This window comes from Crinia signifera, chromosome 4 (genome assembly GCF_055691185.1).
Source record: "Crinia signifera chromosome 4, ASM5569118v1, whole genome shotgun sequence".
NCBI lineage: Eukaryota > Metazoa > Chordata > Amphibia > Anura > Myobatrachidae > Crinia > Crinia signifera.
The window spans coordinates 103,353,085-103,497,263 of record NC_139220.1 but is presented as its reverse complement, the minus strand read 5'-3'; the positions used below and the strand labels follow the sequence as shown (position 1 = coordinate 103,497,263).

The window sequence follows — 144,179 nt, the reverse complement described above, 5'->3', positions numbered from 1 at the left end:
AAGTGGGAGCGGGGGCTTCGGCGGTGATGCGGGAGACTTGCCCACCTTCCTGGGGGGGGGGGACAACCGATTTGTGGGACCCTCCCGCCCATTCCTGGAGGGCAGGCAAGTATGATACTTCTCGCCCTACATATGTCAGTGCAGGACAAAGCAGGGCACATTCTTAAATTTTAATGGTTGGGTGACAGAGCAAAGGCTACATCTTAATAATGCTTAGGAGGAAAAAGCCAGAGGATTTATTTGTATGTGTATATGCATAAGAAAGAAGTATCAAGTAACCTGAGTGAGCTGAGCATTCATGTTGTAGTCAGTTAACATGACATTAAATTGTCTTTACTCCTTTTATTACACTCGTTGGGATATTAAAGCAGACAATAAAGGGATTTTAATCCTGTATTAGCGCATAATTACTTGGCAGTCTGTGTCTGTTTACATCGCACATACTTTCCAAACTAGTGTGTTCCCAACACTGACATCCATGAGAATGCCAGACTCACAGATTTACTTACAGTCTTACACCCAGATATGTGTTCTTCCCAGGTAGGTCTGGAAAACAGCACATTTCCATTAAATGTGCCATATAAATCTGTAGTGCAAATTAGGAACTGCCCTATTTCATATATTTCATACCCTCCAACATCTCAAGAGCAAAAACTGGTACAAAAATACAGAAAGGTGGAGTGGTCACAGGTAAAGGGGGACGTGGTCAAGTCCCCTTTCCTATACTTACAATGGGCAGTTGGAGACCCCCAAAAAGGTACAGGCCATATAAGAACAGCACTGTACCTGGCAAAAAGGAACAGTTGGAGGGTATCAGGGCCACCATCAGGGAAGGGCCCAGGCAACTCCTTTTGCCCACCGCACCCCTGTGACTGCATCCGCTAGTGCTTCCTGTGCTCCATGCGCTGAATGAAGCACTGCTCCCGGAGCACAGGCTTCTTCGCCTCTGGACACTGGCAGCCAATTAGAGCTCGTGTACTGACAGCTGCTCGGATTGGCTAACTGTATGAGAGCTCTGATTGGGGTGGTAGGGGGTATTATATCCACCGCTCAGCATGTAGGGCCTGGATCAGTAATTTCCACTAATTACTCCTTTACTGCTACGCTCGGCACGCTCATTTATTCTTCCTCCAGGGGTGTCGTGGACACCCACGGCGGGAGAAAGTGTCGGGATTTCGGCGGTCGGGATTCCAGCGTCGGGATTCTAAACGCCGGGATCCCGACCGCCGGGATTTAAACTGCATCCTGTGGCATGTGAGGGTATGTAGTGCAGTTGTGTAGTGTGGCATGTAGGGGTATGTAGCATAGTGCAGAATGTAGGGGCATATGTACTAAGCTTGAAAAGTGATAAAATGGAGAGTGATAATCAACCAACCAATCAGCTACTAACTGCCATGTCACAGGCTGAGTTTGAGTAATTACAGGTAGGAGCTGATTGGTTGTTGGTTTATCACTCTCCATATTATCACTTTTCGAGACTTCATACATCTCAGCCCAGAGAGGAGTGAAAGGGGGGTTGGATGAGGCTACGTGTCGGGGGCGGAATGAGGCTTACGTCACCAAGCCTGACCCCATGATAGTCAGCCACATTAATTCGCAGGTTCGCGGATTGGGGGAGGGGCTAAAATGACATGATATTATGCTATTCGCTTAATTTTAGCCCCACCCCCTCCCACGTGGACCCGCAAAATTTGGGATTTTATACAGTGGGGAAGTGGGAGCGGGGGCTTCGGCGGTGATGCGGGAGACTTGCCCACCTTCCTGGGGGGGGGGGACACCCGATTTGTGGGACCCTCCCGCCCATTCCTGGAGGGCAGGCAAGTATGATACTTCTCGCCCTACATATGTCAGTGCAGGACAAAGCAGGGCACATTCTTAAATTTTAATGGTTGGGTGACAGAGCAAAGGCTACATCTTAATAATGCTTAGGAGGAAAAAGCCAGAGGATTTATTTGTATGTGTATATGCATAAGAAAGAAGTATCAAGTAACCTGAGTGAGCTGAGCATTCATGTTGTAGTCAGTTAACATGACATTAAATTGTCTTTACTCCTTTTATTACACTCGTTGGGATATTAAAGCAGACAATAAAGGGATTTTAATCCTGTATTAGCGCATAATTACTTGGCAGTCTGTGTCTGTTTACATCGCACATACTTTCCAAACTAGTGTGTTCCCAACACTGACATCCATGAGAATGCCAGACTCACAGATTTACTTACAGTCTTACACCCAGATATGTGTTCTTCCCAGGTAGGTCTGGAAAACAGCACATTTCCATTAAATGTGCCATATAAATCTGTAGTGCAAATTAGGAACTGCCCTATTTCATATATTTCATACCCTCCAACATCTCAAGAGCAAAAACTGGTACAAAAATACAGAAAGGTGGAGTGGTCACAGGTAAAGGGGGACGTGGTCAAGTCCCCTTTCCTATACTTACAATGGGCAGTTGGAGACCCCCAAAAAGGTACAGGCCATATAAGAACAGCACTGTACCTGGCAAAAAGGAACAGTTGGAGGGTATCAGGGCCACCATCAGGGAAGGGCCCAGGCAACTCCTTTTGCCCACCGCACCCCTGTGACTGCATCCGCTAGTGCTTCCTGTGCTCCATGCGCTGAATGAAGCACTGCTCCCGGAGCACAGGCTTCTTCGCCTCTGGACACTGGCAGCCAATTAGAGCTCGTGTACTGACAGCTGCTCGGATTGGCTAACTGTATGAGAGCTCTGATTGGGGTGGTAGGGGGTATTATATCCACCGCTCAGCATGTAGGGCCTGGATCAGTAATTTCCACTAATTACTCCTTTACTGCACAGATGGTGGGAGATGGGGTGGGAGAAGGGGGCATTGGGCTGAATGAAGGGGCCCTACCTGGGGGTCTAGCAAACAGGCTGTAAGCGACCAGAGATTTCTTGTGGAGAACCCCCCCACGTCAGGATTGGTACTTAGGTGTAAGATACGGTTCTGTCATTTTTCCCGTTTATTTTATTTCTGAAATTGCATTTAATCGTGTGTGTACTTTTAAAATCATTGTAATATCTTGTAACTATTTTCTAAAGCTCTGTAGTATTTCTAGGAATAAATAATACATATTCTCAGTCCTGGTTCTGTGTTCTTAAGACTCATTAGCCTCAGAAGAGAACGCTCCAGCGTGTTACCATTTATATATTGTATTGTGCGGTCAGGTGCGAGCCAAGCCGCCCCTTGCGCAGTTTCAAGCGCTAAAATCAGGTTTTGGCTGGTGGCAGTGTACCTCAAGTAAAGGACCCGAGAGTCCAAAGTGAACCCCAGTCACGGCCGGAGCTGCTCAGATTGATGTATCGGAGCAGGCGATCGGGGGGTCCGTGACATTTTTGAACACACATTGCTTTTAATCGTGAAAACTACATTAAAAACATTTCTAATGCCTGATTTCCCATTTGGCCGGTACCTATCAACGGCTTTTAACCACAACAAACAAGGGGTTGGGTGGGTGTCTCCGTCCTAGCTGGGGAATGAGTGAGCTCGTCCCCCTGCTCCCTGCTTTTAACCCCGCTGCTGCTCACATCCCCCTGCAATTAACCCTGTCCCTTCTAACTGGCTCCTTTCCCTCCTAGGTGACAAGAAGGGGACCGGCCACCATGGCTGCTGCCTCCCCCCCCATCCCCCCCCCTGGGTTTCCCGCCGTTGACCTGCAGGGTGCCTAGCGCTCCTCCCCCTTATCTTGCTCTGGGGGGCATTTTGGCTCCCTGCGCTCCCTTAAGGCGGGAGAGGGCGACTTACCGGCGCCTCGCTCTGGTTAACGAAATAACTGAAACATGACGACAAAGCTTAGTGGCAATTAAGATGCATAACTTCCAGGGTGGAAGAGGATGTTTAATACGCAGAGGAGGGGTGTATAGTGGAGTGGGCTTATTATTCATAATTTTATGGTGGGAGGACAGCTTGCTTGACTGCAGATATCTCCAGTTCCTGGAACTAGATTTCTTAGCTTTTAATTGAATTAAAAACTAGAGGATCCCCCTACCAAATGGTACAGGGGACTAGGGAATCAGAGTTCAGCAGGCAGAGCAATCCGCCAACGAGTATATAAAACTACATACCAGGTGTGTGGAGCTGGAGCAGTAACCAGCTGCTGGAAGGCTGATATCTCTGGTTTTGGGAAAAGTAGAGACAAGCTACTAGTGTTCCTCAAAGGGGGAGAGTCACAGCTTTTGGAATATACCCTCAGAAAAAGTCAGACAGAACCTGAAATATCTGACTGGGAAGAGCAATTAACAGGCTTGGATGGGGACCATTCCTTTGAAGTCAGATATCTCCGGTTCCCCAGGGCCGATTTTTTAAAATGTTGTACCCATGGAAAGAGGGGACCCTCTGCTTTCAGACTAGGGCCCTTAGATTCCTGGGGGGGGGAGTTTCTGGGTACTCAGAACCCCCCCTGTGTGCGCTAATGATGTCAATCATCACTGCGGGGAAAGCCGCTCAGTGCATACACACTGAGCGGCTTTCCCCCTGCCCGGCGCCGACGGAGGGGGGAGGACGGCGTTGGAAAGCGCAGAGCTATGCAAAGCCGTCCTCAACGCCGCTCATCTACTGGTGTTACCAGCAGATGAGCGGCTTTTCCGGCGATGATGCAGAAGCGCGCAGGGCATACACACTGGGCGACTTTGACCTAAAAGCCGCTCAAACATGCTGTTTTGAGCGGCTTTTAGCTCAAAGTCGCCCAGTGTGTATGGGCCTTTAGATTTGTTTGAGTTATTTTTTTTTCTGTGCATGGTAAATACTGGCTGCTTTATTTTACACTGAAATTAAGATTTCAGTGTAAACACACCTCACCCAAATATAACTCTCTCTGCACATGTTAAATCTGCCCCGCCTGCAGTGCAGCATGGTTTTGCCCATTTTGAGAACAAATTTATCCTGCGATCAGGTCTGAATTAGGCCATTTTAGCATATTACATTTAAAACTGAGCAGTTCCATATGGGAATACATATGGATGATCAGCGGACATGATGCCAGCAGTTAGAATACAGACACCAGCATCCCAATAGAGGGAATCCCTACAGTGTTCTAGTAAGTATAGTTTCCTTCCCAATGACACCCTGACCCTATCCCTCCACACAGCCTAACCCTGGCCATCACATTAGTGCCTAACCTTCCAACCCCGCAGCCCATACCTTACCCCTTCTGCCATAATCAGCGGGAAATAGGATACCTCCATAAGCCAGAGTTTGAATGTTTAAACCCTGTACACACTTGGTGACCCACAACACTGCCAATATCGTTAGCAGTATAGTCAGTGGTGGGATTCATGGTACTTATGTAATATCTGGGCTCCCGTTTTTCTTATGAGACCGCTGCGCTCGCCACACTATATAAAATCAACTCCATGCATAGTTGGATAGTAGGGGTATGAAAAAATGGGGTGCATTTAACATGGGAGCCCAGATAATACATAAGTACCGGATTCATTGCGAATAAAGCCGCACGCTGTAATGCCAATTACCCATAAGGCCACACACAGTATACCCATTACACATTGTGCTACATACCGTGATGCCAGTTACACATTATGCCGCACATGATTATGCCCATTACATATTTGAAACATCAGTGCCACTTACCTACAGGCTCATTGCTAGAGGGGGTTTTGCTTGATGCCAAGGGGGCTTCATGCTGGATGCCAAGGGGGCTTCATGCTGGATGCCAAGGGGGCTTCATGCTGGATGCCAAGGGGGCTTCATGCTGGAAGCCAAGGGAAAATACATGCTAGTTGTCGAGGGGGAGTAAATTGCTTGTTGTCAAGGGGGAATACATGCTGGTTGCCAAGGGGGAGTAAATTGCTCTTTGTCAAGGGGGAATACATGCTGGTTGCCAAGGGGGAGTAAATTGCTCGTTGTCAAGGAGGAATACATACTGGTTGCCAAGGGGGAGTATATTGCTCATTGTCAAGGGGGAGTTAAATGCCGCCGCATCTTACTGCCGCGGACGCTCACAAGGTGCTGTGACAGACGGGCAGAGAGCTGCGTGCTGCCCGGCTGTATACTGAAAGCAGGTCCGTGGCTATTTTTAATTCTCCCGCTGGACCGCGAGCCAATAGGAGCTTGCGGACCGGCATTCAATAATGAGCCACCACTGCTGCTCCTTATTGGCTGCCGGACCGTGAGCTTCTATTGGCTCATGGTCCAGCAGTAGCATTCAAAAAAAGCCGCGGACCTGCTTTGTGTATACAGCCGTGCAGCACGCAGCTCTCTGCCTGGCTGTCATAGCTGTTTAAAGTACCTTGCTAGCGTCCACGGCAGTCCTTAGCAAACGGTTCTGACGAACAGATCATATATTAGGTATCGGTTCTGCAGAACCGGTGAGAACCGGCTGAATCCCACCACTGAGTATAGTGTGTACACACTGAATGAGAAAATCTGCAGGTGCTGTCCCTATATGCAAGATACTGTAAATAGGAGCGAGAGGCGACTAGCCAGGAGAGACCGTAAACTATTAGGCTGTGCTCCCAAAGCCAGGAGGTGTGCCCTATCATATTGCTGGGGTTAGGTAGGAGGCAAGTAGATAGTAAGGAAGAGATAGGAGGAGGAAAGAAGGGGGAAGGTAGGAGAGGGCTATAGGGTGCAGGCCCCTCCCCGGGGGCGTATACCCATACTTAAGCACAGGACAGGTAAAGGGGGAGGGTCAGAAAGTGCAGCAGGTGAGGCAGAAAGGATTGTCCAGCAAAAACATCCAGGAGGCAGCAGACAGGGCCGGTGCAAGGTTTCTCAGCACCCTAGGCAAATATTCTGCAAGCCGCCCCCCCCCCCCCCCCCTTCAAACAACACTAATATATATATATATATATATATATATATATATATATATATATATAGAGTAAGGAAAAACAGGCGTCACTCCAGGGGTCTTTCAAATGGATAATTTATGAGTCAAACAAGAAAATTACATGCTCATCGCTGCCGGAGCAGTCGACGTTTCAATGTCACACAGACACTTTTTTCAAGACACGATGTGCATGTGTATGAACAAAGCTGCATAATGAAAAAGCACAATATATAACTTACATAACTGGCAGCGTCCGCCCGGCGGCTGGGTGCACTCCAATCCTCCCCCAAACACGGGGTGACTCAGCGTGCATGACGCTAGCTTCCTGTTCCCGTTGCCGGGCAACCGATCAAGCCAACGCCCCCAGCCGCCGGACGTCATCCTATGGATGACAACAAACACAGTGAGAAAACATGAATGAAATACATAGTAAAGGCGGCTGTTCAAGGCTGACAGTCCGCCGTGTGTTAGAAACCTGATCACAGGCAACACACAATATAAACATTACTGACAGGGCGCTGCATGTACTGGTGAGGCTCAGATGCGCAAACCACTACAACGGACTGGTGTCAGTGCATTTGACAAGTTGGCGATTCTCATGGAGTGAGAGCCAGCTTACACTGACCGTGAATAATATCAACAGTACAATACCGGGCATAAACAAAACTGGAAGAGAAATGAAATGGTGAATACAAAGTTAGAACAGTATGCTCCAATTAAACCTCTCATTCAATCCTTGAGGTTTGCACGTGTTTAGTTTATATATCCACCGTGCCTCCAGTTTGAGCAACGCCCCATCACGATCTCCCCCCCGTCGGAAAGGAGGTACATGATCTATCAAGATGAACCTTAGATCTTTAACAGTGTGCCCAGCATCCAGAAAATGGCGTGCAACCGGTTGGTCTGCAGTCTTGTGTTTAATGGCATTGTTTATGGATGATCTGTGGAGTGCCATCCGGTCCCTGATGGTTCGGATGGTCTTACCCACATAGTATAATTTACAAGGGCAAAATAACAGGTAAACCACGTGAGTGGTCATGCAAGATAATATGTACTTGATACGATAGTTGGTGTTGTTACTGGGGTGAGCAAATGATTTACATGCTACTAAATTTCTGCAAGTTGTGCAGTTCAAGCACTTGTAGCAGCCTGGGTCTTTTGTCAAAAAGTTGGAAACTGGAAGCGGGGCATCGAAGCCTGTGATGTCTGTGTGGACCACACTATCTTTAATATTGCGGCCCCTGGTGTAACAGGCCATGGGTCTTTTATTCTTAAGTCCAGGCAAGGACCCATCTGATTTTATTATGGGCCACAGAGCTGTGGTGGCTCGCTGTACCACAGGGCTGGACAAGGAGAACTGTTGTTTCCATGGTACTACATTTTGTTGGTTTCTGATTGTAGGCTGTAACAGTATCTCCCGAGGTGTGTCCAGGACCTCCTGCTGCAGTTGTTTTAGTAGTTTAAGTCCATACCCCCTAGCCACAAATTTGTCCACCACTTTGTTAGTACTTTCCACCGCCATGGCGGTGGAAAGTACTAACAAAGTGGTGGACAAATTTGTGGCTAGGGGGTATGGACTTAAACTACTAAAACAACTGCAGCAGGAGGTCCTGGACACACCTCGGGAGATACTGTTACAGCCTACAATCAGAAACCAACAAAATGTAGTACCATGGAAACAACAGTTCTCCTCGTGTCTTGAAATCGTGTCTTGAAAAAAAATCGTTATGCCCATTACAGAATGTTACACACCTTAATGTCCGTAACACAATATGTCACACACAGTATATTGCGCCATTGCACATTATACCACACTCCACAATGCTAATTACACATTACAGTATGTCACACATGGTAATGCCCAGTATATAGTGCCTGGTGTTCATTATGCCGACGCTGGCATTCTGACTGCTGTCAGAACACTGTTAATAATACAAGAAGGGGAGGTTGGACCTGTGGATGGAGAAATAACAGGAGAGGGTAACCAGGTAACCCATGTGGGGGTCATTGGTTGCGCAGATGTGCTGTTAGGTGAGAAAGAGCATTAGAGGGCAACGCAGTGTGTGTGTAGGGGGGTATGGAGCGGTTAGGAGACAAAACATATCATGGTAGCCAGTGGGGGGAGATTGGAGTTGTGAGGGGAGAGAGAGAGAGAGAATGAGGGGGGTAGCCTGTGGTAAGGGGGGGTTGGAGCTGTGAAGGGGAGGCAGGAGAGGGTAGCCTGTGTAGGGGATGGGAGGGGGAGTTGCTGGTGCCACAAATGGGGGGGAGGGGTGGTTTGGAGAGTTGAGGGGAGAGAGAGCATGAGGGGGTAACCTGTGGGGGGCTGTGTGGGGGAGAAGGGGCGTGGGTTCAACGAATGGGGGGGTTTAGAGCTGTAAGGGGAGAGAGAACATGAGGGGGGTAGACTGTGTGGGGGAGGGGGGGGGTCGTGGGTGCCGCGAATGGGGGAGGGGGGGTTGAGTTTGGGAGGAGACAGCATGAGGGGGGTAGCCTGTTTGGGGGAGAGGGTAGCTTGTGTGAGGGAGGGGGGGGTCGGGTGCCGCGAATGGGGGGAGGGGGGGTTGAGGTCGTGAGGAGAGAGAGAGAGCATGAGGGGGTAGCTTGTGGGGGGGGGGGGTTGCGGGTGCCGCGAATGGGGAGAGGGGGGGTCGCGGGTGCCGCGAATGGGGGGAGGGGGGGTTGAGGTAGTGAGGAGAGAGAGAGCATGAGGGGGTAGCTTGTGTGGGGGAGGGGGGGTCGCGGGTGCCGCGAATGGGGGGAGGGGGGGTCGCGGGTGCCGCGAATGGGGGGAGGGGGGGGTTGAGGTCGTGAGGAGAGAGAGAGCATGAGGGGGTAGCTTGTGTGGGGGAGGGGAGTCGCGGGTGCCGCGAATGGGGGGAGGGGGGGTCGCGGGTGCCGCGAATGGGGGGAGGGGGGCCCCATCATAGGAATAGGAAGGATCAAGGATGTATGTTAGATAGGGATGGGGGGGGTTCCTGCCAGGGCCTGGTGGCTGAATACCAGCAAGGGATGGGTGCAGCAAGTTTAAAACGGGCAGGCTAGAGCGGGGGAGGGAGGGCACAAATCACTCACCGAGTAGCTGAGTGCTAGAAGTTGGCAGCTGCAGCTTCGCTTCCTTCCTCCTGCTCTCCTCTGCGTAGCTTTGCTGCTGCTGCTGCTCCTCCTGCAGCTCACTACCGCCCTCCAGTGGCAGCAGAGGAATGATATAGAAATATTCTGATAAGTATTCCTTCTTATTCTTTTACTTAATTCCATATTCGGCACCCTGCTACCCTGCTGCAATCTGCTGTTACAAACTCCCAACGCCTCTGTAATTTTATGAATTCAATCTTTAATGCAGATAGAATTTTATCACATGTTTTATATTATGCTGGGCAACTTTCCCCTAAGGAATAAAAGCACCTAATAGAGTCTTACACCTATAACCTAACAGTACAGTTGGGATTCAGTGCAGAAGTTATTTAAATGCACACTTCTAGTTTAAGGCCAAAAAATGAGTACTTAGGGATTTATTATTATACCCTAATCGCTGCAGCCTTCAGGAAAACAGCATAGAATTAGGCCCAATTCAGGCAAGTTAGAAACAAGTCCCATCCCCCCTCCCCCTAATTATATTACTGAGGGCTTGTTTACATGGCATATACAATACCTTTACCTACCCCTCCCACCAGGCAGGGCATACAATGGAGTCAGCAGGCTGCCTAGCAATGATAAACAAATGCAGAATTTGGGCAATAATATGAAATGTGTGATTATAGATGAGCATTTGTAGAACTGAGTTGTTTCTTATCATATGTACTAGGGGAATTACATACAGTTTTCGGTAACATAATACAATATTGCATAGCAGTGTTATTAGGATATGACAAAGCATATGTTTAGATAGGCAGAATGCAAATATGGGAACACATGTTTTTTTTAAATTTATTTAATTTTATTTAAAGTTAATATAATGCAGGAAAATTCATTATATGGTGCAATTTTCAGCGTGTAAGGCATCATAGGGGTATAATAGACAGTATTATAAATATGTTGCTGAATGGGGGAATGATATATTGTATCAGGTTAGATTAAGCTGCAGTCAGTAATATAATATGGTGTCGCATACAAATTAGTATGTACAATAATAATAGTATACAGGATATCAATAATTGAATTTATTACGTTTGTGCATGATAAGCATTTCACTGCATATTAGACTGTTATATCTTTGGCTAGGCCGGAGCAACCTTACGTTACTTCCTGAAGAGCGCTGGGTAATCTGCTGCTTTATACAAAATCCTGTGATGTTAGAATTCTGTTGTCAATTCATGCAATTGTATAAGAAGTAATGAATATAATTAGGGCACAGGGGCTAGAATGTGCTGGAAATTTGGAAATTGAATAAACAAAGCAGAATAATTACAGCAAAATCTAAGGCATTTTGTGTAACATGGGTGGAAAACAGTCATAGGCGCAATAGCATGAGCAGGGCGTAGATCAAATTATGTATAGGAATCAGAAGGGTGCAAGGAGACCTATACGCAGTGCAGCTGCCAGAAATGTGGTGGCAACATCTTATAACCTTTATGCTAATACAAGGGATAACAGCCCCTTCTTTGGAAGCTTAGTACAAGTTCTCTGTCATGGTCATTTAGAACAAAGGTAATGCACTATTTACTGAACAAGCTTAGTGAAAAGTCTAATGCCAACGGGGCTTAATGGAACACTACAAATTTCCATGGGGTTAGCTATTCAGGCACTTGTATATGGATAAAGGCAGGGTAGGAAATATAAAAAAAAAAAAGGGAGAATGCAGGGAGGTGGCATTATAGGATTATTGCTCATGTTTTGGGAGGCTGCATGGTGCAACATATTTACACACAGTACAAACTAACATGTTTTATGTCACCTCGCAGTGCAACCCTTCCTCTTCCACCTGCAGATGCCTAAGGATCGGGGGGTATGGCCAGGCTCATGACCTGGAGGGACGCTGAGCTACGGCAATGCCGAAAGCGTAGTATGCAAATGTACTCTTTCTTGACAAGAATGAGTTCTACGTTGTGTTAGTATGCGCATAAAGTAGCAAGAGCCTTACATTCGCCATAGTGAAGAAAGCATTAGTGACAGCGGCACGGAGAAGCTGCAGGTCAGCCGGAGATGTGTTAGTGCAGAGAGTGCAAAGCGCAGGCCAAACGGCCAGGTCACAGGAAATTCAGGCTCAGCCATCACATGTCTTACCCAGCAGGAAAATCAGTGAATGACACCTAAGAAAAGCAACAGTGCAGCGTCGCTTACCAGTCTTTTGAAGATGCGCTCAGAATAGTGCGCAGCTGCGGGGTAGGGGCCCAATTGGGGAAGATAGATATCGAATCAGCATTTAGGCTCCTCCCCCTTCACCTACATAGTCACGGATTCATGGGACTGAAGTTCAAGGGCAGTTACTATGTGGCTCTATGCTTACCCATGGGTTCGCCATTTCATGTGCATTCTTTAAAAAAAATATATATATAAATTCAGCACGTTCCTGCACTGGTGCGTTGAGGCAGGGACGGGCTGCAGGACAATTGCGCACTATCTGGATGGCTTTCTAATTGTCAGCCAGGTGAACACTGATACATGCGAGCGGCCCTTAAAATCCACGCAGGCGCTGTTCCACACTTTTGGGGTTCCCATAGCAACGGAAAAAACAGAGGGGCCTATGAACAAACTGCCGTATCTGGGAATTGAAATAGATACCACCAGCAGGCTGTGTAGATTACCAGAGGACAAGGTTGCTGGCATTATGAGGCAGATTATTGGAGAGCATGCCAGAGCGAACAAGATTACACTAAAACAGCTCCAATCGTTGTGGGGGACACTGAATTTCACATGCAGGGTTATCCCTATGGGCAGAATCTTCTGCCATAAACTGGAAAGGGCCACAGCAGGGGTAAGTAAGCCGTATCATCTGATTAAGCTGACAACAGAAATCAGAGAAGACATGTTGATGTGGGAGACAATTCTAAGGGAATTCAATGGTATTCGCATCTTGCTGGCACCGCCTGTGTCGAGCAAGAGGCTGCAGCGGTACACCGACGCAGCAGGGTTTTGGGGGATTCGGGGCATATCTCGAGGGAGAATGGTGCGCATCGCAGTGGCCGCAGAGCTGGGTCGGAGCAGGGCTGACAAGGAACATGCTGCTGCTAGAGCCGTTCCCGATCACAGTAGCGGTGGAGTAGCTGGTTAGCCAACAAGGAAATATCCTTCTGGTGTGACAACATGGGGGTGGTCCAGGCGGTCAACAGGCAGAGTGCCTCCTCCCCACCAGCGATCAATCTGATCAGGTATTTGGTATTGGTTTGCCTGCGGCACAACATTAACTTTCACGCCAAGCACGTCCCAGGGGTAGATAACATCATAGCGGATGCCCTCTCAAGGGGAAAGTGGGAAGCGGCACCTCATGCGCAGCTGCAAGGTTTAACATGTCCACCTCATTTATGGCAGGTTGTCAAGATGGCGTGAACAAGCTGGTGAAAGACTTGATAGCGCCTGTGACATGGAGAAGCTACAGGGTAGCTTGGGAGGAATGGGGGAAACATAAGAAAATAGTAGCGAAGGAGGGTAAGTGGGAAAGCGAAGTGCAAAAAGAATTCCTGTGGGGAAGGTACAAAGACGAGAAGTCTAGGGCGCAAGCGAGCGTAGCGCTGGCAGCCATTGCTTTCTTTACAAAAGTAGCAGGGGAGAGGACATTACAAGGAGCTTTACCATCAGCTGAATGATGAAAGGTTGGGGCAGGCGGAGCCCAATGGAACCTGATACTAGCCGGCCCATTACAGAGACAATGCTGGGGCAGCTCATGGCGGCAGCAAAAGACATGTGCAAAGGTGGTGTTTGAAACAGCATTGCTCATGGCAGCATTCACAATGGCATTCCATGGGGCATTTAGGGTTAGCAAGCTGGTGGCTGCATCAAAAGCTTGCAAGGGGTCAGGCATGTTGGCGGGCAATGTATCAGTGAGCGGAACGGTGGTGGCCTGCAAGAGACACAGGTCTAAGACAGACCAACAAGGCAAAGGAAAATGGGTGGCATTGCGGGAAGGAAGCAACCCAGAGACCCGCCCCGTTAAGTTGCTAAAATAATACTTGGTGCTCAGAGCCAACGAGGGTAACGGAGGGTCTGAGGCCTTTTTGGCGCACGCGGATGAGTCCCCACTCACGGTATACCAATTTAAAATCCTGCTTAAGTGATGTGTGAAGGCTAACGGTTGGCAGGAAAAGGAGTATGGTACGCACTCGTTTAGAATTGGTGCAGCCACCACAGCGTTCGAAGCAGGGTGTTCGGAGGAAGAGATAAAATGCATCGGGAGGTGGTGCTCAGCTAGCTACAAGAAGCACATCAGGTTTGGGAGAAAGGAATTGATGCATAGCTAACACCCTGCCTGAGCGGAGGGTCTCCTGTGGTTGGTAATTTTATGTAATTTGTGTGCAGAGGGTCGTTATGAAGGTTTAAGTCATAGGGTGAGGGAAGGTCATGGTAAGGTGGCAGGCTACGGTTCTGAGAACCTAGCGTTGGCGAAAGTACCTGCGGGCCAGCCAAAGTGTGGCGCCAGGAAGCGGAGGCACCCAAAAAGGGGGTGCAGATCTCCAAAGGCCTGGCTTCGGGGGGGGGGGGCAAGTTGGGGACCCAGGTCGGTTACCGGTTTCAGTTGCGAGAAAGGGTCCATGGGCAACCCCCCACAGTCGGCTTGATTCAGTTACGTTCGAGGGCTGGTGGACCGCAGTGCTTTCTTTGCCACATAAGTGATTAAGATTATATTGGTAATTACTTGGTGCTCAGAGCCAACGAGGGTAAGGGAGGGTCTGAGGCCTTCTTGGCGCACGCGGATGAGTCCCCACTCACGGTATACCAATTTAAAACCCTGTTTAAGCGATGTGTAGGAATTGATGCATAGCTAACACCCTGCCCGAGCAGAGGGTCTCCTGTGGTTTCAAAATTGTATGTGAATTGTGTGCAGTGGGTTGTTATTGAATGTTTGAGTCATAGGGTGAGGGAAGGTCACGGTAAGGTGGCGGGCTACGGTTCTGGGAACCTAGCGTTGGCGGAAGTACCTGCGGGCCAGCCAAAGTGTGGCGCCAGAAAGCGGAGGCACCCAAAAAGGGGGTGCAGATCTCCAAAGGCCTGGCGTCGGGGGGGGGGGCAAGTTGGGGACCCAGGTCGGTTACCGGTTTCAGTTGCGAGAAAGGGTCCATGGGCAACCCCCCACGGTCGGCTTGATTCAGTTACGCTCGAGGGCTGGTGGACCGCAGTACTTTCTTTGCCACATAAGCGATTACGATTATATTGTAATCTGATTAATAAATGTGACCTTTAATTCGCCATAAACAAATGACTCTGTTTTGGTTATTTCAGGAGAAAGGGGAGCAGAGGGAAAGGGAAGGGGTGGGAGGGAGGATGTTTAAAGGGGTGGGGTTTCTTAGTCTCTTTGAGGGTAAAAGTATGGCGGGAGCATCAGACGCTCAGAGGTTTACACTGTACGGACTTTGTACAGTGTTGGGCACAAACTTAAAATGCATCAGTAGAGAAGAATGCGAGCTGTCTGCAGATGAGCGATGCATATGTAGAGTAACAGAAGCAGATGTACAAGGAACAAGTAACAGGAGCAGAGGCACAAGGAATCAATGAGATACAGTGAGGTCAATAGCTGGGGAGGCACTGCCAGTGCCGCACTGGTTAGTATCACAGCCAGATCTACATACATAAAATTGATTAGAATAATACAACTATAAAAATGATTAGAATAATACTCTAGAATAATACAAATCTTAGTAAGCCAACTCGAAGCAAAAGCTTCGAAAAGCTAATCTGCTACCATCTGTGTTTGTGCATGTGTGCGAAAGAGATGTAGTTTCACTCACTGCCAGCAGATGGCAGTATTTTGGAGACTCACGGACACTAGACATATATAAATATGATAGTAGTTGTACATATCTTTTTTGTGTTATTCTAATATTTTTATAGTCATACCGGGAGTATGAGAGGTGATTCTCTGCCTCTTTTGCTACCCTTACCTTGAATCACCGCTAGAAATGCCATAGGTGGTCTGGTATCACTGTGAGGGCAAATGATGCTAAAAACCACATTGCACAATATTCAAATATTCATACATACGCACACAGGGGAGTTTCTGAGGGGTATGGGTTGTTAGGTCGACAATGTCTAGGTAGACAGTAAAAATGTTGACCACTATTGGTCAACAGTCAAATGGTCAACATGTGAAAAAGGTCAGCATGAAAAAAGGTAAACTTTGGAAAAGGTTGACATGAGGTTTTAATATTTTTGTGTCTATGTTGACATGGGCACTGTATAAGTGTACCGTGCCCCCTTGGATGGCTCGCTGTGCTCACCATACATTTATTTTCCCTCTGTGCCCACTGGGATGATACAGTATGAACAAGTTGTTTAAAACCTTTTTCATGTCGACTTTTTTTTCAACACCAGTTATTTCTAACGTTGAACAAATGGGGCTATTCCGGATAGCTCATAGTGATACGAATTCCCCAAGCCGTTCACTGTGGGTAGGGAGGCACAAGGGCAGACGGGGGCGATACAGCGCTCACACATGGGAACACCCAGCATTTTACAGACGTTCCCCATGAAAACCCCATGGGTACTCGGGCAGCTGATGTCACAGCTGATGTCAATGCAGGAGAAATCATTCGATGATCGGTGACCATCGAATGATTGCTCCTGATAGCAGAGGCATGCGAGGGGATGTGTACTCATACACACCCCCTCGCATGGTGCCGAGGGGATTCGGCGGTGTGGGGGACGTCTCAGGTGCTCGGTAAGCTGTTACGGAGCCAACCTCAAGTGGGGCCATAGGGTCAGATGCACTAAGCTTCAAAAGTGATAAAATGGAGAGTGATAAATAACCAGCCAATCAGCTCGTAACTGCCATGCTACAGGCTGGGTTTGAAAAATGACAGGTAGGAGCTGATTGGCTCTCCCCTTTATCACTTTTTGAAGCTTGATATATCTGGCCCCTAATCTGTTTAGTATAGGAGCTTGAAAAGAGACACAAGTTGCTGTTTATGTGATTGGGAGAAATGCTTATTATAACTTTATACCCAGTGGCGTAACAAAAACATTTGTGCGCCCCCCCCCCCTCCCGCCAGGACAATTTTTGGCGCCCTCCAGAGTTAAAAGGCAAGACACCCTCCAACCCACCCCCCCCCCTCCCAGTTAAAAGACAAGACACCCCCCCCAGGGAGTTGGCATGGGGGTCTGTGCGGTGCGGGGGTACCTGCGTTTAGGGAGAGGTCCCTGCGGCACTGAGTATGACGTTGCCAGGGTCCCTGCAGTGACCTGGAAACAAAGCGCTATCCGCCGCCCAGTGGCGCGGGAATCGCTTCTGACTTTTAAAACACTGGCCGCACGCTGACCAGTGTTTTCAAAGTCAGAAGCGCTTCCTGCGCCGCAGCACGGCGGATAGGGCGTTGTTTCCAGGTCACTGCAGGGACCCCGGCAATGTCATACTCAGCGCTGCAGGGACCTCCAAGCTCTCCCTGACTGCAGGTACCCCCACGCCGCATGGACCCCCCTGCTCGCTCCCCGATGCACACACAAGGAGGGGGGAGCTGGGGGAGTAACAATAGCGCCCGCAGACCCCCAGCTACTCCCCGCCGTCGCGGTGGCTGCGTCGCTATAGTTACGCCACTGTTTATACCCCTTTCACACTGCAGCTCTTAACCGGTATATTTCCTTTTTTTTTTAGCCTATTAAACCGGTTAGAGCTGCAGTGTGAAAGCGACAGTCTGCATTTACCGGTTACAAATAACCGGTACTTGCAAACGGTAAAAAGAAGAGTCCTACATGGTTCAGAGCCATTTTTTATGCAGTGTGAACAGCTCTTAACCGGTATATAGGACTCAAGCAGCAGTGATAACTGAGCTAGCTATCAGTGCAGTGAATATTTAGTGAATGAAACCCGCTCATTACATATGTGCATATGTAATGAGTGGGCCATTGATATGCGCATAAGTAATACATGGGTCATTCACATGCGCATATAGGGGGGGGTTGGGTTGCCGGGTGCGATGCGGACGCTGCTGCTGCAGCACTCCACGGCAGGGTTGGGGTGGCGGGCGTTCAGGTGGGGGTGATGCCGCCAAGTCATTCCAGGGGGGGGGGGGGCGATGTGGCGGCGGCCTCCAAGGTTGCTAAGGGGGGGGGGGAAGTGACATCCACTTACCTCCATCCAGGGGGATGGGTCCCTGCTCCCGACTACCGCCCTCCAGTAGCCGGCGCCCTAGGCAAATGCCTAATGCTGCCTAGTGGTGGCGCTGGCCCTGAATGGGGTTAAACTTGAATGGGGTTAAACTCGCTCTGACCCGGTTAAAGAAACGTTTTAAAAAACCGGGTCAGGGCAGGTTTGGCAGTCATTGTATTATTATTATTGTATTATTTTACAAAGTGAAATCATTTTAAAAATGAAAAAAATTGTATTTATCTTTTAAATAGAATTTGGTATAAGCCTTTTGAGTTACAGTCCTGTCCAGCAATATCAAGACAGCCCAGAATTTGGATTCACATTTTCCTTCCTCGGTGGCCCTAGTGTCTGGAGGCTCGAACAGAGATTATTGATCTGACCCACAAAGTCTTTTGACAACTACTGCAATCCAGCTACCAATACAGTATCACAGTATAGTAAAGAACTAGCACACTTACCAGGTGAACTAATACATACAGTTGGCAGTAAGGTTATTTCTAAATGCTGGGGGCTTCAGAAGAGCCTCAAAAGTCTATATTCTACAGTATCCAGATAGCTGACGGACAATGTCAACAGGTATTAGGTTGACAGCAAAAAGTCGACCTGCACATGGTCAACTTTGACAAAAGGTCAACAAAGCATAATGTTGACATGGAAATGGTCGACTTATGAGATGAAAAGTTTCAGGATTTTTCCAATTCTTTGGGAACTTTTTCATACTTTAACATCCATGTGTACTCCCATTAAGAACAGTAAACCATGGCCCAAAGCAGCCATGCGGGGGATGCGGTACATTGTCTACGTGCTCAAATGTCGACATTGACAACAATAAAAAAACCTAAGTTGACCTTTCATGTATTAACCTTTTCCATGTTGACCTTTTGCTGTCAACCAGATAACTGTCGACCAAGACATCATTGTCTGCGAACTATAAAACACCAATGTCCTACAGCCCTGCTATGTGTCGCTGGGATTGCTTTTGGAGATTAAGGTTCTTCACTGCAAATTGTAGCCTATGATATCTGTATTTACGCACTGTTTTTCTGCACATAACAAGCAGAGTAAACGCCAAGTTCCTGTTACATGAGACTGATACGCTCCACCGATGCTGTTGGCAAAACAAAAAATTAGCAACACACTGTAAAAACACAAGCAGGTAAAAGAGACAAGTCTGATACAAACTTGGCAGTACGGATGGTGTAATTGTTAGCATTACTGCTTCACAGCACTGAGGTCATGGGTTCGATTCCCACCCTGGCCCTAACTGTATGGAGTTTTTGTATTCTCCTCGTACTTGCGTGGGAGTACTCAGGTTTCCTCCCACAATCCTAAAAATTTACTGGTAGGTCAATTGGCTACCAACAAATTAACCCTAGAATGTGTGTGTACATGTGGAAGGGAATATAGATTGTACAATCCACTGAGGCAGAGACTGATTTGAATGTTGAAGTAATCTCTGTAAAGTATTCGCTGCAGAATATGTGTGCGCTGTATAAGAAACTGTTAATAAATAAATAAAACAATACCATACACAGTGCATGAGAAATTGACACAGGTGATGACACACAAGACACTAAAGGTGCCCATACACTGCCTGCGACGTCTCGCAGCAGTGTACGGACACCTAACAGAGTCCTTTCCGGCGGCGGGGACACATGCAATCCTCACCGCCTGGAGGAACGGGTGGTCGGACGGCCTGCCGGTCCGACCACTTGGTCGGGTCCGATGCGTGAGACACTCCAACGTGTCGCACCCGCCCTGGCTACCACACATCATTACTATTGAAAAGTTAGCATTGTTGCTGGTATGGTATGAATCAAAATAAGTTATCATCTTCCAGATTGTGGACTCCATAAAACGGAATGAAACTATGACATATTGCAACCCATTGAAGTGAAACGACATCCACATGTGTAATGGCCACAGCTTTGGACATGTTACAGTAAGGTGAGTTAGGCCACACATTTTTTACCCTCTTTTTGGGACACACAATTATGGCTGTATCATCACATACAGCACAGGAAACCAAACGCGGCCCTCAAGGCACCCCATCGGTCCTGGTTATAGGTATATTCATGGCTCAGCACAGATGGTTAAATCAGACTGACTTAGTTACTAATTAAGTCACCTCTGGCCAAGCAAGGATACACTTAATACCTGGAACATTGGGCTGCCTTGAGGAGCGCTTTGGGAACCAAGGACATCTCAAATTATTGTCCATGGTGCAAGGTGTCATAATCACACCACCTGGACAGCACTCCCCTCTATAAATGTGCTCACATGTGTAAAGGAACTAACAACATATCAACAAACACACCTTTATCCTAAAAGGTCTATCAATTTTTTTAATATTTACACAAACAACTGCAAATCAGTTGAAACAACACTTGCCTTTTGTGCACAGACCTCTCATCCCTGTGCAGTGGTGCCACCTTATTGACTTCATCTGTAATTTCAGCCCAAATCTTGTCCTTCACAGACGGGTTCAGATTCCTGGGGGTTAACTCAATCCATTCTCGTGCTCGGGGTACCAAAATCTGTAGTTCACACTCCTGAAATGCAGGGTTCTTTTGTCTTTTGTTGGGATCCTGCCTACAGCGTTTCCTAGATGATGCAGACCCATTGCTGGGGTAGCCAGTTACGTCAGCACGCAACTGCTGGGTCTCAGATGTTTCAAGTAATGGCACATCTTGTTCTGCCTGGCTGCTTGGCCCCGGTTGAGCCACAGAACTTGGGGCTGCCTTTGGCTGTGAGGCTGACCCTTGGTCTGACTGGGTCATTTGGCCGCGGCTCTCTCTCCTCCTCCTCTGCTCCTCTGCCTTCCTGCGGACATTCTCTGTCATAGAGATGAGTTTTGATAATATCATCTCAGGGTCTGAGGTCCCTCCATCTGAACCTGAGTCAGACATATCTGCAGCAACTTTTCCTTCTAGGCGGTCACCTAAATATACTCTAAATCCCGCCTTTTTTGGGGGGGGGGGCAAAACTCCCGCCAAAAATGGAGCAAATTACGTTGGCTGAATGCACGTTTGCATGCGACAGATCACACACAGATTGAGTTGGATGTGTGGGCCATGGTCCAGTCTGTTGTGTCATTCCTCAAACATTATGTATGTAGAGTTTCCGTGTATGTTTGTGTTTGTTATATTGCAATCCGGATAATAAGGCCATGCCACACTTTACCAAAAAGGACAGCATAACAGGTGTCATTAGGTGATATATACATATTTGTTAATATGATTTTATGCAGATGCAAACTATTTGCTGGTCCATTTTTTTTGGGGGGGGGAGTATGTATTCATATGTACGAATCGCTCAGTACAGTGACAATATGGGCAAGCATGTGTACGTCCGTGTTTATATTAAGTCTGGCGTACATATAACACACACATACTGTTAAAATTGAAAGGATTAATAAAGTTTATACCAAATAAGAATGTTTGCAACAAATCAGTGAACAGCATAACTTATATATGTACCTGCAATTATGTGCTGCGCCATTGCCAATATGACTTCCAATAGGGCTGCACCCTTTAGCACAAGGGAGCTGGTGGTGCTGGTCCAAGTGATGGACCAGCGCCTGGTGCCCATGGGCCCTTATATCAGCAATGCTGATAAGCACTGGGCCTATAATGCGGCCCGGCGCAGAATACGTTCCCGTACGGGTGTCAGGCGCACTATCGCTCAACTCGAGCGGCGGTGGTCTGACCTGCAGAGGAGACAGCCGGATTTGCTGGATCCGCCGCTATGTCCGACACTGTAAGTAATGCATATTTTGCAAACAGTATGTACATGCAAATGTTTTCAAATGTATGCAAAATGTTTGAATGTGTATGTATGTGTGTGTGTATATGTGTGTGTATATGTGTGTATGTATGTGTATTTATTTTTCCTTTTTTTTTTTTAATTGTTAAACACAATAATAAAATTAAAATTATGTTTGCTGTGTTAATTAATAAATTTATCTCACCACCTTCAATAACACTACAATCAACATTCACATTGCAGCCATGGCACGCATCATGGCAAGCAAGACAAGCTCGCCAGCAGGAGAAGAAGACAGAAAAAGAGATGGCAGCTGCACCTGCTGGTGCCCACCCCATATCCCCCTCCCCTACCTCCACCTCACCCCCACCCACTCCCCTGCCCCCACCCACTCCCCTACCCCCACCCACTCTCCTTCTCCCACCCACTCCCTTGCCCCCACCCACTCCTCAACCCCCACCCACTCCCTACCCCCACCCACTCCTCAACCTCCACCCACTCCTCAACCTCCACCCCCTCCTCAACCACAACCCACTCCCCTGCCTCACCCACTCCTCAACCCCCACCCACACCCCTGCCCCCACCCACTCCTCAACCCCCACCCACTCCCCAACCCCCACCCACTCCTCAACCACAACCCACTGAGACACGGAGGAAGCAGATTCCAGGTGTAAGTAACCAATTTCACAAATGTCATAATGCACATTTAGACCCATTTCCAAACACATTTAATAAAAATATCATTGCTAAACCCAGGATTTTTATATTGGGGTTCCTAAATGTAAACCAAACGTGCCATCTGCAGCACATTGGAGTAACTACGGTAGTCTGGGGGAGCGGGAACAGCCCTTAAAATTGATATTTTTTATAAACTGGATACTGTATAGAATACAGTTTAATTATTTTACAGTACAGATGGTGTAGAGTATAGGCCGAAACAAATATTGAAAAAAGATAATTGGTCAGGAAAAGGTTAAACATCATCATAATGTTGTATTATTTACTATTTATTTACAGTTTCTTTTATAGCGCAGCAGATTCCGTTGCGCTTTACAATAGTAGACAGTGATAAAACAAACTGGGTAACAACAGACAGACTTGGAGGTAGGAGGGCCCCGCTGCAAGCTTACAATCTAAAGGAATATAGGAGGGAAACACAAGGACAGGCACCAGTAATAGCATAGCAGTCCCACCAGGTTACAGGTCCAGAAGGGAAGCTATATAATACATAAGTGCCTCAGAGGGTTATCTGTGTAGAACTAAAATATGATAGGCTTGCCTATAGAGGTGAGTTTTCAGGGAACGCTTGAAAGTTTGGAGGCTAGTGGAGAGTCTTATTGTGCATGGAAGGGCATTCCATAGGATGGGAAATTGAAGAGGCCTACAATCCTCTTTATAAATGTGTGGTGCCATCACATTTCATTGTCAGCTTATTGTTCATGACAATGTTACCCCAATTTGGCTTACAATAAAAACACTCTAAAAATAAAATATTTTCATTCCAAACAGAAAACCAACAGCACTGGGAGGCAGTGGCCCAGATCCTACTGGAGCTGCATATCACAATGCAAAATGCTGCAAATCTGTTGGGGCGGCTCCGGGACCTATTATAACATAATTGTTATTTATTTTTTTTTTTTTCAAATGTTGTAAAATAAAAGTTTATTTAAAAATTGTCTGTGTTTTTTTGTGGGCAGCTATACATAGGTACATGTACACATGTCTAATGTTATTTATATATGTTCTTTAAAGTCAAGGGTAAGGAATGAATGTTGTGTGCATGTGTGGGTTTTAGCCTTAAATAGCACATATTGTAAATGCATGAATGTTAGTTATTGTGTAGTAAAGCATCACACATATCATTAGGGTAGCGAAACATGTCAATAAGTAGGGACATAATAATTCAAACAACATTATTATCAGCATGCAGACAAACACCAAAATAAATTAAAAAGTAAAACATTGGGGGACACATAGATTATGAGGAAGTGAGGAAAGTGCCACATTAGGAACACAAGAAATATACATATCATGAGGGTTAAATTGTAGTTCAATCAAGGGATTAAAATTATTTAATATAAAGCAATCCAACTATCAAACACTTAAAATAATTGGGTAATTGATAGAAGGTAACTTTAAAGCGAATAATTGCTAAACCATATATGTGAAGCACACGCCACCATGCTCGGCCATACGCTTCCTCTTACGATCGGAGAAACACGCTGTCTCTGTCCGAAAAAAAGGAGAGGTCCGTCCAGGCACGCTAGCGTGCGCTCATATGCACACCACTCCCCTTTGTTGGCTTATCCCACCGTCCATGTGTGGATGTTCTGTGGGCGGACTCACGCTCACCAAAAGAGGGAGCGATCCGTTCGGACGGTCCGTCCGCACACGGGACCACGCGACCCAACCTGAATAAGGGCCTAAATGAGAACGTTTTTCGCTTAGACAGCACAAATGAAAACACTCTTAACATAGCAAAATTAGGCCGATATGGGCAGATGTACCCTCATGAGTATATTTGCTTCTAGTACTTAGAAATGTTGGGATATATGAACTGAAAAGTATACCAGACCATTGTTTAATTAAAATGACTGAGATACTATTTGAGTCACTTACTGCTAAAGTATGAATATGCTTAAAACCTGGACTGTTAGCAGGGACTAGAGCAAAACTTGAGCGCTAGGGATGGTGTATTGTGCTTATACACAGGTGGCTGCCTTCTGGGAGAGGGTTGCCACCCTCAATACAAGAGATACCAGAAACAAGAACCAGTAGGCACCTCCTGTATATCAGTATAAATTTATTACACAATTAACAATCACTAAATAACACACATAGAATAAAATAAAATAAAGGATAAAAGGTATTGGATAAATTGCATGCATGCACTATTCAATTAAAAGAAGGGCATATCAATGCGTTAGCATAAATGTGTAACAAATAGTTACCAAGTCCTGGATTGGACCAAATGGGACAGTAGTAGCAGTTACTCCATGGGGGGTAATCCCAAATACAGTCTGTGTTGGTCGAATATTTTTTGTAATCCTCCCGGCAAGGGTAAATGCTGGAAAAAATGGAGTGGATCCCTCACAGCTGCAGGTGACCGTTTGGGGATGTTGCCTTGGTCGCTTGGCTGGAGGATTGACACTGTCTCACAAATCTACAGTGTGTAGTGCGGAGTGGGTGGGCACACTTGACCAGTATGCCTTGCCTTGGTGTGCAAGCTACAGCTGCTGCAGCGGCCAGCAAGCCGACTGTAGGCTGAAGTACACAGTCTCCGGCGGGCGCAACTCCGTGTAGACTTGTGCTGCTGTAGGAAGCAGACTGGCTGATCACAGTCCTCCTTGTATCAGCATCGGCAGGGGGAACACTCTGTGCTGCTTGTGAATGTCCGTGGGTTGGACCAGAGTGTACAAGGTGGATTTTTGCCGGGGGTATATGCTCCCAATCGACCCTTTGTGTCCTCAGTCTGCCGATAGTTAGGGGAAAGCTCCTCTTAAGACCGGTTTCGCCGCACACAGGCGGCTTTTTCAATTCAGGAATGGGGAGCTTGGTGCTGTGGGTTGATCTTATACCCTCCCAATGATGGTCCACAGGTGTATTGGCTTTGTTAAGGCCGATCGTTACTGCCATAATGGCTGCAGGTGTTTTATAGGTATACATAAAAACAACAGCGTCCTTTTATCAAAAAGACATACAATAACATAAGTATATACACATTTCTATACGTATTTTACGACGTGTTACACTGACAGACAACAATGTTCCATTTATTTAACAGGTACGTGAATTCTGTTTATTTATATCACCACAGGTATTGCCTTTGTCGCCCAGATAATACATAAGTACCAGATTTGAATTTCGCTGCTTTTAATAAGACCATACTTGCCTACTTTTGAAAACTAGTTTCAGGGAGATTATAGTCGGTAGCAGAATTTTGCACAGCGCTCCATTGAGGGAGGTGTCATGCTCCACCAAGAGGGCATGTCTAGTTCCTTATATGGAGATATTGTGAAAAAAGATTGTGAACGTGGCACCTAGAAGCGTGGGTGTGTAATGCTACATCTGAGAGGAATCTTTTACAATGACTTATAGCCAAATGTAGATGAGCCCCAGAGCAGTTAGTAAGAGCTACTATACTTGGTAAAGTGCCGGGAAATGGTTCTGATGATTCAATGTAAATGTATCTATACCTCATTCCCTTTTTCCAAAAAAATTTAACAGATTAATGTGGGCTAGGTGAAGTGAGGGAGATTGCTAGACTAATGAGGGAGAGAGGGAGATTGCTGCTATTCCAGGGAGTCTCCTGCAGAATGCAGGAGGGTAGGCATCTATGAATAAGAGCAACTGAGTGAATGCAAATGACAAGGTCGCTTTTCTTCAAAAGACAAAATCTGTAAATTGCATGATAACTATAGCATGTACAGGAAAATCAATTGTCGATTGGAAAAATTGTACCCTAGTGTAATAGCATGTGTGCAGGGCCGGTGCAAGGCACTGGAGCGCCCCAGGCGAGTCGGGGTGGGGGCGCCCCGGTGCCGGGGGAGGGGGGGGTACCTGTCCTGCGGCGCTGTCCGGTGCCGGGGGAGGGGGGTACCTGTCCTGCGGCGCTGTCCGGTGCCGGGGGAGGGGAGTACCTGTCCTGCGGCGCTGTGTATTTAAAGCTGGCGGCGGAGGCAGCGGGGGTCCCTGCAGTCCAATAGAAATAACAAGCGATATCCGCCGGGCAATGCGGAAGCGCTTCTGTTGTGAAAACACTGGCAGCACGCTGATTGGCTGAGATCAGCGTGCGCCGTGCTGCCAGTGTTTTCACAACAGAAGCGCTTCCGCATAGCCCGGCGGATAGCGCTCGTTATTTCTAATGGACTGCAGGGACCCCCGCTGCCTCCGCCGCCACCTTTACATACACAGCGCCGCAGGACAGGTACCCGGGCGGCACGGAGGGGGGGGGGGGGCAAAATGCCGCCCTCCAGTGGCCGGCGCCCTAGGCAAATGCCTAGATTTGCCTAGTGGTGGCGCCGGCCCTGCATGTGTTTTCATGTATGTTATCATAAATTATTTGCCTTGGTTTCTGTGTTTGCACCAGTTTCTTTTTGTGTACAGAGACTGGTTTATCTGCAGGAAGGATTTTCACCAGAGCTTCTAAATCCCCCTTGTTTCCTGAGTAAGCAGCTGTTCCCACAATAGCACACATTAACCAGCCACTGACTTTCCAGCAAACCCCACTTTCAAAAGCTGGAGAAATGACGTATATACAATAACACAGACATACAGCTGCAACTTCAACTCATGCAAGTAGAAGAGGTGCCAAGATGTAAGTCTATTGTACTCAGGATTTAATAAATCCCCTTATCATATTCACTTATTGATTTTTATTATTAACAACCACCAGTCTGACAGTGGAAACTGAGTGACAACATAAACTGTCTATGATAATACTGACAAGTAATGATTTAAAATTCCAACAGACTACTACATAGTCATAGAAAGTTTATAAAAAATGGATTTAATCAGCAGCTTTTTGCTCAATCCAGTTGCTTTCAATGCTGATAATTCTGCATGCATTGTGGATTAAGAGCTCAAGTCTTATATACTGTATATACAAAATGGCAAGTTACAAGTGTGATTACTCAAATGTTGGTAGTGAGAGATTAGTAGTGGTAGGCATTTGCCCTGATTTGTATAGCGTGGGAACACATTTGTTTTCTTTCCCTAAAAGACGATTTCCAGTGCTGGCCAAAAGAAACAATTGCTATTAACACTGAATGACTTGTTATTATAACATAACTGTAATACCCCTATCGCAGCCAGTGGAGCAAATAGGGGAAAGCAGAAATAAGTTGCAGATGTTTAGGAAGTAAGAAATCCAGTTTCAAAGCGATCTCTGGTTTCCATGAATGAGATGCTGAGCAAAATAAATATGTACATGGAGATCATTTACAAAGCTAACAAGGTAAATTTACTATTCTGGTCTTTTCAACACCACAGCATCTATGGCCAGTGAATTTTTGAGGTGCAACATAGTTGCCTACCCTCCTGCATTCTGTAGGAGACTCCTTGAAATAGCAGCAATCGCCCTCTCTTCCTCATTAGTCTAGCAATCTCCCTCATTTCACCTAGCCCACATTACACTGTTACATTTTTTGGGGGGAAAAGGAATGAGAGATAGATACATTTACAATGAATCATCAGCACCATTTCCCAGCATTGGTGATAAAATGCAATGATCCCTATGGCTACATGCATGTTGTGTGGCCATTTATATGGAACCATGTGTAAAACACAATAGATGAACCATCTCTGACACATATCAGTGACATTTATTTACCAAGTACAGTAGCTCTTACTAACTGCTTTGGGGCTCATCTACATTTGGATATAAGTCATTTTAAAACATTCCTCTCAGATGTAGCAGTACACATCCACGCTTCTAGGTGCCACGTTCACAATCTCTTTTCACAATCTCTCCATATTAGGAACTATACACGCAATTTGGGTGGAGCATTTCATGCCAGGGCAATGGGGCGCTGTGCAAAATGATATATACAATATACAGAGATAAAAATGGGGAAAAAACACTAAATATTGTGTAGTTTTCTAGCACCCCCTGGTGACCATTTTTAGTAAATATTTTCCAGGATTTCCCAAACTTGAATTTGACAAACGGATAATTGATTTTTCTTTACTTCATCATCTTTGTGGCCACCGCTTACGTTACGGAACTTATGTAGCACCATTGTCCTCTTGTGGGCTCGCTTCGCTCACCACAATTTGGGCTTGGTGGCTAGCTCCACTCCGCTTCGTTCCCAACAACTTTGCTAAAGGTAATAAATAGTGGCGTGGACACAGGAGGGTGGGGTAATTCCTTGCCGAAAATCCTTATGTAGAGGCTAACGTAACTGGCGTAGCAGTGGCCGCAAAGATGAGGAAGTACCGATTTTTCTTTCTCATAAAATAAAGCCAAATGTAAAATTACACCAATACAAAAATGTAGCAATTCCTTGTTTTAGTTTTATTGCTACTAGCGACCCGCTGTGGCTTCTCACTGGAGCAATCTTACATTTTTAGATTATACCATCTTGGCATAATGGTAATACAATATCTATATTTTTATTAAAGAGTTCCACGTAAATGTTTTGGGTACTTGTGTAATATCTGGGCGCCCGATTTTTTCATCGCATGCCACTACTTAAGGCATGCAATGAGACGCTATGGGACCAGATTTTCGGGCTTTTTAGACGTTCCTTGTACAATGTAAAAATCGGTCGCATCGCATGCGATGCGATGCAACGACCCGATTTTTACATTGTACCCAATGTTAAATGGCCCCCCAGACCCAATTTTTAATTGTGTACCCACCATGATGGTTAATTATTAGGTAAATGCCATCCCATTGTTAACGCAACGCCACGATAAACGCAACCCCGAAGCGTGGCGAGCACAGCGAGCCCTCGTGGGGCGGCGTTACGCGTCCTCCGATCTTTTCATATCCCCACTATCCACGTTGGCGTGGAGTTGATTTTATATAGTGTGGCGAGCGCAGCGAGCCACCGTGCCTGAAGCGTGGCGAGTGCGGGGATGCGGAATACATGTGAAGTAATGCGCGTCCGCTGGGAGGGTCTGGGGGGGGGAATTTAACATAGGAATCAGGCATCTGGGTGTCTGTACAAATAAAAATAGGGTCCAATCGTGTCGCATTGCATGCGATGCGACCGATTTTTGGTTGTACAGTGACATAAGATTAAAAAATCGGGCGCCCAGATAATACACAAGTACCATGTTTTGACCCAACAACAGAACAGATGCATCTACTACTCACATTGCTCAGTGACACATCCACCTACGGTCATCCCTCCCACTGTCCTCTGATGATGTGGCATCACCTATTGACTTCTGTTCCTATTGACTTTAGATCAGAGGTTCTCAAACTGTGGACACCACTAGGTCAACAGTCAAAAGATCAACATGGGGTTTTTCAAGTTTATTGTCAACACAGTCGACATGGACATTAAAGCATTGCACCGCGTCCCCTCGCATGGCTCGTTGTGCTCGCCATGCTTCAGGCATGGTGCCTCGCTACCAGGAGTTTGTATATTCTCCCCATCCTTGCGTGGGTTTCCTCCAGGTACTCTGGTTTTCTCCCACAATTCAAAAATATACTGGTAGGTTAATTAGCTCCCAAATAAACCCTAGAATGTGTGTGTGTGTGTGTGTGTGTGTGTACATGTGGAAGGGAATATAGGGGCCAGTTCACACCTGTTTACATAGATCCATATTCATCCCGGATGGTGGGGGACTGCGCATGCATATCGTCATTAATGCACTTGTGCAGACCCCTGTTGCGAGTTTTGGTTATATTTTCATTTGCGAGGGCACTCACTGCCTGATAGACAGGCTTGGGGCGTTCCAGGTGGACACCCAGCATTTCCTGGGTGTGCCCCATCTAATAATCCGCACCCCATCCCAGAGACCTGCAAAACTATCATTGCTGTCCCAAAGCAGCAGTACTTTAGGTAAGACAAAAACAACACTCTTTATTTATTATGTAAGAATTGATTTATTTGTTATTAAAGGACAAATTCTGCACCATGTATCAAAATAAAATAAGCTTTTTAATGGTATATGTTTTATTGTATCTTCCTCATAATTGTGTGCAATGTTCTTAAGTGCTTGACTTATTCCTGTGCCTTGCAACAATGTATATAGTATTGTTTGCTTAAGAAAAGATATTTAAAAAAAAATTTACTTTATCAAAATAGATATATAAATACACGCACACACATTCATTCTAGGGTTCATTTTTTGTTGGGAGACAATTAACCTACCAGTTTATTTTTAGATTGGGAGAGGAAACTGGAGTACCCAGAGGAAACCCACGCAAACACGGGGAGAAAATACAAACTCCGCACAATAAGGGCCATGGTGGGAATCCAACCCATGTACTGTGAGGCAGTAATGCTAACCATTTTGCCCCGGTACAGTGTCAGCGCAAAAGGAACCAGGAAGTAGCGTACCCATGGATCTTCCAAGCTGTAAATGGTAGCTGAACCGGATGACCCTGTTAGCACATTAACAATGCCCTTTAACCCAGGTTCTTCATAGAATCAACCCTGCAAGCTGACTGGGTTGGATATCAACATCGCTGGACCCAGATTAACCTATTTTCACTGAGCCATGACCCATGTTAACCCAGGTTATATCAGTATGTGGAAAGGGGGTAACATTGAAATGTAAATACATAGCTTAGACTAATATCCCTTTTCCACTGCCACAATCATCTGTATTATTGTTGGGAGAAGTTGGGTTGCATCTCAGTGGAAATGGGTCCAAAAGAATTACTCAGGTCTAGTAACAAGTAACATCGCAGTGTAAACAAGTGTCCAGGGTCATATGACCTGGGTCTGGTTTAAAGCCTATGAAAAGATGTATCATCACTACTCTTTTTTAATGTCCTTAGTAGGACGTCCATGCCCTAGTCAACACTGGTGACCAGTAATGATTCATTGTGTATCGTGTGAGTGTTGCCAGTAAGGCATTCAAAGAATTCTCTGGTGTCAGTTTTTGTTTTTTTGTGGCTACTACATGAACTAAATGTTCTTAACTGAGGGCACAATTGTTCTTTCTGGGAGGCAGTGGCAAAAATTGTCATTCCTTTTACGGCCATCTGAATTATTAACCCTTATGAATTGGTGAGAGCCTATTCCTGATGTTTCTCGAATACATTTTAGTCATTCAGTACCTGCTTGTTTGAGTCTTCTTTATGAGTTGTTTATAAAAGTTTTAAAGCTGTAGGTTAATAAATCATTTAAAGAATGTGTCTCTAGTAGGCACATAAATGTGTCAGCATTAAATGTGTGGTTGATACTTTCCATATCAATGCAGGTTTTTATTTTGCTGTAATGCTCTCCCCACCATGGTTGGTCAGAGGCCAGAGGTGAATACATAGTAACAACACGCAGAGCAAACAAGAAGGAGGAAAGCAGGAAGCTGATGTTTCAGGGGTCAGAGGTGTTAATAACAAAGCACAGGAAGGGTAGGCAGATGGATAAATAATAACAAGAGAAGGTGCACTAAAGAATGTCGGAGAAAAATACATTTTGTGTGTGGAGGCCCCGTTTGCACAGAAAGGGAGACATGTATAACTTAAAGCAGTGGTTCCCAAACTGTGTGCCATGGCACCCTGGGGTGCCCCGGGAACCTTGCAAGGATGCCCCAGGGTGGTGGACCAAGACCAAATCAGATATTTTTTTGTCATTGTAATAGGTAAAACCGGTGCTGTTAGCTGCACATCATAAACTATGTGGAAGAACAGAAGTGAATCCTGTCCCTCCCCACATAATTAGACGGATGACATATAAACATAATTTTCTTAGTTACATTTTTTTTTTTCTAAATCAGAAACTTTAATCCTGATTTATTCTGATACTCCAGGGTGCTATGATTTAAAAAAGTTTGGGAACCACCGTCTTAAAGCAGTAGTTCCCAAAGCTTCTTGAGTAATAACACACAAGAGCAGCATTTTTCAAACACTGTGCAATGCATTTTTAACTCTACACCCTGGGACACACCACATTTGGCACTGGCATAAGGTTTCTCCTGGATTCTGTACGCAGATAAGCCCCCCCACAGACTATGTACTGTACTTTACTGTGTTCATAGGGGGGTAATATGTTTGATTTTTGTGTTCTTTGGGGGACCGTATGAATAATTTTTTATGTGGGGGATAATGTGATTTTTTTTTTTAAACAATCATTTTTATTAAGATTTATCTAAATTATATATAGAATGAAAATAAAATTTGGGGGGATGCAGAACAAAAAAGAAGGGGAAAACAAGGGTAAAACCAGGAAACAATTGCCCTTTACAAACATATCCATCAATAAGCTATAGAATCACAACAAGTCTACATTGCATATCACATTCCAAGTAAGGGTGGGATGTACTAAAGGGAAAATGCGGTAAAACGGGTGTTTTACCGCATTTTCCTATGTACCAATACCCGTCCGCACCGTTTTCACGAGGCAGGGTATCCCTATAGAAGCCTATGGGCTTCTATCGCTGCCCGCCGTCCGCGCGCCCCCCCCTCCCGTCCTCCTCCCCCAGCAGGTGTCACAGCCGGGAGGACATCCGGCTGCAGGGGGGAGGAGGAGACGTAGGGGGACACTGCCAGCCGCCGGGATGTGACGGAGACCCCCGCACACCACATCACAGGTATCACGGGGGTCTCCGTCACCGCAGCCCGATGCTAGCCGCATATGTTAGTACATATGCAGCAGCATCGCGGCGGCTGGCAGGCGAAGGGTGGCGATGTATATTAATACATCCCGCCCTAAGTGAGGAAGGGTTTCCATATAAATTCTATACAGTAATGGAAGTTATTCTGATTGCAGAGATTTTAGAAGATTAACCTCGATTGGAGTGCTAGAAATCGTAGAATGACCCAACTCTTCTCTGTAGGTATTCCATATCAACCACTGCATGTGGGGAGAATTTGCAGAGTATCCCTAATAATATCAATGTTTGGAATTTCAGTAGTTCTCCATAGTTGGGTGATCGATGCCTTAGCAGTGGTCAGGATATGGCCTCCATATAAATGAAATAGGACCATTTCAGGATTAGCCTGAATCGGTACTTCAACCACACTGCTGATCATGGTAAACACTGTTCCCATAGCGGCTTCAACACAGGGCACTCCCAGAATATATGCATAATTTTATTTATTTATTTATTAGCAGTTTCTTATATAGCGCACACATATTCCGCAGCACTTTACAGAGTATAGTTGAACATTCACATCAGTCCCTGCCCCAGTGGAGCTAACAATCTATATTCCCTACCACATGTACACGCACACACGGACATTCTAGGGTTCATTTTGTTGGGAGACAATTAACCTACCAGTATATTTTTGGATTCTGGAAGGAAACCGGAGTACCCGGAGTAAACCCACGCAAGTACGGGGAGAATATACAAACTCCACACAGTTAGGGCCATGGTGGAGATAGAACCCATGACCTCAGTGCTGTGAGGCAGTTATGCTAACTATTACACCATCCGTGCTGCCTACTCCTCCGCAATTCCCCCAACACAGTTTAGAAATATTAGGCCAAATTGTATGTTGGCGGGCAGGGGTAAAGTATGCTCTATGCATTGGCCAGTATTCAATGCCTCAGATTCGCCGTATTTTACAGCGCATCTGGCAATTCGCCGTGGTAAAGGAGAATTTTCTCTCATAAAAAAAAAATTTGCTCTATACAATGGAGACAATTAGCTGAAAATGAATAGCGAATTTCTGTCGATTCGCAGTGTGCGATTCGCTGCAATTCGCCGGTGGTTTTCAAACGGGTTTTTAGTCAAATTTGCCAAGAGTGTATTCAATGCTCAAATGGAGAACTGCTTTCTCCAGTGATTTTCACCATGTTTCACCGTTTTGCATTCGTCATCTTTTTTAGGTGAACTGGAATGTGATCTTTTAAAATATATTTTTTTTTCTGTGAAGGGGCATGCTATTTTTATTCATGTGCTTGCAGCATATGAATATATATATATTATTTTTTTTTTTCAAAACATTTTTTTTTTACACATTCGCCAGCAGGGGTCCGGGAGCCGCTCATTAATATTCATATATTCACTGCACTCTGGTCCCGATCATTACATATGCAGGATCGGGACCAGTGAGTGCAGCAGCTACTATCCCAGTCCCTTGCCAGCTCTCGGGGGGCTCTCCCTGTGTCCCTGCCAGCCCTCCTTCACCCCCACAGTGTCCGACGCAGGCAGGGAGGCTTCCATCTCCCTGCCTGCCACTCTCCACTGGGTCCCTGCGGCATTCGACGGGGGGTTAAAATTTGCCGCCAGGAGCAGTAAGCCCCTGAGGCGTTAAATAGGGGGTGACGGAGGGTTGGCAGCGAATGCAACAGCCCTCTGGAACCCGGCGATTGTGCAGCGAATCCAAAACAGGATTCGCTGCACAGGACGAATTAGGGCATTGAATACCTGCCATTAGCTTAAAGAACATTTCGGAGTTCGTCAAATTGAGGCACTTTCCTTCATGGGGGTGGGGCTTAATGGTGTCAAGTTTAAGCCCCGCCCCCCAAACGCCTGCTGAAAGTCTCCTCTCCGGGCTTCTCCCGGAGAGGAGCTTTCTGAAGTTGGCAACCCTGAAATATTTACTTTATCAGTTTAGATATTTCATGCAAAAGGTCCATAATGGTAAAAAAATATAAAAACCACAATAGTAAATTACCCTTAAAACTATAACTGATAATACCTCCCTTCTTTATAAGGAGCAATAACAAATTACATTTTTTGTGACCAATCCCAACGCCTCCAAATATCAAATACACAATACGAGTGATAACCAACAGGTGGCAGCATTGCACAGACCAAAAACAAATGCAACCTGCTTCATGAATACTAGAATGACATAGCATATTGCAATACAGCAAACCACATGGCATTTGTTTTGATTTCAAAAGAGCTTGATTGTAAAGCGCATGTCAGCACTTCTGCTAGCTCACACCCTTCACTCACAGACGAGCTTTGCAGGAGCAAAGTTTAGAATGCAGCATTCCCATTTTAGAAACTAGAATTGTTATTACTTTGCTTTCCCTGTGACCATTCTACTCTATCCAATCCTTTAACAATGTGTTGTTCCCCAAGCTATATCTAATACCACTTTCACATCGCCGACACGTTTTAAAAACCGGTATTTAAAACGGTAATTAAAACGGGTCAGAGCCTTAACATTGCTGCAGATTACCGTTTTAAATACCGGTTTATACCCCTTTCACATCGCACTTTTAAAACGGTAAATTGCCGTTTTTTTTTTCCCTTTTTAACCCCTTCCCGACAATTGACGTACATTTACGTCATGGTCGGGAAGTACTTCCCGACACATGGCGTAAATGTACGTCATGGCATTTAACTGTCACCGCGTCTATAGACGCGGTGACAGTTTCAACATGTCTGCTGTCCCTGACAGCAGACATGTCCGTGCATGCCCAGGGGGGGCTGCGATGCCGCCCCCCCGTCGGCGATCGCTGTGATTGGCTGTTCAGTGTGAACAGCCAATTACAGCGTTTTCCTGTGTCACCGGCGAATAACGTTCGCCGGTGACACGGGATCGGAGGTGATTGGTGCTGTAAAGTACAGCACCAATCACCGCGGGGTGTAAGGGTGACACTGGTGTCACCCACCTCACCCCGCCCGCCCCCAAAGGCCGTGATTGGTCCGTCGGACCGACGGACCAATCACAGCCATGGAGGGGGGTTTAAACTAACGGTGACTGCACTGCAGACGCCATTCCGGTCTGGAATAGCGTGCAGTGCGGTCACCGTGCCGAGCTGTCGCCATTTACTGACCAGAACCTTCCAAAATACTTACCTGATCACTGCAAATATCTTGCCTGCTTCATCACTGCTTGTGTGTGCTGGATCCTGTTACTTGTGACTTCCTGTGCTGCAGTGTAATAGCGTTAGTTAGATAGAGAGAGATAGAGAGAGAGATAGAGAGAGATAGTGTCAGAGAGTGCTATATTTTGTGCTGCTGCAGTGTGATATAGTTATAGAGAGAGAGATAGAGAGAGATAGAGAGAGATAGAGAGAGATAGAGAGAGAGAGATAGAGAGAGATAGAGAGAGATAGAGAGAGATAGAGAGAGAGAGAGGCCTAGTGACAGAGAGTGCTATATTTTGTGCTGCTGCAGTGTAATAGTTATAGATAGAGAGATAGAGAGAGATAGAGAGAGAGAGATAGAGATAGTGACAGATTGTGCTATATCTTTTTTATATAACTGACTGCTGCCCCCCCTTTTGTGCTGATCAGTATAAATTAACTGATCAGCAACTTTTTGGGGGCGCAGGTTTTTTTTATATATATATATATACCTGTCACTGCTGCTGCTGCAGTGTCATAGAGTGTTAGATAGTGAGAGATAGAGAGATAGAGAGAGATAGTGACAGAGAGTGATAGAGAGTGCTAAATTTTGTGTCTGCTGCCCCCGCCTTTTGTGCTGATCACTATATCTGAGGTGATCAGCAACTTTTTGGGGGTGCAGAGGTTTTTTTTTTTTTATATATACCTGCCAGTTGCACTGTCAGTTGCACCAAAGGTTGTGCACCTGCTGCCCCTCACTGGTAATCAGTGTCGCATCACTGATCACCTTTTTTTTTTGTGTGTGTGCTGTGGGGTCTTTTTTTTTATTTATTTTTTACACACACTGTGATTTTGTGGGTGTCCTGTGGCCGCTGTGCGCTGATCAGTGACGTACATCACTGATCATCTTTTTCGGCACAGGGTTGATCTATTTTTTTTTTTTTTTTATCAAATTCCTGTTGCCTTTGAGCGCTGTTCAGTGACGGACGTTACTGACCAACATCTGTGCTCAATTTTTGGCGCAGGACCTTTTTTTTTTTTTTGTTTAACCCCTTCCATTTTTTTTTTTTAACCCCTTCAATTTTTTTTTTTAACCCCTTCAATTTTTTTTTTTAACCCCTTCAATTTTTTTTTTTAACCCCTTCAATTTTTTTTTTTAACCCCTTGAATTTTTTTTTTTTTTTGTATAAAGTATTTTTTTTTTCTGCACTACATACACACTACACACTACATACCCCCCGGGTTGAAATAAAGTTTGTACCCCCCCCTACACTATACACGTGTTGAAACATTTCACTACCAGTAACACAAAAATAAAAATGGCATCCCAAATGTCATCCCAAATGTCATCCCAAATGTCATCCCAGTCATCCAGGAGAATGTATTCAGTGGAGGAGGCATATGCCATGCTTGCCTCTGACTCTGACACAGCCAGTGAGGCAAGCGGGGAATTTGAAGGATTCGTCTTAAGCTCCTCTTCCTCCTCTGATGATGAGGGACCCCCTCAAAGACGCCCCCGTAGAGCAGCTGAGACCCCCCCCCCAATAATTGATCTCGTATGGACCCCACCACCAGACAATTTTGAGCCCCAGGTTCCTGAGTTTTTGGCCATGCCAGGAATCCAATTTGATTCCACAGGTCTCAGAGAAATTGACTTTTTCAAATTATTTTTCTCTGATGATTTTATAAATTTAATGGTGGACCAAACTAATTTATATGCCCAGCAGTTTATTGCTCAAAACCCCACGTCATCATTTGCTAGGTGGACCCCTGTAGATGCAGTAGAGATGATGACGTTTTGGGGTCTGGTGTTTCATATGGGCATAGTAAAAAAGCCAGAAATTAGGCAATATTGGAGTACAGATGTTCTGTACAGCACCCCATTTTACCGTATGGCCATGCCCCGGGCTCGATTTGAGACGATTCTTAAATTTATACATTACACCGATAATGCACAGTGCCCACCCAGAGATGATCCCACCTTTGACCGGCTATTCAAAGTCAGGCCGGTCATTGATCATTTCAGTGCCAAATTTGAAGAGGTGTACATCCCTGAAAAATGTATTTGTATCGACGAGTCCCTTATACATTTTAAAGGAAGGGTTAAATTCCGCCAGTACCTTCCCAGTAAGAGGGCAAGGTATGGCATAAAAATGTATAAACTGTGTGAAAGCACCTCAGGGTACACCCACAGGTTTAGGGTTTATGAAGGGAAGGATTCAAGAATTGAACCGCCAGAATGCCCCCCCTCCCTCGTAGGTGTTAGTGGGAAAATTGTCTGGGATTTAGTGCACCCCTTCCTGGATAAAGGTTATCACCTCTATGTGGATAACTTTTACACCAGCATCCCCCTGTTTAAGGCCCTTGGTTCAAGAGGTACAGCAGCTTGCGGTACTGTGCGCAAGAACCAAAGAGGCCTCCCAAAAACGCACATTGCCCAAGTAATGAGAAGGGGTGAAAGCAGGGGAATATGCAACGAAAATATGTTGTTGGTCAAATATAAGGACAAGAGGGATGTCCTTATACTGACAACAATTCATCCTGGATTACAATAGGTACATGGGCGGAGTGGATCTTTCAGATCAGGTACTGAAGCCGTACAGTGCCCTGCGGAAAACAAAAATCTGGTACAAGAAGGTGGCCGTGTATATCATCCAGATGGCACTGTATAACGCTTACGTGCTATTCCGTTCTACCGGCCAGAGGGGGACATTTATGCACTTTCAAGAGGAAGTCATAAAGGGCCTAATATTTGGGAACCAGCAGGCAGAGGGCCCCAGTACTTCTAGTACTGGCCCCCGTATTGTACCAGGGCAGCATTTTCCTGATGAAATCCCCTCCACTGGAAAAAAGGGCAGGACACAAAAAAGGTGCAAAGTTTGCTATAAAAAGGGAATAAGAAAGCAAACTATTTTCCAGTGTGACACTTGCCCCGACAAACCCGGCCTATGTATAAAGGAGTGTTTTAAAATATACCACACATCTATGGAATACTAGGTTCATAATTTCACCGTGCTTCGGGGGTCTTGCTAATGCCACATAGCACCCACCATTCATTCCACCAGAATCTGAGCCGCAAAATCCAAAAATCACTCCTTCCCTTCTGAGTCCTGCCATGCACCCAACTGGTATTTTTTGGTCACATGTGAGGCATTGCCGTACTTGGGAGAAATTGGGGCACAGATTTTGGGGTGCTTTGTCTCCTTCATACCTTCTGAAAATGAAAAATTTTGAGCCAGAACTGCATTTTTGTGTAAAAAAATGTAATTTTTCATTTTCACTGCCCACTTGTATCAAAATTGGTGAAACCCCTGGGGGTTTGAAATGTACACTATACCCCTAGATGAATTCCCTGAGGGGTGTAGTTTGCAAAATGGGGTCACTTGTGAGGGGGTTCCACTGTATTGGTGCTTGGGGGGTCTTGCTAATGCGACATAGCACCCACCATCATTCCACCAGAATTTGGGCTGCAAAATCCAAATATCACTCCTTCCCTTCTGAATTCTGCCACTTTTTGGTCACACATGAGGCATTGCCGTACTCGGGAGAAATTGGGGCACAGATTTTGGGGTGCTTTTTCTCCTTCATACCTTCTGAAAATGAAAAATTTTGAGCCAGAACTGCATTTTTGTGTAAAAAAATGTAATTTTTCATTTTCACTGCCCACTTGTATCAAAATTGGTGAAACCCCTGGGGGTTTGAAATGTACACTATACCCCTAGATGAATTCCCTGAGGGGTGTACTTTGCAAAATGGGGTGACTTGTGGGGGGGGTTCCACTGTATTGGTGCAACATAGCACCCACCATTCATTCCACCAAAATCTGTGCTGCAAAATCCAAAAATAGCTCCTTCCCTTCTGAGTCCTGCCATGCACCCAACTGGTATTTTTTGTTCACATGTGAGGCATTGCCGTACTCGGGAGAAATTGGGGCACAGATTTTGGGGTGCTTTTTCTCCTTCATACCTTCTGAAAATGAAAAATTTTGAGCCAGAACTGCATTTTTGTGTAAAAAAATGTAATTTTTCATTTTCACTGCCCACTTGTATCAAAATTGGTGAAACCCCTGGGGGTTTGAAATGTACACTATACCCCTAGATGAATTCCCTGAGGGGTGTACTTTGCAAAATGGGGTGACTTGTGGGGGGGTTCCACTGTATTGGTGCAACATAGCACCCACCATTCATTCCACCAAAATCTGTGCTGCAAAATCCAAAAATCACTCCTTCCCTTCTGAGTCCTGCCATGCACCCAACTGGTATTTTTTGTTCACATGTGAGGCATTGCCGTACTCGGGAGAAATTGGGGCACAGATTTTGGGGTGCTTTTTCTCCTTCATACCTTCTGAAAATGAAAAATTTTGAGCCAGAACTGCATTTTTGTGTAAAAAAATGTAATTTTTCATTTTCACTGCCCACTTGTATCAAAATTGGTGAAACCCCTGGGGGTTTGAAATGTACACTATACCCCTAGATGAATTCCCTGAGGGGTGTAGTTTGCAAAATGGGGTCACTTGTGAGGGGGTTCCACTGTATTGGTGCTTGGGGGGTCTTGCTAATGCGACATAGCACCCACCAAAATTCCATCAGAATCTGAGCTGCAAAATCCAAAAATCACTCCTTCCCTTCTGAGTCCTGCCATGCACCCAAATGGTATTTTTTGGTCACATGTGAGGCATTGCCGTACTCGGGAGAAATTGGGGCACAGATTTTGGGGTGCTTTGTCTCCTTCATACCTTCTGAAATTGAAAAATTTTGAGCCAGAACTGCATTTTTGTGTAAAAAAATGTAATTTTTCATGTTCACTGCCCACTTGTATCAAAATTGGTGAAACCCCTGGGGGTTTGAAATGTACACTATACCCCTAGATGAATTCCCTGAGGGGTGTAGTTTGCAAAATGGGGTCACTTGTGGGGGGGTTCCACTGTATTGGTGCTTGGGGGGTCTTGCTAATGCGACATAGCACCCACCAAAATTCCACCAGAATCTGAGCTGCAAAATCCAAAAATCACTCCTTCCCTTCTGAGTCCTGCCATGCACCCAAATGGTATTTTTTGGTCACATGTGAGGCATTGCCGTACTCGGGAGAAATTGGGGCACATATTTTGGGGTGCTTTTTCTCCTTCATACCTTCTGAAAATGAAAAATTTTGAGCCAGAACTGCATTTTTGTGTAAAAAAATGTAATTTTTCATTTTCACTGCCCACTTGTATCAAAATTGGTGAAACCCCTGGGGGTTTGAAATGTACACTATACCCCTAGATGAATTCCCTGAGGGGTGTAGTTTGCAAAATGGGGTCACTTGTGAGGGGGTTCCACTGTATTGGTGCTTGGGGGGTCTTGCTAATGCGACATAGCACCCACCAAAATTCCATCAGAATCTGAGCTGCAAAATCCAAAAATCACTCCTTCCCTTCTGAGTCCTGCCATGCACCCAAATGGTATTTTTTGGTCACATGTGAGGCATTGCCGTACTCGGGAGAAATTGGGGCACAGATTTTGGGGTGCTTTGTCTCCTTCATACCTTCTGAAATTGAAAAATTTTGAGCCAGAACTGCATTTTTGTGTAAAAAAATGTAATTTTTCATGTTCACTGCCCACTTGTATCAAAATTGGTGAAACCCCTGGGGGTTTGAAATGTACACTATACCCCTAGATGAATTCCCTGAGGGGTGTAGTTTGCAAAATGGGGTCACTTGTGGGGGGGTTCCACTGTATTGGTGCTTGGGGGGTCTTGCTAATGCGACATAGCACCCACCAAAATTCCACCAGAATCTGAGCTGCAAAATCCAAAAATCACTCCTTCCCTTCTGAGTCCTGCCATGCACCCAAATGGTATTTTTTGGTCACATGTGAGGCATTGCCGTACTCGGGAGAAATTGGGGCACATATTTTGGGGTGCTTTTTCTCCTTCATACCTTCTGAAAATGAAAAATTTTGAGCCAGAACTGCATTTTTGTGTAAAAAAATGTAATTTTTCATTTTCACTGCCCACTTGTATCAAAATTGGTGAAACCCCTGGGGGTTTGAAATGTACACTATACCCCTAGATGAATTCCCTGAGGGGTGTAGTTTGCAAAATGGGGTCACTTGTGGGGGGGTTCCACTGTATTGGTGCTTGGGGGGTCTTGCTAATGCGACATAGCACCCACCAAAATTCCACCAGAATCTGAGCTGCAAAATCCAAAAATCACTCCTTCCCTTCTGAGTCCTGCCATGCACCCAAATGGTATTTTTTGGTCACATGTGAGGCATTGCCGTACTCGGGAGAAATTGGGGCACAGATTTTGGGGTGCTTTGTCTCCTTCATACCTTCTGAAAATGAAAAATTTTGAGCCAGAACTGCATTTTTGTGTAAAAAAATTTAATTTTTCATTTTCACTGCCCACTTGTATCAAAATTGGTGAAACCCCTGGGGGTTTGAAATGTACACTATACCCCTAGATGAATTCCCTGAGGGGTGTAGTTTGCAAAATGGGGTCACTTGTGGGGGGTTTCCACTGTATTGGTGCTTGGGGGGTCTTGCTAATGCGACATAGCACCCACCAAAATTCCACCAGAATCTGAGCTGCAAAATCCAAAAATCACTCCTTCCCTTCTGAGTCCTGCCATGCACCCAACTGGTATTTTTGGTCACATGTGAGGCATTGCCGTACTCGGGAGAAATTGGGGCACATGTTTTGGGGTGCTTTTTCTCCTTCATACCTTCTGAAAATGAAAAATTTTGAGCCAGAACTGCATTTTTGTGTCAAAAAATTTAATTTTTCATTTTCACTGCCCACTTGTATCAAAATTGGTGAAACCCCTGGGGGTTTGAAATGTACACTATACCCCTAGATGAATTCCCTGAGGGGTGTACTTTGCAAAATGGGGTGACTTGTGGGGGGGTTCCACTGTATTGGTGCAACATAGCACCCACCATTCATTCCACCAAAATCTGTGCTGCAAAATCCAAAAATCACTCCTTCCCTTCTGAGTCCTGCCATGCACCCAACTGGTATTTTTTGGTCACATGTGAGGCATTGCCGTACTCGGGAGAAATTGGGGCACAGATTTTGGGGTGCTTTTTCTCCTTCATACCTTCTGAAAATGAAAAATTTTGAGCCAGAACTGCATTTTTGTGTAAAAAAATGTAATTTTTCATTTTCACTGCCCACTTGTATCAAAATTGGTGAAACCCCTGGGGGTTTGAAATGTACACTATACCCCTAGATGAATTCCCTGAGGGGTGTAGTTTGCAAAATGGGGTCACTTGTGGGGGGGTTCTACTGTATTGGTGCTTGGGGGGTCTTGCTAATGCGACATAGCACCCACCAAAATTCCACCAGAATCTGAGCTGCAAAATCCAAAAATCACTCCTTCCCTTCTGAGTCCTGCCATGCACCCAAATGGTATTTTTTGGTCACATGTGAGGCATTGCTGTACTCGGGAGAAATTGGGGCACAGATCTTGGGGTGCTTTGTCTCCTTCATACCTTCTGAAAATGACAAATTTGGAGCCAGAACAGCATTTTTGTGTAAAAAAAAATAATTTTTCATTTTCACTGCCCAGTTGTACCACAATTGGTGAAACCCCTGGGGGTTTGAAATGTACACTATAGCCCTAGATGAATTCCCTGAGGGGTGTAGTTTGCAAAATGGGGTCACTTGTGGGGGGGTTCCTAACTTTTAGCATCTTATGGTGCCTAGAAACCTACATGGTGCCTAAAAAATAATCTCATAAAAAGGAGGCTCCAAAATCAAGTAGGTGCTCCTTCTATTATGAAGCCTGTGGTTTGGTCAACGTGCACACTAGGGCCACATATAGGATATTTATGAAAACAAAAGAATTGGGGGAATCAATTTTTAGTCACATTTCTCTAGTAAAATGTACTGTGTTCCTTAGAAAAATGTATTAAAATTGCAAATCTGCAAAAAAAATGAAATTTTGAAATTTCACCTACACTTTGTTTTAATTCCTGTGAAACACCTAAAGGGTTAACAAACTTCCAAAATGCTGTTTTGAATACTGTGAGGGGTGCAGTTTTTGAAATGGTATCATTTATGGGGGTGTCTCACATACAAGTCCCTCAAAGTCACATCAGAACTGAACTGGTCCCTAAAAAAATCAGTGTTTGAAATTTTCTTGAAAATTTGAGAATTTGCTATTCATATTGTAAGCCTCCTAGTGTCCAAAAAAATGAAAAGGAAGTTGAAATAATGATGGAAACATAAAGTAGACATATGGTCTATGTTAGTTATTAACTATTTTGAGTGGTATGATTATTTGTCTCACAAGCAGAAAATTTAACATTTTGCAAATTGCTAAATTTTCCATTTTTTTACGACATTTTGGTATTTTTCACAAAAAAACACAGACTGTATCGACCCAAATTTACCACTAATTTGAAGTACAATGTGTCACGAAAAAACAATCTCAAAATCACTGGGATAAGTAAAAGCAAAAAAAAGTTATCCCCACTTGAGTGAGACATGTCAGATTTGAAAAAAAGGGCTCTGTCAGGAACGCAAAAACTGGCTCTGTCAGGAAGGGGTTAAAACGTTTAAGCCTGCACTGTGAATGCATAGCATGTACACATTCACATTGCACAAAAAACGGCAAGGAACCGTGTAGGACTCTGCTTTTTACACGGTTCGAAATGCCAGTTAACTTTAAACGGTAAATCGGCTGTGGTGCATTCACAGTGCAGGCTTAAACGTTTTAAAAAGGGAAAAAAACGGCAATTTACCGTTTTAAAAGTGCGATGTGAAAGGGGTATAGATGTACACCTGCACAAAAGTCAATATGTTTTGACTTTGTGTTATATACAATTGTAAAGCGCAACGGAAACTGCTGCTCTATATAAGAAACTGTAAATAAATAAATAATAATATACAGTACTACTTAAAAGCCCGTCCAAATGACTGCTCCTGCGATGGACTCTTTAATTTCATCTATGACCTTTTTTACTTTTATTTTGAGCTGTGACAGATTTTAACCCACAAACTCTCCACCCCACCCAGTGTCCCATTCTGCTCCTACCTCCAATCTCTGCCTTCACAGCTCCCTCTCTCCACATCCAGCAAGTTTGAAACGGATCAGTGTCCCTGTAAAAATAGTTTTCACTTTCTGCACACAAAGGAGTAATTTGGTCTGTTTAGTGGCCTCTAGTGGTCAATGGAGGTACTTCCCCTCATAGAGGTGAGAACTTAGCCTTTATATGTATAGATGAGAACCTAAGTTGTATAAAAATCATATTTCAAACTTTGGTGTCACTTGAAGTGGGAGCCTGTACTTGCTGGAGGCACACACCTCCGAAGAGGTGGCAGAGCCTCTGAAAAAGGTAGCAATCACACACAACTCCTTCATGTTCATGTCACTATGGGGGCCTGCCGAGCACACTCCGAAGTGCTGGGCTGCCCCCAGGCTTCCCCTATACTGTGAAGAGATGCACACACTGCATTTATTTGCCCAACTCACACTGCTTACCCTCAGTGGTGTGTGATTCCACAGATGTCCCCTTCCCCATTGCGGAACACTTAAATTAGAGGGACAGTCCCACAAAAACTAACTGCATCAATTTGCACATGCACAATATTCTCTTAGTTCCCCAGTCCTGCCAAAACCGCTCTGTAGTTCTGTGGTATCTGGCGCTAATATCCTTTAAGTCAGGGCTGGCCCTCCAGATGTTGATGAACTACACATCCCAGCATGCCTTGCATCAGTTTCAGCATGGCCACATAGCAAAACTAATCGAAAGCATCCTGGGATGTGTAGTTCACTAACATCTGGAGGGCCGGTGTTGCCCAGCCCTGTTTTAAGTAGTTGTGTAAGTTGTGAAGTGGGGTCTCCATGGCTTGGACTTTTTCCAGCACATGCCACAGATGCTCCATTACACCGAGAACTGGGGAATTTGAAGGCTAACAACACCTTGTACTTTTTTTTCATGCTCCTCAAACCAGTTCTAAAGCATGTTTGTAGTGCTCAGTGGCGTAACTAGTGGTAGGCACCCCCCGCGGTGGCGGGGGGGAGCCGGGGGCCACAGGGGCGCAGGTTTTGGAGAGGTGCGCTCGGCAACCTTCTCCATGGCAACGCCAGCAGCAGCCCGCAGGCTGTTTGATCCCTGCAGCCACCATCCACAGGTATAGGCGGTCCTGCGCTGTCACATCTCTGAGTGACAGCGCAGTTAGCCCCTCAGCGCTCCGTTACCAGCCAATTGTAGCGCTGCTTGTGGGGGGTCCCAGCGCTGTAGCGCTGGGACCCCCCACAAGCAGCGCTACAATTGGCTGGTAACGGAGCGCTGAGGGGCTAACTGCGCTGTCACTCAAATGCTGTGCCCGCACTGAGTCCGCGCTGTGTCATTATGCCGGGGGAGCTGAGGAGACGGAGCCCGCTGTAACATTATGATGGGGGAGCTGTCACTCTCCGCCCTACGGTGTCTCCACATAGCGCCTGCAGCGCTATTTCATTGCCTGCCCTGCCTAATAGAACCCTCCTGCTCCAGGCTGCACGGCTGTGCAGACTTCAAGCCAGCAGAGAGACCTCTGCAGGAGCAGATAAGTATAATAACTGCACCAATACACCTGCAGCAAGTTTGCATGTGAGTGTGTACACCTACCCCCCCCCCCTGCAGCCTATAACCCTAACCATACACACACACACACACACCACAGCCTATCAGCCTAACCATACACACACACCGCAGCCTATAACCATAACCATACACACACACATAGGCGTGCGCACATTGAGCGTTAGGGGTGCACAGGCACCCCCTAATGCTGTGCTCACCCAACCTTATGAACACCTCCCTGCCGCTAGCAATACCTTTTACAAAACACTTTTACCTTTTAGAACTGTATTCCATTAAAAGATGCACCCATCAATCAATTATGTGTGTTTTGCATTGTTACTTGTACTAGACCATTGTCATATCACTACATTCCTGCATCATCCATATATGTTTTTGAGTCTTTTTGCATCTACTGTTACACAGTGTAATCAGAATATTAAAACTGAAATAGGCAGGAGATTATGGTGTGGCTGAGACGTTTTATATTGTAGAGAGTGCCAATAGATGATGGTAGACACACTTGATTGTCAGTGTTAGACACACCTAATGGGCCCGATAGGTTATACTACACACACCCCTTTGATGGTGCACCCCCTAATAAAATGTGCTGCGCACGCGTATGCACACACACACCGCAGCCAATAACCCTAACCATACACACACACCACAGCCTATCACCCTAACCATACACACACACCGCAGCCTATAACCATAACCATACACACACACACCACAGCCTATCACCCTAACCATACACACACACCGCAGCCTATAACCATAACCATACACACACACACCGCAGCCAATAACCCTAACCATACACACACACACACCACAGCCTATCACCCTAACCATACACACACACACACACACCGCAGCCTATAACCATAACCATACACACACACACCGCAGCCAATAACCCTAAACATACACACACACACCACAGCCTATAACCCTAACCATACATACACACACCCCGCAGCCTATAACCATAACCATACACACACACACCGCAGCCAATAACCCTAACCATACACACACACACCGCAGCCAATAACCCTAACCATACACACACACACACACACACCGCAGCCTATAACCATAACCATACACACACACACCGCAGCCAATAACCCTAACCATACACACACACACCACAGCCTATAACCCTAACCATACATACACACACCCCGCAGCCTATAACCATAACCATACACACACACACCGCAGCCAATAACCCTAACCATACACACACACACCGCAGCCAATAACCCTAACCATACACACACACACCACAGGCTATAACCCTAACCATACACACACACACCGCAGCCTATAACCATAACCATACACACACACACCGCAGCCAATAACCCTAACCATACACACACACACCGCAGCCTATAACCATAACCATACACACACACACCGCAGCCAATAACCCTAACCATACACACACACACCGCAGCCTATAACCCTAACCATACACACACACCACAGCCTATAACCCTAACCATACACACACACACACACACACACCGCAGCCTATAACCATAACCATACACACACACACCGCAGCCTATAACCATACACACACACCGCAGCCTATAACCCTAACCATACACACACACACACCGCAGCCTATAACACTAACCATACACACACCCCGCAACCTATAACCCTAACCATACACACACACACACACACCGCAGCCTATAACCATAACCATACACACACACACCGCAGCCAATAACCCTAACCATACACACACACACACCACAGCCTATCACCCTAACCATACACACACACACACACACCGCAGCCTATAACCATAACCATACACACACACACCGCAGCCAATAACCCTAAACATACACACACACACCACAGCCTATAACCCTAACCATACATACACACACCCCGCAGCCTATAACCATAACCATACACACACACACCGCAGCCAATAACCCTAACCATACACACACACACCGCAGCCAATAACCCTAACCATACACACACACACACACACCGCAGCCTATAACCATAACCATACACACACACACCGCAGCCAATAACCCTAACCATACACACACACACCACAGCCTATAACCCTAACCATACATACACACACCCCGCAGCCTATAACCATAACCATACACACACACACCGCAGCCAATAACCCTAACCATACACACACACACCGCAGCCAATAACCCTAACCATACACACACACACCACAGGCTATAACCCTAACCATACACACACACACCGCAGCCTATAACCATAACCATACACACACACACCGCAGCCAATAACCCTAACCATACACACACACACCGCAGCCTATAACCATAACCATACACACACACACCGCAGCCAATAACCCTAACCATACACACACACACCGCAGCCTATAACCCTAACCATACACACACACCACAGCCTATAACCCTAACCATACACACACACACACACACACACCGCAGCCTATAACCATAACCATACACACACACACCGCAGCCTATAACCATACACACACACCGCAGCCTATAACCCTAACCATACACACACACACACCGCAGCCTATAACACTAACCATACACACACCCCGCAACCTATAACCCTAACCATACACACACACACACACACCGCAGCCTATAACCATAACCATACACACACACACCGCAGCCAATAACCCTAACCATACACACACACACACCACAGCCTATCACCCTAACCATACACACACACACACACACCGCAGCCTATAACCATAACCATACACACACACACCGCAGCCAATAACCCTAAACATACACACACACACCACAGCCTATAACCCTAACCATACATACACACACCCCGCAGCCTATAACCATAACCATACACACACACACCGCAGCCAATAACCCTAACCATACACACACACACCGCAGCCAATAACCCTAACCATACACACACACACACACACCGCAGCCTATAACCATAACCATACACACACACACCGCAGCCAATAACCCTAACCATACACACACACACCACAGCCTATAACCCTAACCATACATACACACACCCCGCAGCCTATAACCATAACCATACACACACACACCGCAGCCAATAACCCTAACCATACACACACACACCGCAGCCAATAACCCTAACCATACACACACACACCACAGGCTATAACCCTAACCATACACACACACACCGCAGCCTATAACCATAACCATACACACACACACCGCAGCCAATAACCCTAACCATACACACACACACCGCAGCCTATAACCATAACCATACACACACACACCGCAGCCAATAACCCTAACCATACACACACACACCGCAGCCTATAACCCTAACCATACACACACACCACAGCCTATAACCCTAACCATACACACACACACACACACACACCGCAGCCTATAACCATAACCATACACACACACACCGCAGCCTATAACCATACACACACACCGCAGCCTATAACCCTAACCATACACACACACACACCGCAGCCTATAACACTAACCATACACACACCCCGCAACCTATAACCATACACATACACACACCACATCCTATAACCCTAACCATAGAGTGTATAGTGTAAGGTACATTATGGTGTGGGGTGTATAGTGTGAGTGGAATTATAGTGTGTATCATATAGTATAAGTGACACTAAGACGTATTGCCTAATGTATAAGGGACAGTATGTGGGGGGGCGCCTGAAAATATTTTGGCTGGGGGGAGCAAAATTTATAGTTACGCCACTGGTAGTGCTGCATGGTGCATCATCCTGCTGAAGGAGGCCAATGTCACCATAGAATACCATTGCCATAGTGTGGTATACTTGGCCTGCAACAGTATTTATATAGGTGGTACATGTCAAAGTAACATCCACATCAATGCTTCCCCCCCCCCATATAGTGCTCATAGCTACATGACAATACAATGTGAACACCAGGGGCTGAATCTAATTACCCCCACTTGCAGACAGACAAAAGGTCAAAACATGAATAAAGTCGACATGCATTAGGTCGACATGGTCAAAAGGTTGGCATGAAAAAGGTCGAAATGTTTTTCCACTTTTTGTGCCTATGTCACTATGGGGGAAATTTACCAATATGAAAAACCTAGTTTTTCGTATTGGTATTTCCCCTCCGACTGCATACGACTGTTTTAGTCGTATGCAAAGTCGTGTTCCGGAGGGGAAATTACAAAGCAGTCAGATACGACTGCTTTGTAACCCTCCGATGGTGTAACAATTCGTATTAGCGGCCGTATATACGGCTGCTAATACGAATTATTTCTAGCAGTCTGCACGGATCAGTCAGATCCGTGCAGGCTGCAGTGTGTAAAAAAAATAGAAAAATAAATAAATATTTTAAAAAAAAATGGCGTGGGGTCCCCCCCACAGCCGAAACCAGCACCAGGCTGACAGAGCCTGGAGCCGGTAATTAAAAATCAGGGAACCCGACAAATAGGGGTTCCCTGATTTTTAACAACCAGCCCCAGGCTCCTGCTCTGGGGCTGGTTCCCAAAATATGGGGGACAAAATGACTAGGGGTCCCCCGTATTTTAAGAACCAGCCCCAGGCAAAACCAGCCAGCAGGGTAATGCCACAGCCGGGGGGAGACTTTTTATGCAAGTCCCCCCGGCCAAAGCATTCATCCCTACCGACCAGTCAGCCTGACCAGGGCCCCTGGGGGAGTGGGGACCCCCCCAATGAAGGGGTCCCCCCCCTCCAGGACTTACCTGACCAGGCTGAAGCCTGGTACTGTCCCCGATGCCCCTGGGCGGTGGGCATCGGGCTGATTATGGTGTAAAAAAAAAGATAAAACTATTGTTTTTTACTGTGGCACTACAAGTGCCAGCAAGCTGGGACTTGGAGAACCACAAGTCCCAGCCTGCTGGGCATTAAAGGGCCCGCTGGCACTTGTAGTTCCACAGTTAAAAAAATAGTGCACAAAACACACTGACACACATTTGAAATAAAAGTTTAATACACACATCACAAACACACTGATACTTACCTATCTTGATCCCGTCGGTAGGTCGCTGGCTCCGGTGTCGGCGGCTCCGGTGTCGGCGGCTCCAGTGTCGGCGGCTCCGAGGTCGGCGTCCTGTCTGAAGAAAATCCATGTTGGACCTGTGGAAGTAAATCCTACTCACCAGGTCCTCCATGGATGGTCTTCTGTCTTCTCTCTTCTTTTCCAGGACTTTATTCTTTCTCTTCTGTCTTCTGTCTTCTTCTTTGTTTACGCTGCCGGCTGTCGGGACTTTCAGAGCTGGAGAGATGTCTGGACTAAGAATGAATTCTAGCCAATCAGGAGCCGACTTTACTGGCTCCTGATTGGCCACTAGGCAGCTCCTGATTGGCTAGAATTCATTCTTAGACCAGACGTCGAGGAGGCAACATCTCTCCAGCTCTGAAAGTCCCGACAGCCGGCAGCGTAAACAAAGAAGAAGACAGAAGACAGAAGAGAAAGAATAAAGTCCTGGAAAAGAAGAGAGAAGACAGAAGACCATCCATGAAGGACCTGGTGAGTAGGATTTACTTCCACAGGTCCAACATGGATTTTCTTTAGACAGGACGCCGACCTCGGAGCCGCCGACCCGGAGCTGCCGACACTGGAGCCGCCAACACCGGAGCCGCTGACACCGGAGCCAGCGACCTACCGACGGGATCAAGATAGGTAAGTATCAGTGTGTTTGTGATGTGTGTATTAAACTTTTATTTCAAATGTGTGTCAGTGTGTTTTGTGCACTATTTTTTTAACTGTGGAACTACAAGTGCCAGCGGGCCCTTTAATGCCCAGCAGGCTGGGACTTGTGGTTCTCCAAGTCCCAGCTTGCTGGCACTTGTAGTGCCACAGTAAAAAACAATAGATTATTCTATTTTTTACACTTGAATCAGCCCGATGCCCTCCGCCCAGGGGCATCGGGGACAGTACCAGGCTTCAGCCTGGTCAGGTAAGTCCTGGAGGGGGGGGACCCCTTCATTCCCTCCATTAAAAATCGGGGAACCCCTATTTGTTGGGTTCCCTGATTTTTAATTACCGGCCCCGGCTCCTTCAGCCTGGTGCTTGTTTCGGCTGTGGGGGGGACCCCACGCCGTTTTTTTTTTTAAATTTATTTAATTTTTCTATTTTTTTACACTGAAGCCTGCACGGATCTGACTGATCTGTGCAGGCTTAAAGCAAATAGAACAGGAAAATGGTGTTCTATTTTCCTGTCGTATTTGCATGCCTGTTTTACACCACTAAGCAGCCGTATTATCAGTACGGCTGCTTAGTACATCAGGAACCACCATTCTTTTGAATGGTGATTTCTGTCGTATCCTATCGATGGTGTAGGACATTCGTATTTGTAAATACAAATACGAATGTTCCATCTTTAGGACTACGAATTGTTGTATTTTTGGGATTGTAAATCCCGAAAATACAAATTCGTAAAAAAAAGGTGTATTTCTCCCTACGAATACACCTTTTTTCTACGAATCCATTTTGGTAAATGTCCCCCTATAGGTCAACATGTCCACTGGGACGGCAAAGTATGTGCATGTCCTTTTTTGAAAGAAATCATGAAAAACAAATTTTTACCTTTTTCATGTCAACCTTTTGCTTGCGTCAACATTTTTACCATGTCGACCTAATGCACACTGACCTTTTTCATGTGTTGAACTTTTGACTGTTGACCAATAGTGGTCAGCCATTTGACTGTCGCACTAGACAATGATTGCATTATCATCTTCAGGCACTAGAGGGCCTCATCACTCTAGCACAGGGGTCCTCAAACTATTTTGCTCTGGCATACCTCCCATCAGTCCCGATTACAGCGGGACAGTCCCGATTATCAGGGCCTGTCCCGCTGTCCCTCCCGCGACCGGCAGTGTCCCGCGGTGAGGGGGGGCTGTTGGGAGTCCCCCCTGTCAGCTGCTAAGCAGCGGGGAATAAACGCTGTGCGCGTGTGCACAGCATCTATTCCCATAGCCAGGGGGCTGGGGGCATGGCTAGAGGCTCACAGAGCCTCTGGGTCATGCCCCCATAGCGGCAAATGGGGGCGCGAGCATAGGCCATGCCCCCGAATTAGGCCACGCCCCGAAATTTTCGGCCCGGCGCGTAGGAGCTACTTCCCGCTTCCGACTAGTCCAAAGTTGGGAGGTATGCTCTGGGACCCCATCAGACAATAAAAATATTTACGGGACCCCAGCAAGTTACTGCAGAAGGTCATCACAACACACGTGTAGTCAGCAGACAGCACATACATGGCAGCATTTTGGAGGCACACAGTGATCTGAGAAGTCTAATTTAACAGACCACTCAATAGATTTTTCAGACTCCTTGACTGAGATTAGAAAAGTCATCAGTCTGATGGTCACCAACATGGAGTCGCGACTCCATGCTGAGCAGGTGGGGACCCACTTTGGGGTCAGTTTGAGAACCGCTGCTCTAGCAGATATAGAACTGAATATTTATTTTCAGTCCCAGTACACAAATTTCTATTTAAATAATGTCATTTGACTGTTGACCTATCTCAGCATTTTAGTGTCCCTTGAGCTGTTCTTCTCAAGCGTGCCACCAGAGCTAGAGATGTTCACACCAGTTTACAGCCACCACCACTACCATTTCAAATGCATACCTCCCAACTGTCCCGATTTTCACAGCATTTCTCCCAGGGCCAGCAGTGTACCGCAGTGTGTGTGTGTGTGCGTGTGTGTTTGGGGGGGGCAGTCGGGAGTCCACCGTGCCTGCTACTGCTCTGCTCAGCACATGCGCACCGCATCTATTACATAGTTGCCTTCCCTGAAATAACAGCAATCTCCCGCTCTCCCTCATTAGTCTAGCAATCTTCCTCATTTCACCTAGCCCACATTACACTTACATTTTTGAGGAAACAAGGAACGAGAGACAGATGCATTTACATTGAATCATCTGTACAATTTCCCAGCACTTTTGCAAGTACAGTATCTCTTACTAACTGCTTTGATGCTCATCTACATTTCGATATAAGTCATTTTAAAATATTCCTCTCAGATGTAGCACACCCACACTTCTAGATGCCTCTTTGACAATCTCTTTGCACAACCTCTCCATATATGGAACTGCATACCTCCCAACTTTTGAAGTTGGGAGGTCGGGACGTTCGCACGCGCTCCCGAAAAGGGGGCGTGGCCTCGAGAAAAGGGGGTGCGGCCTCACGGGGTGACTCGTACTCCGGCCACGCCCCGTTTTCGCCGCTCGTCGGCGCTGAATAGACGCTGTGCGCATGCGCACAGCGTCTATTCTCGGCAAGCTGGGGGTGCTCCCAACTGTCCCCCCCACCGCGGGACAATGGCGGCCCCGGGCTGGACGCGGGAACGTCCCCGAATATCGGGACGTTCCCGCGGTAAGCGTGACAGTTGGGAGGTATGGAACTAGACACACCCTTTGGATGGAGCATGACATGCCCCCTCAATGGGGCGCTGTGCAAAATTCTGTTTTCAAAAGTAGACAAGTATGTATTACAGTTACATGGTATGGAAAAACCTTATGGGTGAGATTTAATGCCGCCCGAGTTCAGCGGCAGTGCGAGATGTCCGCTGAACTCAGACATTTTTTAAAAAGGGAGTTAACTTACAAGGCAAAACCATGTTTTCTAAGTTAATTCCTCTTTAAAAAAACATCAGAGTTTCCCGGAAATCTCGCACTGCTGCTGAACTCGAGCGGCATTAAATCTTGCCCAATATATTTTAAAGTCATTACATTTATTAAACCTTTCATTTCTGTGAGAAGAAATTATATATTACATTCAAGGCTTTGTTCTCTTCAGGGGCGGATTGGCCCACTGGGACATTTACCGGTGGGCTGGTCTAAAACCCCCCTCCGTCGGGCCGTTTATAATCCTTCCGGGCTGGATCATCCTGTGTGCCTACTGGCCGGGTAAAGCGCATTGGCCACGCCCCCTCCACCAGAGGACATAGGGACTCAGTACATGTCACTTGGAGTCGGCACAGCTGCATGAAGAAAGCAGACAGTACAGCATCTTCCTGGACTGCAGCCCCCACACATACAGTGAGTACTTCTGTACTCCGCGTACATCCCCTGCTCCTGCTGAAAGTGGCAAGGGGCAGGGGTTGTTGGGGGGATTTGGCATGTGGAGAGAATGAATGATGGATTCTTTCTCTCTCTGCAATCCCCCCCCCCCCTTTGCATTCCCCCTCTCTCTCTCTCTCTGCGTTCCCCCTCTCTCTCTGAGTTCCCCCCTCTCTCTCTCTCTCTCTCTCTCTGCGTTCCGCATTCCCTCTCTCTCTGCGTTTCCCCCTCTCTCTCTCTCTGCGTTCCGCATTCCCTCTCTGCGCTCCCTCTCTTTCCGCTTTCCCTCACTCTCTCCGCATTCCCTCACTCTCTGCACTCCATCTCTATGCGAGTTCCCGCTCTCTCTCTGCATTCCCCCTCTCTCTCTCTCTGCATTCCCTCACTCTCTCTGCATTCCCTCCCTCCAAGGGCGTAACTACAATAGGTGCAGGGGGTGCAGTTGCTATGGGGCCCAGAGCTGAGAGGGGCCCACTTAGTCTGTCAAAGTATCATGTGCTGTATACATTTTCAGCATTAGGTGATAAAAAGGGGCCCTTAATATCTTTTGCTATGGGGCCCACAAGTATCTAGTTACGCCACTGCCTCCCTCTCTCCGTGTTCCCTCACTCTCTGCACTCCCTCTCTCTGCATTCCCTCACTCTCTCTCTGCATTCCCCTCTCTCTCTGTGTTCCCTCACTCTCTCTCTGCGTTCCCCCATCTCTCTCTGAGTCCTCCCTCTCTCTCTCTCTCTCTCTGCGTTCCGCGTTCCCTCTCTCTCTCTGCGTTCCCCCCTCTCTCTGTCTGCGTTCCGCCTCTCTCTCCGTGTTCCCTCACTCTCTCCGCGTTCCCTCACTCTCTGCACTCCCTCTCTCTGCGAGTTCCCGCTCTCTCTCTGCATTCCCCCTCTCACTCTGCATTCCCTCACTCTCTTTCTGCATTCCCCCTCTCTCTCTCTGTGGTCCCTCGCTCCCTCTCTGCATTCCCTCGCTCTGCGTTCCCCCTCTCTCTTTAAGCGTTCTCTCTCTCTGCGCATTCCCCCTCTCTCTCTGCGTTCCCCCTCTCTCTGCGTTCCCTCTCTCTCTCTGCGTTCCCCCTCTCTCTGCGTTCCCTCACTCTCTCTCTGCATTCCCTCACTCTCTGCATTCCCTCATTCTCTCTCTGCTTTCCCTCTCTCTCTGCGTTCCCCCTCTTTGGGTTCCTCCTCTCTCTTTGCGCGTTCTCTCTCTCTCTCTGCGTTCCCTCGCTCTGCATTCCCCCTTTCTCTCTCTATCTGTGTTCCCCCTCTCTATGCATTCTCTCTCTCTCTGTGTTCCCTCTCTCTCCCTCTCCCTCTCTCTGCATTCCACATTCCCTCTCTGTTTCTCTGCATACCCTCTCTCTCTGCGTTCCTCCTCTCTCTCTCTCTGCATACCGTGTTCCCCCTCTCTCTCTCTGCATACCCTCTCTTCTGTCTCTCTCTCTCTCTGTGTTCCCTGTCTCTCTCTCTGCGTTCCCCCTCTCTCTCTCTCTGTGCTCCCCCTCTCTCTCTCTGCGTTCCCCCTCTCTCTCTGCGTTCCCCCTCTCTCTCTCTGCGTTCAAACTCTCTCTGCATTCGCATTTTCTCTCTCTCTCTGCCTTTCTCTGCGTTCCCTCACTCTCTCTGCATTCCCTCTTTCTCTGCATTCCCATTTTCTCTCTTTCCCTTTCTCTGCATTCCCTCTCTCTCAATACGTTTCCTCTCTCTCTTATTCCTGCTCCTGTTCCACCTCTCTCATGGCCCTCAAAAGACTCCACTCCCTTAATTGTCTCCACCCTTTTTGTAGGGCTGCTTTCTCAGATTTCCCAGGCTGGTTTTACATCCCAATCCGCCCCTGATTATGGTCCAAATCAGCAACCAGAGGTCGAGGGGGAAGGGGGGGGGGGGGCTCCAACGCTTTTCGCTGGATCTAAATGCCAGCTTTATCAAGGAGCTTTATCAAGACACCTTGATAAGGCAGGCATTTAGATCCAGTGAAACACGTTGGTGCCCCCCCCCCCCCCCCCCCCCTGGACCTCTGGTTGCTGATTTAGACCATCACCAGCTTATCAATCTGATCGCCATTGAGCCAATTTGATACAGGGGACCATCATTGGGACATTCATTGCAATACTGGTTGAGGTTTAAGATTGGTCCTGTATCAAAAACATCTTTCAGGATCGATCCCTCCAGCGACACCCGGAAATTACACCATTCTGGACTGCATTCCATCAGGACAATCTTCATTGGATCAGTGCAGGTCATATAGGCCCCCATACACTAGCCGATTTTGGTCAGATTTCAGCCAGATCAGACGGATCTGGCAGAAATCGGACCAAAATCGGCTAGTTTGGATGTCCCCTCAGATCCGATGCGCGGTCCCGTGCGCATCGGATCTGCGTCGGGTGGTCGGACCTGCTGCACGTCCGACCACCCGACTTGGGACCTAGTGGGGCGGCGCGGCGGTGGAGGGAGCAGGGGGGGCTGGGGACGCGACGCGGCTGCAGGGGACACAGGCGGCATAGAGCCGGATAGGGGAAGCCGGCCGGGAGCTGTCAGTAATGAATAAAAAAAAAAGCCCATACAATGAATGGGCGGCCTGTGATTGGCTGAGCGCTCTCTCAGCCAGTCAGCAATTGGCTGAGAGAGCGCTCAGCAGCCAATCACAGGCTGCCCATTCATTGTATGGGCTTTTTTTTTTTTATTCATTACTGACAGCTCCCGGCCGGCTTCCCCTGCCCGGCTCTATGCCGCCTGTGTCCCCCGCAGCGTCCCCAGCCCCCCTGCACCGCCTTGCCGCACAGACGCTGGGGGACAGCGTCCCCAGCAGCGGGGGACACAGACGCTGTCCCCCGCAGCGTCCCCAGCAGCGGGGGACACAGAGTCCCCAGCCCCCCTGCTCCCTCTACCGCACAGACGCTGGGGAACAGCGTCCCCAGCAGCGGGGGACACAGACGCTGTCCCCCGCAGCGTCCCCAGCAGCGGGGGACACAGAGTCCCCAGCCCCCCTGCTCCCTCTACCGCACAGACGCTGGGGAACAGCGTCCCCAGCAGCGGGGGACACAGACGCTGTCCCCCGCAGCGTCCCCAGCAGCGGGGGACACAGAGTCCCCTGCTCCCACCTCTGTAGCCCCCCCCCCCCTGCTCCCCGGGTTTTTTACATGTGATAAATCGAGACGATTTATCACATGTAAAAAATGGCACATCAAGTGCCAGTCTAATCAAGCTCCCCCGGGGAGCAGCCGGGGAAGCTCAGGGGGAAGTCGGGGGCGACTTGTCCTAAGGACAAGTCGCCCTAGTGTATGGGGGCCTATATAACTTTGGTCCCCCCACCACCTTTGGTCCACCAACCATTTGCCCACCCACATTCATATGATAATTGTATATGTGCTTTTTATTGATTTATTGTTTTACTGTGTAATAAATTGTTATCTTATCTAATTACTGGCTGTTTCTCACTGGTAGCGCTGCTTAAAAAAACTTTTTCTCCTGTACACTTTAAGGCAGGGGTGTCCAAACTTTTTGCAACGAGGGCCAGATTTGGTGAAGTGTAAATGTGTGGGGGCCGACCATTCAGCCTGACATTCTTTGAATCATTAATCACATCAGAATGGTCCCCCACTCTGCGTCCCCCAGCCTGCCCCTTCACTGTATTTCCCCCAGCCTGCCCCATTCACTGTATGTCCCCCAGCCTGCCCCTCCTTCACTGTATATCCCCCATTCACTGTATGTTCCCCACTGTGCACCCATTCACTCTGTCCACCAGCCTGCCCCCCTTCTCTTAATGTCCATCAGTGCCTCCATTCATTGTATGTCCCCAAGCCTGACCCTCCTTCACTGTATGACTCCCATTCACTGTATGACCCCCATTCACTATGTACCTCACTCTGCCCCCATTAACTGTATGTCCCCCAGCCTGCCCCTGCTCCCCATTCTCTGAATGGCCATCACTGCCTCCATTCACTGTATGTCCCCTGGCCTGACCCTCCTTCACTGTATGTCCCCCACTCTGCCCCCTCCCTTCTCTGTATGTTTCCCAGCCCATTGAGTGAGCCAGAGGAAGGAGAGACAAAGCAGGCACTGCAAGAACAGGAGATGCTTGGGCTCCCGCTGCCACTCTGCATGTTACGGGAGAAAGCTTCCCCCTTGCTGCCACCCTCTCCAAACACTGCTGTCACTGTGATTGTAGAGTAGGGTGATATACGATTGTAGCAGCAGGGGTAGGACGCCAAACACATCTGACTGTGGCGGCCGGCACTTCCTCACTGCAGCAGACAGCAAGGTAAAGGAGCGCTCGCCGGGGCCCCACCTTTAGTGTCCTGTGCTGTGCTTCCCACATCTGATGCTCAGCCTGCTTCCAGCTGGAGGCTGCGGGCCGCTTGAAATGACAACGCGGGCTGCAATTGGCCCCCGGGCCTGACTTTGGACATGCCTGCTTTAAGGGATTGGCCACTCCCTTACTAGCAGCTGCTATAGGAAAACAACTCTGGTAATAGCGCTCAATCTTTCAACCTTGGTTGAACCTTTTCTTCTGCAGTGTTTAATGCAGCCTGAGCCAGCCTGCCTGCTGTGTTGGGGAAATTTAAATGTAATTGTAGCCAGGCATAGTGTGTGGAAGAACGCAGAACTGAGTTCCGGCTTCAATTACAACTGCTGGAACTCAGTTCCACCCCGTTCCGACCCATTTTAACCCCTACTTGTAGGTCCATCAACTGCTATCCATCTCTGGTAGGTAGCACCTGCTATCCATGTCTGGTAGGTAGCATCTGCTATCCATCTCTGGTAGGTCCATCACCTGCTATCCATCTCTGGTAGGTAACATCATACATCCATCTCTGTTAGGTCCATCACCTGCTATCCATCTCTGGTAGGTCCATCACTTGCTATCCATCTCCTCTAGGTAGTACCATACATCCACCTATGGTAAGTAGCACGTGTTATCCATCTCTGGCAGGTAGCATCCACCAGAGATGGATAGCACATTGTACCCACCAGAGAAAGATAAGAGATGTGAGAAAGGCCTTCACTTATTTAGAAGTTACCTTGGATCCTTTGTGACTTCGCAAACTATTAGATGCCTTGCTCTTGGTGTGATCTTTGTTGGTCAACCACACTTAGGGAGGGAAACAATGGTCTGGAATTTCTTATATGTATACCATCTTCTTCAGATGTCCTGAGAAATCTCTGCAGCGCCTGAGTACATAAGCAACTTAGCAAAACAATACAAATTACTTACAGAGTTATACTGATATCACTCTCAGCCAGTCTACAGGGACAGAAGCCCACAATGAATCGGCAATGGTCTAGCTATGCTGTGTGATAATGGCCGATGAGTCAGGGTCTGCATCCACTGGATGTTCTAATTTCACAGCTGTGGTGCACCATCAATTGCTGCAATGCTGGCTGGGCGGTAACTGGTGGAAGCCGGAAGCCACCCCACACTGCGAGTGTTAGCAGGGCTTCTGGAATAGAGCCGTTAACGAGAAGAATGTGTGCCACAGACCTCCGTTAGAAGAGCAGCAGTCACACTTGAAACCCACTGCAAACTGCACAAGTGCTGCTGTACATGCAGATGCCCCTTCAAGGTTTAGAGCACAGAGGCAGGTGACTTTCTTGCCTCTGGGAAGGACGCCTCTGTATTGTATGTCAGCAAGGGTGTACACCAGGGGTGGCCAAACCTGTCCTCAAGAGCTACCAACAGTTCATGTTTTTAGGCAATCTGTGGATCTATAGTAGGAATGAATGCAGCAGGTTTACAAAAGTGGCAGTTAGTAATGACTACAGCTGTGAACCAGCTAGGTGGGAAACATGGACCATTGGTAGATGTCCAGGACCAATTTGGCCAGCACCGGTGTACACATACTCCAGACAGTCCGTTAATTAAGACCGGAGTCCGGAGGGGTGACAGAAGGGGTTGGCTACTGCCTATTCCTGGACATTGTATAGCCTGGGAACACCACCCCTCCAGACTCCGGTCTTAATTACCGGACTGTCCGGAGTAATCCCAGACAGGTAATCCTACAGTTTGTACACACTAGAATATGTACACATAATTGTTAGCAATGTCATCTCACCTGCCAGCATAACAAGCAGATGAGAAGTAATTAACGATGTGCTGAAAGTGAGCATGTGAGAGTAAAGAAGCATACACATGCAGAGATTTGTGCTAAGCCAGTGGTTCCCAAACTGTGTGCCGTGGCTCCCTGGGGTGCCGCGGGACACTTGCAGGGGTGCCCCAGGTTGGTGGTCCAGGACCAATTCAAATTATTTATGGTTAATTATTTATGGCCAAAACCAGTGCTGGTGGCTGCCAATCATAAAATGTGTACAAACAGAAGCAAATCCTGCCCTTTACCCTGGGCATAAAGTGGTCATGCAGAGGTGGGGGAACTAATTTCTCTATGCCACCTAATTAACACCCCTCCCCCATTAGGCAGAGACAGTGGTAGGGTTTTTGACCCCCCCCTGCAAACTAGATTGTTTTTCTGTGAGAATTACTGTGCAGGGCCAATGTGGAGGTTAAAATGTTCCACTTCACCATTAGAGGTGGTGGAACTCAGTTCCACCCCGTTCCCCCTCACTTTAACCCCTGCATTTACCAAATAACTGACCCTGAGAATCAAATATAAACCCAATCTAATTCATTTTTTGGGGGGCCTAGGGGTGCCGTGAAAAAATTCCGATACACTAGGGTGCCGTGATTCAAAAAAGATTGGGAACCCCTGTGCTAAGCGATTTTGCTAAGTAATTTTGCTAAGCAATTTTGCTTAAGCAAAAAAAGGCTGGGTAGTGGTTCAGAATGAGAGATTGCGATCAGTATCCAGGGCCGGCAATAGAAATCTCGGGGCCCGCTACAGCGATATCTCCGGGGCCCCCAAAGCTAGTCAGTTTACACGCGCACTCATGGAGTGTACACAGCACAATGCCCACATTATTGCAGCTCACTTACAATCCCCACAGTATTGCCGTTTAAGCACATTGCCCACAGTATTACCCATAATGAGCATACATAACAGTAAACTACCTCCAATTGGAACACACTTACCCCCCTCCCCCCCGGGTCACAGTTAACCTCCCCATTGTACACAGTCAATCTCCCCCATGGAACATTTAAACCTTCTTCCACATATTACACAATTTCCTCTCCCCCCAAATAGCACAGTTTTGTTACACCAAGACTCACACTTTTGGTGTAACTTCTCATTCTTGAGCTCTTGCTGTTCATGCCAGGGACTGCTTAGGGCAGGGGGGGGGCAATGAGCAGAAGTAGAGGAAAAAGTGCCACTGCAGCTCCTCCAAGCCTAGGACTTACAGGGTGTGAAGGAGGCGCTTTAGAATAGTATCCGGATCGGCGCTGCACTGCGCTTCGAGCTTGCCTGTCATATAGTATGACAGGAGCAGCAAGTGGCAGAGCCAGACTGGTGTCTCCACACATTAACCCCTTCCTGACACAGCCAGTTTTTGCCTTCCTGACAGAGCCCTTTTTTTCAAATCTGACATGTATCACTTAAGTGGGGATAACTTTTTTTTGCTTTTACTTATCCCAGTGATTTTGAGATTGTTTTCTCGTGACACATTGTACTTCAAGTTAGTGGTAAATTTTCGTCGATACAGTCTGTGTTTTTTTGTGAAAAATACCAAAATGTCGTAAAAAAATGGAAAATTTAGCAATTTGCAAAAAGTTAAATTTTCTGCTTGTGAGACAAATAATCTTACCACTCAAAATAGTTAATAACTAACATAGGCCCTTATTCTGATCGGTGCGGATATTCCCGCTTGCGTACGGGCCGCCGATGTTTATCGTCTGCGCATGTGCAGAGGTCACTCTGCGCATGTGCAGGCGGTTTCGCCGCATGGATTCTTTATACGCCGCACAGGGGGCGTAGAGGGGCGTGAGGGGCTACTTAGCCTCATCACCCTATGCATACGCCCCGCGTTTCATGGGCGTTCCCATGCAAACGCGGGGCGTATGCATGGTAATGAGGCCGTGACGCGTGGGTACGGGGCGGGCATCTGACATCGCCGGATGTCAGCTGCCCGCCCCCATACAAGATTTTACACGGACAAGTGTCCGTGTGGTCTTGTGTTGCGGGACCTGGTGGAGCGTGCGGCCCTGCATTCGATGTTCAGCGACCATCGAATGCAGGGGCTGCTCCCACCATGGAGGAGGCGTATCCCCGTCCACATTCATGCGGACCGCCACATATCCGCATACGGACGGAGGTGGCGATCCGTATGGAAGGCGGGGATTCGCCAAGACGGACATCACCGCATATTTCTGATCGGGCCGCACCGATCAGAATAAGGGCCATAGACCATATGTATACTTTATGTTGCCATCATTATTTCAACCTCATTTTCATTTTTTTGGACACTAGGAGGCTTAAAATATGAATAGCAAATTCTCAAATTTTCAAGAAAATTTCAAACACTGATTTTTTTAGGGACCAGTTCAGTTCTGATGTGACTTTGAGGGACTTGTATGTGAGACACCCCCATAAATGATGCCATTTAAAAAACTGCACCCCTCACAGTATTCAAAACAGCATTTTGGAAGTTTGTTAACCCTTTAGGTGTTTCACAGGAATTAAAACAAAGTGTAGGTGAAATTTCAAAACTTCATTTTTTTTGCAGATTTTCAATTTTAATACATTTTTCTAAGGAACACAGTAGATTTTACTAGAGAAATGTGACTAAAAATTGATTCCCCCAATTCTTTTGTTTTCATAAATATCCTATATGTGGCCCTAGTGTGCACGTTGACCAAACCACAGGCTTCATAATAGAAGGAGCACCTACTTGATTTTGGAGCCTCCTTTTTATGAGATTATTTTTTAGGCACCATGTAGGTTTCTAGGCACCATAAGATGCTAAAAGTTAGGAACCTCCCCCACAAGTGACCCCATTTTGCAAACTACACCCTTCAGGGAATTCATCTAGGGGTATAGTGTACATTTCAAACCCCCAGGGGTTTCACCAATTTTGATACAACTGGGCTGTGAAAATGAAAAAATTTAATTTTTCATTTTCACAGCTCAGCTGTATCAAAATTGGTGAAACCCCTGGGGGTTTGAAATGTACACTATACCCCTAGATAAATTCCCTAAAGGGTGTAGTTTGCAAAATGGGGTCACTTGTGGGGGGGTTCCACTGTATGGGTGCTTCAGGGGTCATTCAACCAGAATCTGTGCTGCAAAATCCAAATATCACTCCTTCCCTTCTGAGTCCTGCCATGCACCCAACTGGTATTTTTTGGTCACATGTGAGGCATTGCCATACTCGGGAGAAATTGGGGCACAGATTTTGGGGTGCTTTGTCTCCTTCATTCCTTGTGAAAATGAAAAATTTTGAGCCAGATCTGCATTTTTGTGTAAAAAAATGTAATTTTTTACACAAAAATGCAGTTCTGGCTCAAAATTTTTCATTTTCACAAGGAATGAAGGAGACAAAGCACCCCAAAATCTGTGCCCCAATTTCTCCCGAGTACGGCAATGCCTCATATGTGACCAAAAAATACCATTTGGGTGCATGGCAGGACTCAGAAGGGAAGGAGTGATATTTGGTGGTGGAATGAATGGTGGGTGCTATGTCGCATTAGCAAGACCCCCGAAGCACCAATACAGTGGAACCCCCCCACATGTGACCCCATTTTGCTCACCAGCTTTGGGAGGGGGGCTGGCGCTGCGGCTGGTGGGGGGGTGGGAGGGGTGCTGACGCTGCGGCAGCCGGGTGGGTGGGAGGGAGGGGGGGCTGCCGGGTGGGAGGGGGGGGCTGGCGATCGGTGGTGATCGGTGCTGTACTTAACAGCACCGATCACCACCGATCACTGTGTTACCGAGCGGCTTAGTCGTCGGTAACACAGAAAACGCTGCAATTGGCTGTTCACATTTGAACAGCCAATCGCAGCGATCGCCGCAAAGGGGGGATGTCTGCTGTCAGGGACAGCAGACATCTCCAAACTGTCACCGCGTCTATAGACGCGGTGACAGTTTAAAACCATGACGTATATATACGTCTTCGGTCGGGAAGTACCTCCCGACCATGACGTATATATACGTCATATGTCGGGAATATCTTTCTATCTATCTGTCTATATATATATATATATATATATATATATATATATATATATATATATATATATATATATGTATGTGTATATATATATATATACACATATATATATATATGTGTATATATGTGTATATTTATATATATATATATATGTGTATATATATATATATATATATATACACATATATATATGTGTATATATATATATATATACACACATATATATATACACACATATATAGATATATATATATATATATATATATAATTCAGTACATTACATAATTCAGTACATATTTTATTTATTTTATTTGTGCTGCGGCTGGCGGGGGGGTGGGAGGGGGGGAGCGCTGCGTGCGCTGCGGCTGCCGGAAGGAGGGACTGCAGGGACTGCCAGGTGAGCTGCCGGGTGAGCTGCCGGGTGGGTGGGAGGGGGGGCTGGCGATCGGTGGTGATCGGTGCTGTACTTAACAGCACCGATCACCACCGATCACTGTGTTACCGAGCGGCTTAGCCGCCGGTAACACAGGAAACGCTGTGATTGACTGTTCACATTTGAACAGCCAATCACAGCGATCGCCGACCGGGGGGGCATCCCTGCCCCCCCTGGGCAGCGAGGGGGGATGTCTACTGTCAGGGACAGCAGACATTTCCAAACTGTCACCGCGTCTATAGACGCGGGGACAGTTTAAAGCCATGACGTATATATACGTCATGTGTTGGGAAGTACATCCCGGCCATGACGTATATATACGTCAAATGTCGAGAAGGGGTTAATAGACCACGTTGAGCAGCTACCACTGGCTCTGAGCAATTAGCCAGACGGCGCGCGCACGGGGGGGGGGGGGGGGGTGGAGGGATGCTGGCGGGATCCTCTTAGCTTTAATCAATTGCACTGCGTCCCGTGTCACACTGCTGCAGAAATTATTTGGGGCCACTCAAAACGTCGAGGCCCGGGACAGGTGTCCCCCTTGACCCCCCCTGTCGCCGGGCCTGTCAGTATCTCTACTACCCCTTTCACATTGCAGCTCTTAAAAGGTATATTGCCTTTTTTTAAGCCTTTTAAACCGGTTAGAGCTGCAGTGTGAATGCGCCAGTCTGCATTTACCAGCTACAAATAACCGGTATTTGCAAATAGGTAAAAAGCAGAGTCCTACACAGTTCAGAGCCATTTTTGGTACTTGTGTATTATCCGGGCGCCAGATACATCGCATCGCATTAAACTACTTAAGGCATGCGATGCGATTGTACCCGATTTTGAGCCTTTCCCGGGAGGAGTGTACAATTTTAATATTACGCCGCATCGCATGTCTTAACTAGTGGCATGCGATGCGACACGATTATACCCGATATTACATTGTACAGGCACCCTGATGCCTGATTACAATGTTAAATGCACCCCTATACCCGATTTTTAATTGTGCACCCACCCTGATGGGTGATTACTATGTGAAATGCTCCCCCCCCCCTGTTAACGCCACCCCAGTAAAACCGCCAACCCGAAGCGTGGCGAGCGCAGCGAGCCCGCGAGGGGCGGTGGTACGCATCCTGCGACCTTTTCTTACCCCCACTATCCACGTTGGCGTGGAGTTGAATTAATATAGTGTGGCGAGCGCAGCGAGCCACCGAGCCCAAAGCATGGCGAGGGGACGCGTATTACTTCACATGTATTCCGCGTCCGCTCGCCACACTATATAAAATCAACTCCACGCCGACGGGGATAGTGGGGGTATGAAAAGGTCGGAGGACGCGTACCGCCTCCGCTCGCCACGCTTCGGGTTCGCGTTGATACTGGGGTGGCGTTAACAATGGGGGGCCATTTAACATAGTAATCACCCATCAGGGTGGGTGTACAATCAAAAATCGGGTCGGGGGGGGGGGGGCATTTAACATAAGAATCAGGCATCTGGGTGCCTGTGCGATGAAAAATCGGGTCCAATCGCGTCGCATCGCATCACATGCGATATGATTGTATGCGATGCAACGCAATTTTTTAAGGTGCGATGAGAAAATCGGGCGCCCGGATAATACACAAGTACCCCATTTTTTATGCAGTGTGAACGGCTCTGAACCGGTATATAGGACTGAGCTGATTATCAGCACAGTGAATACTTAATAATCAGGAGCCGCTCATTATATGTGCGCATATGTAATGAGTGTATCATTCATATGTGCATATGTAATTAGCAGCTCCTTCATATGCGCATGCCCGCTGCCTACTGCGCTGGCCGGATCCGCAGCCAGGTACCAGGGGAGGGAGGAATTGTTACTAGGTGCTGGCTGTGTGTGGGGGGGCCCTGCTGCTTTACCGACACCTGTGGCTCCCGCCCCCGGGTTACCCCCTGAACCCGCTCTGCCTACTGCCGGCGTTGTAGCTCGAATGCCCGGCAGCGGGGTCCCTTTGCTTTGGTGAATGCGTGGCATATTACTGGTTAATTAACGTGTACCTTTTGCAACGGGTTCAATGTGAAAGGTACAAAAACATGCAGTGTGAATGGGGTTAATCTTGCTCTGACTCAGTTAAAGAAACGTTTTAAAAAAACGGGTCAGAGCAGGTTTGGCAGTGTGAAAGCAGCATCATTCTGTACACACAGAGAGATTTGCAGTCACTTGCTAAGCAATTTGACTAGATTTTGACTGAATGCACTGATTTAGGACCTTATTCTAGTTCACTCTTTTGCTGTGTACACATGGGGGCGATAGGGGCTGAAATCGCTGGAAATATGGTCGCTGACGACCATATTGCCAGTTATGGGAGTGTGCCCGTGTGCGCTCCCATTTTCTGCCCCATTCTAATCGCTCCTGCGAGCAAGCTCCTGCGACCAACTGATTACCTCTGCGGCACCACCGGCTGAGGTTCCTTTCCATCAGTGACCATCTCTGGTCGCTGATGAAAAGGGGACACTGAGCAATATATCTCCCCCGTGTGTACGGGCTTTTCTGACAAAATCCTTCTTGTGAGGGGGAATTAGATTTGGGTGGGGTTTTACTTCTAATGCTGTGTACACATGGGGTAATATGATTGCTGGGGATATATTGCTAGCAATATATCCCCAGCAATCATATTGCTCAGTGTCTCCTTTTCATCTGCGATGAAAAGGAGACACTGCTACGGGGCGGAGGGGGAGCGCAGCAGCAGCAGACGCTGCTACTGTCACTTTGATGGGAGGAGGGAGGGAGCAGAGGCGCGGGGCTGGGGAGATCAACGCTGATCTCCCCAGCGCTGACCTCCCGGCACAGCGATCGCCGGGGAAAGCCGCTGGTCGCAGGAGCATGCTCCTGCGACCAGAGACCATTAGGCAGTGCACACGGGAGCGCTCAGCTGGCTCAGCGACCATATTCCCAGCGATTTTACATGAAATTGCACCCGTGTGTACTCACCTAAAGTTAGATCTATATTGCAGTGTAAAAATAAAGCAGCCAGTATGCTGCACAGAAACAAAATAACTCACCCAAATCTAATTTTACATCTGCCCCCCTGCAGTGCACATGGTTTTGTCCATCTAAGGATTTTGTCAGAAAGAGTAAACTTGAATAAGGCCCTTAGTTAGCAAGAGATAATTAATCTCTCAGGGCATTACGGAGAGATATGTGCTTGCTTTCTAAGCAATCTAGTCAGATTGCTTAGAAAATAGCACAAAATTGCTCTGTGTGTACAGGGGCGAGATGCATGAAAGTAAAAAATGTGGCCAAACAGTTTTCTGAGGTTTAGCTGCAGCCCCTTATGCACCAAGCCTGGAATGCGGTACATTCCAGAGCTTGGATGCGATGGGCAATGCAATTTTAAAATCAGCATTGTCCATAGAAGCCTATTGGCTTCTATCGCATTTTTCTGCTGTAAGGGATCCAACCGATCCCTCCCAGCCTCCCCAGCAGCATGTGCAGATAGGACTCTGGGTCTAATACCCGGAAGTTCTATCATTGCTGGCAGAGAGTGACCCAAAAAAGCGCCCGATAGAGTATAGCAGCTGCTCCACAAATCCCCCCTGTTAGTGGGAGATAAAGTGCAACAAAGAGAAAAAGAGAGAGTGGAGAGCGCTAAAGGTTTTACAACCACCTTGAAATGTGTATAGTGCAAAAACACAGAATACAATTAAAATGACTTTTTATTAATAATTCGATGATCACATCAGGATTTCATCTTTAGGATGCAGGTTCAATAACCCAACGCGTTTCGTCTTAAAAAAGACTTCATCAGGGTTTTTTTTACATGCACTGTTGGTGGTAAAAAATTTAGAATAAATCATACAGAATTTCAATTTAACAATGAATTTAAAAATAAACATAGGCCTGTAATAACGTCCTGGTACATACCAAAGGATTAGAATCAACAGGATTGATAATCAACATTAATGCTGAAAACACCTGTCCTTTAGAACGGACGGCGGTTTCCAAACGGTGATAGTCTAAAACAAGTTATTATAACAAATAATTAGAATCGGGAGGGTGAGCACTTAAAGCGCGTTGAAACTTGGGGAGGAGAGATCTTTTGCCAAATCTTTCCGTGTGTACGCACCATTTCTCTGCAAAATTCTTCATTCAGCGTTAGTAAACCCCAGTATGCATGCGGAGGCTGATGGCAAGTATCACAAGATTCTTGCGGTTCTTGCTGCATCTCTCCCTAGATGATGTGGACACTATGTTGTAACAATTTAGCTTAAAGGGACAAACTGTCCAATATATTGTGTAGTGTTTCCCATCTTATGGCTTTGCATGTTTTGCTGGAACTATATAAACATATCTGAGTGAAAAGGGTTAATAACCATATATTAATTTCAGGCAGTGCAGTATTATTATTTTTTTCTAAATAACTATTAAAAAAAATATTAAATATTTAATTTATATATATATATATTCAATATTTAATAATATTCTTTTTTTAATGGTTATATTTTTTGTCATAGCCAACAAAGTTATTTTGTTATGTCAATTGGTAAGTTCTTTTTACAGGTTACTAGTGGTATGTGGTAGCAGTGTCACTCTAACATGAGGCCTAGTGCTAGCAGTTAGCCCATCATCTCATCATCAGATCCCTGGGCTGCCTCTAGGTGGCTGGATGGATGCAGGAACCACATTCAGTAGAAGCAGAGATTATTAGTGCAGCACTGACTTCATGTGTATTCATTTTGCATGCCCCCAGAGCGGCATTATCAGGCCCGGCCGCAGCAGCTCAGTCACTGCTTCCCTACATAACAATGATACATGTGTGGAAGCCCGGGGGCCAGGTGTCAGCTATTCTGCCACCAGACATGACACCCTGCTCTGATAAAATGTTTCCCTGTGGCAGGGCATCAGCCTCCCCATGGCCCATGCAGCTGGCTACACGCACACTGCCTGCTCCTGCTGCTACACTGGGCCAAGGCTGGCATTACAGGCGAGGGTGAGCGCGGCATCCTCCTCACTGTAGCAGGGCTGGGGCAGGTTGGGGACAAGCAGGGAGATCAGGCCGCGCCCGGGCAGCCATTTTGATATTGTCCACGGTCTTGCTTAACCACGACCTGACAGCCAGATGTTCCGGGGACAGGGCACATGCACACGGCGCATTCCATGAGACGAATGACGTTTTATGGGGGGGCCGGGACCTGTCCACTGGGGCGAGCTCCTGAATGGGATGTACGAGCCCGGGGGGACCTAAGATGGAGAGAGTGAGGGCAGGGCTGCTGCTGCTGTGTATCATCAGCACAGGGGCAGCAGTGGCATGGCGTGTGTATGGAGGAGGCAGGGCAGCCTCCTCAGTATGTATGCCACATCCATGTCCTCACAGCTGGCATGCACCACGTGCCCATAGCAGGCATACACCATGGGACTCTGTGCTGGTGCTGCCACTAATATGATGTCATGGCTGCACGAAGTGACAGTAAGTGACGTCACCCCAGGCATGATTGGGCAGTAGAAGGTACAGCGCCCTCTTATGCCACCTAGCCGTGCCCTGTCGCTCATTTACCCCGAAATTTTCTGCCAATCCCCATCTCCCACTGGTGGGCACCTCCAGCCATTTGTAACTGGCAGTGTGCCATGTGGTTACCCCAGCTGTGTCTGCCTGCACTGCCCCCACTGCATGAGGCCTCATCCCTCCCCCCACACACACACTGGTGTCACTGAGACCGGCGCTGGCAGTGCAGGATCTGCCCTGCACACGGGAGACAACTACCCCAGCAGCAGCCGCCGCCTCCCCTCCCCCACGTAGGCTCCGCACGCCTCCTGCTGTAGCATTGTGAGCTTGCAGTAGCAGCACTCCCCGCTGCGTGCTGTGCGGCTGGGGGAGGTAGTGCAGACCGCTGCGGGCTCCGGGCCTAGCGCTGTGTGATGAGGGGCAGGCGCACGGTAAGGCCGGGGCAAACAACTCCACGCTTCTTCCATTTGCATGTTTGTGCATCACTTGTTCCCGACCGGATCACCGCTCTGCACCGGTGCAGGAAGAGCCATGGCTGGCTTCCTGAGCCGTGAGAGGTGCTGCACGCTCCATGCTCCCCGTCCCTGACCTCCACGTTCCGGCTGCGGTGTACAGGAGGGATATAAATGTATGTGTGTGTATGACGGGGTGCTGGGGCTGTGCTGCGTCTGCTGTTTGCACTGTATGGCATGCATGATACCCTGGCCTGCATGTGCATGTTTACATAATAGAGGCTGGGGATGCTGTGTATGCACAGGGGTGTGCAGTCAGGGACAAAGCCGGTACACTGGAGTATTAACCTCTGTGCTGCTGGGCTGTATCTGCTGCTGGTGCTGCTGACATGCTCCTAATCCGCAGTGGCTGTGTGCTATTCCATCTCCAGTCCTGACCTATGTACACACGGCGTGACTGGGGGATTTAATGTAGTCTATCCCGTATACCGTGCCCCCCACCCCATTCACTCCACGGCCGGGAGTTGTGCCTGCTAGCCTAGGCCTCTGCTGCTGCCTGTGGGGCTGCCATTTTGGTCAGAGGACATGTTTCACTTAGTACGTATTCCTGTTTATTTAAGTCTGGCTTTGTGTCTTGTGGTATGTGACCATTTCTGCTTTATAGCTACAATTCCTTCTATGCTTTGCATTGTTACAGTAACTGTAGTATTTCACGTTTTTCAACTGTGTTTTAATATGTGTAATATATATCTTTTTAAAGGTTAATGCCTGCAAAGGATGGATGAAACCTGTGATCTAAGCAAGCTCAGCAATACTCCAAGCTATTTAAATTCATTGGATCCAAATGCCCAGTTTAAGAAGTGTGTGGGTGATGGAAATATCTTAGAGCCACTTAATGGGTGCAGTGTTCCATTGACTTCATCACTGCAGAATAACACACCAGGTTATGGGCAGGATTCCACTTCCCATTACATTCCTCTACGAAGGCTCCAAGACATTGCCTCCATGATGAATATCGATGGCCTGAACAGATCACATGATATTGAAAGACGCATGTCGGAACCAAGTTCTCAACCTTACTTTTATAATCAAAGTGAACCAACAATACATGCCACTGGGCCTGAGTCTGCACATCGATATTCACCAGATGTCCCTTTAAAGCCCTCAAAACATTTAAAGAATGGAATGCATCACTTTGATCCATTTGGTCAGATGGAGCCAGAATATGGTATGCAACATCTTAATTATGGTATAGATGGATCAGGCTTTGGAATGGATTTGCCAGTGTATGGACAACCACCCTCTGTGGTAGAAAGTATTGGAGAAACTGCATCTAAGATAAACACCCCTCCGGATTTTGGTTCCGAATTGGAGGATTTGGTTCCATTAGGTTGGGCCGATGATGGTCAGAATCCAATGGGAAGCAAGAATGTACAAAGAAAAACATCTTTTTTAGCAATGATTCAGTGTCCTGAAATTCCAAATGGGGAACACCATAGTACAATTTCGGACAACCTTTTAGATGGGGATATAGATGATGCTTCCCCTTCACAGGTGGATGGTAGACAAAGAGGGCAAGGATCCCTTGCTGTGATGTGCACAGGAGACGAACCCATGACTATGGATGAAGATCTAGAAGACTTTGAGGGAAATCACGAACTCTCTCCAAGGTCTTCAGGATTAACAGATGTAAGCAAAACCAGGGTGTTTGGGAGTGCTTTTCTCTTTGTAAATGGGTTGTTAAATAATGTGCAAAACATGAAATGTAACTATATTTTTCCCCCCAAAATGGTACATCTTGGAGGTTTGTTTCTTTCTTTTCAAGATGGTATCTGGTTGATAGATTGACGTAGCAGTAGTCGACATGAGTTTTAGGTTTTCATTTTCTTTTGGACGTTACCATTGACTGCAATTGGGAATGGTCGACCTTTTGCTTGTGTAAGACCTTTTGTGTATGTTGACAATCTGGTGTTGGACTATTGACCCTTTATACCATAATAGTTTGGGATTGTATTATGGCCCCATATATCAGTTTCCTGACTTCCCATCCTCACTTCCTCCTATCCTGACCATTTTCGTTATGGATGGGGGGGATTGGGCATTTTTTCCCTGACAGGTCGCTGATAATTGTTGGCCACCAATTGGCAGACTCGGTCAGTGGGTTGAGGGAAAGCGGCTGGTGATGTATGTGGCTTTTAGTTTTCAACAGTGAAGGTTCTGGTTGTCAGTTTATGCATACAGAGATGCTTTGTATGCAACATGGTTTAGTTTGGTAAACACATATATTGATTTTAAAACTAAGCAAAGAATTTACTTGAGTATTTTCAGTTATTTTTGTAGGGATATTTTATAGTCAGCGTTTTATTTTACACTATTATCTTTGGCATAACAAAGCATGACTATGTTAATGGGGCCTACACACGTAGTGATTTTTGCCAGCGATTTAACGTGAGCAGCGCTTAAGCACGGGCGATTCCCCTCGAGCTTCCCGGCATCTAGATCACTCAAAGTGTCAGAGATGTTCACAAGCGATTCAGCTTAGTGACTTGGCAGGAGAGGTTTCAATTAATGCTGATCGGCATCACCTGCTGCGCAAAGCGATATGCAGTCTCATGCTAAGCAATCTGACTAGATTAATGGCAGACACAGCTAGCATGTTTGTTATTATATAGACTATTCATCTATAAGGAAAATGTGTCTTACATATTGGGTTGAATTCAATTGAATGTGATCTTGTTTAGCTTCAGGAATGAGTGCCTGGAGCTTTTCAGTTGAAAACCAAGCACGTTTTGGCTTCCTGGTGGGAACAAATGAATTTATATCTGGGCACTCATTTTTTCCATCAATTTCAGTCCCCTGTTTCTAATTGAACCCCCCCCCCCCATATTGTCTCTTCCCAGAGTTGGAGATGGGCATCATTAGTTAACTGGCAATATGTTTGTATTTTACTTTTTTGAATTGATCTAGAAAATCATGTTGCGCAATCTCCTTGCTTGTTTTACTTAATTTCTTTGCCTATACTTCACATTCTTGACACTTAACTGCACATTTATCTTATTTATTTATACACAATTGGTCACGACTCTTTTTGCATCAAAATAATATCTGTATTAAATGCAGATCTGTCCACCCCATCCAAAAGATCATTTTGGGACTGATGACGAGACATTCCTAGTATGAGTCCACAATTGTTTATCATGTTTTGCATAAACATCCATTCACATGTCTCTGGTAACCGCCCATATATCTGACCATCAAATGATGTGTTGCGTGCACGCATATATAAGTAACTTTTAAGTTAATTACATATGCGTGCACGCTGGTGCAGATATAGCCAGCCAGCTGACATCCGGTGATGTCAGCTACCCGCCCCCCGCACCAGCGTCACTGCCTCATCACCATGAGAACGCCCAGCGTTCTCATGGGAATGCCCATGGAACGCTGGGCGTTACCATATGGTAATGTGGCAGCCCGGCACCCCCCGCCCATCTCTGCCCCCGGCACGCCGCCATGGGTGCGTGCACCCGGCGAACCGAAAGTTCACCGTGGGTGCACGCACCATACGTCTGCACATGCACAGAAACCCGTATGCAGACGCGCAACATCGGTCCTGCGTGCGAATGCACGCAGGACCGAACAAACGTGAATAACCCCCTAAGATTCGAGTTATACAATCTTTGCTAACCCTGTACTTTTTACATACAATTCACGCTATCTACATTAGATTTGCACTATATAGTCATTGCTGCCCTGTCTATCTGGGTTTCGATTTGTGCTGTCACGGGCGTGCGCATCGGGATCACAAGGTAAAAAACCTGTGCGATCTGCATGCGATTTTGACTATATAGTCACAATCTCATGCTGGATTGTACCGTGTGTACACAGCATTAATTATGCTGTGTACACACGGTACAATCCAGCATGAGATTTTGACTATATAGTCACAATCTTATGCTGGATTGTACCGTGTGTACACAGCATGCTGTGTACACACGGTACAATCCAGCATGAGATTTTGACTATATAGTCAAAATCGCATGCAGATCGCACAGGTTTTTTACCTTGCGATCCCGATGCGCACGCCCGTGACAGCACAAATCGAAACCCAGATAGACAGGGCAGCAATGACTATATAGTGCAAATCTAATGTAGATAGCGTGAATTGTATGTAAAAAGTACAGTTAGCAAAGATTGCATAGCACTTGAATCTTAAGTCGAATAGCAAGGTAATCTCACCGTGTCTACACACCATAGCTCAGGGGTTCCCAATCTTTTTTTGAATCACGGCACCCTAGAGTATCAGAATTTTTTCGGGGCACCCCTACGCCAAAAAAATAATAATTAGATTGTGTTTATATGTGATCCTTATGGTCAGTTATGTGGTAAAGGGTAGGATTTGCTTCTGTTTGTACACATTTTATGATTGGCAGCCGCCAGCACTGGTTTTGCTCAACAATAACTAACCGTTAATAATTTGAGTTGGTCCGGGACCACCTACCCAGGGCACCCCTGTATGTGTCCTGGGTCACCCCTGGGAGCCACGGCACACAGTTTGGGAACCACTGCCATAGCTAATAAAAACCATGTATAGAATGTAAAATAAATAGGCACAAATTCACATTCGCTTGCAGTACAGTTCAATCCCAACACGTTTTTTTCAATACTAGGATTCGAGATTGGAAACCATTCAATCCCGGCATTGGAATATGGATAGCTGTGTGGAGCAGTTATGAAGGGTATAGGGAGCAGTAAGTGAGACTGAGGGGTTTATTTACTAAGATGGTAGTTCTAGTGAAGATGGGATCTTGCTATGTGCAACCAATCAGATTCTATTATATTCTAGAAGGTTTATATAAATAAGTAGATTCTGATTGGTTGCCCATAGCAACATCCCATCTTCACTAGAACTCCCATCTTGGTAAATAAATCCTGAGTGTAGCATGTTCCCTCTCCCGGCTAGTTGAATAGACCCCTAAGTATGACTGCCCATAGAATTTTTCCTACAGTATGTTTTTGCTCATTTTCTACATCTGTGCAGTGTGAAAATAAGCTAGATCTGATACACAAATGGTTGTATGTTCATCCCTTCATCATCCCCAATGCGGTCAGGTTTGTGATGTGCTGGTGAACCCTTCCTGGCTAGTAGGGTGGTGTGATACAGTATAGGTTCCTTCAGTCTGAAAGGAATGAAACACACCTGGCCTATTGTTGTATCAATTCAATGAGAAGATGGTTTGTTCCCACTTATTATTTTTATTATTTCGCTCATGATTGTATCAAATGACTTGTTCATTACTACTACTTGAACCCATGAACCAAATATTCTAGCAGAAGTAGAGGAAACATTTAAAGGTCTTTCACTGAAGTGTAACCTTGCCCGATAGTATTTAAAACATATCCATTTATTAAGTATACATTACAAATTTCAATAGATTTTTTTTACATATGAATAGATTAAAGCAATATTTCAAACCTGCACTTGGAAGCCTGAGGTGGCCATGGATAGCCCTTAGTTTAGTAAGTCTGCCAGTAGCTGAGAGTTCTTATACTAAATCAGATTTTTAGTTCTTTTTGTGTTGAATAGCCGCTTTTTGTAAATATTGCCTCTTTTTGTAAATATTGCCTCTTTGTGTGAAGTCTATAGCTCTGATCATGTAGGTTCCAGAGGCAGATCATGTGGCCATGTCTGGGGGACAGGCTCTCCACAGGTTAGGAGTCTGATAGTAGTGACGGGCCTCCTATGGTATAGATGGATCAGGCTTTGGAATGGATTTGCCAGTGTATGGACAACCACCCTCTGTGGTAGAAAGTATTGGAGAAACTGCATCTAAGATAAACACCCCTCCGGATTTTGGTTCCGAATTGGAGGATTTGGTTCCATTAGGTTGGGCCGATGATGGTCAGAATCCAATGGGAAGCAAGAATGTACAAAGAAAAACATCTTTTTTAGCAATGATTCAGTGTCCTGAAATTCCAAATGGGGAACACCATAGTACAATTTCGGACAACCTTTTAGATGGGGATATAGATGATGCTTCCCCTTCACAGGTGGATGGTAGACAAAGAGGGCAAGGATCCCTTGCTGTGATGTGCACAGGAGACGAACCCATGACTATGGATGAAGATCTAGAAGACTTTGAGGGAAATCACGAACTCTCTCCAAGGTCTTCAGGATTAACAGATGTAAGCAAAACCAGGGTGTTTGGGAGTGCTTTTCTCTTTGTAAATGGGTTGTTAAATAATGTGCAAAACATGAAATGTAACTATATTTTTCCCCCCAAAATGGTACATCTTGGAGGTTTGTTTCTTTCTTTTCAAGATGGTATCTGGTTGATAGATTGACGTAGCAGTAGTCGACATGAGTTTTAGGTTTTCATTTTCTTTTGGACGTTACCATTGACTGCAATTGGGAATGGTCGACCTTTTGCTTGTGTAAGACCTTTTGTGTATGTTGACAATCTGGTGTTGGACTATTGACCCTTTATACCATAATAGTTTGGGATTGTATTATGGCCCCATATATCAGTTTCCTGACTTCCCATCCTCACTTCCTCCTATCCTGACCATTTTCGTTATGGATGGGGGGGATTGGGCATTTTTTCCCTGACAGGTCGCTGATAATTGTTGGCCACCAATTGGCAGACTCGGTCAGTGGGTTGAGGGAAAGCGGCTGGTGATGTATGTGGCTTTTAGTTTTCAACAGTGAAGGTTCTGGTTGTCAGTTTATGCATACAGAGATGCTTTGTATGCAACATGGTTTAGTTTGGTAAACACATATATTGATTTTAAAACTAAGCAAAGAATTTACTTGAGTATTTTCAGTTATTTTTGTAGGGATATTTTATAGTCAGCGTTTTATTTTACACTATTATCTTTGGCATAACAAAGCATGACTATGTTAATGGGGCCTACACACGTAGTGATTTTTGCCAGCGATTTAACGTGAGCAGCGCTTAAGCACGGGCGATTCCCCTCGAGCTTCCCGGCATCTAGATCACTCAAAGTGTCAGAGATGTTCACAAGCGATTCAGCTTAGTGACTTGGCAGGAGAGGTTTCAATTAATGCTGATCGGCATCACCTGCTGCGCAAAGCGATATGCAGTCTCATGCTAAGCAATCTGACTAGATTAATGGCAGACACAGCTAGCATGTTTGTTATTATATAGACTATTCATCTATAAGGAAAATGTGTCTTACATATTGGGTTGAATTCAATTGAATGTGATCTTGTTTAGCTTCAGGAATGAGTGCCTGGAGCTTTTCAGTTGAAAACCAAGCACGTTTTGGCTTCCTGGTGGGAACAAATGAATTTATATCTGGGCACTCATTTTTTCCATCAATTTCAGTCCCCTGTTTCTAATTGAACCCCCCCCCCCCATATTGTCTCTTCCCAGAGTTGGAGATGGGCATCATTAGTTAACTGGCAATATGTTTGTATTTTACTTTTTTGAATTGATCTAGAAAATCATGTTGCGCAATCTCCTTGCTTGTTTTACTTAATTTCTTTGCCTATACTTCACATTCTTGACACTTAACTGCACATTTATCTTATTTATTTATACACAATTGGTCACGACTCTTTTTGCATCAAAATAATATCTGTATTAAATGCAGATCTGTCCACCCCATCCAAAAGATCATTTTGGGACTGATGACGAGACATTCCTAGTATGAGTCCACAATTGTTTATCATGTTTTGCATAAACATCCATTCACATGTCTCTGGTAACCGCCCATATATCTGACCATCAAATGATGTGTTGCGTGCACGCATATATAAGTAACTTTTAAGTTAATTACATATGCGTGCACGCTGGTGCAGATATAGCCAGCCAGCTGACATCCGGTGATGTCAGCTACCCGCCCCCCGCACCAGCGTCACTGCCTCATCACCATGAGAACGCCCAGCGTTCTCATGGGAATGCCCATGGAACGCTGGGCGTTACCATATGGTAATGTGGCAGCCCGGCACCCCCCGCCCATCTCTGCCCCCGGCACGCCGCCATGGGTGCGTGCACCCGGCGAACCGAAAGTTCACCGTGGGTGCACGCACCATACGTCTGCACATGCACAGAAACCCGTATGCAGACGCGCAACATCGGTCCTGCGTGCGAATGCACGCAGGACCGAACAAACGTGAATAACCCCCTAAGATTCGAGTTATACAATCTTTGCTAACCCTGTACTTTTTACATACAATTCACGCTATCTACATTAGATTTGCACTATATAGTCATTGCTGCCCTGTCTATCTGGGTTTCGATTTGTGCTGTCACGGGCGTGCGCATCGGGATCACAAGGTAAAAAACCTGTGCGATCTGCATGCGATTTTGACTATATAGTCACAATCTCATGCTGGATTGTACCGTGTGTACACAGCATTAATTATGCTGTGTACACACGGTACAATCCAGCATGAGATTTTGACTATATAGTCACAATCTTATGCTGGATTGTACCGTGTGTACACAGCATGCTGTGTACACACGGTACAATCCAGCATGAGATTTTGACTATATAGTCAAAATCGCATGCAGATCGCACAGGTTTTTTACCTTGCGATCCCGATGCGCACGCCCGTGACAGCACAAATCGAAACCCAGATAGACAGGGCAGCAATGACTATATAGTGCAAATCTAATGTAGATAGCGTGAATTGTATGTAAAAAGTACAGTTAGCAAAGATTGCATAGCACTTGAATCTTAAGTCGAATAGCAAGGTAATCTCACCGTGTCTACACACCATAGCTCAGGGGTTCCCAATCTTTTTTTGAATCACGGCACCCTAGAGTATCAGAATTTTTTCGGGGCACCCCTACGCCAAAAAAATAATAATTAGATTGTGTTTATATGTGATCCTTATGGTCAGTTATGTGGTAAAGGGTAGGATTTGCTTCTGTTTGTACACATTTTATGATTGGCAGCCGCCAGCACTGGTTTTGCTCAACAATAACTAACCGTTAATAATTTGAGTTGGTCCGGGACCACCTACCCAGGGCACCCCTGTATGTGTCCTGGGTCACCCCTGGGAGCCACGGCACACAGTTTGGGAACCACTGCCATAGCTAATAAAAACCATGTATAGAATGTAAAATAAATAGGCACAAATTCACATTCGCTTGCAGTACAGTTCAATCCCAACACGTTTTTTTCAATACTAGGATTCGAGATTGGAAACCATTCAATCCCGGCATTGGAATATGGATAGCTGTGTGGAGCAGTTATGAAGGGTATAGGGAGCAGTAAGTGAGACTGAGGGGTTTATTTACTAAGATGGTAGTTCTAGTGAAGATGGGATCTTGCTATGTGCAACCAATCAGATTCTATTATATTCTAGAAGGTTTATATAAATAAGTAGATTCTGATTGGTTGCCCATAGCAACATCCCATCTTCACTAGAACTCCCATCTTGGTAAATAAATCCTGAGTGTAGCATGTTCCCTCTCCCGGCTAGTTGAATAGACCCCTAAGTATGACTGCCCATAGAATTTTTCCTACAGTATGTTTTTGCTCATTTTCTACATCTGTGCAGTGTGAAAATAAGCTAGATCTGATACACAAATGGTTGTATGTTCATCCCTTCATCATCCCCAATGCGGTCAGGTTTGTGATGTGCTGGTGAACCCTTCCTGGCTAGTAGGGTGGTGTGATACAGTATAGGTTCCTTCAGTCTGAAAGGAATGAAACACACCTGGCCTATTGTTGTATCAATTCAATGAGAAGATGGTTTGTTCCCACTTATTATTTTTATTATTTCGCTCATGATTGTATCAAATGACTTGTTCATTACTACTACTTGAACCCATGAACCAAATATTCTAGCAGAAGTAGAGGAAACATTTAAAGGTCTTTCACTGAAGTGTAACCTTGCCCGATAGTATTTAAAACATATCCATTTATTAAGTATACATTACAAATTTCAATAGATTTTTTTTACATATGAATAGATTAAAGCAATATTTCAAACCTGCACTTGGAAGCCTGAGGTGGCCATGGATAGCCCTTAGTTTAGTAAGTCTGCCAGTAGCTGAGAGTTCTTATACTAAATCAGATTTTTAGTTCTTTTTGTGTTGAATAGCCGCTTTTTGTAAATATTGCCTCTTTTTGTAAATATTGCCTCTTTGTGTGAAGTCTATAGCTCTGATCATGTAGGTTCCAGAGGCAGATCATGTGGCCATGTCTGGGGGACAGGCTCTCCACAGGTTAGGAGTCTGATAGTAGTGACGGGCCTCCTATGGTGTTGGGGTCATGGGAGAAAGGTGGGGTAGCGAAGGCCCGGTTCGCCATTATGACACTAGACCAGTGGTTCCTCAAGTACCTCCAACGGTGCATGTTTTTCATGTTACCCGGCAGGTGCACAGATTATTCATACATATTTTAAAAGATTCATAAGTGGACCTAATTAATTATTCTGTGTGGATACCTGGAAAATGTGCACTGTTTGGTGTACTGGAGGACCATGGTTGGGAACCACTGCACTAGACCACCAGGGCAGCCCAACTCAAAATGATTTTCTGACAATGAAGTGTCCCTGGCAGGTCACCCTGTTCCCACCTCTTTGCAGGTTTGGGGCACTTCCTTCCAAAACAGCTCTCCTCCCACTATGTGCTGGCCTTTTCTCCTGCTCCAGGTCTCCTGAGGATAGTGCCAGGACTCCTTTCTGATACCTCTGTACTTGACCAGGTTTTTCATTCTTTCTTCATCTCACACCATATACCTTGCTATCTGATATTGGCATTGCAGTTTTATTGGATCATGTATTTGTTTTCTGCCTTTCTGCTTGATATGTTTGTGTGTATATGTGTTTACTAATTACATTGCAAATTGCATTTGTGCATTCTTCATTTCTGCAGTTTTCTATGTTGGTGTGTTTTCTCAGAATACCCCTGATAATATCCTGATTAGTCTGCTATATTTATAATTGTATTATTTATTTTTATGCGCACACCTTTATTCATTCAAACTGTGTTTAATTTTTATTAGTTTGTGTTCGGTAACTTTCTCTCACTAACATATATTTTTGGTTAGTCACCTGCACTACCCTGCTGTATAACCTGTCACTGGTGCTCTGAGCAGTGGATTATTTCTGTATCTATAGATATGGTCCTTGTGTAATATCTGGGCGCCCGATTTTTTTTAATCGCATGCCTTAACCTAAGGCATGCGATGGGACCCGGTTTTTGGGGTTTTTAAGACGTTCCATTATAATGGCATGTGATGCGACGCAACCGACCCAATTTTGCCATTGGACCCAATGTTAAATTGTACCTTAGACCCGATTTTACATTGGATCCAATGTTAAATGCCCCCAGACCCGATTTTTCATTGTATACCCACCCTGATGGTTAATTATTAGGTCAAATGCCCCCCCCCCCCCATTGTTAACACCACCGCACGATCGACGCCAGATGCGTTGCGAGGGGCGACGGTACGCGTCCTCCGACCTTTTCATACCCCCCACTATCCACGTCGGTGTGGAGTTGTTTTTATTTAGTGTGGCGAGCCACCAAGCCTGAAGCGTGGCGAGCGGACGCGGAATACGAGCCCGAAGCGTGGCGAGTGGACGCGGATTACTTAGCATGTGTTCCGCGGCCCCTCGCGGGGCTTGCTGCGCTCGCCACGCTTCGGGCCCGGTGGCTCACTGCGCTCGCCTTTAAAAAGCGCTAAGATTATTTTGTGACTTCTCCACAGGACGATGGTAGCCTCTGTGTTCTTGTTCTGCCACTGCGCAGCAGCCAAAGTTCCAGTTTGCATTTCCTCCACTGGAACCATTGTGGGTTTGGCTAAATAGTTAGCTATGTCCAGACAGCTGCCACCAGACCCAGGAGCGATCCGTCCGTGGGACCATACTATAATAGCCTTTTTCAGTCGGTCCAGCTTTTAGTTTAGATTTGGGCATCACTATAACAGATGTTAGATCAAGCTTTAAGATCACATCCTTCTAATGGTGTGTACACACGGTAAGATTTGGCTTCTGATGTTCCCGATATAGTGAACATTGGAAGCCAAATCGCATGCTTTTTTAAGGCTTGCGAGCGCGATGCGCTGCCGATGCGCTTCCGAGTGAGCGCAAATCGGCAGCCAGATAGAGAGGGCAAGCAACACTATATAGTGCAGATCTGCACTATATAGTGTCAATTGTGCCCCTGTAGCATGCCGTGAGATGCGAGTCCCGATGCGATCTGATCACATCGGGACTCGCATCTCATGGCATATCCTGCCGTGTGTACACACCATTAGAAACTTGCGAAGTGGGAATTTGACAGCAGATTTCTGATGTCGAATTGTTTTTCACTCTTGGGCAGGAGCATCCTAGTAAGTTCATTATGGAGGTCTTGATTGATGCAGTCAAGTCCATTATGCATATGAAGGACATGCATCCTCCTGTACTTTTCTAGTAAATGTTTCCAGGTTACAAAATGGCTTTTTATACTCTATTTGTAGGCTAATAGAGCTACATGAGAAGGTGATGCCACCTTCTGGATGCTCCTATGCTGTGGTTGGTTAACGATAATATGCTTACATTTGCTAAATATCTCATCTTTGAAGGGATGCCTTTTAATAGAAAGCTTGAAGGTTTTCCATTGGCTATTTCTTTCAGCTACTGGTGCAATGGTCTCAGGTTAGGTTTCCAAGGCATTGGAGCGTTGATATGATTTCCTGGTCAGGGATAGAGATCTGACTTGCTACCTATTGTGGAGACCGGCCACTAGGCCACAGCCTCTCGTACAATCCCAGCAAGGCTTATTTGGACTCAAGTATTCATTCAGCCACGTCTTGGCCTCTTCACACTGTATACTATGGCTCAAATGGTTTCTTTCATGATACATGATTATCTCCATACAGACATTGATCTCTTGTTTTAGGGAAGATGATGTCTACCTTCGATATGGAGGACTTTACCAACTGTAATTCCAGGATTCTCGAGGCAAAGATTCTCTCCATGTCGAATGTCTCTTATGTTTAGATCTCTGTAAATTTTTGCCCCTCACCACTCTACTTTGGTGGTTGCAAATGTCCCATTTAAGCAAAAGCCATCCTTTACTGTTTGAGTTCTGCTGACTACAGTAGCCAGCCTCAAGGGCTGTGGAATGGTCATGCAGTATGCAACTTTTCAAGTTTTGTGTACGAACAGAGAATCTTTTTTTTCCCCCTTAATCATCTTGTAGCTTTGCATAACCTACACTGCCCTGCGCTAGACACAATCCAGTCAACATTTGGCCTGACAACACTACCTACATAAATCATCAGGGCTGCATAAGCACTGAAGATAGCAGGATACTCTAGTGGGCAGACTTTATTAGTCACATCTTCCCTGGGGAGTGATATCTTCACTTGGAGGTGTTCCAAGAGTTGGTGGACCATTGGGGCTGTCCTCCTATAAACTTAATGGTCTCCTGGCTGAATCACAAGCTTCCTTGTTACTATTCCAGAACTCTGGATTTGGGGGCCTTTTTAGTGGATTCTCTATCAATCTCATGGACTTTTCCTCTGATCTCCCTCTTTCCACTGCTGTACCTGCTGCCTCGGTTTCTGCGGAAGTTGGAACTGGAGGAGGAACCTTTATTCTGGTTGCCCCCAATTGGACATGTCAAATGTGGTATGCCGATATCCGGCGTTTGTCAAGTGTGGCCCTTGGAGACTTCAAGTCAGACCAAATCATCTATGTCAGTGGCCTTGCTTCCATCCTGGATCCTCAACATCTGGCTTTCATGAAATGGCTATTGAGACAGCCCTTCTGTAGGCCGCTTTTTTTTAACCCGACATGTGCCGACAGGCATTTCATGCCTTACCATCCAGTAGGGCATGGATTGAGGCTAGAATAGTGTGCTGAGCTTAGCGAGACTCCATCTCCGAAGCATGAGGTTGGGGTACACTTTGACAGTGTTCATGTTATCATTCGGGACAAAAAAAAGGGAAAAAACCTGTGTCGACTTTAACAATATCTACTTATTTCATGTGTCGACCTAAGCAATGTCAACCTTCAGTGGTTGACCCAATGCATGTCAACCTAATATTGGTCTTTGAGCGCAGTTATTTATGCATTTGCTTTGTATCTAGATTGTTAGAAATGCTCAAGTGGTTGAGTGAATAATAATAATAAAAAAGTGTGTGTATGTATATATGTGTGTGTATATATGTGTGTGTATATATACATACATACATATATGTGTGTGTGTGTGTGTGTGTGTATATATATTTCTGATGTGGATCTATCCTGCTACTTTTCATACATTGCCCCCAATTATCATTTGGGACCGCTATTGCAGAATCATAGGTCGTTTCTTTTACGGAGATTTATGCACAAATTGGTTCTATTATAAATTGCTTCCTTCACCCCTGATGAAATCATTTCGGTGACAAAAAACGCGTTGGTACAACGACATTCTCTGTCGACATTCCGGATTATGAAATACTGTTAAATATATTGAATGTTTTTTATAAAAATTTCATAATTTTTTACCATTATTGTGTAATTGTTGTCAGCGCACTCTGAAACTCCTTATCATACATTTATTTATATATATATATATATATATATATATATATATATATATATATATATATATATATATATATATATATATATATATATATATATATATATATATATATATATATATATATAAAACAACAGCAGGGTCCGGCACAACCTCCTATGTTGCACGTGCTTGGGTGCCTCCAGCAAGGGAAGTAGATACGGTGAAGGAGAAGTGGCACTCCAAAGACTTTCAAATAGATGGTTTTAATTCAGCAGAAATAGCTATTTCTGCTGAATTAAAACCATCTATTTGAAAGTCTTTGGAGTGCCACTTCTCCTTCACCGTATATATATATATATATATATATATATAAAAAAATGGGGGTTATCGGAGTGCGCTACAGATTATTACCACCTAGCCAATTAACATACAAAATACAATTAATCAATAAAAGTGATCATCCGATCAGGTATGAAATTCTCTTGTCCTTATTTGAAATGAGATGTAGACTTCGTTCGGACATGTAATTCCTTTATTAAAAAAAAAAGTGTTTTAATAAAGGAATTACATGTCCGAACGAAGTCTACGTCTCATTTCAAATAAGGACAAGAGAATTTCATACATTATCGGATGATCACTTTTATTGATTAATTGTATCTTTATGTTGAATGGCTAGGTGGTAATAATCTGTAGAGCACTCCGATAACCCCCATCTTTTCTGTTCTGTACACGTGGGCCCTCACTAACAGGAGAGCTCTATCGGAGGGGCAGCTGACCTTTAGTTTAGCGCACAACAAAGTCTACCCCCAATATATATATCACACACATATATACACTGCTCAAAAAATAAAGGGGACACTTAAACAACACAAAGTAAAAGTAACTCCAAGTCAATCACACTTCTGTGAAATCAAACTGTCCAGTTAGGAAGCAACACTGATTGACAATCAATTTTGCATGCTGATGTGCAAATGGAATAGATAACAGGTGAAAATTATAGGCAATTAGCAAGACACCCCCAATAAAGGAGTTGTTCTGCAGGTGGTGACCACAGACCACTTCTCAGCTGCTATGCTTTCTGGCTGATGTTTTGGTCACTTTTGAAAGCTGGCGATGCTTTCACTCTAGTCATAGCATGAGACGGAGTCTACAACCCACACAAGTGGTTCAGGTTGTGCAGCTCATCCAGGATCAATGCGAGCTGTGGCAAGAAGGTTAGCTGGGTCTGTCAGCGTAGTTTCCAGAGCATGGAGGCGCTACCAGGAGACAGGCCAGTACATCAGGAGACGTGGAGGAGGCCGTAGGAGGGCAACAACCCAGTAGCAGCAACACTACCTTTGCCTTTGTGCAAGGAGGAACAGAAGGAGCACTGCCAGAGCCTTGCAAAAATGACCTCCAGCCGGCCACAAATGTGCATGTGTCTACTCAAACGATCAGAAACCGACTCTATGAGGGCCCGACCTCCACAGGTGGGGGTTGTGCTTACAGCCCAACACCGTGCAGGATGTTTAGCATTTGCCAAAGAACACCCAAGATTGGCAAATTCGCCACTGGCGCCCTTTGCTCTTCACAGATGAAAGTAGGTTCACACTAAGTACGTGACAGAATCTGGAGACGCCAAGGAGAACGTTCTGCTGCCTGCAACATCCTCCAGCATGACCGGTTTTGCAGTGGGTCAGTAATGGTGTGGGGTGGCATTTCTTTGGGGGGGCCGCACAGCCCTCCATGTGCTCGCCAGAGGTAGCCTGACTGCCATTAGGTACCGAGAGAGATCCTTTTGTGAGACCATATGCTGGTGCGGTTGGCCCTGGGTTCCTCCTAATGCAAGACAATGCTAGACCTCCCGTGGCTGGAGTGAGTCAGCAGTTCCTGCAAGACAAAGGCATTGGTGCTATGGACTGGCCCACCCGTTCCCCAGTCCTGAATCCAATTGAGCATATCTGGGATGTCATGTCTTGCTTCATCCACCACAGACTGTCCAGGAGTTGGACTAAAGTTGCTTTAGTCCTGGTCTGGGAGGAGATCCCTCAGGAGACCATCCGCCACCTCATCAGGAGCCCAGGCGTTGTAAGGAGATCATACAGGCACGTGGAGGCCACACACACTACTGAGCCTCATTTTGACTTATTTTAAGGACATTACATCCAAGTTGGATCAGCCTGTAGTGTGTTTTTCCACTTTAATTTTGAGGGGGCTCCAAATCCAGACTTCCATGGGTTAATACATTTGAGTTCCATTGATAATTTTTGTGCGATTTTGTTGTCGGCACATACAACTATGTAAAGAACAAAGTATTTAATAAGAATATTTCATTAATTCAGGATGTGTTCTGTTAGTGTTCCCTAAAATATATATTAGAAAGAAGAGGCTGGCACTCCGAGGTCTTGGTAACAAACAAAGTGTACTCAAAAGGCTGTGAAACAAACCAACCAACCAACCATCTCCGTGTTTGTACATCCAGACACAAACTTGTAATAGCCTCTGAGTTCGGCGGCCACAAAGGATGCTGCCCGAACTTGGGCTTTTTTAACCAAGGCATGGTTTTGCTGTGTAAATGACTGCATCCCGAATGGTCACCAAACTCGGAGGCCATTGAATCTGGCCCCAGGGGAGGCTGAAACAAGCAGTTACATATTATTTCAGCAGAGACTCTGGACACTAGAGCAGACAAAGCCAAAACACAGACCCATTTTCCTTCATTTTAGTTTATATTCTCTTACCAAATATATTAAGGAAAACCTGCTAGTGTTTTCCGCATTGCTAAAATAATTTGTGCATTCATTTACTGCTAGAAAGTTTTTTATTGCTTTGGCATTCATTGTAGTGTCCTTGTTTAACCTATTGTACATTTCCCTCTATCCTGGATTTCTGAATGTAGGAGGAGCTTTGGAGTTAGCTTATTTTTGTGCTCTCTCTCTCTGTTTTCAGCAACAACCAAGAAGAAAGAAACCTGCTCCTGTAATACATGAAGAAGGGGATGTTGTGTGGGCAAAGTTCAGTCGGCGCCCTTGGTGGCCATGCAGGATTTGTGCTAACCCGCAACATGACGGAAAAGGCAATGGAGGTAAGCTTATCTACCATCATCTTTCCAATAGCAATAACCTATGTTTCATAAATGCACTTATTTGTCCATTTTTGCCTCTATTGTTCTAAAGTATGAATGGTGCAGTTAATTTGCTCTGTGCAGTGTAGAACAGGGGTACATGTCTGATTCTTGTAGCAATCCTTCATGAACATTGTTATATTTCTACGTATGTCCATACTACATGTAATGGTCTGTACACACTGTGTGGCACAGCTGATATCATTAACGCAAGAATGCACAACCCGCAGGTAAACACTCTGGACCACTGCTGAACATGCAGTCACTGACAATAACGGCGTACGGGGTTATCATTAACGCATCGTTAACAGTATAGTAGGTACCCCCTGGACGATATGCACGATGATATTGTTAATGATATAGTTGTCATGCATACCGTTCATGGATCTACGTTCGAATAGCTTTGTTGGGAGCCCTCTAAAAAAGATTTTTATACAGTCCCTTAAGAAACATCAGACATGGATCCTGTGCCTGTGGAAAGTATCGTTGTCTTTAACCCTTTAAGTGTCAACGTTGCTGTGAGATCCTCAAAATATACACTAAAACATGCAAGCGTCGCTCACAGCGACTGTTCTTTTAGTATAAATTAATACAAATGCAACCAAGTCAATTCATTGAAGTTGATTAATATTTTGCACCCAAAAAGAACAGTTGCTTTGAGCGGTGCTGGCATTTTTTTTGGTTTAAAATTTTTTTATTTTTCAATAAATGAGTTTTGAGATCAATTGTATCGATGAATTATACATAGATTTAGAGTGATGCCTCAGCGCAGTGAGGCGAAGGTGAGACATTACAGTGATCTAAGTCTGTATCGTAAGCAGAATTACATTTTTACATAGACGATATCTTCAGAGTAAGCCCTTAGTTAAGGGAGATGTTCATCACTATTTTCGGCGCTGTACATAAATCATTACAGTGGCTGATATAGTTTGTTAACAAAAAATATTCAATTGCTTAACAACAAACATAACTAAGCAATATATGTATAATTATAGTACTTAATGTCTATTACTAATTCAAATGGGGGGGGGGAGACAATATGAGACAGAAGGATAAGAGGGGAGGAAAGCCGGGGGGGGGGGGGGGGGTGACCAATCTAGTACATGTTGCCTTAGAAGTAGAGATAAAGATAGAAACATTGCATTATTTACTATATGTTCTTGTCAGAGATGTGAAGGTTAAGCGCTTTGTGAATATTGGGTTTGCATTTGGTGTTTTCGGGAGTTATATTAGACGGGGGGAGCAAGGAGATCTTCATCTGTAGAAATCAGGTTTAGCGCTGTCTTCTTCTGGGGATCTGAGATCATCTTTAAATAGGGGGACCATTTCTCGAGAAAGCACTTGGGAGTGGGTGAGTTAGACATTAATGATGAACGTTTGTCAAATAAGAGAATTTGACAGAGTCTGGAGTGAAGTTCAGTCAACGTTGGAGAAGCTGAGGTTATCCAGTGTGTCAGGATAAGCTTTTTTGCTAATGTAAATATTAGCGTAAGTAAAGGGATGTATTTGGAATAGTTGAATGTAGTGCTCCAGTGGTCAAAGTATAGACATAGGGCTACTTGGGGAGCAAGAGGGAGGTGGGAGCAGAGCATGGAGTTAATGAAATTCATTATTTTCCTCCAAAATTTCAAAATTTTGGTGCAGTTCCAAAGGCAATGATAAAGTTTAGCGTCCATCATGCCACATTTTGGGCATCGACCTGTGGCTTCTGGGGACATGTGTTTGGATTGAGCCGGGGCGATATATAATCTATGAATAGTTTTAAAGTGTACTTCCTGCAAATATGAGGATTGTAAAAGTTTCAATTTAGCGGGGATTGTTGATATTAGGCGGTGCGGTTCAGAGATATTTGGGATGTCAGCTGTCCAGGCATGAGCCGGGTATGTTAGGTTTGTGGGAGTTGTGTGGAACAGTAGTATTTCGTATAGATGTTTCATTTTAATAGGGTGGTTATGGAAGAGCATAAAAACCGGCAGGAGAGGGTCTGTGTCTTGGGTGGCTATGATTTTAGGTTTAACTGAGTTTACAAAATGTCTGGCCTGTAGAAACATGAAGAACTGATTGTTAGGGAGTTCGTAAGAGATTTTAATTGAGTCAAAGGATAATGTAGTTCCTCCTGGGTCGAACATCTTGGAGGCCAAGTCTAAACCTTTACATTTCCAGGATAGGTAACGGGTATTATGCAGAGAGGGTCTAAAGGAGGGGTTACCCCATAATGGGATGAAGGGGGAGATTGAGTGATCTCTGTGTAGGGCAGTGTTGATCTTAATCCAGGCATCATATATACCGTTGAATAGGACGTGCTCTTTGATATGGTGAGGGATAGATTTACCTGGGGCATGAAGTAATGCAGCGGGGGAGAAAGGGGCAAATAAATTTGTATCAAGTTCTATGTTGGTGTATGTTGAGGTAGATGCTAACCAATCCGAAATAATACGAAAATGGGCTGACCATGAATAGAGCTGGATATTTGGTATTCGCAGTCCTCCATCTGATTTATTTAACATCAGTTTATGTAGGGCCATGCGGGCCTTTTTGCCATTCCACAAGAAATTTGACATGATTCTGTTTATCGTTAGGATATCTTTTTTAGGGATGGAACAAGGTAGGAGTTGTATGAGGTACAGTATTTTTGGGAAGATGACGGATTTTAGGACCGAAGCTCTCCCAAATAGAGATATAGGCAGTTTATTCCATCCTTCTAGTTGTGTTTTAATGGAGGATATTAATGGAGCGAAGTTTATTTTGTACAGGGTATGAAGATTATGTGGGATGAGCATTCCAAGGTATTTTAGATTCGATTTTTGTAGTTTGAATTGGGACAGGGTTGGGTGGGATATTATGTCCGGGGTAAGTGGAAAGAGTGGTAAGATTTCAGACTTAGTAATATTAATTTTATAACCTGATCTAGGGCCAAATGATGAGATAATTTCCATGATCACCGGGATAGAGATGAGGGGGTTGGAGACTAGCAAGATCATGTCGTCTGCGAAGAGTGCAAGTTTTAATTCATTTTCATTGACTACAATTCCAGTATATTCTTTGGATTCTCTAAGTGCCATTGTTAGGGGTTCTAAGGCAATTGCAAAAAGGAGAGGGGGCAGCCTTGTCTAGTTCCTCTTGTAATCGGGAAGGGGGGGGATAGGAATCCATTGCAGGCTATTTGGGATGATGATGATTTATAAAGAGTCTGAATGAAGGATATAAAACGGGGGGGGGAAACCAAATTTTTGCATGGTGGTGAAAAGATGTGGCCATGAGACAAGATCAAATGCCTTTTCGGCGTCAAGGGATAAAATTAAATTTAGAGGTAGGGGGGCAGAGGGTTGGCTTTGATTTTGGATGGCGGCTAGGATTTTTCTTATGTTTTTAACGGGGTATCTGCCTGTTATGAAGCCTGCTTGGTCTGGGTGAATTATATGGGGGAGAATGAGGGCTAATCTGTCTGCTAGAATTTTTGTTAGGAGTTTATAGTCGCAGTTGAGCAGGGATATCGGGCGGTAAGATCCCGGGTGTGATAGGTCCCTGCCTGCTTTGGGTAATACCTTTATCGTGGCTGAATTAAAATGGGCTGGTGTTTCATTGTTTTGTAGTATAGAGTTAAATACAGAGGTAAGTATTGGGGCCATTTTGTCTATGTGGGACCGGTAAAAGTCTCCTGTGTACCCGTCAGGGCCTGGAGCCTTTGCTGGTTTCAGGTGTTTAATCGCTTTTGTTACTTCTGCTAGGGTGATGGGTGACACTAGGTTTTCCAAGAGCTGTTGGGGGGGATGAGGGTAGTTCAAAGCTGACCAGTGGTCTGGAGTGGGTGGAGTAGAGGAGTCAGAGATCTTTGGAATGGATGGGGAGGGAGATTCATTGTATATAGAGGAATAGAAACTGGACATAATATTAGAGATTTGGGTGTTCGAAGTCGTTAGTGAGCCGTCTGGTAGTTTAAGTGGGTGAACTAACATGGGGGTTCTAGAAGAATTTAGGATATTTGTTAGGAGCTTGCTAGTCTTGTTGCCAAATTTATGGTATTTAAAATTAGCTGAGAATTGGATTTTATCTACCATGTTTTGTAGTGTTTCGTCTAAAAGTGCTTTATCCTGTAGGTATTTAGCTTTGTGGGTTGGGGAAGGGTGAGTCGTGTAATTAGAGTAGGAGTTGGTGAGAGCTTCTTGTTGGGAGAGATAAGACTTAGTATACTGTTTTTTAAGAGAGGATTCAAATTGGATTATAGCACCACGGAGAACCGCCTTAGCAGTCATCCAATAAATAGCTGGGTTTTCGGACAACATATGTAAATTGTGTGCGTCAAAATCCTGCCAGGTTTCAGAGAGAAGAGTCTGAAACTTAGGGGAGTGAATGAGGTGTACTGGGAAGCGCCAGGATTTATAGGGGGATGATTCTTTAGTAGTTTTTAGTGCGATCGATATAAGGGCATGGTCTGATAATAAGATGGGGTGAATTTGAGCATCATTAAGTTGTGAGAATAGGGAGACAGATACGCAGATGAAGTCTATACGAGAAAAGGTCTTGTGGGCAGCAGAGATACATGTATATTCTTTAAGTGTCGGATGAAGGGCCCTCCAAGAGTCAATTAGTTGTAAAGATTTAAGTATGAAAGGGATGCCTAAATTAGGTAGTTTTCTGTTGTGGCTAGAGGAGTTAGATCTATCAAGGATAGGGTGGGAGGTGAGATTAAAATCACCGCATAGAATTAGTGACGTCGAAGCATGTGGCATGAGGAGGCTAATTATCTTTTTGTAGAAGGGTTTGGAGTAAACGTTTGGAGCGTATATTGAGCAAATAGTATACTTAGTGCCTTGGATCGTGCAATGTATTATTAGATATCTGCCCTCTGGGTCTGGGGTAACTGAGTTAACTGTTATTGGAAGTGATTTAGAAGCTAGAATAACAATGCCCCTAGCTTTGCTGTTGTAGGGTGCCGAGGCTATTACTGACCACTGGAACATCTGCAATTTAGTGATTTCGGGGGGGAGAAGGTGGGTCTCTTGAAGACAAACTATGTCTAGAGCTTGTTTGCGTAAGTATAAAAGTACTTTCCTGCGCTTTGCTGGAGAATGGAATCCTCCGACGTTGAAAGAGCCGAGTCTAAGGTCAGTCATATAGGTATGGGAGGAAGATCCATCTGGTTCTCTTCATCAGGTTTACTTCGTAGTCTACTTGGTCAGGACTGGGAGAAGGAAGGGGGGAGGAAAGCAGGGGAAGGGGAGACAAGACAACACAAGACAAAGAACCTGTGAAACAGAAAAAAGTTAGTATGATCAACACACTGCACTTCTTTGAGCCACGGTGGGCATTCCGGGGGCAGTAACAATAATACATTTCAAATTAGTAAAATAATACTGATTTTGAGTTCCTTTTAAATCTCAAGGAGAATAAGCTAACGGTACACTGCAAGCATGTGACCCAAAACTGTCATGGGGATATCCCTTAGCTTGGCTTGAATATAGTAAAACAGTGCTAACAACGTAGGAGAAACTTCCTAACTGGGGGGGGGGGGGAGAGATTATAGCTCTGGTGCTCATAAGACTGGGTGTCTTTTCTCTCACATTCTGGATTGTAATCTAAAGAGTCTGGTGAGAGTATTGAGCTAGAAGAAGAGCTGGTGCGAAATGGGTACTGGGTAGTTCCTTCAGGGTTGACACCCTGGCAGGGATCTTTGAGTTTAAACAGAGGGTTGGACTGTCTGTGTGAAGTTATACTGGAGGGGGTTACTCGGACAGTCGCTCAGGAAAGAGGGTTATTCCGGGTGATCCGAGATGTCCGTTGACTCTGGGTGAAAGTGATCTTTGAGGAATTCTCGTGCATCATCAGGCGTGGAGAAGTCGTAATGGGTGTCATTCAGGAAGATTCTTAATCTTGCTGGGTACATCAGGGCGAATCTGTGCTTTTCTGCTACCAATGCAGAGCAGATGGGGGAGAAGGCCCTGCGTGCTTTTGATAGCTCTACTGAAAAGTCTTGGAATATTCTCAGGACGTTACCTTCCCATTTCAAGTTTTGTATTTTACGTGACGCTCTCCAAAATGAGACCTTATGTACATAGCTGAGGCACTTGAATAAGACTGCTCTTGCACGTTTATCATGCGGCTTTGGTGGGGGACCCACCCTGTGTACCCGCTCCACTGTTAGGGACTTACATTCCTCTTGTATGCCCAGCAGTTGAGGCAGAGTAGTGGTAACAAATTTTTCAAGTTCGGGGCCTTTAACAGACTCAGGCAGTCCTACTATTCTTATGTTGTTGCGCCGGGATCTGTTTTCAGCGTCGTCTATTCTATTCCAGAGCTGGTAATTTTCTTTCTGGAGCCTCAGTATATCTTTCTGCACGTTGTGTAGGTCGTGCGATATGACTCCTATATGCTGTTCATTTTCTGTAACCCTCCCAGTAAGGTGTTGGAGCTGTTGTGTGATTTCTGTGACAGCCTTATTAAGCAGCGGGGACATCGCTGCAGATATGACATCTACGATGTCTCTGTATGTCACCACCGCATCAGGGTCCCGAGGTACCTGAGTGTTGCCTGGAGTTTCCAGGGTGCCTGCTGTTTTCTTAGACGCTGGCGGTTGCGGCGCTGAGCCTGTAGCCGGCGCCATCTTGGATTCAGCGCGGCGTTTCTCTTGTCTCGGCGTTTGCGGCTGAGAGGGGCTGCTGCTGGCAAATAACTTCTCCATCAAGGTCAGGGGAGTGTTAGGAAGCCTCCGGTGTCAGCTTTGAAGCGGGGGGGTAGCCCAGATAGTTGACGGTGAGCGGGTCAGTAAGCAGAGCTGTGTGCTCACGCTGCTGCTTGCATGACACCGGAACCGGAAGCCCTGCGGTGCTGGCATTTTTAATGGATATTTTGAGGATTTCTCACAGCAGTGTTGACATTTAAAGGATTAATAGCTACATTCTACACTAACTTCTATTGGGTTTGTGATATGTCTATTTGTAAATAAAAAGTGAAATTATGAAAAATGCAGGATTTTAGTTTATCTGTTATATTACTGTGTTCCTAGACAGTTTTTTGGGGGCTATTCAATTGTTAGAACACTGTAATTAATGGGCACTAAACTTAGAAATTCAGTTGATCCAAGTGCTCCTGAAGTATAGCAGCTAAACTCCTGATTTAGGAGCGCTTAACCACAGAGTTTTCACACATTTCTGCTTGCCACCTCACGAGGCTGTAAGCAAAAATGTGTCCGCGGCATTCGTACCCAATTGGCAATAACCAATTAGTAACAATTGAATAGCACCATCTTGCACCACCTAATTATGGACCTTATTCTGGTTCACTCTGAGGCAAATTCCTTCTGCCGTCGACCTGCTGCGTCGAGGGGCTGGTCGCAGGTGTGCAAATCACTGGCAATATGGTTGCTGAGCACCATATTGCCAGTGATACATGCTAATATGGCCCCTCTGTGTACACAGCTTTAAGGATATATGGCTGATATATTTGTTTCAATTTTACCACTTTAACAGGTTTATTTGTTGTATTCACTTTTAACGTTAATGACCTTAGAATTTATTTTATTTGTGAACATTCTCATGTTATCCTGTTTTTGGTCCACCCCCCACCCCACCCCACCCCCCTTTGTCAGTCCTCCATCACAGCCATATTATTGTAAGTAACCCTTTCCCCAGGATAGAACAGGGCAAAGATGAGACCAGGCATTTCTTGTAGATAGGCTGTGCTTGCTGATCAGGATAGATTGTTTTGTGATCATTGTTTTCAGCCGTGGGACATTCCTGGTGTTTTAGCAGTGTTCTGTGGTTAAACATGTCTTTTCGGTATAACATGCGCAATAAAAAAAACATGAAATGCGACTCCCGATCTCCTGTTACACAGAATTGCCCCCTATTAATATGCTTTATGAGGCAGTTTCAAGATTGTAGCAGATAGGTAAAAGGGTCGTTTTTTAAGGAAATGGTGCTAAGGGAGTGGCAGAATCTGGACTAGCATCATTGTAGTCAGCCCATAATTATAACATATGTATCGTTATAAAGCTATATTAACTTGGTGTGGATGATGGAGCCTCCTTTTAAAGATCCAATTGACAAAATAGACTCATGTGGCCTATGTTAGGAACCTGGGTGTTACCCCACAGCTGTGACCGCTGTTTAGGACGGCCACAGCGAATCCTACACTGCTTCTGTTGATCTGTCCTGATGGGTGGCCAGTACCTGCAGATGCTAAAGCTTTCCCTTTTAATAGCCACGTTTTTATTTAGGTTTAATTAGGTCCGCCCAATCTCTAGTGCCACCAGGTCTTAAGATGGGAAAAGGTACTGGAAACCCCTCAGGAACAGTCAAAAGGGGAAGCTAACTATTTAGGGCCTGACTGGTACAAGACACTAACTAATGGCTCCTGAGCTAGTACCCGGGAGGTGAAGATGCTATCTGTATAAGCGACCTCATCGCAAACCATAACCAACCTAGTCGCAAGCATAGGAAAATTACACCACACGAAAGCACAAAATAAAACCACACAAAAAGTACAAGCGGTACTAAAACAAGAAATAAGCCCTACTGGGGCTACCACCAATAACTGGGGTAAATCCTGTGGCTTAGAGCCTTGATGGCTAACCTTGACACTCTAGCTGTTGTTGAACTACACATCCCAGCATGCTCTGCCTCAGCGTCCATGGCTGCTAAGCGACCGACACCAGGTATGCGAGCGCCGAGGTAGGTAGCCACCGAGAAGACAGACGGGATGCTCACCAGTGCGGCCAACAGCTACACACGTAGTGATCCTCTGGCATATTTCTCACTAGATCACTTAGAAAATGCCCCTGTATCGCTGTGTGTGTAGAGGCATAGATATAGCTATGTGCTACCCAGTGTGTTGCTATTGCCCTGGTGATTAATATCCAGCAGACTGGATAAATCTATATTCGCCGGTGTCAGGGCCAGTGTTCTCACGGACTGTGTGCTTAGCGATGTAGCATCGCTTAGAACACTCATCTCCCTGTGTGTAGGTCTAATTACTTTAAAGACATGACATACTTGAACAGCAGTACACTTATGTCAGACACTGTAGTAGCCTTAGTATCCAGGGCTCTTAGATTTGGTCTTGGCCAGGACCAAGGTTGAGAACCACTGACCTATATGAAAGAAGGGTATATAGATCCAGCTGTCCTTAAGCATACTAGACAATTGCAGGGATCTCTTTGTGGATGCAGAAGGCAAGGTGATTATTCATTGTAGAGTAGGTATTCATATGGTTACAAGTCAATATGCTTTCGATCAGGGGTGGCCAAACCGGTCCTCGATCTACCAACGGTCCATGTTTTCCAAAAACATCTAGCTGCTGCACAGCTGTAGTCATTACTACCTGTCACATTTTCAAACATGCTGCATTCATTCCTACTTCAGAAGTTAATGGCCTAAATGCCTGCAACTAGTGGCTATCGCTGACCATTAAATGGCCCCCAGATAGAACAGGTGTATTTGACCTTGATGTGTGAACATGCTGTAGATCAGGCATGTCCAACCTGCGGCCCTCTAGATGTGCTAAAACTACACATCCCAGCATGCCTTGCCACAATTTGGCTATTTGGGAATGCTAGAATGATGGCAATGCATGCTGGGATGTGTAGTTTTAGCACATCTGGCGTGCCGCAGGTTGGACATGCCTGCTGTAGATAGCATTAGTAAATCCCCAAAGATTTTCTCATGCTTTATAGGCTCTGCTTTCAATTTTGTGTGTTCATGTGTAATGCAAGCATTCTTAAAATTATTCTCAAATTGATGACAAAGTCCCTAACATGTGTATATATATTTCTTTAATTCTTAGAAGTGGCCACTAAGAAGTCACCACGGCAGTATTATGTGGAGACTTTGGGAGAGCTCACTGAAAAGGTTTGGGTGACCGCAAAGGCCATTGTTCCATTCAGAGGGGTTCATCAATTTGAAAGATTGCCAGATTCACGGCAGCCTCAAAACATAGGGGAAGGTTCCACCAAACGTAAGGTAAGTGACTGTATAGAGTATCTTCAAAACCATATATGCTTATTATTTTTACAAACATGTCAAGTTATCTATTAATATCTTTTCACTAACATTCATATGGTATACTGGGTTCTCAATACATTGGGGAAGAAGAGGTCCATAGAACTCTTTTCAGTGGGTGTACTGGCTCCTCCCCTCTACTTCCTGCTCCACATCTTCAGTTTCGAAAAATGTGCTCTCGGAGAGGCTGCACTTACAGAGCTCCTGAAGAGAGTTTTTATTCATTTAATTTTGTTTATTATGGGGAGCCTGTTTTGAACTAAACCACTCCCTGCTTCGTAGGAAGCCAGGGGAGGGTTACAGTTGCTGGCCTTTCAATGTACCAAACTGTCCCTGCTGCAGGACCACTGTCCTGTGTAGGTGATTGTTGTGGCAGGCATTGCGCTGCAGTGCTAAACACCCCCAGCTTGCCGCACACCCTTGGCTCAGTCCGTAGATGTCTGCAGTGAGTGTTACCCGGGGTCCTCTCTAGTGGGGTACCCCAGTTGATGTGCTGCATGATGGCGGTGGCAACGTCGGTGTCATTGCATGGGAACCACACTGCCCCCTGTCCACACTTGATGTTTTACACTGCCTCTGGACCATCAGAGCAGGTGTTAATGTGTTTGCTAGGAATAGCAACAGCGCCAGTATAAAGATTAGTAAAAGCACCATTGTAAGGTGAGGGACTTAACTCAGAGTGGGAACACAACTCTCTGGCACCAATTTCCTGCTTCTCTCTGCATGCTTTGGGTGCCATTTCACAGCAGCAGACACTCCTCAGCTCCAGACTGGGTGGAAGAGAACTTCAGCAGAGACAGCAAGTGAAATTGAGCTTATAAAACGCTCATTACAGTGTTTATAGCCTTCCACATAGAATTACACAAAATAAATATCTATAGAAGTATCTATTACTTCTAACCAGCTCCTCAATCTGGCAGCTGAGGTTAAGGGTGTGCTGGTTCCCTCAATATCTCCGAGTCCTTTCCCCACTTGCTTGTTAAGCATTTCTATGCACACATATAGAGACTTCACATAGCTTCTATTCACACTGACTCTGACTGTTTGGTGTTTTACTGTGTGTGTGTGTGTTGTGGGGTGATACCTTTTCTAAAATGGTTAGAAAGTTAACCTGTATGATTTGCAGCACTAAGTTTGTTCCTGCATCCACTTCATAAGTCACTTGTGAACACTGTATGTCACTGCAGATTAGTGGGGGTCCCTACAGGTCAGTGGTATTCCCACACAATTGTGTGGAGGATCACAGAGGGAATCTCAGGAATCTGCCTGGGCAAGCAGCATTAAAAGTCTGCTGGAATCTGTGTCCACTCAGTTTACTGCAAATTCCCTGCAGACACAGAGTGCAGCAGGATTTAACTGTCCTTTCTGCAAGGGTGGATATTCTCACTCCTGTGGGTGGCTTGTCACGCAAACGTGATTTAGCTGCTGTAGAGCCTGACACTCTAAGGAGGAGTCTGTTGAAGCTGGGGAGGATATGGATGATACACATCCAGGTTCTCAGGGGTCTCTGTCGCTGTTACAGGAGTCTTAGTCTTTAATACTGGCCATAAGAGAAGTCCTTGATCTCCCTCTGGCTGCACCTGTTAAAGGTGATCCCTTTTTGTGTCTCAAAAAGGCAGGATGGGGTATTCCCTGAACAGGCGGATTTGGAAGTTGCTTTCAAATCGGCTTGGAAAAATCCTGAATAGAGATTTCAAGTGTCCAAACGCTTCCTGTCCACTTTCCCCTTTGATGCTGCCGGCAGGCGGGTGTGGGAGGAGCCTCCAGTTGTAGATGCTTCCATGTCCCGTTTGTCAAAAAAGATGGTACTCCTAGTACCCGGGACTTCCACACTTAAGGATTCAGTGGATAAAAAACTAGATGGTACCCTCAAGTCTATGTATACGGCCAGTGGGGCGGATTTGCGCCCTGTACTTGCTAGTTGCTGGATGGCAAAGTCCATTCATACCTGGGCGACCCAAATCCAAGAGGGATTGCTGGGCAATATGTCCACGGCTCAGGTGGCTGATTCACTCCGTCACATACAAGATGTGGCTAAGGTACTTTGTGACGCACAAAATGAGGTGATCGCTAATAATGCGCGTAACTCAGCCATGGCGGTTTCTGCCCGCAGGGCTCTGTGGCTGCGTCAGTGGGTTGCTGATGCTGACTCCAACCCTTTTATTAGCTTGGTTGCCTTTCTCTGGACTTTTTCGAGTTCTTTAATGTCCTTTTTGTAGTGAGGAGCTCAGAATTGTACTCCAAGTTCTAAATAAAGTGTAATCAGTGCCTTGGACGGTGGCATAATTATTTTGGTGTCCCTAGCTTCCATGACCCTTTTTGTACATGATAGTATCTTGACCTTATCAATAAGCCTGCTACTTGACACTGTAAATTTAGACTCCTAGGTCCTTTTCCAAATCTGATTTACCCAATTCTACCCTATTTAGATTGTAACTAGCACACTGCTCATGTCTTCCAAGATGCCTAACCTTACATTTATCAACATTAATGGCAGGATTCCATGCCGGCCGCTATTTCCGAAAGGGGAAATAGCGGACTCCGCCTACTCAATGCCATCAAAGGCTGATTACGGCAAAACCGATCTGACTTTGAAACAAGTTGGCTCTGTTTTGTCGGAAGCGGCCGTTGATTGTCGAATTCACATGCGTTTTTTGACAATCCATGGGCGTTTTCACCAACACATCCACTACTCAACAGGCGGATCATTGAATTTCGACTGAGTAGAGCAAAAAGGGCCAGGATTCCGACATCTTATCAAATAACGTGCTCTCTGGCAGCACTTAGACAGAGCAAGAAGGTTACCAAGACCAACAGAGTTACTATAACGGAAGAAGTTGCTCAATCAATAAGGCGCCAAAAACAAATTTTGTTTAACAAAATACACAAATCAATAAATGCTTACAATATATAGTAGCAGGGAAGTCCACTTTGTGGATTGATTTAATAATTGATGTGTGTCCAGATTTGAACTCCCAATGGAGGGTACCGGAAAGGGAAGTATAGATAAAACTTCTGGTACGTTACACTCAGTGGTACTGAAGAATAGTCCAAAGTACTGGCTAATCCCCAATTGGAGATACAACCAAACAGAGAAGGGTCCTTCCCAAAGTTCCCCAGGTAAGTCCTTCTACATTAGGTTGATCCTTGTTAGCAGCCAGTCCAGAATACAGTGTCTTAAGACGTTTCAAATCATAAAGGTTCTCATGAATCACAGGGGCCTATGTACTAAGCCAAGAAAGTGGACAGAAATAAACCACCTATCAATCGGCTGCTACTTGTCATGTCACAGGTTGTGTTTAAAAAATGACAGGAGCTGGTTGGTTGGTTTTTTTGTACTTCGGAGGTCATTCTTATGTTGATGGGCTGCATATATGCTTATGCGCATGTGCAGGCCATCCGTGCGAGCAGATGCGGCGGCTTGTATAGTCTCTGGCCCAAATGCACGGATCCGTGTGAGCGGGGGTGGCGTGTGTCCGCAGACTGGAGTCGCACCCATGGGAACACCCAGTGTTTCACAGGCGTATCCATGGAAACCCTGGACGTTCTCATGGTAATTTGCCCGTGACGCGGGTGCTGGCATCACCAGATGTCAACTGCCTGCCCTCTTCCTGTACCATGTTGCCGCATATCTAAGAGAGTCACTTAGAGTTGCAAACGCCTTGGAAATCATTTGATGGTCAGCGACCAAACTAAGGAAGTACCCGTTGCTAGGGTGAGGAGGGGTTTAACTTACGGATCCAGGAGGACCTGGAGGAGGTGGGAGGGACCTGAAAGAAGGTAAGCCAGGGGGAGGGGGTGCAGCGGGCAGCGAAAGAAGCCCAAAGGTGGCGTTATCCTACCCTGCGAAGACGCGGTGGTCGGTTATGAGTATAAAAATGCAGTAAAACCCACGAAAACGGGGGTTTTACCGCATTTTTACCTTAGTACATTCCGCCCTAAAAAGGGTCTTGCACAAAGAAAGGTTATTCATCAAAATAACATTGCGGAGTTGGCAAACATAGTGAAAATAGATGGACATATCCTAGGAAGTCACTACAGCACTGGACGGGACAGTTGCTGATCCAGCCTGTGTCCACTAGGGGCAATATGCAACAACTACTGGACACTCTGTAATGAAAATCAGAAGCCTCTCAGTAGCCCTTGGACAGGATCAGGTGGTACAGTATGTGGGCCCGTTCCATCACCTACACAGAAATGTGTAGGGGATGTAGCGCATGCATTGTCTTCATGCAAAATGGTCTCAGAAGAATTCCTGCTTTCTGGAATGGAAAAACTGCATTATAGGCACTCTGGGTTTCCCTAGAAAGAACATGGGAAGGATGATGTTGGGGCCTCTTTGCAGCCAAGTATGTCACAAAAATGCCACATTCATGTTCTAAACGTAACGTAAACGTAACATGTCAGAAAAAGTGTCTGTCAGGACAAAATCTTGACAAAATCCCAACAAAGATGACTTTCAAAACAGACTGTGTCTGTACCACTGCAGTCGTGGGTTTCCGGAGAGAAAACTTGAGATTTCACCAGGGAGCAGTATCCCTGAGAATGAGCTGCATAAGTCCCAACCTTCTCTGTTCTCCACCACAATATTTGATGATCCATAGAGAGAACACAACAAGGTCAACTGTACCTTTTGCAATGTTATCCAGGATTCTTTGTTCATAGTTAGCCACTGCTTGTAGTACCTGCTGTGTAGTGACATCAGGAGTAAAAGGAACATTATGATCCGGTTGGAGCGAGGGAATCTGCCATATTGAGGATAGTGCAGCAATTGTAGTGGGGGTCAGACAATTCAACCTGCTGACTTCTATACTATGATCCAACGTATCCGTATTAAACCTCTGGCAACACAAAGGGTATCAGAGGCATGATCACTGAGTAGAGGTGAAGACAGCAGGCAACCGCAAGCCCAAATATCCACACCCATAGTACGACTAAAAAGAAGGCAGAGTAAATGCAGGCGTCACAGCCAGCCCACTGCAGAGCAGGAAGGAGAGACCATCGCAATGTCTGCTACATGGACATGCCAGATACAGATGGAATCAACTTCCAAGACACACTTCAGCACAGAGAGGACCCAAGCGCCCCCTAATCAGGAGAGCCTGGAGCACATCGCTGACCAATCAGCAGGCAACCAGTAGCCAAACATGTCCCGTGATAGTGATACGGATAATTTCATTGGAGAACAAGACGGGGGAGGGGGGGGTGTGCATGCTACTCCCTGACTGTGCAGGCTATGTCCCCTACAAACACAATTTTTATGCTATAGTCCAATTAATCAGAATTATATGTTCTCCTAGGCTCATTTTTTTCCCTTTTCTCTTTTTATTTTTTATTTTTGTTGTCCTCATATTTAGTAAAATAGCGTTGAATAAAAGCAGTTTCAGCAAGTCCTATGCTGACACTTGCTTGTTTTGACATCAACCCGCCACTTTGCAACTATAAACTGCAACATTCCAGCTGTATCTCGTGTCAGACTCTTCTCGTGACACTTGATAAAATTGTCAAAATAGTCACGGACAGTGTATCAAATTATCTGTGAAGTTCAGTATGAAGTAGAGAAATCGGCCTGTCTTTACAATGCAGGGAGGATTTGAAGAATAGGAGGTGGGCAGATTATTTTCAAGACATTACCCAGAGCAACTTTACATATGCGTGCACCTTCCATATCTTTCCATGGTCAGTGACCATCAAAGGATGTGGGAGGTTCCCCCCGGCCTGCGAATGGATGTTACTGTGTAACATCCATTTGCATTCCCTGCGTGCGAGTCACCCTTGCAAATGGGTGGCGCCAGCCAACCATTCGCAAGGCGGGGCATGATGGACTTGTGAATCAACCAAAATAACCCCCACAGTGTCAATGATTTTTTTTTTTTTTTTTGCAAATAGTTTTTATTAAGATTTTCAAACAGGAACATATCGCATCAGAAACAGAGTAAGCAAATATTGAGCGATGCAGAACGCTTCACATTCTCTGTTACAACATAAACCAAAGAAACAAAAATATCTTTAACATTCAAATGTTGTTAAATACTAAGGTGAAAATCTCCTTGTTTCTCATTTCCGAGAGAGGGAGAAGAAAAGTTATAGAGTTATAAAAGGGAAGAAAGAGGAAGTGGGGGAAAGGGGGAGTTTGGGTGCCGGTGCGACTCTCATACCTTGTACTGTGTAGTTTGGAAGATATTTTTAGTATTAAGATTTTTATTTTTTATATTTATTTATTTCTTTATTTACCTTTTTTTAGATAAAAAGACCTCAGAGGATATCATTTTAATGTTTTGTAGTGATCCGATTCCTTATATGTTAACCATGGGAGCCAAATCGCATTGAATGTTTGGTCTTTGGAGGTTATGGAGTATACGAGGTCGTCCATTGCCATATATTGATCAATTCGGTTGCACCAGTCCGCCATTGAGGGGATAGTAGTGGACTTCCAATATACTGGGATCACCGCTTTTGATGCACTAAGAATATGTCGTACTAGGGATTTTTTATAATTGGATTGGGGTCTGTGTATAAGGTTGAGTAGCCAGAAGCTTGGGGTGGCGGGGAAATCTTCTTGCAGGACAGTGTTTGCAGTTTCAATTACCTTTTTCCAATATGTCTGAATGAGCGGACAGTCCCACCAAATGTGCAGCATTGTACCTGGGTGTGCCTTACATCTCCAGCATAGGTTGGAGACTCCAGGATATATTTTTGCCAGCAAGGTCGGGCATCGGTACCATCTAGTAAGGACTTTATAGTGGGTTTCCGTTGTCAAGACATTTAGTGATGAGGAGAAGGTGTTTCTAAAGATTTCTGGCCAATCATCATCTCCTTTCAGGTCGTGGAGGTCTCTTTCCCAATCCGCCATAAATTTCGGTTTAGATGGAAAGATATCTTCAATGACCAGTTTGTATATGTATGAAAGGAGGTGTCTGGGGTATGATTCAGCACTACATAGCTTTTCAAATGGGGTATTGGGCCTCAGCTTTTTTGTTGGGGGACCTAGGCTTAGGAGAAAATGTTTGAGCTGTAGGTATCTCCAAATCTCCCTACCCGGTAAGTCCCATTTCTCTTGAATTTCCGGGAATGGCAGGACCCCCGTCGTGGTTATTAATTGATCTATCCGGGATATCCCTCTAGATCTCCACGCGGCGAATGAATTTTCAACCATACCCGGAGGGAATTCTGGATTCCCAAATAGAGGCATTAGAGGGGACCCGGGAGGGGAAATCATGGGGGATGAGCGGAGACGAGTCCAACAGTCAAACATGGGGGATGCTAGTGGATGTGTGATTTTCGGGGGTTTTTTGCACCAGGGGAGGTCGGGGTGGGCTCTTGGGATGGAGGCTAATTCTAGGTCTACCCACTGTTTTTTACCCGATTGAGAGGACCATTCCATTATTCTTGTTAGTAAGACTGCATTGTAATATGAAGAGAAGTGAGGGAGTTGGAGACCCCCCGCGTGTTTCCTCTTAAATAGGATCTCATGCTTGAACCTCGGTTTCCGACCCGCCCAGATATAATCCCGTAATTTACGTTGTAAAGATAAAAACCATGAGTTAGGAATACTGACCGGCAGTGTCTGTAAAAAATACAAGATCCTGGGTAGGATATTCATCTTGATTACATTGATTCGTCCTAGCCAGGAGATCTTTTTTTTCTCCCCATGAGGATAGGTCGGCCTGTATCCTATTTAATAGCGGGGGGAAATTAATGGCGTATATATCGGAGATGTTTCTAGTGAGGTTTATCCCTAGGTATTTAAGTTGTGTAGGGTGCCACGCGAATGGGGACACCTGTTTCAAGGTTTGTAAACTTGTCTGGTCTAGTGTTAGGTTCAATGCAACTGACTTGGATAGGTTCACCTTGAAATTAGAGAGCTCGCCGTAACGACGAAATTCTTCTAATAAACTGGGGATCGAGGTTAAGGGGTTCGAGATTATCGCCAGTAGATCATCTGCGAATAGGGCCAGTTTGTATTCTCTACTCGCTATTTTGAGTCCCTGTATATTATTATTTTTCCTAATTGCCCTCGCCAGTGCCTCCATAGAGAGAACAAAAATCACCGGGGACAGAGGGCAGCCTTGCCGAGTGCCGTTAGCTATCTGGAACGTTTCGGAGAGATCCCCGTTAACTCTGACCTGTGCAGCGGGGGTTGAGTATAGGGCTTTAATTCTCTGGTATCCCCGGGGGCCTACGCCTATATGGGTCAGTATCCCAAGAAGAAAATCCCAGTCTACCCTGTCGAATGCTTTCTCCGCGTCCGTTGAAAGCATGATAGCTGGGGTGGAGCCGCATTTAGCGGCGTGAATTAAATCCAGGACTTTTGCTGTGTTGTCTCTGGCCTCACGGCCAGGTACAAAGCCGACCTGGTCAGAGTGGATCAAACCTGGAAGAAGCAGCTTGAAGCGGTTAGCTATCAGCTTTGCATACAATTTCAGATCAACATTCAACAGGGAGATCGGTCTATAGCTAGCGCATTGTGTTGGGTCCTTCCCCTCCTTGGGGATAACGGAGATATGGGCAAGTAAAGATTGTTTTGGAAATGGGGTATCATCAGCGATCTGATTAAAGGAGGCGAGCATCAGGGGGGATAGGACATCGCCAAATGTCTTGTAGTACTCTATGGGAAAGCCATCTGGACCGGGACTTTTACCGTTCGGGGTGGTTTTTATAGCTATTTCTAATTCCTCGGGGGAAAAGGGGAGATCAAGGGCTTCAATTTCCTCTGTTGACAGTTTCGGGAACTCAATTTCTGTCAAATAGTTCTCTATAGCTGCTTTCTTGAGTGTCTCTGAGTCTAGTCCTTGCTTCTTAGTGAGATTATATAATTGAGAGTAGAAGGTATTAAAGGCTGCGGCAATGTCCCTAGTTGAAGTAAGTGTGTGGCCGTCTTGAGATTTGACGTTGGGAATAAATGTTGTGGAGCGTTGTGCGCGTAATGCTCTTGCCAGTAATTTACCAGGTTTATTTCCAAACAGGAAAAAACGATTACGGCATTTGCGTGCTTCCATTTTAAGTTTCTCAGACATAAAGGAGTTTAATTCCTTCCGGGCTTCTGCTAGTTCATTTAAGGTATTGGCAGAGAGAGAGGATTTATGCAAGAGTTCCAATGAGTTTATTTTTTGGACTATCATCTCTCGCCTTTCTTGTCTTTGTCTTTTTAATTGGGCTCCTAGTTGAATTAACTTACCTCTAATTACGCATTTGTGCGCTTCCCATATCACGACTTTAGAAGTCTCTGGGATGTCATTAGTCACTATATAGTCTTGTATAGCTGTTCTAATTTGCTGTTGGAATAAGGGGTTTTGTATAAGTGACGTGTTTAATTTCCAAGTGTATTTCTTAGAGGATGGAGATGGGTAGTTAACGGTTAGGGATACTGGCGCATGGTCCGACCATGTAATCTGGCCAATACTAGATTTGTGGACGAGGTGTAAGAATCTGTGTGATATCAGGATGTAGTCTATTCTGGTGTATACATTATGGGGGTTCGAATAGAAGGAATAGTCTTTTGACAGGGGATGTTGGATACGCCATGGATCTGCTAGTTGGTAGGAGTGGAGGGTCTTACGTACTCTACGGTGGAGTTTGTCTGAGTAGCGCATGGAAGCCTGCGATGAATCGATTCTAGGATCAATCATCCAATTAAAGTCTCCCCCACACAAAAAGACCCCCTGTAGGTGAGGCTGAGCTAGAGATAACGCTTTTTCCAGGAAAGCCGGTTGGTTCTTATTGGGAGCATAAATATTAAGCAGAGAGAATTCATTATTAGAAATTTTACAGGTTATTAGGAGAGCTCTTCCTGGAACCAGATGATGGGGGACTACATCAGTTACATTTATGTGGCGAGAGAATAGGATAGCTACCCCTAGTGTTTTGCCCAGTGGATTGTTGGAGAAGAAACCTACCGGGAAGTCTCTATTTCCAAAAGGAGGGGAAGCCCCTTCTTTAAAATGTGTTTCTTGTAAGAACACTATGTCGGCTTTTTCTATCTTCAATTCTCTTAGCACTCTGGACCTTTTCTCAGGGACATTAAGACCTCTGGCATTAACAGTTAGGAGTTTAAAATCAGTCATACTGGTTGTACTATCCGGCGTATGTTTTTTGGTGTGTTCTGAGAGTCACAGCATGGGGGGTAGAAATGGGGACGTGGGGAAGAGAGTGAGGAAAGGACGGGAAGAAAGTCAGAAATACAAAACACATATCTATAAAACATTGAGTGAGTTAGAGATAGGCATAACAGGAATAACAACACTGCTCCCAGTCCACCAGGCGAGAGCAAAAGCGCTCCCATCCCTGTGGCTGAGACTGTAAGTTGCAGTGTATTGGGGGGCAACAGGGGGTTGGGCTAGGGCCCATCCCAAATACATCAGGAACATAAATACTAACTGAAACATGCAAAATTACATTTCTAACATATGAGTTTAGGGGATAACTGGACCCCGAGGCACTCATGAGAGTGGACTAAACTTCGGTTAAATGGAACCAATAAGGCTAAGTATACTTGCCTCTATGAGGCTGCTTACCTATAACATTGTAACATGACTGTATAAATGTTTAAACTAAGATCTCTGACCTCTGCAGGGTTTTCTGATAATTGAAGTCCTAGCAGCATGGTAGTTATAAGTCAGGTTATTGGTTGTGCAAAGGAGGGGGAGTTTGGAGATCTCGAGGACTGTGACCTGTTGCGGGGCTTCGATGACTTTTCGACGATCTGAAATGGGGGGTTCAACGCGGAGGGCGATGGAGGAGAGATCTGGGAACGAAGTGAGCGCCATTCAGGAGCTTTCACTGGTGGTATGCCGAGGGTAGCGCAAAAAGAGTCCAGGTCTTCAGGGTTGCGGAGTGTCGCGGTTTTCCCACCATGGGATGCTGTAATACTGAAAGGGTATCCCCATCTGTATTTGATGTTTAATTTCCTCATAGCGTCTGTCAGAGGCTTAATCTGTCGTCTGGACTGAAGCGTGAGCCAGGAGAGATCCTGGAATATCTGGATTGGGTGCCCATCGAGTTCTAGGCCCGTTGAGGAGCGTGTTTTCCTAAGGATTTCATCCTTCTGGGAGAAATAATGGAGCCTGCAGATTACATCTCTAGGACGATCCGACTGTAGGCCTCTAGGACGGAGCGCTCTGTGGGCTCTATCGAAGATTATAGAGTCATTGGGATCATTTTCCAATATTCCATTAAAGATTTTTGTGAGGACATCGCTGAGGCTTTGCGAGGGAATGTCTTCTGGAATACCTCTTACCCTCAGATTGTTTCTTCGTCCTCTGTTGTCGATATCATCTAGGTGTTCGCGGAGTGACTGGATTTCCTCTGCCTGTGATCTGACTGTATCCACCAGGGATTTGTTGAAGGCATCAGTTTTTTCCCCTGCAGCTTCCAAAGATTCCACTCGTGAGCCGAGGTGAAGCAGCTCTTGTTTAAGGCTGGATACTTCCGTATGGACTACGTCTCGTAGCTTGGTCTCTAAGGAGATAAAGTCCTCCTTCGTGGGGACTTCTGCTTTGGTGGGGAGAGTTTGTAGAAGTTTGAAAATTTTTTGCAGATCTCGGTTATCTGTTTGTGCTGAGGGTAAGGTTGTATCGCCTGAGTCAGGTGTGCCCTCTGATACCTCTGAGTGGGTTGGGGAGGCAGGGTTCGATGGGGTCGCCATCACTTTGTCTGTCTGGGACCTCAAGTATTTTCGGAGGTCAACGGTGGGCTGAGTTTGTGAAGAGCGAGTGCTTCCCCCTTTTCCCCGACGTCTCTTGGAACTCATGTATGTCCACTCATTAAGGTAAGTGACTGTGTAGGGTACAGTGCAGTGGTTAGGTTCAGAATCACCTGTTATGGGAGGGAGGAGATAGGAGCACAGGCAGAAGTTGGTTGAAGTTTTATTGTTGAGGTTCACAGTCCATTTTAGAGTATATCTCTTATCTCATGGCCTTTGTTGCGTATATAGGTCTGATGCAGTGGGATTTCGCCGCCATCCCCCCTGAGTGGGATCACTCAGCCATCGTGGGGTTTTTTGGGGCCATCACTAATATTCATACACTCACATGCCAAATCAGTGGTCCGGTCGAGCAGGTGAAGGCGGATGTGCCAGTAGCTTGTACTTGCTGGAGAAAGTTATTGTGGGCGGGCTTAAATGCAGAGGGTCTCTGCCCGGGAACGTTGTCTAGTTAGGGAGGCTTATTGCACTGTAAAAGAGTCAGTGTTAGCTTTTTTGAAAGTTGAGGTCCTCAGTACGAAGCTGGGGGAGGGGTCTCCCTTTTCAGCAGGTATGGAACAGGCTGCTGTTGCAGAATTGAGGCTGTGGTTATAGGCAGGTTCAGTCCAGGCTGGATTGAGAAGGTTTTTATATGGGACCAAGTGTTGGGCAGGCAGTGAGGGATTGGTCACTGGAAGACCTGACTTTTTAGTGTTTGGTTCAGGTATGTAGAAGGGTCTCTGGGACTGCCAGTCCACCCCAGGTACAGGGAAAGGCGAAGGAGGGTGCTTAGCTCGCTCAGAGCCACTCGCCCCTGGGCTGGTATGTTTTTATTTGTGACCCCAAAATGGTGGTCACAGGTCCCGCCTGGTACTCTATTGGGGCAGCCTCCCCAGGTGGCAGTCTCCCCAGGTGTTAGTCAGAGCCTCAGGACGTGGGCTGGAAAGGACCCAGGCTCCAGGGATTTTTCTGGCCGACGAGGGAGAGAGTGATGCGCCTGCAAGATGGCCGCCGTCACTCCAGGCAGCAGGGTCTCACAGGGTGTGCGGCGTTGGTGTGCGGCGTCTCCTACCTCAGCTCCAGGTGTCCTGAGGCCGCTGTCACGAAGCCTGCTAGTAGCTGGGGGGGGACCGGAGGCAGCAGGGGAAAAACGCCGCGGCTCCGACCGCCGCTACGTCCGTTCAGTGCGCCACGGAGCTCAGCCAGCGGCTGTGTCCACAAATCGAGGTCCCGGCGTCTGGAGAGGGCTAGGCCGCGTCCCGCAGCACAGCTTCCCTGCGTCTCCCGGACCTGCGGAAGGTCTCGTTCGGTGCCCCTCTTCGGCAGCAGTCAGGTAGGGTCAGTGAGGGGAGGAGAGGGTGTCTAATGTCAGGGTAAAACGGCCCCGATTCTGGATGGGCAAGGGAGCCTCAATGAAAAGCAGCCTCACCGCTTCTTGGCCAGGCCACGCCCCCAGTGTCAATGATTTTGTATCGGCGAGTCTGATGGCACTTCGATGCTGTGCCATCCTCTCTTTGAACTGATATAATTTCTTTCCTATACAATATAGAAAGTACACTACAAATTTACTCTCTATCTATTTGTGTGTTTTGTACGTTTGTTTTGTTGTCATACATTTCAATATTTTATTTGAAACAAATATACCCCCACATCACTGGAAAAGATCCCCAGCATTATCTAGCCTCACCAGTGTCAGTGGGCCAATACTTGTTTTTAGTGCCCTCTCTCCCCATGTGTCACTGTACATGTCTTTTTACTATTTTAAATCATCCCCCACACCCCATCTGAAAACTCTTTTTGTGAGGCAGCAATCACACTCCCGGTGCCAAAAGGTGACTCTCCTCTCCAATCATCAGTCCCTCCTATGCATAAGCAGAGATCAGCAGCATTTGTGAGTGGGGATTCAGTATTGGATCCCGGCGTTCAGAATCATATTGTGAAGACATCACTCCCGAATTCATGGCCCAGGGTGCCATGCCAGTGGTAATCTGGGGCACATATGCTGAACATTGTAACCCGTCCCCACCCCACTCACGGGATGCAGTTACAATCCCGCCGGTCGGGATCCCGACGCCGGAACCCCGACAGCCGAAATGCCGACAAGGGGGGCTCGCCACGCAGCGGGCCCGGTGCCTCGCTACGCTCGGCACACTAATTTATTCTCCCTCCAGGGGTGTCGTTAACACCCACGGAGGGAGAATGTGTCGGCATTTCGGCGGTCGGGATTCTGAACGCCGGGATCCCGACCGCCGGGATTGTAACTGCATCCCCTGAGTGGGGTGGGGACGGGTTACAATGTTCTGCATATGTGCCCCAGATTACCACTGGCATGGCATCCTGGGCCATGAATTCGGGAGTGATGTCTTCACAATCACTACGAAGGGGACACAGCAGCAGGAGAAAATCTGTTCTGCACTTGTGAAGAATGGATTTCCTCCATAACTGGCATGGGACACGGTGGAATATGACCTACTCAGGTGATGCACTCCTTACTACCCCATGTGTTTTTTGCCGGGCAAGTGGTTAAGTTAATGAGTAGGATATGTAATGTCTGCATTTGGCCTAATATGTACTATGAAGTTGAATGTCTTCCATTTAACAAGAATGTCTCTTTATTTTTAGATTCCATCAAAACTCTTATCACTATGGCAGTCAAGCATCGCTCATGCCCAAGATTGTCTCACCAAGACGGACTATGGAGAACTGGAACTTGGGGGGTGCACGGATCAGCAAGTAGGATATTGTGGAAAGGCTTTCAATGGGACAGTGAACAATGTATTGAATGGATTTGTAAAACCTTCTCTGCACAGATCTGTCCTACTACTGCCTAGCTCTAAACCAGACACTTCGAAGAAAAAACAAGGCATACGCCTTAAACCTATAAATAAGGATACCGCCAAGACCAAACATTTACGCGACGACTCTGCTGTTGCATCGATAAAACCAGCATCTCCTAAAAGCTGGGGTAGTGAAATTGATAATGAGAAGTGTACAGTGCCACCGGGCGAGAGAGCTAGACGTGATGAAAGGTATAAGGAATCTTCTAATGCTGTCTGTGATGATTTGTCCAGCGTTTCCTCCGAGAAGTGTCAGAATAGTGCTCAGGTTGAGGAAAGAGGTCGGAGTCCAGAGGAGACAAAATCTCAAAGTGACTATGATACTGATGAATCTGAAACAAATTCCATAAAAGATAGACTAAATAATGAGCCGGTGTCCCTTAGTCTGTGCCCAAAGCAAAGTGTAAGAAATGAAGAAGCCAAAGTAAAAGTTGAAAACAACAAGAAGTGTGAAAGGAATATCTCGGTACCAAGCCCTATTAATTCTGAGAAGCCTGCCAGATCCAAAGAGTCATTAGATTGCAGCAACTACACAGAGTCATCTGGTAAGAATCTGAATCCTTCAAACGGTCCGGATGTGGACATTGGTGATAGTGCTCTAGGCCATACAGACACTTCATCAGATAGCACAATTGGATCTTCAGAATCAGGTTCCTCTGGTATTTCCCAAAATACCGTGGAGAGCAATGATGATAGTAATCATTCTAAAACTGATGTGCGTGTGCCTCTAAATGTTGAAAGCAACATCGGTGTAGCAGGGGGAATCTCATCACAAAATCCTAAACTTGAAAAACGCAGTAGAGACTCCTCTAATGTGTCTCCTACACCTTCTAGTAAGACTGGACTTGGGGAAGCTATGTGCGCTGATTTGCCTGATAAATCCTGTGATTCCAAGGAGATGGAGACTGAAAAGCATATTCTGTCTGGACTGAAAGATCCATCTAGCAGATCAGGGAAAGAGGATAGTTCTGATAGTACTTCCTCTAAGTCATCCACACCTTTAATTTTTTCATCTGTTCCAGGGCAGAACAGAATACCTATGGAACCAGATTATAAATACAGCAGCCTGTTAATGATGTTAAAAGATATGCACGACACAAAAACAAAGGAAAGACAAATTATGACCGGGAAAAACACTCATTCCCTATCTGGTTCACAGGAAGTCCTATCTGAAACCAATTCACGTGGTGTTAGTAAGTCTTTACCAACGAACATCGTGAAGACCGAGTCTAAAGCTGATGATGGCACCCGTTCAGTTGGCCTTTCATTAACTCAAACTGGTGCACTTCTACCCATTACCTCAGCAGGTAGTGTAGCTGATCCCAGAAGAAATATAACTCCTAAAGCGCCTCTCCCAGTTAAAAGATTTACAAAGCCCTGTATTTTGCAGAAGAGACGACCCAAGACAGTAGAAAGCATCATTACAAGTAACCTGATTAATACTACACCCAGAGAACATTTGTCTTCAGATAGCGTGAGCACATCTCTGTTTGGAGGAGCATCTTGTAGGATCGAGCAGAATTCTTCTTCCCACAGTAAATTGTCTTCTCAAAAAGATACACTACCAAAAGATAATGTAGAAGCTTTAGCAAGTAATCACTCTGCAACTTCAGCCATTGAAAGTCACAACAATACAACTATAACACAACCTTACCAAAACCGCACAGGTGACATACATACAAGCCGCAAGGAAGACACAGCACTAGACTCTGAACTGAGCAGTGAGTGCCCAGGGTGGGAGGAGTCTGATGACACTAATTGTGTTGCGCCAAAAAAGCGTTGGCAAAGGTTTAACCAGACTAGTCAAGAGAAGCACAAAGATAGCTCTTTTCCCAAGGCTTGGACTCTTCCTGTAGCTGATCTGGGTGCCAAGGATGAGGTAGCATCAGAAGTGCCTGAGCAACAAGATCACAAGGAAACATGTGCAGCGCCAAAGTTTTCTGAGGGTTCAGTACAATCGGCCCCACCACGGCGAGGTATGAGTTGCTTATTTGTGAGAATCTGTGTTTTTATTAAGTTATATTTTATAGAATGCGGTAATGGCATGTTTGCACAGAATATGAGAGTGGGCAGGCATATAATTGGGCTCTCATAACATTTCCAGGTTGTCCTAATTCGTTATGAAATAGGCCTAAAACAAAACTTGTATGTGCAAAGATCTGCAGAGGGTAGGGGCCGCATTCAAGCCCCTTTAATCTAGCAAATTGCCCACTTTTACATTTATTTCATACATGTAGTTATATTAGTACATGCCACACAAAAATGCATATTTGTCATCAGGAGCAAACTGGGGAAAGAAATGCCGCAAGAGATCGAGAAAAAGAGCAATTAATTCTGCAGATGAGCATGGGACATCCAGCACACCCAAGAAAAGGAATTGCAAGCAACCTGTAGGTTCTCCGGTAAGTAGGTTCATATAGGCTTCTTTCCATTGGATCCTTATAATGCAGCAGTAGCACAAATGTGTTCTCATCTATAGTGTGGGGGCATGCATGCATGTTAGGGAGATGCCATGGCTGCCCATTTTGGAATACAAGTTTTTCCCGAGGGATTTAATACAGTGTTCACCTATAAACGTTTTCCTCTTATTTACAGTAGCTTGGTTATGTGAGATCTAGAAGTTCTTGTTTGTGGTAACTGCTTCATTCTGTCAGCCAAGTCCATACTACCTACGCTCTAGCCTCTTGTTCTATATAGGCTACATTGCACTGGAGTGGTAGAAGAACTACAGAGCATACACAAAACATTATCAAGTAAATTTAAATCATTATTATCCAATAGGAATATGTGAACATAAAATATCTATCAATCTCTCTGTAGAAAACCATACACTGAACTGTTTTGTGACATATTGTTGCCAACTGGTCTGTGATGCATTTTAAAGAAGTCCAATTTCAACACTTTTCAGCAGCCTGCATCCGCCAAAGTGAAAGACTACTCTAATACATCGGAGAGTGAACCTGCGGATGATCTCGCTGTGACTTCACTCTCTGTAAGCAACGGAGATGTGTGCTCGGATGTAGACAAGAAATCCTCAAGCCCAGCTGCCATGGACATCTCAAAGAATGCAGAGAACCCATCTGCCCCCTTAGGTTCAAATTCTTCTGGAAAACCTGATTTCGGAGCTGGATCTCCTGAGGCAAAACCAGGTAAAAAGCAGCATTGATTGCAGTGGCTGTTAGCAGTCATTGGACCTGCTCATGCATGCATGTATCCAGGTTTTATGTTGGAGGCAGGTCTGTCTGTGTTTTCAGTGACCGTATCGGGGGTAGATCTGAGAATAATGCACTGATCAGCTAGCCGAGAGCTGCAGTTAGCACCGCTATGTAAAAAATTAAGGGTAAACAGAATTATTAAGGCAATCTTGCATCAATGATATGTTGTAGCTTCTCTTTCTCTTATGAGGTAATAACAATGTACCTTCATATTCAATAGATCCCTACCAACAAAATAAAGTAATGGGTGATGGGTCACACACAGCTCACACTAATGTATTAATTCTATTTCCACCAATAAATAGTAGTTACCAACCAGATATCTCTATCACTGTTGGGAATGACAATCACTCCTACCTCTCAAGCTCGCTGCCTAGGTATTATCCTTGAATCTGAACTTTTCTTTGTTCCCCGCGTTCAAGCCATCTCAAAATCATGACACGTGCATCTAAAAAACATATTCAAAATTTGCCCTTACTTTATACAAGGCACTGCAAAAAACATGAATCCATGCTCTCATCATCTCCCGCATTGATTATTGCTATAGTCTCCTTATTGGCCTTCCCCAATACAGACTCTCACCACTACAGTCCATCATGAATGCAGCTGCGAGGTTAATCTTCCTATCCGAAGACGTTCATCTTCTGCAAAGCTGCTCTGTCACTCACTTCATTGGTTACCTGTATTCTGCCATATTCAATACAAAATCTTTTACTTGCACACAAGGCCATAAACCAAACTACACCAACATGCATATCTTTTCTTCTCTCAAAATATCTTCAAACCCGACCTCTACGCTCCTCACAAGATCTACATCTCTCATCCTTTACTCGCTCCCATTGCCGATTGCAGGTCTTTCTTCGGGCTGCATCCACTCTGTGGACTCCAGTCTCCAAACCTACAAGCGTTCCCTGAAAACTCACCTCTTCAGGCAAGCTTATCAAATTCCAGAACCACTAAATCTTCATATACCTTTCCTGTCAAATCACATCTCCACTGTACAGGCCACACGTATCCGCTCTTTCTTTTTCACGTTTTCCATCCCCCTAACCAGGAACATTTGCATTCTGGTGGACTTTATGCAATAAAGAATATCTATCCTTATGTATCAATGCCTATTTCCCTATAGATTGTAAGCTTGAGAGCAAGACCGTCATACCTTTTGACTGTCTGTAAATACCCAGCTTGTTGTAAAGCGCAACGGTATATGCTGCGCTATGTAAGAAACTGTTAAAAAATAAATGCTAAAATGTAGTTTAGAGTTATGTTGCCTTGCTTCTGGTCATAGAAATTGAAAATGTATTGGAATACCCATTTTACACTGATGTTAAGTGAAAACCTGCAGTAGACACAATCCAGGTGAAATGCTAATTATTTGATTATGCAGTGCAAAAAGAAACTTACTGTATGAGGATGTGTGCAGCGCTATTTTCTGAAAGATAATGAAATGATTTCCAATTATTTGGTAATTTGGTACTGTATAGTAGGGTCAATCAATGTCCGTTCAACTAGGTGTCTCCACCGCCCGACTCAGAGTTTTACAAAAAATTTAGTTAATCGAGGATGGCAAAACAACGATTTCTGCCAAATATTTAGACTGTCTGTTATTAAATAAAGATTTTTCATTTTTTTAAATTATTTACTAATCACAACTTCTTTATTCAGTTTATTAGATGTATCATGGGGTGTTTATTAAGGAATCACCACAACATTTTGCAGAGGTATCTCTTCCTCCCAAATCCAAAATTCAAAACCAAATTATTTTCTCTGCATTACTTTTGTGCTACAGTAAAAAAGCATGTTTTGCTCAAAAAGAGTTAAACGCTAGGTTAAACTGTCACTACATATCCTCAAAAATCAGCACTATATATTGAAAACTTTAAGTAGCCATAATTGACACTTTAAAGTGATAAGTCACTTTAATTCATAAGGGATAAGTGATTATGCCCAGTTCAGTTAGTTAATATGAATTTTTGAAGACACATCCTGCTGATACTTACAGGGCAACTGAAAGTCTGCTTTATAATGAGCTTCATCTTACCAGTGTTTATAAATAAATGCGATCGCATCCCACTCAAAATTGGATGCGATTGCATGCGATTTTATAGGTTGCAATGCCATTTACGTTACTATACACTTCTATGAGATGCAATGAGATTTAGGCACCCCCCCACTATCCACGCCACCCCCGAAGCGTGGCGAGCGTCAGCGAAATGTGTCCTGCCGACCCTTTCATACCCCCAATATCCATGTCAGCGTGGAGTAGACTTTATATAGTGCGACGAGCCCGAAGCGTGGCGAGCGAAGCGAGCCTTGCGAGGTGACAAGGATTACGTTACAAGTATTCCGCGTCCCCTCGCGGTGCTCATTGCGCATCGCACCGCCAGCAGCCAGAGAGCAGTAAATAAATTACATAGGAAAGTCGCATTGCGCGCAAAAAATGGACGCGATGCGATTTTCTTATGCAGAATCGCCTAATAAGCAATTTGCTTAGTGGGCGCCATGCTAATACACAAGTACCAAAAAGGGACACCTACAGTAATATGCCACCAATAAAAAAACGTGCTACCCCAAAGCCGACAGGTGCAACATTCCAAGTACTAGCAGAAAACGAGTCCTATAAATAGGCAACCACATCTAAGGAAAGGTTCATGGTGAAATTAAAAAGTCCTCGTTTTTTTTATTTTTACTGGCGATTGCTATTAGTTGGAGAAGCTACGAAACGTAGAGTAGATACAAAATAAAACCGTGTTTGTTGCAGCGTCCTGGAGTTCAGTTCAGTTTATTTGTTGGATTATATATATCCTCAGTGTCACAAGCTGTTTAATGTTAGAAGTTTATGTAAACTACTTTCCCTGATTTTATTCTTGAGGCTTAAAATGTCCCCAAATCACTAATCTATTGTTTTTGAGGGTTTGTGTGAGTTCACTAATTTTGAGTCCCAGAGTGCTGCAAAGTGCATGGCACCATTTTGAAGGCTTTACTGTTACGTACAATCCCTTAAATCCTAAAGTTTGATGCTTTCTAGTTGTGGTGATGTATGACTGTCCTCCCTGCTCTGTTTGTGTGGGTACAATTATTTACATGTTCCAGAATCTGGATTGTCCTTCATCTGAGCTTTAGAATTCCCTTTGTTTGTTGTATGCAGAACATATTAGAAAAAAAAAAGATCATTTTAGATTTTGCAGTTGCATGAGTAATGAATCTCGGAAAAAAGGCGGCCTTGTCTCCTATTTACTAATTTTCAGAAAAAGCATTGGTCTAGGTATTTGAATTGTGTATTTGGTAGTGTAGTGTACAAAAACAAGAGGTGACCACATATATTTAAGGTACTATATAAGCCCCTCCCCTACAACTTGGTATCTTTGATTTCTTTATTGGAATGTTTTTGTGGTAAATGGTTTTTCTTATTTTTTTTTCTTTTTGTTATATTCATCTGACCAGTATTCTGCATTTTCAGATCTGAGGGATTGATTTCATATAATTTTGTTTCTGCTGAGTTTTCTTGGGCTTTCTACTGATCCCAGATTGGAATGTGCTGCTGTGCAATTCTATACGATGATTCTTTTTAAGAAGAGATGTGCGGGTTCTGTTCTACTGGGGTTTACTCTGTTCTCAAATCGGGATCGTATCGGCTGTCGCATATTTTTTATAACTTAATAAAACCGAACTTGCACATCTCTGTTTTAAAGTAACGAATAGGCTATTAGATCATAAACTTTTCATCGCTATTTATTTTAATATATCTTTTCATTTTTTCTTTTGTTTTCGCTAGTGCCACTAGTTCCTTTCTTGTATATTAACTTCAGGATGATTTTCTTTTTTGTAAACTAAAGGGAGCAGTGGAAACAGACGAAAAAGTAAACTAATACCAAGAGTGTGTGAATTTGATGATCTGGATGCACAACTCGGCCTTGGAGAAGAGGAAGAGGAACAGGAAGAAAAATATATACCGCCACCTAAGGTAACTAGTTTTGAAAGTTGTCATCGTTAATATTTGGAATATGTGGTATTTTAGCAAGTACTGGACTGAGAATGTTTGGAACTTGCATGGGTGATCTATTCTAGTTACTTAGAATACCATGGACTCTCCACATTACCTCTAGCATTCAGGCCCTCAATAGGTTGTGAATAACAGTGATTGCAGGAGTAATCCGTTATGTATGAAATCACTGAGTAGCAACAGTTATTTGCCATTTACAGCGTATATATACTATACATGTACTGGCTATTTGGTTCCGTTTGATACCTGGTGTTGGGGGGACTTGACATCCTTACTTGGCACACAGCAGTCCTAAACGGATTATATGATTTAAGGGGATTGTCTTTTCCACGTTATGGTTTCAGAACATATGGTTTACACTAAAGGTCATATTTAGACAGTGAACTAAAGTCATGAAACAATGAAAGTTAGTAAACCTGAAATAGTGAGCGGGGAAAGGTACAATAGTAGTTTGCTAAATAAGACTGAATATTTTGTTGAGTGGTATGTTGGTTGTCTACTCTTGCTATTTAGCTGCATGAACAGCTGGGATGGTTTGAGTCCACCAGCATTGACTATTTTCTAGACTCTAGCTGTAAGATGCTTCCCTGGCATTGTACAGTAAGGGTGGAGTCACATAATGGACAATTACTTTCAGATTTTAATACAAATAATAGTTTGGTTTTGTTGATTTTACATTTTCAGAACCTTGAGTTGCCACATGCTTCTTAAGTGGAAGATGGGTTTTCTCTTAAGAGCTCAGTATTGGCTCAAACAAGTAGATTGTTATTCGAAGTCGGCAATGGCGATGGCTGCTGTTACCACTGGTAACATTACAAGAACAATTTTTTTTTTTCATACTCTTTGGAGGACACTGCTAATCATGGGGTGAAGTGGGCACTTGCGCATTAGAAGGCGCTTATTTAAACTCAAACTTTGACGACATCTGCCTCCTCCACTCTACAGATGTAGTCTTTATTTCAATGGTCAGAATCTCAATGCTCACAATATTGGCGATGGGGGGAAAGTATTAGGGATAGGCTGTGGAGGGAGGTAGGGTTAGGCGGTGGTAGGGGTGACTTAGAGGGTTTGGGTTAAGGCCCCCATACACTATACGATTTTGGGACGATTTCATCCGATTTCGGCACTTTGGGCCGATAACCGGATGAAATCGCCCCAAAATCGCAGGTGTGTGATGTTTGATCCGATGCGCGGTCCCGTGCGCATCGGACCGGATCAGGGAGGTCGGACGGTCAGCACATAAGATCATCCGACCTCCCTGTATGCTATGCATATGCCTGCCCACCTGTCAGGCATATGCATGCAGACACCGGGGGGCGGGGGAGCACGGCGGGCAGACACACTGACCTGGCTGGGCAGCTGTGATCACAAATAGCAGCGCTGCCGCTGCGGGACGGACGGGACGCACAGTGGCGGCTATTAGATTTTTAAAATCCCTGTCAAATGACCGGCCGTTCTGTGATTGGCTGAGAGCTCTCTCAGCCAATCACAGAACGGCCGGTCATTTGACAGGTATTTTGAAAATCTAATAGCCGCCACTGTGCGTCCCGTCCGTCCCGCAGCGGCAGCGCTGCTATTTGTGATCACAGCTGCCAAGCCAGGTCAGCATCACTCGCCGCCGCCCGCCCCCACTACTGCCGCCGCCCGCCCCCACTGCTCCTCACCGCCCAGCAGCTCCCCATTTGTTTTACATGTGATAAATCGCAAGCGATTTATCACATGTAAAAACTGGCTCATCAAGTGCCAAATTGTATGTGAGCCTCCCGGGGAGCTGCCGGGCGGCTCACAGGAGAATTGGGTCCGACTTGTCCTAAGGACAAGTCGGCCTAATGTATGGGGACCTTTAGAGATGGGACACTTGCAAGTAATCACCATCATTTTCACAGACTTGATCCTGTTGCCATTATTCTGACCATCTGGATTCTTGGAGACTTTTGCAATGTCGTACTCAACCAGTCTTTACTCAATACTAGTACTCAATGCAGTCTTGAATTTTACAATGAGTGTTTATTACTGCATCAGCACCCTCTAGACTCCAATGGGTACTTGTTTCCTAGCACGGCGCCAGCGATTTTTATCTTAAGCATCGGGACCTAAAAAATTGCATCCATCGCATGCAACCAAATCGCATGCGATGCGATTGATGTGATTTTTACATTGGAATCAATGTAAAATGGTCCCTGAGACCCAATTTTACATTGGTCCCAATGTAAAAAGCCCCCGAAACCCCAATTTTAATTGCATACCCCCCCCCTCATGGGTGAAATGGCCCCCCATTGTTAACGCCACCCCACGATGAACGCCAACCCGAAGCGTGGCGAGCGCAACGAGTCCGCGTCCTCGGACCTTTTCATACCCCTACTATCCACGCCGGTGTGGAGTTGATGTTCTAAAGTGTGGCGAGCGCAGCGAGCCACCGAGTCCGAATCGTGGCAAGGGGACGCGCATAACTTCACAGGTATACGCGTCCCCTCGCGGGGCTTGCTGCGCTCGCCACACTTTATAAAATCAACTCCACGCCGATGTGCATAGTGGGGGTATGAAAAGGTCGGAGGATGCGTACCGCTGCGCTCGCCACGCTTCCGGTTGGCGTCAATAGTGGGGTGGTAGTTAACAATGGGGGGACACTTCACATACTTAAAACCCATGACGGTGCATATACAATCAAAAATTGGACCCATTTGCCATTGTTACCTATGTAAAATCGCGTTGATCGCATCGCATGCCATTATAATGGCATGCTATGGTCACGATCAACGCGATTTTATCATTGAAAGCTAATTTAACATTAAGCCCTTTGTAAAATCGTGTCTATCGCATCGCATGCCATTATAATGGCATGCTATGGCCGCGATCAACGCGATTTTATCATTGAAAGCTAATTTAAAATTGAGCCCTATGTAAAATCGCGTTGATCGTGTCGGTTGCATCACATGCCATTATAATGGCATACGATGGACGCGATCAACGCGATTTTCTCCTTGCCGGCAATTAAAAGACTTAATTGACAGAAAATTGCGTCAATCGTATACCTTAAGTTACCTTAACTTAAGGTATGTGATCTACCACGACGGGCGCCGTGCTAGGAAACAAGTACCCTCCAATGTTATCAGAATCCCTCAAATGTTTTGATTTTAACCTTGAATTCCAGAAATCTGGTTTTTTTTTTTTTTTTTTTTTTTTAATTTTGTTAATTATTGTTGCTTTTTGAGACCAAAACCCTTACTCCACAAGGTGGATTGTAATTTTGACATTAATCAGGCAAATCTTTGTGTCATGAGTCTGAGCTGATCTTGCTTGACTTAAGGCCCCCTTACACTTGTTCAACTTATTGCTCAACAAATTGAACCTGATTGACTTGAGATTTATCCTATGTGCAGAAGGTTCAATCTCTTCCAATCTCTTGGTTATACCCAATGGCACATGATTGTGGATTGTGTCCTACACATCAGGCTCATAAGATTTTGTATGACAGGTGCATCAGATCTTGTCAGGTAAATTGACTCAAATTGGATCAAATCTCACAAAATCTCCCAAGTGTAAGGGACCCTTTAGTAGATTTCTACCACTATCAATCTAATGGACTGCCAAAACAAAATAAACACACAACTGCTTCCTTTTTAGTTTTATTTTTAAATACTTTGCTTATGCTTTATGGTGCCCATACACGGTACAATTATTGTATGCAATTTGGACTAGATTGCATCATATTTTGCAATGCAATGAGATGCAATTTAGTACAAAAAGTATGTGCAGCACATACTTCTTGAGCTGTACGATGGGATGTGTGTATGAGCGCGCATCTCATTGCACCTGGAAATTGTACCATGTATGGGCACCTACAGTTTTGAAGTATTTTTAGAACATTGTTCTATTCCTTGTTCTGCATTTGAAAATTCACTTTTTTTTTTTAATTTTTGCTGCTGTAATGTTATTTAATAATTTATTATTTTATTTTACTTTAGCCTATAACTTCAGTTCCTCTCAAGAAACCCTCCCACAAGCGCATCAGATACAGACCAGGTAAGATTTGATGTGGAATAATCCATAGTTTCCCAACCGCAGCTGGTACAGTTCAGGTTTAAGGATATATCCATGCAGATTCCAGATGGCACAATAAAACTGACTAAATAAAGATGTCTTAATCAAAATTAAGTCACCTATGCTCAAACATTGACATCCTTAAAACCTGGACTGTAATGATGTGTTTGGAAAACTGTGAAATAGCCTCTTAAATCTTCTTTTGTTTTATATGCGATGCGAAGTGTAAGTACAGGTTCAGTATCCCTTATACGAAATGCTCGGGACCACAAGCATTTCCTATAAGGGATTATTGCGGATTTCGGAATATTTTTTATTTTTTTACTTGCCTGGTCCCTTGGCAGGCCCCCAACGTCCACTGCATCCCCTGGTGTACGTGGCGGCCTTTGGATTCCTCTCCATTGGCCTCCCCAGTCCCAAGGAGGTATTGTGCAGGTGCGCCGGCGACATCACCCATACATTAGTTTCTCCTGGGGTTAAAGGATGTGAACCTGAATACTTTGCCTTTTATCCCATTGTTAAACTAAGTTCTGTTAGTCTTCAGGCCACAGTGGTGTCTGTTCTTCTTTATCCCTGTTTCTGGGCCTGTGGTGCCTGGTCAATTGGTGTCCTAGAGTTAACTGTAGGATTCACACCTCTTGCAGGGAAAACCCACAATGGTTCATTCCGTCAAAGCCACCACGGCGGTGACCCACCTTCTTGTATACTTACAGGATGGTTTGAGCCCAAGTTCACATATCTCACTGTTATCTTCCAGAAGAGGCTAGCTCTTACGAGCTCTGCAGAAGTGTGACACATTGGGCCTTTATGACTAGGGAAGACAATTCTGTCTCATTTTTTTCAGTCCTGGGATTTCTGGGATACCAGGGATTCCGTAAATAAATGAAAAACTTGTTTCATTCCAACCGGTCCACCCCAAAGGTGTGAAATATATGTATACTCTATTTCATCACACTCGCATTAAAGCAATGGAGCCTGTTCCTTGTAATATGAAGGCTCTACACTTGTATTTTGAACACAAAATGCCTGATTCAGAGTAAAATGCTGCTGCATACATGTTCAGCGCCTGTTGTCCACCAGTCAGCTACTTTAAGCAAATGCCGCTACTTTAAGCAAATGCCACTACTTAGCCCTTCCCTGTTGTACATCCATGTTTCCGAATGACTCCCACTGATTGGCTAGGCTTCACACAAAGGAGATATGTACACCTGTGCAGAAGAAAAAAACCTCAGCAGTCCAATCATGCCTAGATATGTATAGATTTCTGTATGCACAAAGTTCAAGAATGCAAGCATACATAGGCCACATGTAATATGGTGTGAGAATCCGAGAAACCTGGTTGATTTTGCCATGTAATTGATTGCTGCTTTAAAATAATGGAAGAATTCTCCCAAAATCTCTCACTTTCTGATTCTCACACCCTATTACATTTAGCCCATGGTGTACAGTATAATGTACTACAATGGTATCGTTTCTGTGGTTGAACTCACTATAGTCACAGACTTATTTCCCCCCCATCCCAGCATCTAATAGGCTGCCTGAAAATCGGAGGAAACGGAAACGGTTAAGACTTGCTGGTAAATTTAAGAAAGAAAACCACCCAATGCCTCCTGAAGCTCCAAGTTCTGAGGTAATAAGTCCCCCCTCCCCTCATGTGTTTGCACGTGTGTGGGCATTGTGGAATTGATCAAAAGCACCCAGGGGGAAGTTGTCGCACTCACATGATGCACTTCCTATGGATCGGTGATGTGACTATTTTATGTGCCGTGGCACTATAATCACTGCAAACTAGTCCCAAATGGACACATCTGTATGCTGGACACGCTGTATATAATATGTACTTTAATAAAAGAAAACCATATGTGTATAAAGGGAAAATATGCACACTTGCCCATTTCCACACATTTATTTTGAATAACGTAAGATACTTGAAATGTACAACGCATGTATCAGGAGCAAACCTGTAAAAATATTAAACAATTTGTAGTTTGGTTATTTAGGTGCAGAAGTGACCTCTTCTAGCCAACATATTTAACTAATTTTGTGACTCAAAAGAAGATTCCATTCAAGAGAGGGAGGGTGTTTAAATTGCCTCTCGAGACATTTACTGAATTTAACTTGCACATTAACACCCTTGATTCGCCTATTAAGGTACAGGAGACCTTAAACGGAAGATACACGTTTCTCTAAAAATGAAACTTGTGCACATGAGTAGTACTGTACATCAGTTTTACACCAAGCTGTATCTTTACATTGTACAAAAAGTATGAGTGGCTGTGAAGTTCCTTTTATTGTGGTGTTTTGGCTTTTGGTCATATATACATACTTGTTGAATTGTTTCTATAAAGGGAGATATTCAAGACAGTGCTGCAAACAGTCCGAGTGACACAGCTGAAGAAGGACTGGAATATGATCATGGAGGACCATCCTCAAAGAAGATCCAAGCGGATAGAGGTGGAGGTGGAGCCGCCATGAAAGAGAATGTGTGCCAGGTATGAGGCAAAGTTCAGCTAAAACAAGTTCTTTAAGCTTGACCACTGTTTTGTTTATGTTTATAAAATGGATTTTTAGTAATGTACACAGTTTGTGATGCTGTATTCCTTGTTGCAATTTTACATGTTCTTTCATTCAGTCATTGCTTAAATGTTAGACCCTTTTTTTTATAAGGTCTGTGGATTCAGTATATAAGCTTTGTGTAATCAATTTTGTGGCTTCATAATATGAAAGGTGTTTTTTGTACTTTTGTTTTAACCAGGGCTCAGAGAGGCTTAAGTGATCTGTTTGGAAGCAGGGAGTGTATTTTATGTGGTATCCAAACTATTTGTCTACAGCAAAGAGATAGACAACCATTAGTTCGACATGTAAAAAGGTTGGCATGCAAAAAGGTTGACACTACCATTAGGTCGACAGTGTCTAGGTCGACAGTCAAAAGGTCGACATGAGTTTTCACTGTTTTTTGAGCCGACATGTGCCGACAGGTGGCATTTCATGCCCTACCATCCACTAGGGTGAGGTGTGAGAATAAAAGTGTGCCGAGCGCAGCGAGGCACCGTGCCCGATGCATCGCGAGTGAAGTGGTTCACTTCAAACTGTGTCCATGTCGACTGTGTCAACATTTGGGACAAAAAAACAGTGAAAACCCCCATGTCGACCTTTTGACTGTGTACCTAGACCAGGGGTGTCAAACACAAGGCCCGCGGACCAAATCCGGCCCGCCAGACCTCTTCATGTGGCCCGCGCAGCCGCAGCCAGCCTTCACCTTTTATTCTCGATTTTATTTATTTTTTTAAACAAGAAAGCCGCCTCTTCAGCGCATGCGCGGCAGCCTACAAGCCAGAGAACGTCTGCCCTCTAGCGCAGTGCCGCCGGTCGTCAACCCCTCCTCCGCTCCCACCTGCTGTATAGGAGCCAGAGAGAGGAAAGAGCAGGTCCGTCGTGGTGAATGGTGCTGCTGCTGCTGCTGTGCGCTCCAGGTCACTTACTGCTGAGTGTGCACTGCACAATGACCGGGAGCACGCTGCCCCCCACTCCGGGATAGATCGTGCGAGGAGCACTACTCACAGGAGGGAGGGGGAAATGCGCCTGTGTGAGAGCGCAGCTGTGTCCTTGGTGGTGGAGCAGCTCAGACTGGAGTGGACGCATCATAGCGGGTAAGTGTCAAACTCTCTGCCTATGTGTGTGTGTGTACTGGCACATTGCAGCCCATCATTAATTGCTGTGTACCATGATAATAAGCAGGACATATGCCCTAAGACTGAGTGCTGCCCCCTGTGCAGGCAGCGTGTGCCCTAATGCACTGCAGTTCACAGCAATAGCAGGAGGGAAATGCTACTGCTCAGTATACAATAATTGAATGCAGTGACAATAATTTATGATAATAAAGAGTGGACACATAGTCCTACAGATACAACCGGCCCTTTGAAGGTGACCAAACTGCTGATGCGGACCCCGATGAATTTGAGTTTGACACCCCTGACCTAGACACATGTCGACCTAATGGTAGTGTCGACCTTTTTGCTTGTCGAACTAATGGTTGTCTATCTTTTTGCTGTAGATCCCTTGTCCCGCTTCCATTTTATGTAAGTCACCTTATTTCCTGCAGTATACTTGGAGAGTGTCCAATCTACTTTGCAGGTGTGCGAGAAGCCGGGGGAGCTGCTGCTGTGTGAGGCCCAGTGCTGTGGAGCGTTCCATTTGCAGTGTCTTGGTATGAATGGTATGCCCCGGGGAAAGTTCATCTGTAGCGAGTGTTCTTCAGGTGAGTGACTACACAATAGCAAGCAAGTGTTAGTTACATTAGCACTTGTATTAGCAAGTTGCATTCCACCTAGACACCAAAAACAGGCAATGCTTCTCATTGGCTGGGTTCTAAATTTGATAGTCTAATATGACATATAGGGTTATGGATTATTAGGTTGACCACTATTGTTAGACAGGCAAATGGCCAACATATGAAGAAGCTTGACCTGTTCAAAAGGCTGACACAATCAATATGTCAACATGGACATCATATATGTGTAAAGCGTCCCCTCACATGGCTCCATACGCTCGCCATGCTTCGGGCCGCTAGCCTCGCTGCACTCAGTGCACTATTATTATCTAAATCTATGCCCTCTATTCATGTCCACCTAATGAATATCGATCTTTTGACCATGGCGACCCATATTGGTGTATATGTGTCCTACGACCTTTTCATACACCCACTATCCACGTCGGCGTGGAGTTGATTTTATATAGCGTGGTGAGGGGACGCGTATTACTTTACATGTATTCCGCGTCCCCTCGCGGGGCTCGCCACGCTTTTGGCTCGGTGGCTCACTGCGCTCACCACACTATATAAAATCATCTCCACGCCCACGTGGATAGTGGGGGTATGAAAAGGTCATAGGACGCGAGCTCGCTGCGCTCGCCACGCTTCAGGTTGGCGTTGATAGTGGGGGTTCCGTTGGGGGTGCTTTTAACATAGTAAGCACTCAACACGTTTAATTAACTTATAGGGGCAACTTTTAACATGGGAAAACCCTTTAGGGTGCTTATACAATTTTAAATCGCATACCATTGTATGTGCGATAGAATGGCATACAATTTAAAATTGTATAACATCGGCTGCCATCGCATAACATCGCATCGCATACCATCGCATGCCTTATGGTCTGCAATGCGATGGGCGCCGTGCTAGTACACAAGTACCACATGATGCATCTACCTTCAAATGTGATAGACAGAAAATGTACTAGTACGTGGTAGAATTGATGGTCTGGAAACCAAATCTCAATCACTGTCTCTGCATTTGTCTTTAGAAATATGGCACATTAATATATTTACATAGATCATTCGTTTCATTTTCAGGTGTCCATACGTGCTTTGTATGCAAGACCTCTGACGAAGGGGTGAAACGCTGCTCACTCTCTCTGTGTGGAAAGTATTATCACGAGGACTGTGCTTTTAATTATCTCCCCACTTTGCAGCTCAATAAGGGCTTCCGCTGTTCTCTGCACGTCTGCAGTACTTGTCATGCCAACAACCCTAGCTATCAGTCTGCATCAAAAGGTGGGTTAGGCCTGAGTGTTCTTCTCTTTGTGTATGTGACAGGCTTGGGGTTTTTGTCATCTGCAAAACTGAATTCAAATCTGCATTGGTTTGTGTTGAGCCATTGTCATGTGGAAGAGTTTCTGTTCACCGGCTGCTCTGCACAGCGACCGGTAAGACTCCTCGAATCCTTTCATCACTGCACTTTGTCGTGATGAAAGAAAAGAGAGCGCTTACAATGATGGTGTGCTTACACAGGTGATTTACCACTAATCCAAGTCTTGTGCTTCTTTTATACATTGTGGCAGGTCGCCTGATGAGATGTGTGCGATGCCCAGTTGCCTATCATGCCAATGATTTCTGTTTGGCAGCCGGGACAGTTATTCTGGCCTCGAATAGCATCATTTGCCCCAATCACTTTACTCCTCGCAGAGGTTGTAAGAACCATGAGCACATCAACGTCAGCTGGTGTTTCGTGTGCTCTGAAGGTAGGTGTATCATCTTATGTTATTTAATTTATTTGTTACCAGTTTTTTATATAACGTACACATATTCCACAGCGCTTTATAGAGGTTTTTCAAACATTCACATCAGTCCCTGCCCCAGTGGAGCTTACAATCTATATTCCCTACCACATGTACACGCACACACAGACATTCTAGGGTTAATTTTGTTGGGAGCTAATTAACCTACCAGTATATTTTTGGATTGTGGGAGGAAACGGGAGTATCCGGAGGAAACCCACGCAAGCACGGGGAGCATATACAAACTCCATGGTTTCCATGCATTCCTTATCTCTGTACGATTTACAGTAAGGGCTGACTGGGACTTTGTAGATAATTTATGCATTTCAAGAAACAACCGGAAAGCAATTACACGTCTGCTGTTCAATATTTGGCGAAGGCTACTAAGCATCTTGAAATGGCTTGATTTTAAAGGTTTCATTTTATTTTAGTTTTGTTCCGTTATCCTCATCAGTATAATCGTAAACACAAATAAAAATGGAAAGCTAGACATACATTTTTTGGATTTTGTCTAATTTCACCCGATTCCAGCGCATCAGGTTGAGGAATTGCATGATAAGTGACAAGTCGCATGTATTTTGGATCCACGACCCTAGATCGCAAGTGCTGCACTATAGATCGTTATATCGGATCCAACAGGATTTGGCAGCACTTGCTGGGATCGCATGCGATGTATCGCATGCAAGAGCTCCGCATGCGATCCTGCAACAACGCATGCCGGGTCGGGGGGGTGGGGGGGTCTGCTGTAACTTCTCACCTTGGAAAAGTCTCAGCAATGTATGGCAAGCTTTAGAGATTATATCCACTATTAAATAACCGGAAAGAACAAAACCATTTTATGTATGCATGGGTTAGTCTTCAATTTCCAGTAGTGCATAGAACGTCGGTTTTGATATCGTGACCACTTGGCCTTGTCGAAACAATGATCAATAATTTAGGAAAGGTAGGGTATTCTTGGAATAGAGGAATTGTTTGTTTCTGATGAATCCCGTATCTTTATGCCAGGTGGGAGTCTTCTTTGTTGTGAATCCTGCCCAGCTGCTTTCCATCGTGAGTGTCTTAACATCGACATGCCAGAAGGTAACTGGTTCTGCAATGACTGCAAAGCTGGCAAAAAGCCCCATTACAAGGAAGTGGTATGGGTGAAAGTTGGGAGATACAGGTAACAGAACTCTTGGATAGTCAACAATCTTACCTTCTTACTATTCCTAACCGGGGCAATGAAACCAATTGATGTTTCTTTCTTAGGTGGTGGCCTGCTGAGGTTTGTCACCCAAAGTGCATTCCACCAAACATCCAAAAGATGAAACATGACATTGGAGAGTTTCCAGTCTTGTTTTTCGGTTCCAAGGATTATTTATGGACCCACCAGGCCAGGGTATTTCCATACATGGAAGGAGATGCCCTGAACAAAGATAAAATGAGCAAGGGTGTGGATGCCACGTATAAGAAAGGTGATCATAGCATTTGCATTCATACCTGAAAGGTGTAGCTTTGTGGTTTTGGAGGGTCTTTTCAACTCTGTGATTTTTCTACAGGGCTCATGGAAGCTGCAGAGAGGTTTGAAGAACTTAAAGCACAGAAAGAAATGAGGCAGCTGCAAGAGGAAAAGAAAAATGACAAAAAGCCTCCACCCTATAAGCACATTAAAGTGAGTGCATGTCCTACCTTCTATATCCAGAGACTGCATGTTCTGGATAGAGCGCTGGTATTCATTACACTGGAAAGCAATATTTTTGCTACTAGGAAAACGTTTGGTGTTCTAGGCTAAATGGTGTGTGGCGATTCCAAAACTGAAATCAAAATTCACCTATCACATCAGGATATCAAGTTCTAGACATTACCAACATTTTAATTGTACGTTTTACATAGTGTTTGCTATTTTCCACAAATCCGACTTGAGCCAAATAACAGCCTGGATATATTATTTTCTGTTGTTTTTGTTTTAAAAGCCCGAAATTTTGTCTAGCTGGCTGAGGCTAGCTGCATGGCAAATTCCTTCCACAAACCTGTCCTCAGCCAGTGTGTATGAGGGCTGGAGGCTAGCTGCATGGCAAATTTCTTCCACAAACCTGTCCTCAGCCAGTGTGTATGAGGACTGGAGGCTAGCTGCATGGCAAATTCCTTCCACATACATGTCCTCAGCCAGTGTGTATGAGGGCTGGAGGCTAGCTGCATGGCAAATTCCTTCCACAAACCTGTCCTCAGCCAGTGTGTATGAGGACTGGAGGCTAGCTGCATGGCAAATTCCTTCCACATACATGTCCTCAGCCAGTGTGTATGAGGGCTGGAGGCTAGCTGCATGGCAAATTCCTTCCACAAACCTGTCCTCAGCCAGTGTGTATGAGGGCTGGAGGCTAGCTGCATGGCAAATTTCTTCCACAAACCTGTCCTCAGCCAGTGTGTATGAGGACTGGAGGCTAGCTGCATGGCAAATTCCTTCCACATACATGTCCTCAGCCAGTGTGTATGAGGGCTGGAGGCTAGCTGCATGGCAAATTCCTTCCACAAACATGTCCTCAGCCAGTGTGTATGGGGGCTGGGGGCTAGCTGCATGGCAAATTCCTTCCACAAACCTGTCCTCAGCCAGTGTGTATGAGGGCTGGAGGCTAGCTGCATGGCAAATTCCTTCCACAAACCTGTCCTCAGCCAGTGTGTATGAGGACTGGAGGCTAGCTGCATGGCAAATTCCTTCCACATACATGTCCTCAGCCAGTGTGTATGAGGGCTGGAGGCTAGCTGCATGGCAAATTCCTTCCACAAACCTGTCCTCAGCCAGTGTGTATGAGGGCTGGAGGCTAGCTGCATGGCAAATTCCTTCCACAAACCTGTCCTCAGCCAGTGTGTATGAGGGCTGGAGGCTAGCTGCATGGCAAATTCCTTCCACAAACCTGTCCTCAACCAGTGTGTATGAGGACTGGAGGCTAGCTGCATGGCAAATTCCTTCCACATACATGTCCTCAGCCAGTGTGTATGAGGGCTGGAGGCTAGCTGCATGGCAAATTCCTTCCACAAACATGTCCTCAGCCAGTGTGTATGGGGGCTGGGGGCTAGCTGCATGGCAAATTCCTTCCACAAACCTGTCCTCAGCCAGTGTGTATGAGGGCTGGAGGCTAGCTGCATGGCAAATTCCTTCCACAAACCTGTCCTCAGCCAGTGTGTATGAGGACTGGAGGCTAGCTGCATGGCAAATTCCTTCCACATACATGTCCTCAGCCAGTGTGTATGAGGGCTGGAGGCTAGCTGCATGGCAAATTCCTTCCACAAACCTGTCCTCAGCCAGTGTGTATGAGGGCTGGAGGCTAGCTGCATGGCAAATTCCTTCCACAAACCTGTCCTCAGCCAGTGTGTATGAGGGCTGGAGGCTAGCTGCATGGCAAATTCCTTCCACATACATGTCCTCAGCCAGTGTGTATGAGGGCTGGAGGCTAGCTGCATGGCAAATTCCTTCCACATACATGTCCTCAGCCAGTGAGTATGAGGGCTGGAGGTTAGCTGCAGGGCAAATTCCTTCCACAAACATGTCCTCAGCCAGTTTGTATGAGGACTGGAGGCTAGCTGCAGGGCAAATTCCTTCCACATACATGTCCTCAGCCAGTGTGTATGAGGGATGGAGGCTAGCTGCATGGCAAATTCCTTCCACAAACATGTCCTCAGCCAGTGTGTATGAGGACTGGAGGCTAGCTGCATGGCAAATTCCTTCCACATACATGTCCTCAGCCAGTGTGCATGAGGGCTGGAGGCTAGCTGCAGGGCAAATTCCTTCCACATACATGTCCTCAGCCAGTGTGTATGAGGGCTGGAGGCTAGCTGCATGGCAAATTCCTTCCACATACATGTCCTCAGCCAGTGTGTATGAGGGCTGGAGGCTAGCAGTATGGCAAATTCCTTCCACATACATATCCTTATAGTGTTCCCTCTAGAGATGAGGGCCGGCAGGGCGCCGCTGCAAGGGGGGTGGACCGGGCCCGCTGACATCACAGTTGTAGGCGTGCCAGGGCCGCAACGTCACAAAAAGGGGCGGGCCCGGCCGGCGCCGTCACTAAAGGGGGCAGGCCCGGCACCGCCGAAGTTACCGTGCTGCCGGGGAAGCGCTGGGAATCGCCGTCTAAGGCGGCGCTGCGCTTCCCCGTGCACACAGCCAGGGCAGGCACCACGCTGTTTTAGCGGGGCCCTGCTAGCAGGGCAGGGCAAATTTTTCCCTGTAAAAATCGGGCAGGGCGCAGCGCCCCGCTAAAACAGCCTAGCGGGAACACTATCCTCAGCCAGTGAGTATGAGGGCTGGAGGCTAGCTGCATGGAAAATTATTTCCACATACATGTCCTCAGCCAGTGTGTATGAGGGCTGGAGATTAGCTGCATGGCAAATTCTTTCCACAAACATGTCCTCAGCCAGTCTATATGAGGACTGGAGGCTAGCAGAATGTCAGCTCAGTGGAAACCTCTGTATACTAGGATCAATGTACAGTGAAGCCGTTGCCAACCTGTCCATGCTAGGGAAATTATTCAAAACTACCACAAGAAAATAGAACCTATTTCTCCCTCTGCATTGTTGTAGTGCCATGAAGTGGGTGGTAAATGCTATAAAATAGGTGGATTGCCTCAAAATGAAGGGAAACCACGCCTTTTTTTTATCAGTATTGACCCATCCCCAATCAATTTCTTTGCAGTATCAAATACACACCACACACACACACACACACACGTCCTCCTATGTACATAGAAATTACTTACGTCCTCCCACCAACAGATTCTTGTACCTCTGTAGTTAATCACCTCAAATCTTAGTTTTTTTCTTATGCAGCAGTGCTGTAAAGGAACACAGGTGATAGAAGGTTGGGTAAAAGTATACTTACTGTTGGTTGTGTACTGATGACTAAGATTTTTGAGCACATTGCTTTTCATAATCCTGGCATAAAAACTAATCCCTATGGACCCTGTATTATGGCAATGGTCTTCACATTAAAAAGTTGACATGAGTTTGTCATGTTTTATTTGTCAGTTTGGTGAAATCATCACATGGACCCCAAATTAGTGTTCCACATCCCCTTGCATGTGTCTCTTACCACATGTCCAAATTGAAAAGCTCCTGGCAACCTTTGTTATGTGTCAACCATTGTCATGTAGGCCTTTTTCCTGTGTCGACCTCATTATTGTCGACACTATTGTGACCTATTGACATAGACACTGCAGACCCGCATACCATCCTAGATACATCCTGGTCCTTGGGAGCTCATTTGGGAATACTAATGATGCAGTGCTGGAGCGAAGCTCTGGATGATCCATGAGTCTGTAGAGCATCTCTGGGTGATCCATGAATAAAAAGAGCCTTGCCAAGCCAAAACCCGATTATAGACTTTGGATTTAAGTAATGGACTGTTAGATAATTTGGCAGGCCTGAATATTGTATAATGTATTGCCTTTAATTTTATCTGAAAACCTTCATATGCGGAATCCTTTCCTGGCAGGTGAATAGGCCAATTGGCAAAGTTCAGATCTTCACAGCTGATCTGTCTGAGATTCCACGTTGCAACTGCAAGGCCTCAGATGAAAGTCCTTGTGGTCAGGACTCCGAATGCATCAACCGCATGCTGCTATATGAATGCCATCCTTCTGTGTGCCCAGCTGGCGAGAGCTGCCTGAATCAAGCGTTCTCCAAACGCCAGTACCCTGATGTAGAGATTTTTCGAACTCTTAGCCGTGGCTGGGGGTTGCGCTGCAAGAGCGATGTGAAGAAGGTGAGTTTAGCCCTTTGTAGCCAGCTTGTATTTATTTTTGTTTTCTATGTAATTGATGTGAAATTTATCTTAGTAGTTCTATTAATTTGTTGTCTTGACTTTGAAAGGCTATTTTTTCTTAATCTAACCCATAATGGTCATAAAATCATGTTTTTGTTTCATTAGTGTATTCAAAGTGTATTTCATCACTGATGTTGTATGATCTTTCGGTGCTGCTTGCGTGGATGTACAGTACTCTCCCACTTCATCTCTCTATATTCCTTTTAGGGTGAATTTGTTAATGAGTACGTAGGGGAAATGATTGATGAAGAGGAGTGTCGAGCTCGCATCCGCGAAGCTCAGGAGCAAGATATCTCTAACTTCTACATGCTGACTCTAGACAAGGTACACATTGGAGGCTAGCATGGCGGGTCTATTCTCCTGGTAACTTCATACACAACTGGTTTGCTAAGATATTTCCTATTTTGTGGTAATTCTGATATTTATTGCTCTGGCGGTAGCTTAATGATATAGAAGTGGTTTAGTTACTATCACTTCAGAGGAAGGGAAAGTAAAACCTCCACACATCAGGCTATTTCTACATAACGTATTGCCAAATGTTGTTCTAGGATCGTGTGATTGATGCTGGGCCAAAGGGAAACTTTGCACGTTTCATGAACCACTGTTGTCAGCCAAACTGTGAGACTCAAAAATGGTCTGTGAATGGTGACACTCGCGTGGGACTTTTTGCCCTATGTGACATCAAAGCGGGTAAGAAAATAAATGGAATTATGTTTTTTGGCAAGTTATTTGTGGTCAGAAATCTCTAACCCCCTATAAACACTTTGCCAACTTGATACAAGACTTCTTGACTTTAAGATTAATAATAAACTCTAAAAGTGAAATCCGTATAAAGCTTAAAATGTCTGTGCAGTGAGGTACCGTAGTTTTGTGTTTATCATATGGGTGTGTTTAATTAGCTGCACCAATAAGGTATTTAATTAGTAGGGAATACTCGATGCAATCGGATTGTACCTCACAGCTCACGGAGCTATGAGGTAAAATCGACCGCTACAAGTGTTTGTGCATGGCAAACCCAGAACATAAGGGAAGGGTTCGTACTCAACCAATCAACTCTGAATCTACCCCATTATAACCTGACACAACACAGTCTTCGATCTTCTGGGAATACTATAAATGTTTTTTGCATTGGCTTCTTAATTGATCTTTCATTATTAATTTTGAAGTAGTATGGATAAACCTAAACGACGTAGTTTGGCTTCTGATCTTTAACCCTTTGTGTTTCCTACCTTTTACAGGGACAGAGCTAACTTTCAACTACAACTTGGAGTGTCTGGGCAATGGAAAGACTGTGTGTAAATGTGGTGCACCAAACTGCAGTGGTTTCCTTGGAGTTAGACCTAAGGTTTGTTCTCCAAAATTAAATTCATGTCCTAATGTAAGAATGTTAAGCGTGGAAGATTAGAGAATGTTTCACAATGTAGAAGAATAAGAATTTTTTTTTTTTTTTTTGAGTGGAGGCAATCTGTGACTATGGCTGAGATAGCTAGATCTATGTAATCCTATTTCACTAGATAGATGTGAGGATCCTGGGCAGCAGCCGTGGCTTTTTCCCACATCACGCTCTTTACAGCTCATTCTCATCAGGCTGTGTGGTGTATTGAGGCTAGATGTATGAGGGCACATCTGATGGCACAATACAGTGCACATTTACACACATACTGTAGCTATACCGGTGTATTCAGAGTGGTCTAAATAGCACAAAGTGTGGGAACAGTATAAGCCGCCAATGCTAGGAATTATATACAGTTATTATGTAAGAGAACCATGTATTCTATACCGTACTGTGTTTTTGGAAGAGTGTTCTGCTCACATATTATGCATGGCTATATGGAATTATTATGATTAGGCAGATAGTGTCAGATAATTTTTTTGTTATGTATACTATGAAAGGACATATTGTAATAGTGGGCACAGGTTGTAATGGTGCTAAGTCCTCTCGATCCCTGGAAATAATGCCCCTGCTTTTCTCTGCATTCAGAACCAGCCCACAACATCCGAGGACAGGGCCAGGAGGAAGTATGTGAAGCGTAAGAAAAGTGAAGTGGTGAAGGAACATGAAGATGAATGTTTCAGCTGTGGAGATGGAGGACAGCTTGTTTCCTGCAAAAAACCAGGGTGCCCAAAAGTATACCACGCGGACTGCTTAAGCTTAACCCGTAGACCTGCTGGTAAGTAGACTTTAGGACACGGTAATGAGCCACGCTGCAGTCTTTGTGGAAAATGAATGCCAATGTCCAATTATAAAGCGCAAAGGAATATGCTGCACTATATAAGAAACTAAATAAATAAATGACCATGATAAAGAAAGGTGTCCCTTCAGTGTATGAGCAACTACTGCGTGCCAAGGAGGTTATCCTTGTGAGGCATTCACAAGCTATTGTGTTCAGATGCTTTGCTCATTGTAACAGCCGTGATCCCAGATTGCATACTTCCCTATGACTGAGCATTTTTATCATGTCTACGGTAAACCCCACAAAGCACAATGCAGTCCTAGCATCTGTTGCAGGCCTGTCACTCTGCACGGTCTGATGTAGCTTTTCTCAATATCATGATCAATAAATCAGTTTAATGTAATTAGTAAATGAAAAAGTCTCTGATGGTACATTTTGATCAAACCTAAAAGTTTAGGACTATTAAACATGGAAATGACAATGTAAAGCCATTAACTAAAGCAATGAGCCATCATATGTGGCTGGTATAGGCTGTGTAAATCTGATAGCCTATATTGTTTAGTTTTAGCAGAAAGTGCTTGCTAATAAATGCACTTCATACTACTGATTGTTTACATCATGGACCGTTTCCTGTTGTTTCCCCAGGCAAGTGGGAGTGTCCCTGGCATCAGTGCGATGTGTGTAACAAGGAGGCAGCTTCCTTCTGTGAAATGTGCCCCAGCTCCTTCTGCAAACAGCACCGAGAGGGCATGCTCTTCATATCAAAGCTGGACGGACGGTTATCCTGCCCTGAACATGACCCCTGTGGGCCTCATCCTTTGGAGCCAGGAGAAATTAGGGAAGTTGAATCTTCATCTGGCACAGAAACTGACCCCTCTCTGCTACATCAACCAATTAAAGAGCCTGCATGTAGAAAAAAGGAGGAAACTTCTCCAAGTAATAAAGAAAGTCCTACGCTAGCTAAAGTGCCGGGGACTCCATCAGTGGCTAATACTCCAGAATCCGGGGATGCATTGCAGGCCCTCGGAGAGAGCTCAAAGCCTTCTGAGAAGGTATTGGTAGCTTCTCCTGAGAAACGGTCTTTGACTACTGGCAAAATCCTTCTTACCTCCGCTGGACAGAAATCTTCCTCTGGTAGAAAGCTGTTTTTGGCTTCTCCTGCACAGAAGCGTTTGCCTGCTGGGCAAGTGCTCTTGGCCTCTTTGGGGAAGAAGACTTTGTCTACTGGGAAGGTTTTGTTGGCTTCAATAGGAAAGAAAAGCCTGCCATCTGGGAAAGTACTATTGACCTCTGTTGGTAAGAACTCTTCACCTGTTGGTAGAGTGCTGCTATCTTCTAGAGGGAAACAACCTATGTCAACAGGGAAAGTTGTATTGGCAAGAGCTGGAAAGTACCCGGCAGAGGCAGGGAAGGTGCTCCTGGCTACCGCTGTAAAACAGCAGGCATCTTCAGAAAGGCATGTTCTGGCTGATGACATCAAAGCTTTAGCAGGGAAGTCCGATCATGTGAAAGTGAGTCCGAGTGGGCTATACTTAGGCAATTCACTACCACGTGTTAAGAGACCACTATCCAATACCCCTAAAGATAAAGGTAATACTGCTTTACAGAAGCCAATAACTCCAGCCACTGCTAAAGGGGAGCTTAATAATGGCTGCCAAAAAGGGAGCACTCCTTCAAAAGAGAGGCTTGTTAGTATGAAAGATCGCGCCTCTGTTTCCGATTCAAAAGAGTGTCCAAAACCACCGTCAAAGAGAGCCTCTATTCGTACTTCACCAGAAGATGCTAATGCTCATAAAGGAGCGTCTTTAAGGTCAGCAGAAAAAGAAAAATCAACCTCATTAGAAAAACCTTTCAATTCAATACAGAATGCCTTGGCCGCTATTTTAAAACCCCAAACCAAAAGCCCCAAAGAGGGACCTCCATCTGCATTTGGTAAAACGTCCAGCCATGCGCCAGAAGTGGTCTCAGTAAAGGAACCTTCCCTTTCAGTTGACTCTGTAGTTCTACTGCAGGAAGAGGCTGTGTCTGTTGACCAGGACTTTGCTACAGATTGTCAGCCACAAACCACATCCAACCTTTGTCCTGCCCTTTTTGTAACAGCGGAAAAGAAATGAAATGCAGGACTAAAGTAGAGAACAGGTGGAAAGGGGACTGTTGTGCCTCATTGTGTGAGAAATGCAACGCATTGTATTGGATGCAGCTGCCATGTCTGCGCACAAACCAGTATCAGTGTAGTTGTACTGTAGACTCTCAGTGGGCAGCCTGCTACACTTGTTTTGCCTCTGTTTAGATGTTGGCTTGCAGGTAAAGACTCCAGATTCACTTCACTGATGATGAACTGCTTAAGTCCTCAGTGGATTTACAATTTCTGTAAATGACCAGGACAAGTGCGCCTATCTGGAAAAGGCTGTGGTTTGTACTAGACGAACAATGCAATAAGGCACTTCTGACTGATAATGTGTAGCTCTGCAAATAATCTAGGGTTTGATGGCAGAGAATAGAGAGGTGCCTTATTACAGTGAGTAATGTTATAAGCTGAGGATTTCAGGAAACCTTTTATTGCCAGTGGACCTCACATTGGGTTGTGTGTGCTTTTTGGATTCCTTTGTTGCTGGGTCATTTTTTTTTTTTTTTTAACGTTCAGTTCTGTCAATGCATGCCTGAGCTGCTTCCTGCGTAGTTCTACGGTGTTCTGTTAGATTACACATGCCAAACTACCACTAGCATTACTGGGTAAACCGAAGAGCATTACCGCAGTATTACACCTGTTCATGTGAATCCTTCCAATAGAGCAGACCCATTACATCCTATGGCTATTGCCCATTGAACAGACTGATTGCAGTTTCAGCTGCAGCTATCAAGAGATGGTTTTAGATCGTGTTTTTAAGAAGAAAAAAAAGGGCATTGATAAAATGCTGCACAACAGTGACGATTAACCTAGTAATGTAGTCATTATAGTATGGCAGTCCCATGACCATTTTAACCAATGAAAAATTAGCGGTATGGGATAGTTTTAGCCATGGTTAGGGATCATGAAGAATAACACTGCAGATGAGTTCTGACCATAGTTACCTTATTATGGGAGATGAAGTAAGGGCTTAGATGAGGTAAACATTCTGATAAGATATCATGAGTGTGCAAGTGGTGCTACATTACATGATCTTTCAAGGATAGTTGCTTAAAAGAAAATATGACCTATTATTACTTTGCGCTTAAAGTTGTCATATGCAAATCCGAAGGAGGAGTATCTGCATATAGAGGCATACTTTGGTAGTGGCCAATAGTCAGCGCCCCCAGCTCAAACATCCCACGCTCTCGCTCTCTCTCTCTCTCTCTCTCTCTCTCTCTCTCTCATCCTCCTTCACACATAAAATACACATCTGCCTTTGCTGGATCTGAGCAATGTAAGCTGGGAATTATGGTGCTATGGGCAGCTGTGCTTATTGTTTTACTGTATTTTGTTTTTTAAACCTTGTGAATCTTGGTGTTGGTGTCTATACCAGTGCCTCAATGATGTGAGCAGATTTTTCACACTGATTCTGTTTCATGTTTGTTTCTCCAGTCCTGTGAACATTTGTAATTTTACCCTTCAATGGTTTGGTTCAGAGTTGGAAACTCTCATTTTTTTTTTTTTTATTTTGTAATAAACTAGACCATTGTGATTTTAAACCATTTTAAATGCATGGGTTTGGAGAAGTGTGCTATGTGTGTATGATATCTCCCCCTCCCTTCCCCACCTCCCATCCCCTGCTCCTTCCCAAATTATGTCTAGTTTTTGTGGTCACTACCCAAAGTTCAGCCATTGCCCCAGCCAAAGGTATTCAATATATAAACTGCTATATGTCACGTAGAAGCCAGTATGTGTTCTAGTGTGGCTAGTGCCGTTATTTGTGTATCGGTGGGAGAACATGTATTGCTGAGTAACTGCACCAGCCCAATGTCTTGAATTGATGCAATGAAAGTTGGTTTAGGAAAATCATTGCTTCTGTGAAGTCGGCTTAAAGCTTTGCGGAACACATCTCATAGCGCCACTTGATGCTATCTTACTTTCTACAGAATGTCCAGGCAACACAAATGAGTCAAGCCTGTACATTTGAAATCACACAAAAAGCAGCTTACGGTGGCCATCTTCTCTAGATTAACAGGGATATAAATAGAATTCAACAGGAGCGATTTATGGTTTCATGGGTGTACAACTCAGCCCTACAGAAACCAAGTACCATACACCCATCCAGAGCAGACATTCCTACCCAAAGTTTCCATTCTGGTACTCAGTCAGGGTTGCTACTGTATGAGGACTACCAATGAGGAAAAGACTGCACTCTACATCCGGAATAAACCCCTTCAACATAACACTTTGTCCATCACTCCACATTCACTGGTGCTAACCTACTCTATACAACTGAATCTCTGCTCCATCCTACTGACTGTGCTAAAGGACGATCAGGACAGCAGTCTGATACCTGGGTACATTAATGTCCATTTGTTGGGAAGGCTGCATGTATGAAACAAGTGTTCCTCAAACTTTCCTACTTTTTCTTTTTGTTACTTTGTTTCTCTGTAAGTAGGTTCCTGCATTTCCTGTCAC

The 144,179-nt window shown here is 45.4% G+C and overlaps 2 protein-coding genes across 3 annotated transcripts; both read left to right on the top strand.

The window, feature by feature from the left end:
* Nucleotides 1-72,254: 72,254 nt before the first annotated feature.
* Nucleotides 72,255-74,058, top strand: LOC146072962 (histone-lysine N-methyltransferase, H3 lysine-36 specific-like). Its single transcript, XM_083180133.1, has 2 exons — nucleotides 72,255-72,386; nucleotides 72,971-74,058. Exon 2 carries the CDS (start codon nucleotides 72,988-72,990, stop codon nucleotides 74,056-74,058), a length of 1,071 nt encoding a protein of 356 aa, XP_083036259.1. The 5' UTR covers nucleotides 72,255-72,386; nucleotides 72,971-72,987.
* A 3,885-nt stretch (nucleotides 74,059-77,943) lies between these two features.
* On the top strand, nucleotides 77,944-143,260 carry NSD1 (nuclear receptor binding SET domain protein 1). Of its 2 annotated transcripts, none has more exons than XM_083182109.1 (22): nucleotides 77,944-78,393; nucleotides 89,622-89,757; nucleotides 99,577-99,752; nucleotides 114,094-116,284; nucleotides 116,589-116,710; nucleotides 117,220-117,457; nucleotides 121,360-121,487; nucleotides 125,492-125,549; nucleotides 127,091-127,197; nucleotides 127,916-128,059; nucleotides 129,702-129,825; nucleotides 130,917-131,117; nucleotides 131,405-131,584; nucleotides 132,626-132,782; nucleotides 132,869-133,074; nucleotides 133,159-133,271; nucleotides 137,088-137,357; nucleotides 137,625-137,741; nucleotides 137,966-138,107; nucleotides 138,656-138,762; nucleotides 139,399-139,588; nucleotides 140,237-143,260. In XM_083182109.1, exons 1-22 carry the CDS (start codon nucleotides 77,977-77,979, stop codon nucleotides 141,703-141,705), a joined length of 6,993 nt encoding a protein of 2,330 aa, XP_083038235.1. In that variant the 5' UTR covers nucleotides 77,944-77,976; the 3' UTR covers nucleotides 141,706-143,260. The 2 variants fall into 2 exon arrangements, with proteins under 2 accessions (XP_083038235.1, XP_083038234.1); XM_083182108.1 differs by having other exon boundaries at nucleotides 117,217-117,457.
* The last annotated feature ends 919 nt before the right edge of the window (nucleotides 143,261-144,179 follow it).

What these genes read in the sequence shown, in the direction of transcription:
- NSD1 (XM_083182108.1), top strand. Translation starts at nt 77,977, where the DNA reads ATGGATTTGCCAGTGTATGGACAACCACCCTCTGTGGTAGAAAGTATT. An exon ending in ATCGGCCCCACCACGGCGAG is followed by an intron (nt 116,285 to 116,588) that starts GTATGAGTTGCT and finishes ATTTGTCATCAG; the next exon opens with GAGCAAACTGGGGAAAGAAA. An exon ending in AGCAACCTGTAGGTTCTCCG is followed by an intron (nt 116,711 to 117,216) that starts GTAAGTAGGTTC and finishes AACACTTTTCAG; the next exon opens with CAGCCTGCATCCGCCAAAGT.
- LOC146072962 (XM_083180133.1), top strand. Translation starts at nt 72,988, where the DNA reads ATGGATGAAACCTGTGATCTAAGCAAGCTCAGCAATACTCCAAGCTAT.